This window comes from Pyxicephalus adspersus, chromosome 6, assembly GCF_032062135.1.
Source record: "Pyxicephalus adspersus chromosome 6, UCB_Pads_2.0, whole genome shotgun sequence".
NCBI lineage: Eukaryota > Metazoa > Chordata > Amphibia > Anura > Pyxicephalidae > Pyxicephalus > Pyxicephalus adspersus.
In genome coordinates this window covers 35,562,598-35,678,375 of record NC_092863.1, presented here as the reverse complement: position 1 = coordinate 35,678,375, position 115,778 = coordinate 35,562,598, and the positions used below count along the sequence as shown (strand labels likewise).

The window sequence follows — 115,778 nt, the reverse complement described above, 5'->3', positions numbered from 1 at the left end:
TGATAGAAGCCTTTTTAAAGTGACTTTCAACACTCCTGTTCTGTGTTAAATATTCCCACACTGGGAAACTGGTCATTTCTGGGCCCATTTAGCCCTGCCATTTCAATAATAAATGGTTAGCCAGGGCACCAGAAAGGACTTCAAATCTGCTGCAGAGCACCACAACACGCTGTACTAGAAAGGTCAAAATGGGCCTTAAAAACTTCAACATAGGCTCAAGGTATATAGTAAAGCTTTGTGAACAATGCTGCACACAAGAATTTGTAGGACTGGTAAACTGCAGCCTGCTTCATGGGGTAGCATTAATGATCAATGTATCCCTAAACTGAAACAAAAGAGTTGTTCAAGAGTGCTGAAGGGTTTTTAGGATCTATAAAAGATGTGCACATACAACCACACACCCTGATGACATGAGGATAAGAAGTGAAAAGTTGTCACAGAACCTCGTTTCTTTTTTAGTCTTGCCATCAGTGGTATGGAACAGAATGTGCATATACACTGGCTTCAAGTCAGCTAGGGTGATCCACAAACATTACCCCCTTCTGTTTTGTGTCTGGTGCCAGATCTGAGACAAACTAGTGTTAGATTAAAAAAGCCAATCATATACAAAGGAAATTCCTTTTTTCTTCTTGGCTCGATCTGATGTTTAAACAGAATTTTGCTTGACAAACTTTAGTACATTAATATTATCCAGAAAGTGCACAAAATGGCAAAGCATGTTAAATATTTGTGGCTAAGTCCTAGAATGATAATACCACTCAGAGCAAAGTGACATCACTTCCTGACAGCCCACCAGCCCAGCAAAGTGTAATCTTCTATCATCACCTCCTTTGCTCTATTGGAACTGTTACTGTAAAGGTGTATGGCTTCCAAGTAATAGGGAGCATGGGACCTACCAATGTGCTAAAAGTTAGACTGTTTAAGCTGAAACATTGATTGCTGGCATATTTAGGCATAAGGTTTCATTACCAATCAAGTGAAAAGTGCCTCACTGTAGAATATTGTTTGGAGGATTCCCTTGCTGTAACTTGTTCTTTGTCATGGAGAAAGGCTTATGGAGCATACTGCTATGTATATCCTATAAGTAAATATTGACATGGCACCGACTTTTTTGAAGGACCTGTACTGATATCTGGGGGTGGTAGTCAGCATATGCCTTCTATTCCTTATTTATTCTTTTTGCAGAATCTCCACAAAGGAAATAGTCCAGTTGGGAGGAGAATGCTAGCTGCAAAAATGCAGTGCATTAAATGCTCTTCTACATGCAGTGCAATGCGATCACCTACTTTAAACTGCAGTGATCCACAAAAAACATAATAATGAAAATACCAGACCTACACACATCCAGCAAACTAGATGGGACAATAAGCTAGACTGTGCTGCCAAAAAAAAGTTTAAAGTAATAAAGTATTAATTTGTGATCTGTGTTCACAGAAGTCCACAAATCAAGTCAGCAAAAAATATATACAGACACATTGCATTGCATTTACTGCTCATATGAACCAATCATGTAATGTAAAGTGATCCTATAAAAAGCACAAAGAATTTGCCAGCTGATGAGCAAAAAAATATTTTTTAATGCTAGCTCTGTGCATTTCTTCAGAAATTGTACTGGTTAGAAACTTATAAAAGTCTGCTTTCTCGTCAGTGCTCGGTGTGGACACATTATGGTGTATATCAGCCATTCTCAATCAGGGCTCCATGGACTTCTGGAGTTCCTCAAGATATTGATACAGGTTCCGTGAGCTGTGGCTGATTGGCCTTCTTCGTGATGGTGCCTGTATAATTCCTGGACCAACACTACCTAACAAAGCCAGTGGCATCAGACCAATAATTCTTTTAGGTGTCTGTAGCCAGTGTAAGGTGTCAGAATGCCCCTGATGTTGGCATTTGTCCCACTAACATTGTACCCCAATGAACTGTATTTAAAAAAAGGTTCTACAAGACCTGATATTTGTTGCAAAGCTTAGTCTTTCTCAGTCGAAGCATGAACTACACAGGCAAAGCTTAGTTTTTTTCTGTACGTAAGCTATTTTACGCTTAGTAACAAAGGGAGTCATAAGAGTGTGTTTTTAATACATGCCAAGTCCTCTCTGGATCCTGGTGCTTGAGAAATGCAATTAGACAGATGGAGTAATATACATGGGAGCTTAGTGATGTGTTTGCTCCATACTGTATTAGTTACACACTTTATCTGTTCTGTCTATATCTGTGGACCTGTTTTTCTATAAACACAAGTGAAACTTGTGACATCAACAAAATAATTTATTCTGTAGATCTTAGGCTCATTGTTTTTCTATGTAATTTAAAGAGAGATTTCATTCAGAATAGTGGGTACAGTAACAGATATTTCATGTTCATGGAAATGAATAGTAATACATAACTACACTTGTGCGTTAGCATATCTAACCCGTGGATGTATTAAAAGCTTTTCTGACAGTTTGCATAGTACCATGCATAACTGCTTAGTAAAAGGCAAATAATACCACTGCACATAGGTGGGAAAGGAGCTGCACCCCACATTCTTATCAGTTGTTTTTGAATGCATTTCTTTCTATGTTGCATTTTTAGTACCCTTTAATGCTCAAAAATTGTCTTTGGCCCCTTTCCCACTTGGAATCTCTGTTGCTTCCTGATCTCCCCCATCACATTAGATCAATAGGTAGGCAGGTAGGGTGAAACTGCAATAAATCTTTAAATATTCATACACACATATTTATATATATATATTGCTTTACATTGAGGATTTTGTCTCCAATAACCATTACTTATGTATGTTTTCATTATATAATCAGTTCTGTGACATAGTTGCTTTGGATGTGAAAAAATCTACACTGGTAAAGTTCATGAAGTTTTGAAGTCTCAAACATTTTTCAATCCGGCCCATAGTCTTGCTATATGAGTTCAGAAAACAGATGTCTACATATTTATGCAATTTGTTTCAGTAGACATATCATAAACAGATTGTATTCATGTTGACATTTCAGTACAGAACAGAGAACCAGTCAGTTATATGGAGTTGTATAGGCTTCAGTGAAAGGCGATGCCTATATGTTTAAGAGAAGTGAATCTACTGGCAGAACACAGAGCACTTGCCAAGGAATCTGTGAAAGTGACAGAGTGAGCTGGGACAAAGATATGCCTGTGCTGAGCTCTCTCTCAGGCCTCTTGGAGGCCTTCACCTGACTGTGCTTTTTCATGAAGTGTTCTCTTGATATTCTTCACAGATTGCCATCTTTCCCATGTCTCTTACTTGACAAACCTGTATGTCTCAATAACAGGTGTGCCATTCCCAGAATGCTCTGCAGCCTTGGGGTCCTTATGTCTGATCATGCTTGTTAGCAGCTCTTTTTGGCACAGAAACCTAATATGCATTTATACAAAAAAAAAAATAAATGGTAACAATCGGCAGTAGGAATTTCTCACTACACTTATTTTCTGCTAATTTAGGGTATAATGCTTGATTTTTAAAGCTGACCTCTAGGCAAGCATGAAAGACAAAATATTTATGCAGATCTATAATAATGAACATATCCTCAAATGTACAGGGCAGTATCGGGTACTAACAGGACCAGCAAGTTTTTTTGTGCATTTAGAACGTTTTAAAAAACAAAACAGTCAACATACAGATGTATAAAAGAAAAGATCTTCCTTAGGGTTTACACACAGCTTGGAACCTATTCAGATCTCTGCAATTGTGTTTTAGTTTTCTTTTGCAGTTTTGGTGCATTTTCAAAGGCAGCATGGTAATACAAGGATGGTTCCTTATTACCGTGGCCTAAAAATGCTAAAACAACTCAAAAAAATGTAGTACATATGTCTTTGTTTTATTTTGTTTTTTTGAGGCAATAAACCAGCCTCAACTTTACCATTGGGTATATTGCCTCTTACATTATTGGCCGGTGGGAATAATCCCACCCCTACAGATACCCAAATGAACTATTGGTCTCAGTGGTAACTGACCTGAGAGGAACAAATTGGTCACCGCTCCAGGAACCCTAGGGTTCCATGTAACCTTGGTCGAAAAACATGTCTATAGTCTATGGCAGGGGTGCCCAACAGCTGGATCGCAATCTACCAGTAGATCTCAAAGGCAACAAGAGTAGATTGCGGAGCCCTGCCTTTCAAAATGAACTATATTGCGCATTAGTTCATAAGTCCAAGTTTTTATTGTTGGTAGATCATTTTGACTTGGTCGTTTTAAAAGTAACTCGCAAGCCAAAAAAGTATGGGCACCCCTGGTCTATGGCCTCCTAGTGCATTCAAATTGACAGAGAATGCCCAGGACCTACTTTAAAAGTTTCCTGCAGTGGATCACAATGCATTAATGTCTTTCTTTAGAATTGCTTTATCATACCATTTTGAGACACAACAATATGAATAGGCCCCTGAAGTTACATTTAATGTAGTGTACTTCTGAGTACAGTAGTACTACATTTGCTATCTATGCTATGGTAAACAATATCCAACAAATCTAATTTGATTGGTGTCAATTCAGAGGACGATGATCTGCATTTATCAGTTTGTTTTACCTAACAACATTAAGCACAATGCAAGATAAGTTTTGTTTTTTATTGCTTTAGGATATTGTTCTTTGCCTTAAAGGAAAATGACAAAATAGTTACATAGTAAGGTTGAAAAAGACACAGGTCCATCAAGTTCAACCACTACGAAAATAAACATTAAAAGAAACCAGCATATTCCAGATACAACCATATATGTAGTTACAAAACAATAGTTTGTAAACATGGAGCAGTTCTTCAGTAATTAAACAAAATGTTTCCATTAGCCTGTCAGGGCCTGATAATATGTTACAATGTACTACAAAGTTCCTTTCATGGAAGCCATATTGATTAATTTTTTTTTTGATGGATCCAGACAGAGGAAACTGGCAACATCTGTTCAATGCAGTGTTAAAGGCATAAAATTTAACATACAGTAAGTAGTCCCTTTATCTAAAAGTGTAACCACTGAACAAAACAGAAAGTCACATTGTCTACTGTGCTTCCTCTTTGGTCTAAAAAAGCAAACTTAAACTGACTCAATGGAACCATTTTGGAGTCTTTTCTTTCTGAACACATAAACATTGATTTACTAAAAGGAATAGCTAAAATTTTAGAGGGATAGTTTCAGGTTTTCTAAACTCTAATTCAAAAATCGACATGTGACTAAGAAGAAACAAAATACAAAAAAATGATTACAGTTTGCATTTCGAGATTTGGTGGTTCCTCTTATAAATATGCTGATCTAAGCACTGGCTCATGAGAGATATTGTGCTAAAAACAGTGCCGATGTTTTTTTCCAAAGTGTGTCCACCATCCTATTGATGACTTCAATGAGAAGTGAATACGAAGATTTTGTGAAATATAAAAAGTAGAGGGAATTCCCTCAGAAACAGAAAACTGCATCTGCCATCCTCCCAACAATATCTAAGGAATGTAGAATACTCTGAATCCAGCTAAGAAAATGCTGCCAGTAGTGTGCTGAAGTGTCCATTTGCAAGATATGGGTTACTCAGTATTCCCTAGAAAATGTCACCCCGATGATAATATGTTTTGCTCTTTCATTTTGCTTCAGAAAAGGAGAAGAGGACAAAGGTGAACAGGGCATATGGTATGGAGTAGTCTGGAGTTTCTCAGCTTAATATATAGATGTACCAGTACAAAGCACTGTTTTGAAGCACATGTGACTACTCTTCTAAACCAGTATTTCTCATCCAAGGTTTTGTGGAACCCTACAGTTCCTCAAGAAGTTGGTAAAGGTTTCTTGAGCAATGAGTAGTTTTTGCTTCTCAGGTCTGCTTAAGTGCTTAAGTCACTGTCAATATAGTGGATATAGTAATTATAGAAGGGGTTCCCTGAGGACCTGAAATGCGTTTCCATGTTAAAAAAGCAGAGAATGATAGTCCTAGTCATTGCCTTAGGTATACTAATTGCATGAACCTTTTTTTTAAAAGTTACTTGTAAATAAGTAAATTCATTCTTTGGACTGCGGAACTGAAAACTGGTCCTGCATTTGTAGTTGAACTGTTTGTTGTAACACTGGATTATATTTCTGTGCCTGTTTCCTCTACTTGTTTAATTTGGCTCGTTTTCTCTCCCTAGGGCTGTCAACAGGGCCATGCGAGATGGCTGTGGTCACAACCTCTCTAAACGAGACTGCACCTGTAGCTTGAATCCAAGAGTATGCGGGTGTGGCAAAGTAATGAATGTCAAAAGCGATCTCACAGAACCATCTACAATCACTGACTTTTCCTGCTTTTAGCATTTGAAGATTTTCTACTTGTCTTGTATTTTAACCATCCTAAGTTTGACAGCCAGACATCTAGCATTTCCAGAAGGTGGTCGGCAATAGCAGCTCACAATCTTTTTCCTTTACATCTTTATGTCCTTAAATACAACCCAACCCATCAAATATCATGTTTCAACAGCTGAGAATGGGCACAATGGCAGATTTATTTTTTGTGGTTGGTTGCAAAGGGTTACAACACAACATTACTTATTGAACCTAGTAAAAGGTTTACCTTGGTTTTTATATTGATACCCCAGGTTCAGAGAAAAAAGCTCCTTCCATGTAATTACCCCTGCAATGAGTACTTTATTTTTATTCCCTCCTTCACCACACACTTTCCTCTTTGTCTCATTATCACTCTCTCCCCCTTTCTTCTTTTCTGGCTGCATTCCTTCTTGTTATTTTCCAACTGTGAAATCTTGGCTTTCAACACAAAAGAGACAGTTTGGAAGGAAGCAGAAGAAAGAGAGAGAGAAAGGAGAGGTTAGAAAGAGAGGCACAGATGTGTTTTCATGGGATTTCTCACCTGAGAAAACAGGTCTTGAGTAACAAACTTGGTTTTCCTTGGTTAATCTTCTCACGCCGGGATTCTCTCAGGCAAATTTATCTTTAAACGTATTTAAATATGCTTCTTTTCTAATATTCTAGGAGCAACTCTCTTCCTTTTGATTGGCTAATTGTCAGTTACTTGCATTATTATTTTGTCCACTCTTTATTCACATCATTACTGCAAACTCAATGTCAATGTTTCCAGTGTCCATTTTCCAAAAGACAAACACCAAGAAGCGTGGACGGAGAATCAGTATTACTCTCATGAACATCTTCTAGAGCTGTGAAAGCATAGGGACACAACTAGTATAAGAGAGGTTGGTTCTGTGAGCAAATGGGGCTGTTGTTGCCTCAAGGCATTCTGTTTATGGATTTCCAATAGGACCCTGATGTATGTCAGGGACAGGGAGTGACGTGCACACACAGACATTGGACGGCAGTAAAGCACTGACCCTGATTAACATAAAGGGACACATGAAATAACTACCATCTGTAGAAATTATATGCAACTAATGTAGAATGTATACATTCGTTTTGAAGCAAAAAAACAAAAGGACAAAGTAAAGCCTGTAGACAATAAATGCCTGCCATCTGGTACTTGCAAGCAGGGCCTACCTTGGATTCCACAACACCCTGTGTGATATTTTAGTTTTTTACCCACCCCCCCTGGCGTGTGTACAGTGCCGGTTGTCCATCGTCCGAATGACCGTCCTGGCAGATCCACGGACGATGGACGACGAATGATCCCAATGCAAGAGAAGGGGGAGAGCACACAGCGGGGTGTCGCTCTGTCATTCTCCCCCTCCCCATTGAGCAGATACCCCACGGTGCTGTATGTACAGCATTCGTTCATGCATCGTGCAGTGCTTAGTCGTTGGAAAAAATCGTGAAATCGTGATCCTTTCCAATGTAATGAGATCGAAAGATATAGTAAATATAGCAATGGTTTCCTAAAGACCTGAAAGTTATTTCAAAGGGTTTTGCCATGTTAAAAAGGTTGAGTGCCGATCTAATGGTTATCTCTAGGAAAAGTCTCTAGGGTATCTGAACATGATAGAAGGTCTGCTTGGCCTAGAAGCAACATTTACTAAGAAAAAAGTAACCACTACAAAAAGCACTGGTTGGTAAAACTGGAAAATGATGCAGACATGCATATGTGCTCAACAATTGCATATTTTTATGCACAAGCTGCTTAAAATAGATAAGAGAAAAGATAAAATTGATACTTAACCTAGGTGGAGTGTACTTACATGAGCATATAAGTGGACATGGATGGAAAAAATACAACATTTATCATCTTTTAACACCTGTGAAAATGTACTGTGCAAAGAAGGTGCAACCTACACCTTAAAGACACCCTGTCAAGGCCAACCATTTTACCAGAAATCTTCTTAGAAGATTATATGTGTGTGTATAACATATTTCATGCCATTCCCTTGTGTGGACAATTACATGCCCTGGGAGTGCTTCCAATGGATATGATGTTAGCATCCCCAACAGGCTCAGAACTGTCACTCAAGTAAAGCTCTATATGATTCCCCTGACAGCTACATAAAAGATTATCTAGGGAGGTAAAAGTAAGCATTTATAGTACTTGATTTTTCTGTGCTTAACCCACTTCTTCTTTTTATAGAGGAACAAGTGCCTCTGCCATTTTCCTAAATGCTCCTCTTTTAACTTTGGGGAATGACTACGGAATATCCAAACACTCTTTCTATAAGCTAAGTCTGTTTTTCCTGTCTGTGGCAAACACTAAAATCCACTTTCAGATAACTATTATGCAGATGCACTTAGCGTGGATAACTTTTTCTTGCCATTGCCAGACAGCAGAATTTGTTGGAAGACTGTCAATAGCTTTGTGTGTTTATATGGGGGTATCTTTCTGTTTTTTCTGCTGTCTGTAATATTTAGGGTCTGTCTCTTTCAGTATGTAGCTACAGTCAGAGGGCCTCTATCTGTCTCTTTTAATTCCGCCCTCTCTTAACAGTCTTTCCCTTGACTTTCACAACAAGTAACACAGGGAATGGTGCCAGAACTCTTAAATCTAGGACAGAAGAGGAGGGTGTGAGGGGGTCAGTTAGGTGAGGGCATAAAAGAGAAGGGGAGGTAGAGAGAAGGGTTGAAAAAGGAGGGGCAGATGGGGAGAGGAACACAGCAGAGAGACAAACAACATGCTCACCCCCCACAGAACAGTGAGTTCAAGCACATCAGTGAGTCTAGATAGATGTTTGCTACTGTGTCCCCTAGTCATACTGAGCCCTGGAATGCATACTCAACAGTCAGTGCACACTACAGTGCCAACTATAGCCTCTGACATCTATGGGGATTGTTCTGCAAGGGTGATGTAACATTGAAGAATTTTAAAATTCATCATACTCAGGGCTTAGTATATTATTTGCCAACAGCTGTAGGAATTGGTAACATTTTAGGATCCTGATCGATTGTTTCTTGTGCCCTGTTTTAATTTGTTTATATTTTTGCAAGCATTTCTCATATCGAAATAAGGCATAAAAAAGACAAATGTCCCATAGTAACAAACAATCTCACTGAAATATTATATTCAATTGCAATAGTGAAATAATTTCTTAAATCATTTCAAGTGGGACTAATATACACTATTCAGTGCATTCAAACAAACACAAAAAAACATCTTCAACCCTCTCATTTGCTTTCATTTAAATACGAGGGTTTGACACGTCTTTGGTTTTTGGACTGTCAACTGAACCTCTGGCCTCATTTCCTCCTATATTCAGTGCAATGCAGTTCATATGCAGGGGAATCAGGCATTGCACAGAGAGATATGTCTAATGTTCCCACTTGCAGTATGTATTGTGCTGCAATACCTTTTGTGAAAGCGCTGCAGCTTGAATGTGGCTGTGCATTGCAATGCACTGTGGTATTAAACATGGCAATGCACTGTTCTGTAGTGTGAAGGAGGCCCTAATGTGTGGCATGATGCAGCACATGTTGTATGTGTTATAAAGGCCATGTCTAGTTACACCCTGCAGTGTATACATTGCATCTGACACTTAGTGTACTATGCATGCAAAATAATATGTGCAACAGTAGGGAAATACTTACACTGAATCACAAAAAAATAAATATTGTCGGCTACTTGGTCCAAGTGTCCTATACTAAATTAAGTGCACTGAATCCAAATCTGAAGTCCGTTTCTGCCTAGGACGTCAGGATCCTAAGTTAAGTACGCGTAAAGATGCGATTAGCTACATTCTCTCGTTAAGTTATTATGTAATCTCTATACATAACTAACTTTTGCCTCAAAGTTTCATGACATTACAAAAATGTAGTTTTATGTTGCAACAACATATACAATTACACATAATTCACCTGAGTCCTTGTTCAACACACATGTACGCTTCCGAAGTGTTTCAGGCACTTGCTTTTGCGATTGTGGCTCTCCGCTGTCCCCCGTTGCAGAAACCAGCAGTAGTCGCCCATCATGTTGGGGTTGCTCCGGCCTTGATTTCTTGTTTCCATAACAGAATTGTCCTGCTGGAACCTCTCCCCTTGTTCATCACTCACATCACCCACATTTTGTGGGAAGAAGTCCAGATGGGAATTTTTTCACCACACCCCGTGAACGGTAAAAAAGTGCAAAAACACCACACAAAAAACGTGCACTGGAGTACTATTTGGTAATCCCTCCTCAAAAGAGGAAGGGCCACCCTTTTCTCCAAAGCTCCAGACGAGGGCTGGATACTAAGCCCACCCAGCCGAAGCCGGGATGGACACACATGCCCCCCTGACCGAAGCCAGAGAGGGGCCTTTTCTCTCTGGGACCTGCCCATGCAGGTCCCACAAGATACTAAGCTGGGAGCTCTCCCGAAGAGACGCCTGGTTTTTAGGCCGAGGCACTCTCCAAGACATTAGGGCTAGCCCATAAGGTAATAGCACCCTCCATCAAAGTAAAGTGGCAACAAATACCACACCAGTGACAGTGACGAACAGAAAAAAACATTTAAATAATATGTGCTCTGTGCATAACACACAGGGCAACAGGTTTTAAAAATTGCCCATTCTGCACCAGCCGCAGCTAATGCAGATTAAGGCGATGTGCCCAATCCAAAATATAAACAGTGACGTGCACTGTGCAACCAAAAAATCAAGTGGGGTCCCAAACCCAGGTGATTTTAAGGTGCCCCTGGTTCGCCACTCCAGGGGTACGACACTGGGGCGAGATTCGGACCGCTCGTCAGACTGATTGGTAAGACCAAGCTTTTCTCCATCCTCACCAGCGGGTCAGTCAAAACCCCTGGGAGCTCCTTATCAGGGCAGGCCCAAGCTCTTCCCCTGGTGGACAAGGCCGGCAGGTTCGCATAGGGCGGCCCCTTACAGAGCTACACCAGAGGTAGACCGTCCTTAACAGAGGTACTAGGACACAGCATCTCCCCTCTAAGACGCTAATGCCCGTTCCAACCCTGAACACTGATAAGAACAGATACTACACCTGATCTTAGCCAAAAGGCCGAGAAGCGATAGTCCAGATGGGAATGTAAGAAATTAATTTTAAGTGACATTCGGCAGCCAAGTTGATGGTATGCTGTTAGCATGTTTTCACGAGTTCAGCATGGTTTTCAGCTCGCTGGTTGCCCAGAAAGTTTTGTGCAACTAGCACAAATGACAAAAGCAGCAAGTTCAAGTGGGTTGAGTTTGTCTCTGAATGTGACATCACACATCAAATTGCAGATTTGGGGGCCAACAAAAATGCCTGCTTTCAGTTTAGCACCTGTTATAACTTTTCTAAACTTGTCCTTCAGATACTGAAAACCCATACTGTCACGATCCATTGCAATTACAGAGTTTTTCATTAATCCAAGTTTAATATGAAGTGGTGGAAGGTAAACTTTCTGTGGATCGATGAGTGATTTTTGCTTCACGTTGTACTGGCCAACAGTGTGTTTAGGTCTGGGTGGCCATTCTTTCACTTTGTAATGGTTGCTATCATCACGACTATTCCACAGGCACAGAAAGCACATATATTTTGTATATCCCAATTGCAGGCCAAGAAGGAGTGCCACCACCTTCAGGTCATCACAAACGTTCCACTTGTGTTCTGAATAGTTAATCAATTTCAAAATGACCTCAATGGATTCGTATTCCCTCTGCATGAGCAAGAGGAACAGAAGGTTTTTCTTTACCTTTATGCAGCAATGCAGCTTTTAAAATTTCTTTGCTCGAGTCTATGAACAATCTCCACTGATCTGGTATGTATTCGCAACCTTACTCCATCATCAGACCACTCACGTCAGTACAGAAGCAAATGTCATTTTCCAGCTTGTAATAACCTGCAAACTTTGTGTGAGGATCCCGAAAGTGTGAAGTTGTCGTTCCTTTTTGTAGCAAATTTCACTCCTTTAATCTGGAGGCTAACAGTCCAGACTTCTCTTTTGAGAAAGACAGGTCACTTACTAGATCATCTAAATCTGATTGGCTTATAAATTGTGGCTTACCCCCTTCAAATTGGGGATCATAACGTTCATTAACATCAACATCATCCTCCTGTTCCTCATCCAACATGTCACTGTCAGTAACAAGAGATGTAGGAGGGACTGGCACTGGATTATCTGCATCATGTGGCATTGGATTCAGAGCAGATTCACAATCAGGACAGAAGATTTTTGACTTAATCTTCTTTGAAAAAAAATTTTACTCATACAGAAGTGGCAGTCTGAAATGGTATTTTGGCTCACTCAAAACCATAGGCGCATCAAAAGGCATTTTATTCTTTTTTCCATTCCACCGTTGTGATAGGCCAACGTAACACACCTGACAACAGATATGAGTGCCCAGCTTTTATCCTGATCTCCAATTACACATCCAAAGTACTACTTGTAAGCAAATCTCACCCTCTTGGTTAGGTTCTTGCGTTGATCACACAGCTATATTTGCCACAAATGTAGCAAAAATTGTCTGTTTTATTAACACAGCTGCACCTACTCATCTTTAGCTCAAAACAGACTCACTATGGCCTAGCTGTACTATCCAATAAGATGGTTTCGCACTAAAGATAAGCCCTTGGTCTATCTCGCCTTATATACCTACTTCTGACGTCAGCTCACTCACTTGCCCTGACATGCCCAGCCGCTGTTGGAACATGCATGCCACCAGGGGGCGTGATTCAGCTGAGGCGGCAGCAGGCATAGCAGTAGCTGCAACTGTTATAATGATCCCATGTAAAAATACATTACCCAATTACCGACCATTTGAACAGCTATAGCACGCCTATAACTTAAAATCTGTACGTGATAGGCAAATTCTGAGTTCAGATTTGGAATGAGCACACTCGATATCATATAAATCATGTGTTATTCCCAGTAGCAAAATTGTTGTTGTGCAGTGTAGTGCTTTTTTAAAAGGAAGTAATCAAACAATACCTAATTTACATAGTAGAGATCATGCCAATGTACCAGAATGACTCAAAATTAGTTTAAGAACAGCTAGTACAGGTTGCACACGATACATTAGATCACTGGTGTTTTACAGTGCTTTGCCCCTGCAATCTAGGAAAGGGTTAATACCCTTGAGTGGAAAAAACCTCTGGGCTGTATATTATCTTTTCTGCAATATGCTGCAACAAAGGTCATTTCAAGGTCGCATCATAACTAAAACACAGGCTGTGCTACACGCATGTAACGACTGTCTGAAGAGATAACGTAAAGGTCACATGAAATCAACAATGCCATTTTTGTTCTAACTATTTTAAGCCAGCGCAGATATCTTTAGGATGTCCCATTGCTGTAATTGAAAATTGCTTTGGTGTAATCAGTGCTGCTCCCTGCCCTTGACGGATGACTATGCTCTTGGCAATGAGCTACCATGTGTCTGACAAAGCTTCTAATCTCAACCATTTAAATGTAAAGCTTCCAATTAAGAAGAATATCCTAACTGTGTGTGGTTTTAAAAGGCTAACATGCGTGTAATATGAAGAAGCAACAGGTTTATTCCATCTCAAGTACAAGGGACATTAGGTATGTATAAGAGGTATCCTTTGCTATTTAACATTTATGTACATCAGAAGTACTCCTGTGTTCATATATAAATGTAATATTTTTCTCTAGAAATAGCTAACTTATTATTTGGTGGCTGTCATTTCTGGCTTACCTTATATTCTCAGCTTTGATGCTGAATCCTGAATCACTAGTGTTATTAAAAGGAGGTCAATGATTACAGCTTCTCTTAATGGTATGACAGCTTTGCTTTAAATAAAATGCTAAAAATAATAAATTTAATCTAGAATATGAATGCAGTTTGTTTAAAATTGTGTATTATAAGATTTTACACACAAGTGCATTTCTGAAGTTGTATTATTATATTAGTTATTTGAGCAGATATTTAAATATGATGATTATAAATATGATGCAGGCTATATGCAAGGTCGTATGACAGTTTCTGAATGCACTCCCATGGTTGAGTGCATATGTTCAACCAATTGATTTATGCTTTCACTGTTACTGGATAAGGGTAGGTGAGGTAGGCAAAATACATATCTGTCCAAGACACAGATTTTTACAAAGCAAAGTCAGAATCTCATATATCTGTACAGGTTTAGACCATGAATACTTTGGGGAAGGCCTACTAAAGGAATATAGGCTGTTTATTGCAAAGTGAATTATCCCCTTTCACTTAGCTTAGTAAATGAGATTAGTCAATCATCAAAATGTGTGCAAGGAAAGTTTGCTTGCACATGATTGGGTATTCTGTGCAATGTGAATTTTGACCACATTGACTGGCTAATGGAATTATCCCTTGCAAAGTGAACAACCTAAGTCCCTTCAATAAGTTAGCCTCACTGTGTGTTCTTGTGGCAATGTGATTAATGGTGTTTCCCCATTTCCTGTACCTATCACATATACCAAGTCTTGCAAGACAATAATAAGATTCACTGACTTCTTTGTCACCATCTGTCATTTGGATCTTAGTGCAAAGGCTCCTTTACAGGAAGTTTATTTGCTAGGTGACCTTAGGATTAGTTAATGAATTTTTACTGAATGCCAGTACTCACAAACTTTATCCAGGTTTACATCTCATATATCTTCCTTTTTATAAATCTGATATTTTAAAAATAAAATGCAAGGAGCTAAAATTTCTGATCTTGTGTTGATTATAGGCTTTGGAAAAATTAGGCGTCTTAAAGTCTGTAAGTAAAACCAAGTTACATTGTGTGTTACTTCTCTATTCATCTGCACTAAACCGGATGAAAAAAAAAACACCCACACCTACTGCAGCCTATTACCTGACCCTTCTCCAAGAAGTCATTGTTTACCCTGCAATCGCTCCAAAATCTTCCTCTTTTAATCCATTTCAAGTTTCATTCTTTCACCACAGAAACTTTGGTACTGCAAGTATCTTTGTGGGTAGTAAAGACAAGGGGAGAATCCACATATCTGGGCTGAAAGAACCAGGAGAACTCTACAGGGTCCAATGGAACTATCAAAAGCTTCTGGGAATAGTGGGCCTATAATTACAGAATACCAATTGCTGAGCAGATGTTGGAATCCTTATTTTGATTTATAGATGCACTGAGAATTTTCAGAATGGGCTGCAAACTTTGTTTATAAACCAGGTGAGTATAGGCCCAGCATTCATGTCAATGTGGGATTTAGGGACCAATATACATGATGAAACCACATCAAAACCCCAACACTGCTTCCCAGATCAATACAATGATGTGATGTTCTTTGACTTTACAGCGCCAATAATGATAATGTAGGATAGTTGAAAAGATCAACTGGTTCTTTACAAAGGAATGTTTTAGTGGATGTCAGATTTAAAGCTTTATAAATAGAATCCTAAAAGTTAAAGCCCATTTTTCCTGGTGTTGTCTCACAAAGATGAATATTTTCTTCAAATAGGAAGAATAGTAATATAAACACATAAAATGTGTTGTTAGATATTCACTTAGTTTGCCCCACCGTCTAAAGGACATTGTGCAAACCAACCTTTATTTTATTATAAGTCTAAAAATTCTCTATATTGGTCCAACAAATGAATGATATTTTAGATGACCTATTCAACATGTGCCACATCCCAAACTTTTAACATACCTCAAACCACCACAAGGCAAATCAAGGGACTTTTAAGGCACCTAATAAAAAAATAGTTTTTAATTCAATATTTTAAAATTGTAACATATTAATAAAATTGTCACAATAGCATAGTCTCATATCGTTTCGACGTGCTTCGTGGATGTATCTGCTTCTTCAGAAAAGGCGGTTGAGACCTTTTATGTAATGAATTTCCATTTCAATAAACAGTAATGACAACATCTCCTAATTTCATTTCATTATTCAAATTTTTATATACTTACTTATTTTGTTGGAAACAGTTAATTACCCCTAAATGTCGATACCTCCTCCAAAATTGTAGTGTGTGAATCCATCAGGGGGTGGAGAGACAGACAATGTGATAAGGATCAGGTCCAGGGTAACCATAAACTTTATAGAATAGGTAAACCTACAATTGTGTTTTTAATAAATTTAACTAACTGGTTCAAGTTACCCTTATTCAACATATGGTATATTTGTGTAACTAACTTCATATCATTATTAACCGCTCTCAAAAGCAGCCATTATCTCTACTCAAATGGGTTTTAGCAATAAGCCAAATGTCATCTGATGTTAATTATTGTTTTATTTGGAATAATCCAAAAAATTTATATTGCCTTTTCCCATTTTTGTAGATATAAAAAAATATTTTTTTTCATCCCTCCATGTTGCCTGCGTACTGCCTCCTCACCTCCTCTCCCCCTAATGAAGGCGTCCCATGTGGATGCTTTCAAAGTGAAATGATTTTGGGAATATTGTGTAATTATATTTACTTTGTGTCCCTCTTTGGGTACTTTGTTTTTACATAGCAATCGTGTGCGAGTTTGTGATTTGTCTTTCCAATACGTTTTTTTCAGGTCTTTTTGATTATACCCTCTTAGGGATAATCTTGTTCGTAAATCATTAGCTGCCGTCTGAAAATCCTCTTCTTGTGAGATAATTCTACGTACTCTCAGATATTGAGAGTAAGGTGTACTATTTTTTAATTTTTTTAACTTTTTTTTTAGCATTTGCAGATAAAATTGTATTACCTGGTGTTGTCTCACGGTAAAGTTTGGATGTTATTGTGTTTTGCTTATTGATCCCAATATGTACATCTAAGAATGGAATGGAAGACATGCTCACTTTCACTGTAAATTTTAAATTGTAACTATTCCTTTGAATAGCACCAAAAAAGTCATCCAATTCTGATCATGAGCCTGTCCATATAAAAATTACATTGTTGAACTAGAACTGGAACTAGATGGGGTGGATTGGGGAATCCCTTAGGTCATTCCCTAGACGAATGAAGAAGACCGGGGGGCGTATCCCTGCCCTACGTCATTCCGTAATGACAGGACGTGACAGTGTATCCACATGGGACGCCGTTCTCTAACTGTGTGGCTTCATTAAGGGCAAACCTAGACCTTGTGGCATTGCTCACCCCTTGATGGATTCAAACACTACAGGAGGAGGAATCCACTTTAGAGGAGGTATCCACACTTTTTGGTATGTAACTGTTTCCAACAAAATAAGTAAGTGTATACAAATTTAAATAATTAAATGAAATTAGGAGATGTCATTACTGTTTATTGAAATGGAAATTCATTACATTAATAGGTCTCAACAGCATTTCCTGAAGAAGTGGATACATCCGCGAAACACGGCAAAACAATATGAGGCCAAGCTCTTGTGACAATTTTAAAAATGTGTTACATGTAACTTTAACCTGACTAATTATAAAATATTGATTTATAAGTTAAGTTTTTTTCCTTTTTAAAGTGCCTTAAAAGTCCATTGGATTTGTCTTGTGGTTTTGGATTTATTTTATTATAAGCTAGATTTAATTTATATATTTTTGTCACTGGAATTGAATCAAATGTATTGGTCAACTTTCAGGCACCAGCCTCTTTGACTGTGGTTAAAAATAAAAAAAAGACATATTTTACTTTTTACAATGCCTAAAACAGGACTACCAATCAGAGGACCTTAAATGGCTAAGAAAGATAAAAGATTTGCATTTTGCTTCTCCATTATCACACAAAGGGCTCTACTACTGAAGAAAATAGAATACCATGGGAGAACCTGGGTGATCCAGCAAACTTGGAATGAATCTGATCATAGATTTAAAAAAATTGACAAGTATTATTCTAAAATCACCTATAATAATTACCTATGTCTATGTAATATAAATATATATATATATATATATTTATATATATATATATACTATTGTATTTGGTATGTGTGTGAATTTCGTGCATGTTATTCTTTCAGAAATGAATCTTTCCAAGATTTTCCAGCATTAATTGCATACATAAAATTTTAGAAGGTAGCAAATGTGAGTATGGCATGGTATCCACTCAGTGAGAGATAAGAATTATACAGCCTGAATATTTATACAGGGTAACTCTTCAGGCTATAGTATTAGTAGTATGTTGACATATTTCAGGGTTAAAAGAAGAAGAGATTTTCACAATGTAAAATATATGCGTAAAGACTGTGTGCATGCGCTCTGGAATCTCAATATCCTGTAGTGTGTACTTTGTGGGAGGAATGTGTTATTCTGAAAGCTGTTTGTATAAATCATTAAGAGTGTAATTAATATTTGCATGGTGGTAAACATATTTATGTTGATGTGGTTCGCAGGTAATAGTGCATTTGATGGTATGTTTATTCATTGTATTCATTGTTCAGCTTTGGATGCTGTATACATTAAAAAAAAAAAAAGTTTTGGGATTTTCTCTACACAAAATTAACCCTACAATTTCTGGTACTGTAAAGCATTTTACTATTACTGTACACAGATACGAGTAACTTCAAGTCTTTACTAACATGTTTCTTGTGATGTTTATTGAGAAAAAAATCATTTTAAGCTAAAATAGGAATCTGTGTCTTGTTTTCTTTGCATATTCACCCAATGATGGTGTAATAAATATTGCAGAAAAACGTAGGGAATTCAAGGTGGGTATTGTTTATTATTTTTTCACGGGTAAAGTAGGTAAGAAGGTAAATATGGTAAAGTTACTTTACTTCTAATGCTATCACTTTTTTGTATTTTCCTGTGGACACCTGACCATTACAACTATTTGGGTTTGATGGACAATACTGATCATAAAGGCTTGGAACATAATCAGCATTTCAATTAATTTCAGAGATGATTGGTGGATCACACCAATTCTTCACACAAATTCCAAAAATATCTTTATATGCCATTGTTTCCTATTTTAGATAGAATGGTTATGAGTTTTGTTTTATCCACCTGGATTTGAAATATTAGGTTTGATTTATTAAAGCTCTCCAGAACTGGAGCTGGATCACCCAACTTCACTGATGAAAGTGTATCCTCTCCAGTCTTGTAGAACTTTAAACAATCAGGCCCATTGTGTTCAACATGCTCATATAGAAGTTATTGCCCTATGAGTAAAGCTCTATTGGACAGCTTAAGCCAAGGAGACATGAGCGGCATTGACCCCAGGAGAAGAGACAGGCTGGACTGTGGGTGATAGAAATGTATGATGGGATGGTCAGCTCGTCAGATGGTGCAATTCATGTTCCTGTCCTAAGACATGTATTTGCAATTAGCCTCAGCTGCAATTATGTGCTTGTTTTAATGAAGCAGAGCCAAAAGGTCCCAAAGACATTACACTGCAAAAAAAGTAACTTTAAGTTTAAGTATTGCTCAAACATGTTTTTTAAGTTTACAATAGAGTAGAGAAGGGTAAAACCCCTACTATATTTTGTCTATGTACAATGTTTGGGAAATTCCCCCTTTTTACTTGTTTCCAAAGTGAGAAGTATTCCCCTTTTAGACAGTTGTACCAGAACAGGTATCCCAATTTGAAGATTCACCCTCACCTTTTATTCTAAGCACTATGCTAACATTTAGCATTTCCCCTCATTTGTTTTTATTGTGACAGTGATGAATCTTCCTGATGGGAATACATACAACAATATAACCTTGACAGAGGATCTAACTTTCCCCACTCTATCCAAAGCTAAGTAAAGGTTTTACTTTTAATACACTTTAAATCTTGCATGTTGCTGAAAGTATGAAAATGTGACAGCTAAAGTAGGTATTTACCATTTTACTATATGTTTTTCTTACGTGGTTATTTTTGGTTGTTTCATGTGGTATATCTACATGATCACAAATATACCGAATGTCTTGGATGTCTTGTGTTCCTTTAATTGAGTCTGAGAAATAGAAGTAGGCTAATAACTGTAATTTATTATGGGGTCTCTCTCTAACAGTGCTATTTAGCTACATTACTGGTATTATTAGGCTGAATGAATAGAAATTTGCAAGCTTGAACTCGTAGACCTGGCTTGTGTTGATCGAAATTCAGTAATGACTCTGAGTCATTATTGATTTTTTAATAAACTTTGTATGCAGTCTTTGAGCAGACTTATTCTCTAAGGGCCGTCTGATAGCTCCTGTTAGTCAAAATGGTATACCTTAGGAATCTAATACTACATATGAAAACATTCAAAAGTAAGAGATACAGTTGGCTAGAATTCTGTGTACATTTTAACAGCAAGTTCTTTAATGTTAATTTCTATACTATATGGGACAAAATTTGACATCTAGTGCACTGGGTCTGCTCTTTTTGACATCCTATGACATTGTTGAATAATGCATACATGAGTTACCTTAGAAGTATGCATAGTAAGTATAACTATGTACAATTAGTTAAAAACATTATTATAAAAATGATATATTGCTTTACCAATGCATTTTTAGTAAGTAAATTTGCTTTGAGCAGAGGTTCTTAAACCTTTTAAACAAATGGCCAGTTGACTGTCTGTTACAGTGTTCAGAATTTAGATAACTATTTGTAGTAGTTAAAAAAATACCCCTATATTGGTAGTCAGTGGGAATACATAATGCATTTGCATTATTATTCAGTGGAAGTACAAAATGCTCTTGCTTAGGCAATCACTGGAAGTAAAAGATGATGCCACTGTCAATAATTGAAAGCACTCCATGTTCCACTTACATTCCTAATATTACGGAATTCACAGGATGACAGCAGCAAAGGATGTTAGTGTGGGGAAAGAGGCTCCCCATATGAATATACTCTTCCCCCTTCAGGTACGTGTATTTACAGGTATGTAAAATCCCTGAGTTTCAAATTCAGACCTCAAATCTGAATGTGATAATGTGAAGGATGTGAAGAGTATGGGGCTGATCTGAAGTCTTCAGGTGATGGGTTTAGGGCTCATGTGAGTTCTGAAGGTTAATGCATAGGGACTGATGTGAGGTCTTAAGGTGCAGCAATTTGTGTTAATCTGACATATGAGTGTGCATAAATTGGGGTTGATCTAAACTCTAAAGTTGCCGAAGTTGGGCTGATATAAAGCTACGTACACACGTCAGATTTTTATTGCCCGATAATCGGCATCGGCCAATTATCGGGCGAAAATCTGCCGTGTGTACAGTCGGTGTCGTGTCGGTGTCGTCCATTGTCTGGACGACCGACCTGCCGGATCCACGGACGATGGACGACAGCCGATCCTAATGAAAGGGAAGGGGAGAGCGCGCAGTAGCGTGCCGCTCCGTCGCTCTCCCCCTCCCCTCTCCATAGAGCATGAATGGTGCTGTATGTACAGCACCGTTCATGCATCTTGCACTCCCTTGTCATTGGAAAGGATCGTGAAAGATCCTTTCCAACGACAAAAATTGGAAGTGTGTACGCAGCTAAAGTGTGCATTAATTGGAAGTGTGGACTGATCTAAGGTCTTCAGGTGTGTGATTTGGGGCCCATCTAAAGGCTAAAGGTGCATTAGGAGCGGCTGATCTGAGGTTTGAACGTTTCTGCATTTAGGCTCATGTAATGGTCTAAAAGTGCATGTAAAGGTCTAAGGGTGCATGAATTAAAGCTGATTTAAGGTTAAAAGGTGCAAGAACTGGCGCTGATCTAACGCCTGATGGTAAAGAGTCTGGGGCTGATCTGAGTCTAAAGGTGCAAGGAATATGAGATCAATACATATATTGGGACTGATTTTATGTTTAAAATCTAAGTGCAAATAAATCACAGCTGATATGATGTCTTAATATGCATAAATTGAAAATAATCTAGGAGTAAATCTTCAATTAAACAAAGGGTTTGGTGGACAAACACTGCTATGTATAGAAAAAAATATTTTATTTTATTATATATATATTGTGACACCAAGGCAGGATTGCGAAGGGTGATATATTTGCCCAAGATTCCTCTCCTGTGTGAAGTAGCAGGTGGAAAACTCTCACCTGTGAGATAATTAATGAAGAAGCACTGAGGGTGGGGATATATCATAGAGCCAGGAGCTCAGTCAATAGCTCAGCTCTATTTGGAGACACAGACAGGGGTCTGTGTGAGAGAGCTCTGTTTAGAGACACAGACAGGGGTCTGTGTGAGAGAGCTCTGTTTGGAGACACAGACAGGGGTCTGTGCGAGAGAGCTCTGTTTGGAGACACAGACAGGTGGACTGTGTGAGTGAGCTCTGTTTGGGGAGACACAGACAGGGGCGCTGTGTGAGGAGCTCTGCTTAGAGACACAGACAGTCGGTCTGTGTGAGGGAGCCCTGCTGAGAGACTCAGAAAGTCCGTCTGGGTGAGTGAGCTCAAAAGTGAGTAGAAGGTTGCTAAAAGCTTGGTTTTGAGCTGACAGGGAGAAGCCCTCCAGCTGATAGACAGTGACGTCTTGATGTATAGTAAGTGCCGGACAGGCAAGGTTTTCTTTTGCTGTTTTGGTATTTTATCTGCAACCTTCAAAAAACCTGGCTGCAAACCAGCTTAAGGCTGATACCTGGGTGTGTGATCTGAGTAGGATGAACCAGACAAGTGTCCTTTGACCCCAGCAAAGGCGATCCTGAGCATAACCCCTCACAATATATACAAACATACCATTCTGCCACTTTAAATAAGGTTTATTTAAATAACACCATCATAATAAAAATAGCACATCTACGGTATATTTAATGATTATTTATTTGAAAATGGTGATTACAAGGGCAAACATAACCTGATTTGATAAAAGGCCCGGCATATCTGCCTTAATATTTATTGTACATAAGCACTTGCCATTAGCACCGTGACACAGGTGCTGTGCTTACTAATATCCTCCTAAAGAGTAGATGCAGTTGACATGGATCAAGTTAGATGACAAGGAAATAAAGGGATCCCTGGTTCCTGTTTAGGGTTGCCACAAGGTTAGCCCATTAGCAGAGAAAGTGCTGTAAAGTGATTGAGAAAGTTTTATTATTAGGGCAGAAACATAGAAGAAATAGGTGTATCCTTTTTTTAAAAATGTGGTAAATTAGTTCATGTAACTAACTGCACTAGCCAGGAATAAATGTCAGCCAAACTGCTATATCAATCAAATTTGAAACAAACCTTGCGTTACAGGGGGTGAGCCCAGCGTTTCACTAGTAAAATGCATAAAGGCCTTCTTTGTAGGGACACAATAGCAATAGTAATTGAACAAGGTCATCTAACATGTTTATTTAATTCTGTTCCCAGCAGAACAATTATCTAGGGCCGTAAAAAAGTATCTCATACCTTAAATACTCTTGGTCAGGTCATCTGTGAAGAGATTGGTAGAACCTCATCTTCTGTCAATGGATGCCCTAAGAAATATCTGACCTGCTTCTGGAACCCACTCAAGGAGCACACCTTTGTGAGAAACAAGCTTGCAATTCCCAGGTAAAACCTGTTGGTAAGAGTTTCCTGTGTTGACATCAGACGGATTTGATTTACCAAGACAAAGGCAAACAATATTTTATGAATCAAGGTATAATAAAACCTGTTAACTCCAGTTGTCCTGCACACTTATTTTTAACAATATCCCATGACCAATAGCGAGGTACTGGCAGTGACCAAAATTCAGGGCATTGTCAGATTTTTTCATGGTAACTTCTTCTGCATTAAGGCAGTCAATTCCAAATAAATGGGGTGTCTTACACTGATTTTACTAAAAGTTCACTTTATTAGCTTCCAGGTGTAGCAGTACTAAATGTGTTTAATGTAACAGCTCATGCTCCCTACTGATTGGAGAACTCTAACTCTGACTTTGTAGACTAGGGGACCAGATATTTTTTTACTGTATCTCCAATATTATGCCTTCTGCTCAAACCTTCTTCTCCAGGTTTTTGAGAGACATTTTGAAGAAATATCTTTCTATTTGAGGTACTGAAGATGGGGACTTCCATCAGTGCACTGGAGGAGAAAAAAAGAATAGAAGGGAAGGTAAGAATGAAAGAGAAGCAAAATGATGAAGGGGTAGTGGCATACTCGTTATAGTTAACACTGGGGGTGGAATATTTTTTTACATTACATATGTTTTAGTAATATTATTGTGAAAATGTCTGTTGAGAAATAATGGAAGACATGAAATAAACAGGAACTATTTCACAGTTTGACATGGGGTGGAAACGTAAAGATGACCTTCAATGCCCACATACCATGAAAAACCTTCAACAATTTTCTATTTACCTTTTTTCACATTTTAGTCCTGAATAAACATACTTACCAGCCCATTGTAATGTGCATTGTCTTCTTCCAATCAGTCACTCTGTTACTGCATGCTCAGTCCTGTGCTGCAATCTTTATGTTCCATGTCATCTGGAGCTGTCTGCCTCTTTATTCCTACAGCTGCCCACCCCATGACATCTCACACATATATGGCCCTTTTTTCTCTTTCTCTTTACCACATGAGTGAGATATCATGGGTATGTGCTGTACATGGATTTTCAGCTGTTACTATTATGAACACAATTTAAAGCCTTTTGAAGGAAAATATTCAAGTTTATAGACTTGGAGTATAGTCTGGGTTATTTACCACAGAGATATCACAAGTCAGCACATAAAGTTCTCTAAAGCTATTTTTCTGTGACCTGACTGCCCAGAGTATTTAAGGTCATCAGTTGTGCTGAGATAAAAAACAATTGTAGTTGTGACAAAATTGTAAACATTTCGGGACTTGCTGTAGAATGTTAGAAGAGCATGTTTTCATGGTTTTTATTAAACAGAAAAGAATCAATATTAAAGATAAAATGTACACTCACAAATAACTTTATTGAACTGAGCTATATATAAAAATAAAAACATGAACATAGTACTTGTTGCCAATCAAGTGGGCTAAACATAATCTATTATTATTTGTTAAAATTAAATACAAAATCTGCTCTCTGTTGGTAGGTGAACATCACTAATAGTGATGAAAGTTGGCTGTTTGCTTCCACATGGGCTGACACATGACCTTTATTTGGCCATGGCAGTAGAAGTATAATTTTAAAAACTGCCAATAAATGCAATGATTTTAGAGGGTGGCTGTATGTCAAGGTATTTTCTCACTAGGCTCAGTGATTAGTGTGTTCCCTAGCGTAATTGGTCCAATGAAGTATGGTTGGGGAGGCATGCAGCAGCTACCTCACTATATATATAAATATTTCAGTTTCAGTACAGTACAGCACTGTTCTGCTCTATGCATTAGGATCGTTAGTCGTCCATCGTCCATGTACACATGCCAGATTCTCGCCCGATATCGGCCCTGAGCCGATTATCGGGCATAAACCGTTGGACGTGTGTACGTAGCTTTTTTCTAAGGCTTTATTTCACCTACCAAAGTTTTTATCTCTGCTGTCTTGAAGTGCTTCCCTAAACTTCTGGCTAATCTAAAATTTTGACAGCAGGACAACATGAATCATGATTACTTGGGCTAATACTATATATTTAGGGCCTGCACTTTGCATACACTGCAGACACACTGTTGCACACCAAAATAAAACTACAAATGCAAACTTGCAATTATGGAGCTCTATTGTATGCACCACTGTTGTGTTGGCTTGCACTGAGCATTTGTGTGCACAGAGGGTAGATAATTTCTTCTTTTCTCTCCACCAGTATCTTCATGTCTGTCTGAGGACCCTGTGGGGAACTTGCAAGTTGTGGGGTAATTAGGAGGCTCTATAGAGGCCGTGCAAGTGAATATTGCCACCAGAAAACCTGCAAGTCTTCTGCAGAAATCTGTCACATACATCTTGACCAGAATAGATGGTACTATAAAGAAAAAGAGTAAGTCAATAAAAACTAGGATGTGTGGCTAATAGAGAATATTGTCACAGTGACAGGGTAATCACAGGTGGCAGGTGGACCTTCAGTGTTACCTGGCCACTTGGTGGAAACATGAGTGGGGCACGGAGTTTAAGGCCCTAACATCCGGCTTCACCAACATACTTGCAAGCGGTGATGGCCTTTGGGGGCAGTGCCTACGTTTCTGGCACCTGTACACGCAGGGGCTGGTGACTGCTGACTGCAACAAGGTTCAAAAAGGTTTCAGTACATGAGCAGTAGGCTAAAGTGTAGTCAGAGAGGATGAGGTCAGGGCAGGTGGCAATCAAGAATGGTCAGGACAGAGCTGGGGTCACAAAAACCACAGACAGAACCGGGGAGCTGAAAACTGAAGACTAACAAAAACTCCTTGTTCAGGCAAATCCTGTTGCTTGTTAATTAAATAAGAAAAGTCATGTGACTGGAGGAGCCGATGTGACATGCAGGGAATGCATCCCACCACCAGAGGGAGTGCGAAAGCTCAAGTGGTGTTTACACTTTCACCAGCAGATGGAGTGCATCTGCACAAAACCCCTGTCCTCTGGGGTGAAAGAGCAATTTTCATTGGGTGACATGGCTTGGACTGGGAAGTGAGCACAGCATGGGATTCCTGGGCAGAGCTGCTGCTGGCTGTGCAAAGTAAATGGAGGTGAAGAAGGCACAAATTTCCTAGTCCTACGGGAATCTATAACAAATATTTTGTGTCACATAGGTTTATCAAAACTTTAATTTGTTCCATATTCTAGTCAAAAACTGCTGAAAAACATTGATTGCCATTTACAAGTTCCCCAACTCAGACACTGTTAACAGGTAACTGCTAGAAAGAAAATTAATGTCTTCTAGTCTGGGTACAAATACCTCTGACGTCAGCCTTTCCAATGTGAAAGCCATGGTTAAAGTAAGCATATTTGGCTTTGGCTTGTTTTTTGTTTTGTTTTTCTATATGGAGAGGTCTGATCTAAATAGTGGACTTTGTATTTTAGGTCAAATTCCACTTTATTAAAATATGGTCAAATCTGGTAAAGATGCAACTTTAATCCTTTGTTGTTATATATCTACTTTATATGTATTTCTGGAAAATATTGTTCCAGCCTCTAGTATCAATGAATTAACACCATCCAACTCTGGTGTCCATAAAATGTACACCTCTAAAGCTTTTAAAACATATATCATCCTCAGAACATTCTGTTCTCCAGCATCAGTGTTTCAGTTTACATCATGTTACATCCTAGCTCCACTAGCACTAGCACTGCTGCCCGTCACAATGTTTTCCAGCAAAAGGATTATAACATTATCATATATATAAATAAATAAATATATATATATATATATATATATATATATATATACTCTCTATATATATAAGGAAGGTGACTCGGCTGTGTCTACTCTTGGTGTAATTATTCTTCAAGGGAAGTGATTATACTTATTAGTGATCTCTTTTACTTGAAGCAATCGTTACCAAGAGGCACAGTGAAGAATTTAATGTCTATTGGCTACCATTTTGCCATTAAAGTACTGTTTATTTTTTTATATCCTAGCAGCTTGATGCATTACTCACTCCTTCAGATAATCTGAACCAGTTTTATCTTCACGTTGCTACAGGACAGTACAGGTCAGCAGGATGAACCGGAATAAATTCTTCTTTATCAGCAGGATTCGGTGGCATTTTCAGCAGAGGTAAGAGGTAAGAGCACCTTCTATTAGGATGTTAATTTCTGCAACTTTCTGCCTTCATTTGGTTGTTATTCACATTTGGAATTTGTGTCATTTCTGCTTCATATATTTCCCTTCATACACTATATTTGATTTTGTAATTTTTCCATTGTGATTCAAAGGCCAAAACACACAATTCTGTATAGGTTATGTAAACTTTAGTCTGTTTTGCAATAGTATCAAATACTCGGGTAAACATATTCAAAACAAACTTAAAACAGGCTCACAAGTTTCTGCAACCTAAAATATTAATAGAAGTAATTTTAAAAAGGATTTTTAGTCTTGTTTTGTGCTAGCTGTGCCTGCAAATAGTTTACCTGTGTCCAGAATATTCTTAAATAAAATTACTTTTAAATATGCGCTCATTTGTCTGAATAGGAATTATGGAACAATTCATCTTCAATTTCAAAGGCTCTGAGATGTTATTTTATTTTTATTTATTTTTTTTTTTACAATGAACCAGAAATTTGGCATCCTGCCAGGCCTACTGTGCAAACAGGGGTTTTTATGTTGTTCAAAAGTGAAAAAAACATGTAACAGGTTGAACCCTCTCCCCATCCGGCAGGTGACACAGGATTACTTGAGACACAAAATCTAAGTGACCCCTGGTCTTCACCAACACACCCCTTAAGCAGTGATGGACTGGTAATCCTAGTGGCCAGTGGACTACTTCGCTGCTAGGAGGTCAGCAGGTCATGGCCCCCAGGCATTCCCCACCAGGGTGAGAGGGATCAGATGGCTTCAGTGTAGCAATCAGGAACACAGTGAGTCATGGGGAGGTAATTAAACTGGCTGAGGTCAGGCAGCAGACAATGCAAGGTCAAATAACAGGTCAAGGTTAAGGTAAAAACCCAGAAAAGCAGACCCAATAACACACTGGCAGAATAAACATTGAGGATCCAGCAACTTGGGCCTGGAGCTAGGGCAATTTAATTAGGGCTAGCAAACAAGAATTGGAGAATTTAATCCAGGAACCAATCTACTAATTGGCTGCATCATAAACCCCAAATTTCCTTTCAGCTGTGTACAGACTCAGTGTCTGTGCAGGGGATACTCGGAAAAGTGGAAAATTCATGGCTAAAGGGAAGCAGGTGAAGCTTCAGATTGCTAAACAGATGCAGAGTGGTAACAAAACCTGACATCAGAATCCTTGTTGAAATTTTGGAAAATTATAATTGGATAGTAGAAACGTTGGATAGATCATCAATAGCTAATTTTAAGCTCTTCTACTGGTTAAATATTCTAACACCATGCAAAAGCGTTTGAAGCTCCACTGCCACAGAAATTTGCCTCTACATTGGAGCAACCCTTTAATTAACCTATTGTAATTGTAATTTATTGCAGTAGTGGTTTCCAGATGGGTGCTTCCTCCTGTGAACATGAATGGACAGATGAGTGGCTTATGGCCTACACAGAGATGTCTTCTTGGTTTTATGAATAAATTGGTACCCATCCAAGAGAGATGGGAGATGGCCTACAGCCTTAGAGGGGTGTTCAGCTTAGTTTTCCTCACTACTGAAATAGGTGAGATAGGAAAGTATGCTTCCTACCCATTTAAATGTCATACTGGCATAGTTAAGACCTTACTCCTACTCCCCTTACAAGCAGCAAGTAAAAAACAGTTTGTGGCTGCTTTGAAGCTTTGATAGTTATCTCATTTTAAATAACACACCTCTCTTATTGCTTACTAGCAGTCAACCTGCTAGTTATTGTAGCTGTTTTTGTAATTGTGATTATTTTACAGTTAACCTTCTTTGTCTTGTAGTGATTTTATATTGTACCCTCCTCTGTTATCCATACTTGACCTTTAGGATGTGGATTGGATTTTCCTCTACATAGAGAGACCCAGCTGTCATTAGGTAATGGCATGTTAACAGGAAGTCTTAAGTATGCCAGGGATCATAATGTTCTAAATAATCTGTAGACTGCCATAGAATTTATGTCTTTTCGTAACTAGTAAGTGGTGTGATTTATTACTCTTATTGTGTTTATTGTAGAAGAAAATGTTTTGAATTGTGCAAAATGCTTCCAGTCTTTGCACCTCATGGTTTACGAGTACAAGCACTTGAAATCTAAACAGTTTGTACAGTTATCCATTAAATTGTTTGGCACTTCAGTATCTTGGTATACAGCTGACCCCTATGTATTCTAGTCTTTTTAAGGCCAATTATACGGGATTGTTCCACAAACTCCATGCGGATCTGCGCAGGTGGTCCCATGCCCCTCCTTCATGGTTGGGACGGATAGCGGCGGTCAAAATGAATCTACTCCCCAGTCCTTGTCACTTTGAATATTGAGGTCGTCAAGAATATGCTTGTTCCCTGCTGACCCTAGTTTTGAATATTTTGTATTATCTCGTTTATTTTTTTTGTTGAAATACATGTACCTATTTTTCTGAAAATTCAATAAAAATATTGAAATATAAATTGTTTGGCACGTAAAATATGTATTTGCCTTTCTATCCTAGGACAGAGATAAAACAAATTTTATAGATGAATAGCATGCTCTCCCTTTGAACAGAATATGACCTAATTATGCATATTGGCTGGTACCAGCACCTATGTACTTTGCAATAGGGGGAATTATGTTTTTATACAGATAGCATTACTGTGGGACAAAGGCAGGTAAGATAGCTATATGGGCAATAAGGGGTTGGGAGACAGGTTTTTATTGTATGGTATGACTAATTTTGACTATTCCAGAAAAAAACAGACATGTCCAATAAAGCAGTGCAGTATCATATTATATAACCAATATCAAAAACTTTCTCCAGTAATCTAAAATATGTTTGCTGGGGCTCTGCACCATGTGCACTACCTGTAAATCTAAGTTACTATGCACCCATCTCTGCACTTAAAATAGGAGTATGGTTTCACACCATTATTTGTGTTTTTTGATAATTAGAATATAAAAAGATTTTCTGTGACTTTCCTTTCCTTATGTGTCTTGTAGACAAAGCCACTACCTGCAGCTGTAAATTATTCAAATAATGAATGAAACTAACTATTGGTAACCTGCTGAATACAAACCTTTGTTCATCTACTGACCTTTATATATGCTTATTAATTACATTTGTTATTCTGCAACTAATAAAAAAGTGCCCAAAACCAAATATGACTGGTGATTTGTGTTCTAACTGTAGTTCTTCTTTAAGCAGAATGTAATTGAACTAGCAAGTGTTCCTCTTTTGGCCATCTGAAATGCTGGGGGATATGGAAGAAGCTGGCACCGATACTTGTTGCTAAAAGCTCCATGGACTTCCGGAAAGCAGCTGTCTGCTACACAGTGATCTTCTTGATATCTCATTTCATGATAAGAACGAGGCATTAGTCCACAGCCCTTAGGGTAAGAACAGTCAAAGATTAGGATCAATAAGCATGTTTCTCTTTGTGAAACACTAGACAGTATCATTTAACAGATAGCCCTTTGTGGTGATCTTTACGGTCTATTTTATTATATTTTTTAATTTTTTTTATGATATGTTACATACATGACTGGCAAAGGCTTCATATGATATGAAGCCTTTGCCAGTCATGTATGAAACAATAAATAGTATTCACACAGAAGATTTATTCAATTTCAGGCGGTTGATGCCAAATATCAACACCTGCAATCCAGACCTTAAGTTTTTCTTTAGGAAAAGGCAGATTTGTTGTATTGGCTTTTCCTGGATGGTAGTTTTTGTTGCTTGTAGATAAAGATGATTTGATTTTAAAGATCTCTTAAACAGGAGTCAGTTAGAAAAACCTGTATATTTTCACGGCAGTACACATGTGGGTTAACTGGCACAGCAAAAATATTCTGTTTAAAGCTAAAATGCAAACTACTATCACAAACGCATAGGGAAATGGACACATACATGTATCTACGCAAGAAGCAAGAGCAAACATTCATCAGGAAGGGGGTATTCACATGACTTTGGGGGCAATATTGGCTACACCTTTGAAAACCATGCTTGGGGGTACCTTAAATGTACATGTGGTTGTATTTTAAACAAAACAATTAAACAAGCATACTGGAAAGGAAAACGATTCAACAGAAAAGTTTTCACAAGAACTCAGCTGGCTGATATCCAGGTCACTTTTGCTGTGCTATCAGCTGTAACCACAGTTGCTTGTTTTCAAACACTAAAACATCATATAAAAGAAATTAGTACATTTTGTAAAGAATAAATATTTTTTCTACATGCATAAATCACTTGAGTTCATATGGCCTAGATATCTGGGACTGAGCTATATGTGAAGATGAGTAGATGTTTTCTTGCCCTTGCCATTATTGTATAACTCTTTCAAACTTCTATCCTGTCCTTGAATATTGACCTTAATGGCTCTGCCTCCCCTTCTTGGTTTCTTTCCATTGTGTACAGACTAGTAATTCTCGTTATTAACGTTTTCACATTTTGCTCGCTGGCTCGCTGGCTGTTGGATTGTGCAATTTGCAGTTAGAAAAGGCTTGTTGATATTTAATAGGCTTGGCTGGTTATGTGTAGGTAAATGTTTACAGAAGTTATCTGTGACCTCTTTTATAACTGATTTTGTTTCAGTGCTTTTATGTTTAGCCATTTGTCAAACATTTTACTGATATATAATATTCTTCTTTTTGCACAAAGTGCTGTTTGTATCAGAAATGGCCATATAGGAAACCATACCCCAAAGCTCTTCACAAAAGGGCTGTTTATAAGAAACATTACAACAAAACTGGCATTCTTGCCAAAAGTCACCAATCATCTTTATTGACAATTATTTTTTTATGCTTTTAACTGCCATGCTCACATTTAGGTTTTATTGACTCTATCCAAGTGGTCGTTTCTTCTTCTAAGCATGTAGTAGGTATATACTATAGGTAGTAGGTATTTACTATAGGTATGTCATAACTATAGTATTGCACCTGAAAAAATCCATCTCTGCCAATGCAGTAGGATGTTTCTGCTTATGGGTGTATTTTCAGAAGGCGTCAAATCCTGAACAGCATTCAGTGAACCACCATTGCAACATTGATGATTATGTTATTTTAGCATGTCATTTAAGCAGCTCTTTAGAAAAAACAACAACTTTTAATTTATACAAAGGTAAAATGTGCAAAATGTTGTCTTTAAAACTTGAGATATATGAGCTATTAAGCTGAAGTAACACCCAGTGCAATTCTTTACTAAAAAAAGATGACCGATTCACCCATGACTTTTTATTGGTTGCTATGGATTACTGCATTTTCCCTTATTGAATATGTTTAATAGACTGCAAGCTCTTTAGCACAGAACCTATTTTACTACTGACATTCACTTTGTGCAGTCAAAAATCTGTAAGAGAACAATACAGCTTTATTACTGTGCTAACCTCATCCTGAGAGATCCATGAAGCTGGAACATCTCATCAACTGGTCCATTGTATAAAATGCCAAAACTCTGGGAGGGGTGGAGGAACAGGGGGTGGTCTTCTATCCACTTCTCTGCATTGGGGATTCTTCCCGGATCAACTGGCTCTAAAACCTGTTATTGCACTTGTGTGACAACAATAAGCAGTTAAGAAGAACATTTCATTCTGGCAGCAATAAACTATGGAAAACATTAAGTCTATTCTGCTACCCCACATCTGCAGTGTGTGGCTTTATGTATGCTTGTTGTTATGATTTATTGTATGGCTTTATTACTGAATGAAAAAAGTTTATATTTATGCTTTTTTTATTGTCAAGCCAAAAACTTTTTTTCTAGTGTTTGAGTGAATTCCAGGTTTTTAGAGATCAGGGATTCGGTAAAAGAGATTTTTTCTTATTTTCCAAGGGCCAATGAAGTTTTAGTCATTGATAGCAGAAGAATATTGAATGTTAAGAAGATATTCACCCTGAATTTTTTTTTTTGTCAACAGAGAATTGTACTTACTTTCACATTTTTTGCAGCCTTGTTTACAACACTTGGCATCACACAGATAATAAATAGGAATAGAAGGAAAGATGGGCTTTTTTTTTTTTTTTGGGCTTTTTTTAGTTTTTAGATGAAAAACTAATTTTATTTAACAAAATATTGTACTTAATTGCACCTAAAATATTGTATTTTATGAAAAAAAAATATTTTAGAACAGCTTTGGATGAATCACAAATTGAACTGGATAATACGTTCCATTTTTTATGTATTATTGAGACCCGGTTTCCTATTGTCATCATAAGGTATGTTTCTGCAGAAACTGTCCCTTATACGATATTACAAATTTTATTGTTCTCAAATTAATGATAAATCAACCTTTTGTTAAAGAACCTTTTTGTGTGCACTACTCAGACCTTGTTCTTCATTGTTATTAGGAGGTATGTTTCCATAGAAACTATCCTTTACACTACTAGAAACTATATATCCAACTTTGTTTTGAGATTGAATACTATTTAAACCTTGTCATAGAACTCATTTGAGTGATACCACATAACACATAGGGGTAAACCTGGGATATAAAACGCAAAGTTATCAACCCCATTATTGTAGTTACCCCCAGTTATTGTATTAACCCATTACAGTAACATTTATATTAATATTTGTCAATATGTTTATTTTTTAACAGACTACAATTTTACACCGCATAGGTATATCCAAACAAGGAGAAAATGTACCCACCCACAATATACTTTAAACCTAATAACACATGAAAATTATTCTTTAAGCTCTACATCAAAATATTACTAACGCAACTGAATGTAATTAATAATATAAATATTAAACATTGTCTTATGAGCTCTTTTTCTCTTTTCTTACTTAGATTTTCTTGCTTTTATTGGGCATTTCTGTCCTAGCACATTACTTTTTCTTCCTGTACCTTGACGCTGAGTTCTACAATCAGTCTTAAACATTCTTGGTGAACAAGTAAGTGCAGTTAAATTATATATATTTTTTGCGATATTTATGGATGTCATACTACAATTATACTATAATGTATGTAATGTACATATCATTTTTGCCACAGTACACAATCTCAAAGAATCTCCTGAAGAAGCTCATGTGAGCGAAATGCGTCAGGTTGTAAGATACTTTTTGTATGGACTTTATCAACCTCATGTACACACCCTAGCATGGGGAACAATTGGTAGTAATTATGTATAGGAGACCTCTGTCTAGTCTAGAATGTAGCTTAGTGGTTCTCTAATAGATGTAGGTACAATACTTTGTTTATTAAAATTAAGTTTTTTTGATCTAAAAAACTCTTTTAAGTTTTTAAAAAACTTCTTTAAGCCCATCTTACCTTCTCTTCTTATTTGATTTATTCTGTAAATAAGGGCAAAAATTAACAATTGATTTCTATCTTTGTGACTTTGGGGATAGTACAAACAATTACGCACTATTACACAGATATTACCATGTGTGTCTAAAGTATATGGGTACATTTCCCACATCCAAAAAGTACAGTTTAAGTAAGTATATGTTTTATGTCTGTCCTGTTCTTTTATATACATTGTTCTGATTTTCATCTCTATTAATTTTAAATTGTGCTATGTACATAAATCTGGTTTTATTGTACCCTTATACCTGTGAACCAAGTACTATGAATCTGTGTTGTATAAGCTAGGCAACCTATGTTGATTTAAGGCTTATCTACCACTCTATGATCACAGCATTTAACATTCAATTACAATTACATTTCACCTTGCCTTCATTATTGTTACAGTCCATTAAATTCTGAAATTACATCCGCTATCTGTGGGACAAACTTAAGAGCTGTGGCCTAGGAGATAACATGCAGCTTAGCCTATATCCCTCCTTGTTCTGCCCACCTGGCAGCTTGTGTTGAGATGTTTTGGTAAGAGGTTTTTGTAAAACATAATATACTTTGACCGACTAGAATACCATTAGCACAATGTTACCTAATATGTTTGCTTTAAAATACTGAATGTTTTAAATCCAACACTTCTTTTCCTGGTAATGAGTTCGCTCTTATTGTCCGATTTATGTGAAACAAACTCTTATCTCTGTTGGATAGGATACTTTTATGTTTTTCTTACTTTTAAAGATTTAAATAGCTGAATTATTTACATTAGGCTTTAAAGCAAACGTGTGATATTCCAATTCAGGGTTCATTTTAATACCTACTCAGAAGCAGACTCCACATAGGCAGGACAACTTTTGTTGCTTTACCTGTATGTTTAAAAGCTAAACTCTATGCAGCTATTATTATTAGGATTAATAAACAGTATTTATATAGCGCCAACATATTATGGAGCACTGTACATTAAATAGGAGATGCAAATGACAGACAGATACAAACAGTGACACAAGAGGAGGAGAGGACTCTGCCTGAAAGAGCCTACAATCTAAGAAACCATAACTGTAAATTTTCAATATCATTTGCCTAACCCAGTTTACAATCTAGCTATAGAAAAAACATTATTTTCAAGTAGAGGTCCAAAATGCACAGCCTTCTAGCTCCCTACAACCCCTGCTATCCTAGGCAATGTCCCAGTTTCCCACCCCCACTTTCAAAAATTTAAATTGGCCTTATGGATGAAGCTACTTAAACTTAAAGACTTAAGTGCTTATGAAACAGGCTGTACACTCTGGCCTTGTATTTATTAGGAAGGCTTAATAGGAATGAATTTCAAGAATAATTCCAAAAATCCCAAAATGTATAGTGCATGTACTAGGTATTTAAACTGTAATGCAGCACCAACACTAATGTGTGAGTAGACAATGAGTCCTTTTCAATGTCATCATCTATCTGTGATGACTTTTTATTTTAACTTTAACCTTCAAAATAACTTTTCAACTTCTTTTTTACTGGGCACCATTTTAAACAATGCTCTGGTAGCAGTTCTCAGTGTAAGTGCTTTGTGGTGTCAGAACTCAAGGCTCCAGTTTGTTTACATCATAAAGAGCTGTCTTTGAGCTTTACAAAAATACCCTAAATGGCTGGTTCTGCTACAACCCAAAATGTTAACATTCCTAAATAGCACCTATGTCAATCAAAGTGGTTCTGAAGCTGTACACATAATAGATGTTCCCTTTCTGACTTTTTAACAAAATTTGTTCCACCTGTATTACTAAAGGCTAGATTCAGGGCAAGCTTCAAGGCTTTGAATAGGACTGAATATTAAAAGAGGTTTCACACACCAAGATTTAGGGTATTGATAACATTGGGGTTAGGGCAAGGTTTTTTCCTGTGATAAATAATAAAATACTAGACATTTCTCTGGATGCTGAATTGTAATATTGCCCTAGTTCTAAAAAAGGTTAGGTTAGGGTTATCGCATAAAAAAAAATATTGCAACATCTCAATTATGAACTGCATACAAAGAAGCATTTGTTGTGAGTATTGGAATATCTTAATCGTGCCAAGCCTCTGGAAAAAGACAATAAAGATAGAATTGGTGCAAGTGAAGTGAGAGCTATAGACAGGTTTACCCTTTTTGACACCACATTTCTGTCAATGTCATTATGCTTAACGTGTATGTCTTGCCAAAACTTTTTGTTTTAAATAGAGTAAAGAATATTAAACCCCCTGCCATTTTATGTGGTAGCCAAATAAATAAAATGAAGTTATAGAACAAGGGAGAAGCATTCCCCTTTTAGACAGTTATAACTGGAACATTAGACAATTGTCTCTTGCATTTTGTTCTGGAGACAGCTTTTAATTTCCCTTCATTTTCATTTTTGATGACATTGATCATCAGTACAGAAGGAGGGTTATTGGAGAAACAAACAACAAAGACTCAACACATACTACTCTCTACCATTAGTGGAGTATGTGTGCTACCTGCCCATTAGTTGTCTGTGTGCTACATACCCAGCGAACATAGCCTGTTCACTGCAAACCCATTAGTGTAAACCTTAGTTTGTTGCTAAGTTTAATAGTGGAGAGAATCCAAATTGGTTGGTGGTGAAAGGGTAACTTTCCTAACAACGACCTGCAATGAAAAACCGCTGTCCACTATTTACATTATAAACTCAACCCCTAGCTGGTAACTAAGTACACAACAGGCAATGCTCCTATTGACTGTAGTTTAATACTTAGAATATTTAATGTTGAGTCTACTGGCACAGTCAACCCCCAAATATTGTAGACTGGAACTCAACAAATATACATGGTTTCCTCATAAACATAGGCAATGTAAGTATAGGTGTTTCCTATGTGTGAATTGCAATGCACAGTATGTTCTCTTTATTATCCTCTGATCCTGCCAGAAGTCCATTGTGCTCCTAACTTCTAGCGGTGAGGCAGTAAGTGTGACAACACTGCCTTTGATACACTGAAATCTCAGGCAGCATTGTCAGCCTTGCCTAGCTTTTCTCTGCTGAACCTCGGGACACTTTTTATTCTTTTCATCTTCATAACTTCATTCTTCCTTTTTTAGGTTTAATAATAATTTCACATCATGTTTAAGGTTTAAGATAACTTTCTCTCATGCTGTTCTACACAGAGGACCAGTGATTTTTCTTTTTTGGATCAATTTCTCAAAGATTCAGCTTGACAACTTTCGGAGTGCTATTTCTTGATTGTGAAAATCCACCAATCACAGAGAGGGCAGGCCACATAGGGTTTTTTTTTAAGAAAGATTACCAGTGTTTCCTTAAGGATCTCCTTCATTTCAACATGGTTTCAGTCTGAAACCTTCCTTCAAACGAATCTGCTTTAATATGTCATGAATAAAGTTGTACTGAATAATCCGAGAAATGTTAAATTTGTGCCATATGTTCCATATTTCAAATATAAACTTTTGGCTTTCATTCTACTCTAAATTATTATGAGCAAGTATAATAATTATGCAAATCATTTTTCTTTTAGCTCTTATTGTTGGTGGTATATCTTTGTAATGAAAACTTAAATACAATAATATTTATCAATGGAAATTCAGAAAAATCTTTTCTAAAAACACTTATGAATTTATTTAAGATGGTAGCATATAGGGCATTAAGACGTGGGACCTAACATCTGGTCTTTGTCAAAGGTTGCATTGCCCACTATGATTGCCAATGGTAGAATAATCATCTCAGTAAAGACAAATAACCACCCTGCAGATTTCTGGTAGTTGACCTTGTGAAGCAGGAGTGCTTGGAGGATCCAAAAAGATCTAAGGCACCTAGATGTTATGGTTTTATGCAGGCATACTATGATGAAACATGGGAGATGTAGTCTCAAAGGTCACCTCTTCTTTTAATCTGCTTCTCCTTCATTGCACACCCAGAGATCTGAGTAATCTGTTGACTGGTCTATAGCCATCCCCTTTCCCCCTTTCCAAATAAACAAAAATGAAGGCACAATGAAGTACTAAATATTCACAGGATTAAAAAGGCCTCTTAGTGGTCTCCCTAAAGTTTCTCTTTAAGTAAGACTGGGAGTATTATAATTTTTTTCTGAGAAAAAGCTGTCAATCAATCTTAGTCGAATTGGTCCTGTGCTCTCCTGTCTTCCTTTGTTATATCAGCACAGGTTGGACACCAGGTGAACCCATCTTCTTCCTCTTCCGCCGATGTCACTCAATCTCGCATTGTGCAGTATCGGGTAATGCGCTTCCAGAAAATGTGTAAAAAAAAGCATGCGTATGTGTGAGATTGGATTTTATTTTATAGCAGATAGAAGCCCCCCAGACATGCGCAGAAGGAGCAGCCTCAGCTTACGTGATGTAGGTATCCCAAAAGGTTCTGGGCTTCCCTTTTAGTCTTTACTGATGTGATGGAAAAGACAGAAGGGAGGGGCCTCCCCCTAAAATGTTATCATATATAAAAAGGGTAATCCATGCTTTTACAACAAGTAGAAAATGTGATGATAGTTCCACTTTAACTTTTCCTAGTATATAATTGCATGGTTGAAGTCTTCAGAAATTCATCTCATTTACTAAGCCAAGTGAAACATTTTTTGCAAGGTAATATTGTTAATATTAATATTATTATGAATATTATTAAATCAACCCTTAGATATGTTCTTGTCTGAGCAAGACCTAGGACTGGAAATAGCCACAAGAGATTTACAAGGGTCATGGTTGAAGCATGGTGTCACAGGATGTCCCTAAAAATTGTATTTCATATTATTATTCAGACCCTAAAATTATAGAGCAGTGCTACCTCAAGCTACCTTTTAAATACATGTTCTGAGACATATAATTGATATAATTAGTGGTAGCACACTATTTGTACAATGTTTACCTGAAAACCGCACTGTTCTGCTTGTGCTAGCATTGTATTTCCCCATATTGGATGTCATGTGACAGTCACAAGACGCTTTATAAATATTTTAATCAGAGCGTAGCAATGAATTGTTTGGTATTAGAAGCATTTGCTGGAAATAATATTCTCAGACGTTTAGTAGAAATTATATTTTTCAGCAAAAGATAAAAAATATACAAATGTACTAAAAGTATATTGTTCAAATTCTGCATATGTATGCAAAAATAGTGAACGGAGGAAGTCCAAGTGCAACCCGCCCAGAGGACTGAACTCGCACCACATCCTAATTATTGAGACATATAGATAAAAATAGGAGAATATGCAAATCTGTATATGTTAACCAATAATTAAACAGAAAGCATTTATTGAGGATGTTAAATGAGGTTGTTTATTCAAAATATGGCTTATTGTCAATGTGCTAGACTTTTCTACAATAACAGGTCCACTAACCCCTTGTGTTAATACCTACAGGATAGTCCCGTTGTTTGCAATTAATAAGATAGGCAAGCAGGTTCAATAAGTGGAATTTAGTATCCACTATATATATATATATATATATATATATATATATATATATAATCTATTGCAGCACCTCTAGGATCTTTCCGTAAATGTGAGAATAATTTCATTATATACAGAACAAGCACAAACTATTACACGGGAAAAGAGAACTACCGTATTTTTCGCCGTATAAGACGCGCCAAATTTTAAAGGAGGAAAATCTAGAAAAAAAAGATTCTTAAAGATTATTCCCCTTCTGATCACTCATGTGCCATTCATACAGGTATTCCCCTTCTGATCACTCATGTGCCATTGATTGTCCCCTTCTGATCACTCTGTGCCATTCAAATTTCACCCTGTGCCAATTTAAATTCCCCTTCTGATCACCCTGTGCCAATTTAAATTCCCCTTCTGATCACCCTGTGCCAATTTAAATTCCCCTTCTGGTACGGTACCTTTTTCTTCGCCGGGGAACTCCGGGATCAGCTTGCTTCCGGGTTCCATGCTTCGCGGGGGCGCGTGTGCCGGCTTCTTCTTGCTGTGCTCTGCAGGAAGGAGGAGACACGCGCTGCAGCCAGCATCGAGGAGAGGAGAGAAGAGGAGACGTACGCAGGATCGGGGTATCTGGTGAGTATGTTGTTTTAATTATTTTTTAAAACGGCGTTTGCTGTATAAGACGCACCCACTTTCCCCCCCCAGTTTTGGGGGAGAAAAAGTATGTCTTATACGGCGAAAAATACGGTATACTGCAGGCAAGAAAAAACATATCCTCAGCCTCCTGTCCCCAATAGTGTAATTTTGTAGCAAGTCACAAAATGAAAGGCTGTAGCAGCATTGGTATTACATTTTTTCTGGCTCCATACATCTATAACCAAAGCACTGGGAGAACAGTTTGCTCTGATTTTTAAGTCTTCAGTTTTGGGTGTACAGCTGCAGCCAAGTGTAAAAGCCTTCATTTTTTCCTTTGTTATGACTCTAGAATATTTCTTGGGGTTGAGAGTGGTTTCTTGGCCAATGAGCAGTTTGTGACTCTCAGGTCAATTTAACAGATACCAATGTTTTTTTGGCTATCCTTAAGGGTGGCAGCCTTCCCAATAGTCAGCAATGTTAGAGGAATTCTTCCTAATGACCTCTCACTAATGTAATATGAGCTGTGGATATAGTAATTATAGCAGGGATTCCCTAAGAACCTGACGGTTATTTCAAGGCGTTTCCTCCAAATCAAAATGGTTAGGAAACACTGGGCTAGGCAGCTGGCTATGGTAGGAAGGAGAGGCCTAGGCAATCTTGAGATATAAATCCACCACTGATATATTCTAAAACTAAGAATACCTTTATTCATTGGACATTTTTAGGTTAGCATTGTACCATGCAATATTCTCAAAAGATGCTACAATACCATAGTATATAGAATTACAGAGAAGTTTTCCTGGGAAAAATATCTTGTGACAGATCTCTTGATGGGAAAATAGACAGAAATAGACTAATGTTATTATGCAGCTATTTCTATTGACTGCTTTCACAGTTATGAGCTTTCACAGATGGTTTTGCATCTTTAATGCCAACACTTTTATACATAATTTTCTTAAGTCCTCCTTTGACTTCCTGATTTCGTAAACTATAAATGAGAGGATTTAACAGAGGGGTTACCACACTATAGAGCAGAGACAATATTTTGTCATTATCAGGGGTATCACTGGTCTTTACGCGTACATAGGTAAAAGCTCCTGTTCCAAAGAATAAAGTAACTGAGACAAAGTGAGAAGCGCAAGTTGAAAAAACTTTTTTTCGACCTGTATTAGTACTGATACGCAGAATGGCAGCAATAATTCGTCCATAAGAGTAAAGCACTAGAGAAAATGGTAAAGGTAGCACTAAAAAGCCAGTGACCGAAACTGCAATCTCATTAGCTCTAACATCAGTGCAGGCAAGCTTCAGCAATGGGGGTATGTCACAGAAAAAATGGTTAATGAGGTTGGGACCACAGTAAGGTAAAGAAAAGATGGAAGCAGTTTGGCCAAGGGAGATAAGATTGCCAGAGACCCAAGATACTGTGACCATTTTTAAGCATGTTGTTTTGTTCATAACTGAAAAGTATCTTAAGGGATTGCAGATGGCCACAAAGCGGTCATATGCCATGGCAGCCAAGAGGAAACACTCAGTGACACCAAGGGTGAAAAAACAATACATTTGTGCACAGCAACCATAGAAAGGGATTGTCTTCTTTTTGGTCACAAATGTTTGGAGCAGCTTGGGAAGGGTGACAGATATGTAGCAAATTTCGAGAAAGGAAAGGTTACGCAGGAAATAATACATTGGTGTATGGAGTAAAGAATCCAAAGTTGCCACAGTGATGATGGTAAAATTTCCCAGTAATGTGAATACATAGATGAACAGAAAAAGAGGGAAGAGAAACAGCTGAAGCTTTGTATTAAAATTGCTGAACCCCAATAGAATAAACTCTTCGATATGAGAGCTGTTTGCTGATGTCTTGTCATAGGAGGATCTCATCTAGAATGATAAAAATAAATAAGCTTTACTATTTGCAAAAACACAAACCATACAAAATGCCTTGCTTTTGGTGAGCACGTTGCGGAGATTTCCCCAAATATCTATGTGGTCACAAGGACAGTAAGTAAAAGGATTTGCCCCAACAGCTACTTTGTCCGTGTGCAAAATTGTGAATGGTTTCATGGAAAATTAAGTATTAGGTATAACTAAGTAGCTAAAAGGCTGATTGCTGGTTTAGAAAAATGATAATATACATGTTTTTTTATTAGTGAAAAAATATTCTTCCTAAAAATGTCAATCCTGCTGAAAATGTGTGATTTTAATAATGTCATTTTCCAGCTAATACTGTGCTTGCCTCCTTATGAATAGTCTACAATGAGTTAATGCATAGTGATAGGTTCTAAATTTAATATCTCTTCCCATGTACTATAAATAACGTAAGGAAACAGGATGTACACCTGATATTAGCAGATCATCTTCTAATAATACCCTCAGAAAAACATAGCTATATGACTGATGAGAAAGCTATGGGACACTGTGTACAAATGAAACCACGTCTGTGCACCCAACTGAACTCCCCACTAAGTGATCTATCATCACACTATGTGGGGGAACGGGGGCGCATTTTGTATATATCACTCCACTGAAGATATATTTGAAGTCAGTTGTAGTGGATTCTTATGTGCATGTTTATCCTCTCACAATCCAGAAGCATACAAATGGGTTAATTGGCCTATTCCCAAATTGGCCCCATGTGTGTGTAAATGAGGCAGGGGTATTGTGAGCTCTCTCTTGGGACAAGGACCAATGTGAATGGATGTTTACTATATAAAGTTCTATAAAATGTTAATATAATAATGCTATTATTTCATATATTCCTAAATATTTATTTTAAACGATAGCCAGGCTGCAAAAAAGGGAATGAAATTGGTATTTACATTGCATTGCAAGTTAAAATGTGAGTTTGCGCAAGTGAGTTTGACCATGCCTCTGTAGCACAAAGCAGCACCCTTTTTGTGGTCTGACACCCCTAAAACCATGAAAGGTGCAGAGAAAATTACAGCATGGCAATTACGTAGGATGTACAATAATTTACCTAAGAAGCCCACTTAAAAGCATAGGTATGCCGGCACCATGGTCATACCACTGGTATAACACTTCATATTTTTAAAGCACAACAATGTCGTTTATCAATGAGCTGCCCACTGAAACTGGCTTAGCACATTGAAATAAGCCCCCTCAGTGTTATCTAGTTAGTGTTTACATCTACTTTAGGAAACTAAGAACATACAAATTGCAGTGATGCAAAGTTCTATCTACAATGGTCTAATTTTCTGAGTCCGACATTTGATTTGATGACAATTGCACATTTAGTCCTGGCCTTCCTGTAGAACAGGATACAGACAATCATTAAAAATATTATACCCTATAACTGCAGAGTAATGTGGAGTATACAGTACATAATACCAATATAGTAGCATATAGTATCCTATACTGTAACAAAAAAATATTTTGTATGGACACATAATGCAGGAGAAACTTTAGAAATATTAAGTATAGAGCTATTCAGTATATCAGTAGGGATTCTAGTCTTCTTCTGAAAGAACATACCATTCTGAGTCTTTGGATTATTACTTGGTGGTGCTTCCTGTAATGTTCTAAGATAACCTTTGTAATAATTCCTCAATGTAAATCCAAAATATTAGGTAAGGCATGGTGTTTATTTTTACACCATGACATTGAACATTTAGGTCACTACCTATTACAAAATAAACAAAAACATGGTATGAAAAATTTTATGATAAACACCAATATGTAACAGTATTGTTTGCTGCAAGCTTAGCATAAAGTGTAGGATAACTCAATTTTTTGGTGGGTTGGATAGTGTAGATGGGGATTAAAACCCTGATAGCTGTGTACCCTGTTCTATAGATGCAAAATTAAAACAGAATCTATACAAAGTGAGGGAAACTCCCCTTTCAAACCACTGTCAATGGGACAGGTGTCTTCACTGGAAGATTAGCTTTTACCTCTTGTTATGATGACATCTCTAATACTTTGGTTTTATCACTTTTTATCCTGGTGACAATTGTCAACAAGACCAAAAGATGGGGTAACTCTACAGAGCTGGGACATAGAGAAGAATAGCAATCTTGACTTGATTCCTACTGTATCAAAAACCTAAAATAGGTTTCAGCAATACACAATAAAGTGGGTTAAAAGGGAAAATCACATTTAGGAGTGCGTGAATATTAAAAATACATATTAAAGCCAAAAAAATTAATCCAAGAAATCCTGAGACTCATAACATTTTAAGGAAAAATCTATGTTATCTAGAAAATATATGTTCAACTCCCTGATTTACTCCCATAGTTATTGGTGTAGCTTTAAAGGGCTTAGAATGTTCACTTTGTCAGGTGAATACTAACTGAGCTCAGAAAATAAGGTGAAGCCGTGTTCACTTGAATCATCTAACCATTTTTAACAAATCACATTTTTTTAAATCCCTATAATCCCAGGGAATGGGTGTTAAAAGTGAACAAAGCTTCACATTTTTCACGAAGCTAAATGCAAAGTATTTACTATTTCTTTGATAAATCAACCCCAAGTCCAAATTAATATATATGAATTTATATCTTGTAGGAATTTTCTGCATAAATATATGGTATGATAAATAATATTATGTGTAGTAGTAATTGAAAGCTGTACAAAATTGTAAGACTAGAACAGTAATAAAAAGCTACAGCATAGAAAATGTAGACAAATAAAATTTAAGGGAATACAGAAAAATGTAAAATACAGAAAAATGAAAAATTGAGTTATATCTAAAAGGTGTTTAATTTGAGCTATTGTTTTTACTAGGATAACCAATGGCTGAGCCTTTAGTTTAAATTCAGAGTGAAACGACTTCTGTCTGTTCTTATCCATCTGTATTGAAATGGCCCGGACATACTAACTGGACATTGTTTGGCAAACCAAATTACACGGCTATCAAAAAAGTGCATCAGAAAAATGACTGAAAAATTAAATTCACAAAGCTAAAATACCTAGATAGGGTTCCATAATTTAATGGATTTCAGCCCAATGATATTGAAAACTTACAATTATGGTCTCTTAAATTGTAAGCTCTTTCTGACAGGGTCCTCCCCTCCTCCCAAGTCATTGTTTGTATCTGTCTGTAATTTGCAACGCCTATTTAATGTACAGAGCTGCGTAATATGTTGGTGCTATATAAATACAGTTGATTAGGAATAATAAAATAGTAAAAAGGTTATTCTTCTGTAAATATTTACTGTTTAACCTATTGTTTACTATCTTTATTTATTGTTTTAGTAGTGCTTTTATTAGTAATACTTTAAAATAATTGTGTGACATGAATGAAATCTAGGCGCCTTGTTGTCTTCCTTTTTTATTAACTTACCTACTGTGCATACTGGCATGAAGACAAGGGCCCTTCTGTACTTGAGAAAGAAGGCATACAGGAAACACTGCAAAGCATTCATTATACACTATACTGCTTTTATGTGATAAAAATCAGACTGAAACAAAGAGAATCCTTAATATCAAAATTACAGGATGAATCAAAACAAAAATTATGTTTGCCTTTTTTACATTTATTTAATTTGTTTATGGCTAAAATCAGATGTTTTTATTATAAAAGTCTGCATTTCCCAAATAAAAACATTGGGGAACATAAAAATAATGTATGTTATCTTTTAACTTCATGCTTTTTCCTAATCTATATTTTTTTAATATTTTACGATATTACAGTTGTTAAAGCACAATCATTAAAATACAACAAATAAAGTCAAAATAGTTTCAAAACAGACAGTTACAGAAAATGTCAATATTAAAGCCCCTGAACTGTGTTTCTTATGCCATTCACACTGACCTCTGCCACAAGTCTTGTAAGGGTGATGTAGCACCCACAGTGGCTCAACAAAGGGAATGCATCTTAAAAAGCATAACCTGCCATCTTCAGTTTGCAGTACTTTTCTCTTGAGATGCGTACATCCCCCAGACAGCTCATTAAAAATCTTTACAATTTTCACTTTGTTACTGAAACTTTCCCACAATGGACTGCAGTCTTAACTATTATGTTTCTTTTCTTTGTTTAGTTGTGTAAGTACACTCTATGAAGAATGTCAAGGATAGAAGTTTTAGACTTTCCCTAACAATACGTTATTAGTTTATAACTTTTTATATTTCTAGTATTTATATAATACTGGAAAATGAACCTCTTTTAGAGTAATAATAACATCTAAAAGATAATTATACTTTTATAAAATAGATGTTAGCCCTATATTTGGTTTTACACATTTATTTAACAAATTCAGACAAATACATCACACTAAAAACAAAAAACAAAACAACAACAACAAAAAATAAAAAAGGCAGTATCAATGAACAGAGATTGCAGACATTTGATTGATCTTATTTTGTTGGAATTATTTAAAACATATTATTAAATATAGTAATACTATGTGTGTTTAAAGTCCATGGCCACCACTTTTTCTGCCTAATTGCAAAGATAACATAGTGTTGTCACCAGAACTACATACAAGAGGGAATCAGGGCAAAAATGAGGGAACATGTCCCAGGTGAAAAAATGTACAGAATGGGCCTAATTTATTAAAGCTCTCCACGACAGATAGTTTTATCAGTGAACTTGTGTGATCCAGCAAACTTGGGATAGATTTCTTACAAGTCATTTGCTATTTGTTAGCAAATGTTTTTAGTTCGGGACCGGATCCATTCCAGGTTTGCTGGATCACCCAGCTTCACTGATGAAAGTGTATCCTCTCCAGTTCTGGAGACCTTTAAAAAAACAGGCCCAATATTTAAAATCCAGGTGCATAAAACAAAACTCATAGCCATTCTATCTGAAATAAGAAAAATAGCATATATTGATATTTTTTGGAATTCATGTGAACAATTTGAGTGATCTACTGAACATTTCTGAAGTCAATCAAAATGCTGAATATGTTCCAAGCTGGGTGATCCATCAAACCTGGACTGGATTTTGTACAAGATTAAACACATCTGCTTACAAATAGCAAATGACTTTAGGAAAGCCATTCCAGGTTTGCTGGATCACCCAGGTTCACCAATGTGTATCCTCTCCTGCCTCAGAGAGCTTTAAAAAAATTAGGCCCAATGCAATGATGCTGGTAATTCAAACCTACAGTTTTGAAGGGTAAAATGTTTTTCATTTGCATTAGAATTTTGCTCATTATTCTCACAGTCTATCTATCTGCAGTGAGTTAATGTGCCTTTAAAAGTCCTTTTTATACATTTACAATTTTTTAGTATGTGTACATTACACTTGCAGCTTAGAGGGCTGAATTGTAAATACACAAATCATGCACATTACATTGCTAGTAGAATGCCTTTATTTTGAGATAAAAAAAATTCAAAGAAAAAAACAGTACCCAGCCCCCTGTTCAGACATAAAGTATGGGTGGCGAGAAAATGGGGTGGAAGGGGCACATGCTTGCTTTCTTCATGATTACTAAGGGCCAACAATCTACACAGATTGACATCCCCTGCAAAGACTGTCAATTAAACAATTAGCTACAGAATTTGCCTTTAAATTTGCACAGTGATTTCTGCAGAAGAAACCATTCCTCATGTTATTTAAAGTGGAAGTAAACAAAAAACTCTAACCTTTACTTTCGCTCCAGAGGTTACCTAAATTGGGTCCCTTCTGCCTTTTGCCTACATCACCCTGCGCAGGCATGAGATCAGGCACTAGAGGTTAAATGAGGACAAGGCTCCCCATTCATCACCTCTAGTGTTCTGTGATTGGCTGAGGAAAAGAAAATCCTGATGACGCTTGAGCGTCCTGATGAGTCCCGCAGCTGTGCTCATTAATGAATGCAGCTGTGGGAATCATCCTGAATTTTGCTCGAACTTCCGATGGGTCCGCAAAATCGGTTCTGGAGTTTGAGGAAATTTTCGCGAAACTGGCAGAGGCCTCCTCGCTCATCCCTAATGTTGACCACTCCCAAAATTAAAATATGTTTGTGGGCCTATGTACTGAACTGCCCTTTCTAAAATCCCTGTAACATTTCAATATGAAAAAATTGAGGTTTTGATTATACCAGTCCACAGTTCTCCATTTCTTCTTTTTGAGCCATCCCTAGGTGAATTGGCTAGTGTGGTGGGATGATTATTTAACTTCAGTGTTTATCTTCAGTTTAACTTCAGTTTTCGGACAGATGGTTTCACATTCTTACTATGCACACTTTGATATGTAAAGTTGATCTTTTGACCAGAAGCTGCCCAGATTCTGAAGCAGCCAAGCAACTTTAAACCAAAACACTTTTATCACATTCTTTAAAGCTGGATTTTCTTTTGACATGCTGTCTTTGGTTTGTGCCAATGTTGTCTTCTGGTATTGTGGGAAAACAACTTTGATTTGTCTGTGCACAGCAGTGCACACATACATACATACACATACATATATAAAAGCTATGCCTTTTCATGCCCTGCCCTGTAAAGTTACACACTTTAGTTGTTTTCCCTATCTTGCACTTACCCCACCTCAGACCTGGTCCTAGATGTTCCTGGAGACTTAATGACTCACTCATGTGTGGCTGAGATTGAAAGAACTTTACCAACATTTCGCTTGACACACAAGACTGACACCACTCACCTACTTACCCCATATGAAGTCCTGAAGTGTGTACTCAGAGAGGTATTCATCAAACATGGTGCATGTTTGCATTTTTATTGCTAGAGCCACCCAGATTTAAAATCCTCTTGCCAAAATAGCAAGTTAGAGTCGCTACACAAGCGTGACCTATCGCCGTGCATCCTTGTCAACCTCTCCAACACCAGATGGGAGCTCCTGCAAATTCCAGCAGAGACAAGACAAAAAGACACCTCTATGAGTTGGCCAATAGATGTGGAAAACACCTTGAGCAAATGTTACATCCCAGACCCCCTAGATCCTCCATACCAGTGGAGGATAACCTTTTTTCATCTGGGGGTCACTGTTTACAGAGAGCCACAACGCAAACAAACATTAAAGATGTTTAAAACTAGAATAAATAAAAATAAAAGTATTGACAAATCAAGAATTTCTGCACTCACTATTTGATGCTCTTCTATTATTGAAAGATACAAAACTAAAGCTATTATACAGTGCTGGCTGGTCATATATTGATCATATATTGCTCCCCAATCATCAAAGAGCAGAAACTACATCATGCAGTGTGTTCTGTAAGTTATAGGGAGCCACTAACCGTCATGTACCCCAAAATCTCTGTAATAGATACTTCCAGAGAAATCCAATTCATGTATCAGATAGCCAAGGGGAACATGTTCTTACTGCAACATTTTCAGGTCCCTACATCTCCCCATTCTTGAAAAAATTAGGATTCATAGAAGGTAAATGGCCAGATCTTTGACAGGGTAGCGCAATATAATAGCTATAGTTTTTCTTATCTTGTTAAGGTGCCGCAGCAATAAATTTTTTGGGGGAGTTAGCCACAAGGGTGGCTTCTCCTACATTTTATTATACCTACAGCTTCCCTTTCAGGGGAAATTGGGGTTTAAAGAACATAAGCAGGCATTTATATGCGACAGGGCACCATGGTACAGTAGGAGTGATAGATTTTAGTGGAAGGGGGGGAGGGGTAACCACAAGAGTTCCCCATTTAACCTACATTTCACTTTCTCTACTGTTAAAGATAAAGTAGGGTTCACAGAAGGTAAATGACAAGTATGTGTGACAGGTTAGCACTGTGTGACAGGTATAGTTTTTTGTATCTTGTGATGGCGCCATAGTGATGTTTACCTTTTCCTACAGAGGAATAGTGGTTCAAAGAGAGCAAGGGTATAGCTATGTGTGACAGGGTAGCATGATTTGATGGGGATAACATTTGATTAGGGAAGGGTAAAAGGAGTTCCCTACTGGTTCCCACATTTCCAGTTGCCATGATTTCTCTGTTCCAGAGAGATTGGAGTTCACAGGAGGAAAGTGTCCAGCTATGTGTAACAGGCACCCCACTAGCCGCTCAGTCCCTCACATCGCAGCGTCTGGGGATTTGACTCCAGGTGGCAGTGAGTGGTACTGAGCGTTTTCCCCCAGCCAAGGTTCCATGGCATGAGAAAGGGGCAACGGCACCACTACCTCACTGTCAACCTGAATGCAGCATTTAAATTTTTTTAAACATGTATATATTTGGGGCATCATAGCACAGAATTTACAGTACCCTATTGCTCATTACTATGAAAGTGGCCCCTGGGGGTCTCTAACAAACTCAATTTGGGGACCTTGGTCTTGAAAGAGCAGCAGGATCTCATAGAGTAACTGTACGTAGGAGAGGTGTGCACCCCTCCCACCCGCCCCTGCGCAATGCAATGAGCAGGGAGAGTAGAGAAGGAACGAGCAGAGGGCAGGATCTGGCAGCTGGATGTTGGCCATGGGTCGTAGGTTAGGCACCCTTGCTCCATACCATACAAAGGCCACAGGGACATTGCCAAAAAGTTTGAAAAGTTCTACGCCAAACTGTACAACCTCCTCCCAACACCTACCCCCACTCCAGACTCCTAAACGGAGAACATCCAAACATACATACAAGCCACAACACTACCAACATTAGAACCAACAACAGCCGCAGCTCTAGATTCCCTACTGAAGTCTGAGGAATTACTCAGTGCCATTAAACACTTAAAATCAGGCAAATGCCCTGAACCAGATGGCTTCACACCCCGCTTCCTAAATACCTTTGCATCAGACTTACTGCTATTTTATGACTTTTTTACAAGACATTTGATGCAGTGGATGTTGATCATCCACTCCCCCAAACATGGTATTGGCCAAAGCTGGGGAAAGACCCTGCTTTATGTGGCAACTATCGGCGCATATCCCAAATTAATGTGGACATTAAATTATATGCTAAAATCTTGGCCAACAGATTCTCCCCCCCCCCCCTTCTCCCTTCTCTGGTGCATAACGATTAAGTGGGATTTGTTCCGGGCCACAAGGCGAGGCCAACACCACCAGAACCATACACCTAATCTCCTTCGCTAAAACACAAGAATCCTACCTGTCTCATATCAATAGATGCTGAGAAGGCCTTTGACAGGGGCAACTAGAATTGTCTAGATCTAACCCTTCAGCAAATCGGCTTGGGTTCAGAGTTCAGGGCCAAACTTATGTCCCTGTACTCTGCCCCAACCATGAAGGTACAAGGTAAAGGTTCCCAGTCTGATGCCTTTACTATTTTTACTGGCACTAGACAGGATTTCTCACTTTCCCTGCACGGAACACTGTTTTTCAGAAACCAAGTTTGGTTTCTGAAAATCTTTCATAATCATCCACTACTCCTTCCCCGTTAACCCCCCTCTTTGATAACCCTTTGTTCCCTATAGGGCTTTATTTAGATAACTTGAAAGGGTACACTAGAGAGTTTTGGCCACAAGCTAGACATTTTGTGGATCCCACAATAAGCTTATTTTTTTTCAGCAGACAAGGGACTCCCACAACTGAAGTCAGGGTTAATGAAAATACAACTCAACACCTTCTGTAAAACCATGTACCTCTCACCTCACTCACAAAGGCCATTAACAGAATTTGAACTGCTGTGTACCCTCCCTGAATTCCGACATAATTTTGTGTCATTGCTATATAAAATAATTATAGGGGTTCATGAGAAGCTCACAACCTAAAGTTGTTGCTGATTGGCACAGAGAGTTGGGAAATTAAGTTGCAGAACTGGACTGACACACTGCCTTTGAGTTGACACACAAATCTTCCGTCTGTGGATACAAAATATTATCACAATGATACAAAGACCTAGTGTCACGGTGCTGCAGGGCAGGATGGTGGACCCTCTGTGTCACCAGCTCAGTTGGCACAGAGGTGCACGGGGCGCAGAGTCTAAACGTCTGTCCAGTCATCACCAGAGCCTCTGGAGGTGAAGATGTAATGCTGCGGGCAACTGCCAGGTTGCAGCCCCTGTGCAGAAGAGGCAGGTGACTTCTGACAAACAAGAATCAGGCGAGGTGCAGGAATGTGAGACAGAATCGAGGTCAAACAAGCCAGAGGTCAGGGCAGGCAGCAAGCAGGAGTAGTCAAAGATCAAAGCCAAAGTCAGTACACAGGAAATCATAGGCTGAAGGCACAGGCAGGAATTGCAGGAACCTGGAACAGAGCATAGGGGAACTCATTCCAGTTGCCAGTCACTTCCTTTTATAGGGGAGGTCATGTGGCAGATGGGAGTCACATGACCAGCAATTAAGAGGACCCACCACCAGAGGGAGTGTTGGAGCAGAGGTACTTTAGGTGGAGCTTACACTTTTGACAGCAGAGGAAGTGCTTCTGCGAAATACTCTGGTTCTCTGGGGTAAAGAAGCAGCTCTTAAAGGATCACATGACTGAGACCAGGAAGGGACCAGCGGACAGGATTCCAGAACAGGGCTGCTGCTACTGCTGGCTGCAGAGGAATGTGAGGTAGGTGACACAGACAGTGGCCTGGTCCTGCGGGGATCTGTGACACCCAGTTTCTCCACACCGCATAGTTCCCTCAGTTCTCTGTAAGTGTTGGAGGTGTGGTAAAGCGGAAGGTACTTACCTGTATATCTGGTGGGCTTGTCCAGTCCTGCAACCATATTGGCACAATATCTTTTCTATATGCTCATAATTATATGCTACCACTATCTCCTAAATCCCTGAAATTGGGTTATTGTTGATACTCCCAGGCTACCCAGTCTCTCAAAAAACCTTTTATTGCTACCTACTAGCAGCAGCCCACCAACTCATCACCCTCTACTGGAAACAAGCAGTGCCCCCTTCCCTAGCCCACTGGGTAACCAAGATCAATGATATCATGACAAAGGAAATGAGAGATTTTGACTATGATTGTATGGAAAAATTTACTGGGCATGCTGGGTGCACTACAGCTCTTCACCCGCATTGAAACATAGGCTTGGAGCCCGCCACCCACTTGACCATCTTTTAGTCTAAACGCCCTTGCATGGTTGCTGTACCCATACCCCACCAAATTTTGGAAATTGTTTTATTATTGCATGTTTTTTCTTGACGACATCGATGTACCTGTTAAAAACCTTGACCTTGAAAAATTTTGGAACGTTTTGACACTTCTGTACCATGATTGTACCATTTGTTTTTGTGGAGGGTCTTTAATGGCATATAAAGGAGTGATTTTGACTTTTTGTTCTATTTCAACAGCATAAAGTATCTCACATGAAAGAATTCAGTCCTGATTTTACATATCTTTTTTTTTATAACATTACCTATTGCTGTTTGGCCTACATGGTCACAAGACTATGTTACATTACTTGTTTTCTAAACTATACATTTTTCCTCCCTGGGATACAATGTTGGTATGGAAAATTCTGAACTTGCTTGGTAGGATTCCAAAAGTATTTTTACCTGCATATCTACATGTAAACTTATAAGCAGATTTTCCTTTCATGGTTTAAGCTTTCATTTGTAACAGTTTTAGCAGATTTTTGTGTTTTGTCTGTATCAGACACAGTGTTTTTCCCTTGGTTTAGGTATGTTTAACATTTCAGGACAAACCTTTTGCAAGGAGCTCAAATCGATGGTAATTGACATAAACTCTTTTTGCACATGAAAGAGAGAAAAACAGGAAATGTAATTATTTTTTTCAATCTCTCATGGTTAATTAATCCTAATTAGTGTAAAGCATACCTCCAATAGAGGTAGGCAGAACGGGAAAATCAGGATTGAAAGTCAGATCGGTTCAGTTTAGATAGGGCAAAGTATCGAGATGGAATTCAGATTTATGAAAAATGTTTTAAAATGAATATTTTTGCTTAAAAAATCATTAGAGATTTTATCTCTAGCCTGTTTTAGGAACCTTGGACAACACTGGGACAATCCTATTTGATTTTTATTATCTGTTTCATTCACTACTAATTTCTGAGCTGTTTTTATGTATGTGGTACTAATTGCTGTGATTTCCCCTAGTTAACAATCAGAATTATGACTGTTAACTAAGTGAAATAAGAGTGTTTAGTAAAATTTTGCACAGCCATATTATCCTATTGTTCTGTAAGAAATTTGTCTTTCTTCTAAAAATCTATCTGTTACCTAGTCACTGGGAAACTTTATAAATCGTATGGGGCATGCCAAATAAGATTATACCATCTGTGCTATCTGATACCATCTGCTCTATCCATCTTAAAGCTTTTCTTTTATTTACAAAAACAATGTATCTCCTCAAAAAATTCAAAAATTATCCTACAATATTCCTGGGATAGCAAAAAAGCATGTAGGCCTCTTTTGGAAAAAGCAAACCCCTGCCTGCCCCCAATGGTGGCAAGGGTCCTTGTTGGGGGAAAGGGCTTCTTCCCTATGATCTGACTCCTGTGTTGGGGTATATGGGTGGGGGCAACCTGATATCAGCTAATTTTAGGAAATATGACAGCTGCCCCAGCATGCTGGCTGAATTATCTGAGCCTTGCGGCCGAATTTGCTTCATTGCACTCAAGGGGATTCAGTTTGGCTATAAATGAACCAGAACACTGGGTTAATTCAACTAAATGTCAGAAAACTGAACAGAGAAAATTTTGACCAATATGATTGTTTCAACTTTAAAAAAAGGTATGAAGGAAGTTAAGTTTATCCTAGTATTCATCCATATTCCCATCTAATTTTCTTGTTTGCGCATCCACAAAGGGAACCTCCCAGGTTCAAATATAACATATAGAAATCCTGGAGAAATCCTGTTGTAATATCGCCTTATTATACCTGATTTACAGGATTACAAGTATCATGTTTTCAGGGTAAATATTATTTATTACTACCATTTTATATTAAGTATGCACAATGCATGTTCTTTCCTGCTTATCTCATCTGTATTTATAGAACTCACAACTATTAAAGCCGTATTTCTTCTAGTACAATGGCAGTAACCAGTTATAGCATTACAAATGTAAAAGTATAATCTATTACCTTTTTCTTAAAACTGATCACTGGCTGTACAGCGGTCTACCAAACTATTACTTAGAGATATATTTACCATTCTGCTGCTAAAATGGATTCATTCAATAAGACAAACTGTAATAACCCATAGCCACCCATCGGATTTAATCTTTTTCTTTGATTGCAATGTACTTGTTGCAATGACCTGTTGCTTGGATATTGCATGTTCTCATTTAAATACTGTTCTATAAACAAACATTTTAAACTTGCTACACATTGAAGACACTTTCAGCTCTTTAAAAGTGGACAGGCAGATAGACATAAAATACACAGCAACAAACGCAAAGAAACTTGAAGTTTGAATTACAGATGAGTAAGACATATGTAGTCAATGACAGTTAATAAGATGATGATAATATTCTGCTAAACTATCATCAGAAGTGGAGTTGGGTAATAGTTTACCACTTATCCTTTAATCTTAAATATCAAGCTGATATTTGTGTAATTATGCTGTTTCTTTGGAATCATTAGATCAGCCTATCCTAGTTTTGTTGTTCATCACTTGAAAAACAAATTGGTTTCAAATATCCACAAGGATATTTGTTATTTCTTTAGTAATATCCTTCCTCTGCCTGAGCTTTATTTTCTTTTGGAAACTGAACTCTCTATGCTTCCATGTACACATCCAGTTATACTGTGTAAGTGTAATCTATTGGACAAAAGTACCAATATATGAAGAAAAAGTTTTCTGGGTTATGCAGTATATATCAACAGACATAGACAAGACCAGATTTAAACAAATGATTCAGTAATTATGGGACATTTTTATATTTTTTGCATAGGAAAATGTATAAACATTAGGACCAACTCAACAACACGTGTAGCATATTTCTAAGTGTCACGCATGGAGAGACATAACCACTAGGAGGGCGCTACAGCTTGCACGGAGGTGGTGGGAGCCCTGAGAAGGGCCAAGGTGCTGAGTCTAAGCAGTAACCAGGTCTTCTCCAGAGCCTCTGATGGTGAGGACGTTGGGGCGCTAGTTACTGCCAGGTTGCGGATGGGCAAAACATGGTACCAATCCACAAAGTAGAAAGGTTAGTCAGGGAAGGCCGGGGTCGAGGCAGGCAGCAAGACAGACAGGAACACTGGAATAGCACAGTGATGTTGGCTGGGAACCAACAGACTGGACAACGAGGGGTTAAGGCAAGAGCTGGACAGAGGAAACACTGAATTAGGCAACAGGGGAACAGCGACTAGCTCAACAGAACTAGAGGCTTGGCACAATGGAGACACGTTGCACGAACACTGAGTGCTGTGTCTGAGCTAGCTAAATAGCTAGGGATGGTTAGGAGGCTATTTCCTGACTGGCCAGCGAGTTGGATGAAGCTTATAAATCTTGGGAATGAAGGCACGCCCAGTGTCAGAACCGCCTGCATGCGCAGGAGAGAGATGCCTGCGCTTTAGAGGGGAAGAGGTAAGTGTGATACTGATATGATGATGATACTGCAAAATAAGCTAAGAATTGCAGTTTGTCTATTTGGTGATGAAATACATTATTTCAGTCTTTGAAGTGACTAAAAGTGAAGTTAACCATAAAATCAGTAAACATGAGACAATAAACTCTGTTTACTATAAATATTTCATATATATTAAAAGTATAATACTAGCTCTATAGTCAGTAATGGTACATGCCATCTTATTTTTATATAATATAATGATGGTGTCTGTTGGCTGTAATAAGAAGCACAGGCATTCATCCCTTCTGTTACTTATTTTACTTATTATGTATTTTAGGTAGTAGTTATTAACATCCAACTAGACTTTACCGTAAAGGCATGACGTTTCGCTAGTCATCTAAGTAGCTCTCCAACTTTAGTTTATAGTATCAGAAATAATTATTACGCACCCTGTAAGTTAGGATACTATCCAGTCCAATGGTATATAAGTTACACAGAACAAAACAAAAACATATTAGAACTAAAACAAATTGATCATGTGTATAGAAAGTACATTAAATAATACTTACAAAATATCTATTAAAGTTTTCCTGCATTTCTTGGAAACATATTTGCTTCCCCAAAGACAAACAAATTGATATGTGTTTGACCTTCCATGATGCTTTCAAATAAAGGAACAGTCCCAATATCAGTTATAGAATCAAGTTATTAATTAAGTCAAACACATCTGAAATATTACAAATAAATTGGAATCACTAAGTGATGTTCAGTTCTATAAGGTCATCAGGGCTTTATTCAATGACATTTTCCAAACCCCAGAATTATTTGTTTATAGAAGTATTATTACATACATTCAAAAAAGGCTAATTTTAAAAAGATAGGATGCTGTTTTCCACATAGACACTTCAGAAATAGTGTTGAAATGGCAGGGAAAGTGTTAAAGGCTCCAGGGAAAGAGTGTGTTAATTGTAATTGTATAGGTTTTTTAGAAGAAAACTAGGTGCTTTAGGGCCCTGGAACTAGCCAAGGGAAGTGAAGGGTGGGTTCCTTGGCCCAACCCAACCCTGATTTGGGATATATTGACTTGCACTCAGGTGCAAGGGGAGAAAATGATCTGTTAGAGGCCGAGAAGGGAGCCAGACTGGGTTCCAGGCTGAGAAGGCACCCAAAGTGGGTTCCAGGCTAAGAAGACAGTCAGCCAGAGTGGGTTCCAGGCTGAGAAGGCAGCCAGAGTGGGTTCCAGGCTGAGAAAGCAGCCAGAGTGTTCCAGGCTGAGGGAGCGCCGGAGTGTTCCAGGTTGAGAGCAAGCCAGAGTGTTCCAGGCTGAGAGAAAGACGGAGTGTTCCAGGCTGAGAGACAGCCAGAGTGTTCCAAGTCAAATTGAATGGAATGCAGTGGCTGAACAGGAAAGTATTACTTATGTATGTTCATGTTTGTTTTACACATAAAATTAGTTAATTGCAATCCTAAAATAGGTTTATATGTTTTTCTTTGCTCTATCAGGAACATACTTTATGTTTTATAGCCCCAACTCAGTATTAATCTAATCCTATATGTGTCAGGTGATTAATGTGCTTATTGTTCAAAAACATGATGTTATGTGAATGTTTGTGAAGTTACCTTGTTCTTTTTCCATAATTCATTATTCATGAAGGATTCTATCTAGGATCTGGGACAGGCGTTAATTGGTCTAGTTATTCCTCTGAAGGTGTGAATTGTCAAATCACTGGGTAGGGATGTAAAATGGCATTATATATGGGAGATAGGTGTGTTGAGGGCCCTACCCATTAGTGGTGTATAGGGATGGTTGTTTCTGTCTCACTTATTCATTTTAAAATATAATCATAGGTATACATTAAACAGGTCCACTCCTAAGACATTCCTAAGGTACATGTTGGGTTTCTAAACTGTCTATAATTATACTGAACCAAAGATGTAATTAGTAGAAAGATCATTAAAATAAAGAAGATATTTGTACATGGACAGGCATGCCTTTGCACAATGAAACCACTAAAACATTTTGCCATAGAGAATAGTAATTTTATATTGAGAGATGAACAGCACTCTTATTTTCATGATTAGAGAACAGAAAAATATATATTTAATCATAAAAATAACTCTCAGTATTAGACTCTATTGTGTAGCTACATGTGTCTACAATTTGTAATTGAGAATAATAGTGTGAATCACATTTTGGAGCTTTTTCATTTTACAGTAACAACATTTTGTTCCCCAAAATGCCTTACATTTATCATACAAACCACCTAGTAGTGAATAGTCTAAGAGGTGCATTTTGATCAGGTGGAAGGTAACTTTGTAGCAAGTTACAAAGTAATTGGAAACAGCTCATCTGCATAAGACAACATGAACTGCTTAAGGTTAATGCCTAAACAAATATGGTACTAAGTGTGTGGAAAGAAAGCTTGAAGACATGGGGAATTATGATACATATGAAAGGTAATTCCTAATTCTTTAATTTAGTATTATTATTATTATTGATATTATTATTATTATTATTATTAATAATAATAATAAACAGAATATATATAGCACCAACATATTACACACTATATATTAAATAAGGGTTGCAAATGACAGATAGGTACAAACAAATACCTGTAAATGCTACAGTCACAAATTAGTAGTAATTGGTATGCAGGGATTTTTAAGTAGTGTGATCATAAAGATAATTTCTTTAGCCATATCATAGTTTTATTATAATCGTATGTGATATATTTTTGGTTACTATAAATTATTCTCCTATGTAAAAGGTTAATTATGTATGTCTGATTGTTTCAGCATTTGCCTTGGAGACAAATATCTAGGGGGGACTTTAACACTATAAAGCTAGTCACCTGAGCTGTGCAATATCTCTCTTGAAATCCAATAAGATACACTAGAGGTATGTACAGAATTCCAAGAACTACAAGTAGGTTTGGGAGTTGGATTAACGTTAGAATAAGTCCAGTTTATCATCATGACCTTTAAACCAATTACCAAAAAATACTTATAGGCATTATTTTTCCTACAGGTAAAATACAAAAGTGGAGTACTAAAAACACCAATAAACTTTTAGAAATTGTTCTATTCAAATACAACCTAACACTAAAAAAAAGGTTCCACTTTAACTTGCCTTTTGTAATTACTTTTTTTCAGTGTTATGAGCAGACTCGTTGTATTTTAAGCCAGCTAATATGCCTGATGTATTTAACTCACTAATATGTTTAATCCTCTTATGCAAACAGTAGGGGATTTCTCATAAGTTTTGCAAAGTTGGTGATCAAGCTTTCTCAGGTCAAACACCACCTCAGATGCTCTTGCTGATATAAGATCAAGATGATAAACTAGATTTGAGTAAATGTACTCAAGCTGGGTATTTGTGACACACAGCTACCAGAAAGTAAAAAAAAAACATAAATGCGCCATCAGATTTGTTATTGGATTAATAAATATTTTTAGTACAAAACAATAGACTGGCACTCTTACGACACACTAGGTACTAGAACTGTACTTTGTTAATCTGATTGTAAAATTCATATTTTTGTAAACACAGATGCATCATGTAATAATCGGTGCAATAACAGCAACTGTACATTTGATTGTGTGCAATTGAGTGCAAAGTAAGCCTAAGCCCCCTGTGCCTATTGGATGGTGCCTCTAAACATGTGCTAGGAACCCAAATGCTGGGCATTATATATATGGCATGTTCTATGTACCATTGGCCCAATAAATCCTTTGTTATATTCAGACCACCAATTTAAAAGTAAAGTTGTAAAGTAGTAAAGTAATGTTAAGGCTATTCAAACCCCCGACTACACACTAGGCAACACCACAATAGATATTTGTTAAAAATAGTCAACATTGCACATTTAGTATAGGATTATGCAGCTTTTTTTTAAGCCAGAACTAAAAAAGACTATACATCAAAATGAGAAAAGTGAAAGAATCAGCTCTTAATTAGGCTGGAGGAATGTTAATCTTTGCTTGGGTCAAACAATGTGCTTTACTTAAGCTTATGTGACCTATGTGGGTATGACCAATAACATGGTTATCAGTTTTGTTTACTTACCAGATATCAGATCAGATTGGCCTCTTTTTATTTTATGCTGTGTCATGGCTTTAGTATATGAATAATGACAATACAAATACATGACCTAGTAGACAAAACGGTAATTTGAGTCATTTAGGGTATGTTTGCATCACAATAGTTGCAGAACACCATCCAAAGGTAGCTGAACAGCTCTTCAGCTGCAAGAGAAAATGTTTGCAACAGTTTCTAAGACAAATCAAATAATTTCTCCTGCTGTTTTAACAAAATCATGGGGTTATCGATTCCCTTCCTACATAGTCGGGTTTAAAAGAAGAGATATATTTATCAAGTTTTGCAATATTCATGTTTTGCATTACACAAGTACTTTGTAAAGGCCCCTAACGGCAATTGAAAGGATAAACATTCTACTGTGTATGTATACTGTGTAGTCCTTTTTACTTTGTTATTTTAGGAAACCATCCAACCCTGTTTTGAAACAATCTACTCTATGTAGAACTAGTTACTGTGGAAACCTATTACACATCTTCCCAGATCATTCTGTAAAGAACCTTTTTCACAGCTGCAGAATAAACTTGCTTCCAACAACAAGTGCAAAAATGTTTTTTTTTGTGATGCCCACAAAAATATTTACACTGAGTTTTTGATATGTGAAATTTGTATATTAATATTTTGAAATCAATTACCATTCTTTCCTCATAGATAAAATCTTCTATGCCCCTAATAATTTAGCTGCCCTCTTCTACCTACTTTCAGTGAACCCAGATATTGAACAAGCAAGCACTAAACAATGCTCATTCATCATTTCATGATACCCTTATGTACTGCAGTAAATAGTGTCTACCACACCCAAGCAGGAAAAGGAAGAATAGTTAATGTCATGGCTCTGCCCAGAAGACTGTTGGGTTTATTATTTATTATGCATATTTTTTTTTAACTGGTGAGGATGCTGACTAATAAAAAGAATTTATACCACACATATACTTTTCCATTTACCACTTTTTTTAATTTACAAATCAACAGGAATTTAGAGATTCAACAAATTTGAGGTCCTATATCACATCTTTAGTAATGTGTGAATACACTGTATCCACAACTACACCACTTATAGTCTTATTAAAGAAATAGTAGAAGATGTCATTTGGAAATCCATACTGATTATTTGAATTACTAAATGTATTTTCCATGACATATTTCTGTGTATTTTTTCCATTAACAACTCAGCCTTTTAACTGCAAAAATACTTCAATCCATTTTTAAAAGAGGACCATTTTGTTACTGTCAGTCTTTTGACACCTAGGTAGAAACAATGATTTACAAATAACTACCATTAATACTAGAAAACATATAAACACAGAAAACATAAGTGTAAACTAATCCCTATCTGCATTGTCCAATTGTTTTTCAGCTATAGCAACATTAAACGACTGTGGACCATTAGTATTTGCATTGATATCATTGTCATACTGTTCATCCTTATTATGTTCCTGTAAATTTTCAATAATAAGTCTGTGCCTCTGGACGTTTTTTTTTGTGTCTGTAACATGAATGTATTATGCAATGCCTCTACATGTGTCAGCTTTAAATTACACCTATTTATGTTTTATATCTTTTTACAATACTTCTACTTTGTGAGTTTTAGTGCATAGTAAATTAGCCATCCTAACTGAAATGTCTTAATTTATTTCTGTAATGTAGTCAGGTTCCATAAATAATATTACATATACTTTTGACTTTGGATTTTTTAAACATATTTTGCCAAGCATGTCAGGCTTTAAAAGTCTGATATGCCGCCCCTGCACCCTGGTTTTATTACCAATGCTAATCAGGAAATTCGGGTGTGTGCTGATTTAAAAAAAAAAACACACAGAGGAACCCATTAATTGTCTATATATTGTGAGAGAGAGTAAAATGAGTGAAATGCTATAGAACGTATGAACAGGTCGTCCTTCAAACATGGCTTCTGATGTTGGACTGTATTTGTAACTGTATCCACTGTATTCTTTCTTTCCAGATGAAACATCCTGAAAGCTATAACACATTGAACCAAACTTTTGTCACAGAGTTTATCATTCTTGGCTTCACCAGCTCCTCTCAAGTCCAGCTTGCTATTGCTGTAATTTTTCTCCTGATTTACCTTGTGACTCTTTTCGGAAATGTCCTCATCCTGCTTCTCTTATTTATCGACTCCAATCTTCACACCCCTATGTACTTCTTCCTGAGGAACCTTTCTTTAATTGAAGTGTGCTATGTTTCTGTCATCATCCCTGCAGTACTCCATAATTATTTTTCAGGATGTGATCGGATCTCATTTGTCGGCTGTGCCACTCAAATGTATTTTTTCCTTTTTCTTGGCACAGCTGAGTGTTACCTTCTTGCTGTCATGGCATACGATCGTTATGCTGCCATCTGTAATCCTCTGCACTATACTACCATCATGAACAAGAGTGCATGTTCCAAAATGGTAGCAGGAACATGGATGAGTGGCATTGTACTTTCCTTGGCTAACACCAGTTACATTTTTAGCTTACCGTACTGTGGACCAAATGTGATAAACCACTTTTTCTGTGATACACCACCAGTTATATCACTTGCATGCACTGACACCTCAATGGTAGAAACTGACCTTTTTGTATATACTATTATGGTTGTAATTGTCTCCTTTATGATAGTCTTAATTTCATACACTCGGATTGTCTATGCAATTTTACATATTCGATCCTCAGCTGGACGACAGAAGGCTTTTTCCACATGTGCTTCCCACATTACTTCAGTATGCCTGTTCTTTGGAACTGGAACTTTCATGTATCTAAGGCCCAAGTCAAGTCACTCTCCTGAAAGTGATAAGATTATAGCCCTCCTATATAGTGTTATAACACCTGTACTTAACCCTATGATTTACAGTCTCAGGAATCAAGAGGTCAAAAGTTCTCTTAAAAAATTAATGAACAGGAACATTTTAGACAAGATCTGAAATTGTAACTTTACTTATTTCTTGTTTTACCTGTCAGGCTTTTACTAGTCTTTCGTTACAAAAACTACAATAAAATCAATAAGGGTATGTTGGAACAAAAAATTGTTGGACAGAAAACCATAGCTGTTTTTATTCATATATTTTATAATTTTTTCAGTAAAAATTTGTCTGTAATGTGCCCCCTGTGCTGCTGGTCAATGATGTGCATTTCTCCCTATGTTGTTATTGACAACCAGTATTCATGCAAACAATAATTAAATAATTAAAACCAAAAGTTTTGTATATTTTTTAATTAAACAATACTTTCTATTTTAAATTATTATAAATCATTGGAAACTTTGAGAATAGCACCAATCATATGTTCTTGAGTTTAATGAAAATTTTGGATTTGGGTGAATGTAGCAAAACCAAATGGAGGCAAATGAATGTTAATTTTGGAGGAATGTTGCAGAATCCGATGTTTCCATTATATGGATGTTAGTTATGGGCAAACGTGTTAGGGCTCAGTTCATTAAAGCGGACATAAACTTAATATTTTTTACTTCTAAATAAAGTTTTTTTTTTTAAAAAGGGTGCAGCATGGCCCTTTTAAGTCTTGATATGAGTCTTGAAGACTTATTGGCATTGCGGAGCCTCCCGGCTCTGGCTGCTCCAGAGGGAAAAAGATGCTGATCTCAAGCATTTTTTTCATCTTAACAGTGGCTGTCACCTGATCTCGCACCTGCTCAGTGTGAGATGAGATTGGGTGATGTAGTGATTCTTCCGCGCCCGGACGAGGAGGAATTCCAAGACGATGCAGGAATGGGAAGGATCAGCTTCATCAAGGGATCTGCGGGATTGGGGGTTATGTGTGATTTTTTTATTTTTAGTTTAGTTCCGCTTTAAAGGTTAGGGAAACAATTTTTTTTTGGGGGGGGGAAATTCTTTAAAGTTGGGTAAAAGTTCTTTCTATGGCCATGCTTAGACTGGTGGTGAAATTGAGGTACAGTTACCACTCCCTCAGATCTCTGAACCACTTCCTTTTACAACAAGCATCTTCCATGGCTAGTCATAGAGAATTAATGGGGTGGCAGCAGGTAAGTACCACCTGATGCTGCCTGCTGTAAATAGTTTATGAGCTGGTTCTTTATGAACCGGCAACTGGAGTCCCACAGGAATGCCTGTTCCCAATTTCAATGTAAACATAGCCAAGTGTGAAAACAGAATTACTGTTGTTTTTCTGTGTTCCTGTTTGGGCAGGAACATGGACAGTGGAAAAGTATGTAATACGGTCTGGATTTTTCTGCTGTCTGTGTTCCTGCTGGTAGGTTTCTATTCACTTGGTCATGAGGAAAGAATGTAAGAAAAATGATCTCCCACAAGGACCAAACAATCACAAAGGCTTGAAAGAGGTTCAAACATTTCTGCACTCTATCTAGTACTAAAACAAACATATGTTTTAGTCTTATGTTTATGTAGAACAGAGGTTTAAAGTGTTAATTTACTGTTTTATTGGTAAAAATGTGCGTGGGCACCTTGCCATTACATTTTAATGAGTTAGCTGGCCATTCCATTTCTAAACCATGGTTGGGTATATAGAGGTGGTCCCCATTTATGGCTCTTTGCAGGCCACTCAAAGTTCTCATCAAACTATGGCTTTACTGTTTGCACAGGATAGCAGTCATTCTGATTCAAAATATGTTTTTCTCCAAACTGTTGCACACAGTTTGGAGGGGGGTCCAAGTGTGAAATAGGAATAGCAATAATAATAATGGAATTGAAGGGGACAAGAAATGTACAATGGACTATGAATGTATGGAAAAAGAGGCTTACATGAAACTAAAATATTAATAAATGTACTGTATAGTAAATAGGAACTTGGGTGAGCTGGTCATTTTGTCTAAAGGAATAACACTGAATTCCAAATTACAACCAAAAGCTTCTTTTTTTGTGTGAGAGCTGGCGAAAGGCCTGGTTTTGTAAAAAGGCCACACATGCACTGGCTACATCTTTACCATGTTATATTTTTCTTTCTTGTCAGTACTTCTAAGTACTTTTACATGTAAATGATGCAATATAGGGATTGGAGTTATATAAAATGATGTGAGTGTAACAGAGTAGTTCTAAGATATGTGAAAACTTTCATTAGTGTGAGTCTTTAACACATTAAGTCCTTTTGTAAAGAGTAGAGGACCAGGCACATCACCTTGGAATGGGAGTGGATCCTTTGAGTTTTAAAGCATGCATGCTCAGCACAGTATATTGACCTTACAAAGAACCTGATTTGCAATTTTATTTTTTTAATTTTTTAATAACCAATTTCTACACAAAATATCAACAAAAATCTTCCCTAAAGCAGCCATAGTTTAAATCAGATTGCCCAGTTTTTAAATAAATTTGACAAAACAGAAATGGAATTTTATCATATCAAGGGCTAGGTAAATGTGCTGATTTTTTTTTATGAAGAAAGGTATGCATTTACAGATGTATAGATGTGGATCACTTTATTATGATTATGATGATGTTGCCCCGTAAAAGTATTAAATGTACAGATAAGCATTCAAGCATTGAGCATATTTGAAGTTTAACAACTGTTTAGAAGATCAATCAATTGATTCCATATACATAGTTCCAGATATTGGTAAACATTACTAGTCAGGTTACATATTATTTGTCATTTCCTGTTCATATGCCCTTATGATTATACTTCAAAATTAATCTTTGTGGTGGCATGCTTAATAAGCAGTTTGCATTAGCTAGTTAGCACATGCACATGAGAGTTGTTTTTTTAAACTTATGTAATACCTGGAAAAATACAACCTTTTAGGTAAATAAAGCATATTAGATGTCACATTAGTTTTCCAAAAATGATATCAGACTGTACAGAGTGTTAACTTGACACCTAATATCTCTTACTTGTACATTATTTTTAATATTTTAAAAAGTGAACTAAATGTGTACACCATCTTTAGACAACATCAGCTGCTCATCTTGCCAATTTAGTTTCACCCCCATCTCACTAATGCACACTTTAGACATACACTTTTTCTCTTCTGGCCCTTCATGGAGTTTGATAATATTCCTAACATTCAAAGATTCTGCTTCTGTTATCACTATTGCAGCTTTGTATGTTTAAGTAATTTTCTTTACCTGAGTTTACTTTTTAATCCCAAATATGCAACTGTGCACTTGCCTGTGCATTTAGTGGTTTTTGGTATACTAACTGGAACTATGTATCTGCACCTGCAGACAGTGACTAACAGCAAGGACCTCACTTTTTTTTTCACTGCAAGGGATTTTTTGGATTATTTTCTGATTTTCTGTTCCGGTTTCTGATACTCATTGATAGCCCTGCTTAACTATGAATTCAATATACTGTCAAGTCCTGTTTGCACTTTGCACCAATAATAAACTTGCCTTAGATCAGGGGTACCCAACAGGTGGATCGCCATCTACCAGTAGATCGCAAAGGCAACACGAGTAGATCGCGGAGCCCTGCCTTTCAAAAGAAACTCTACCGCAAGCCAAAAAAATGTGGGCACCCCTACCTCAGATGACAATCTTGTCTCTTGAATTTGTAGTTCAGCTTGCTGCTGTCAGTTTTTGACAGCCATGGTGTACCACTGATAATTGGAGTTAAGGTGGAGAACATCCTTAAGCCCCTAGCCGTATTTCCAAGAGTGACTCGGGGTAGATTTTACCTACAAATAGTGGTAATCCCGAGTCACACTCAGGGTAGCTTTTAACTAAAAAAAACCCCACTTACCTTGCTCTGTTGTCATCCCTCGTCGTCCTGCTGGTCCCTGCAGGTCCTGGGGACACGTCCTTCCTCCTCCATCTCCAGCCGCATTACGTGGCGATGATCTCTGGGGTTTCCCCGTGACGTTGGTGCATGCCTGGGTGCCGGCAGGTGGATCGTCGGGAAATTCAAATAAATTTGTATGGGATTCAATACAAAATAGCTGTATTGAGTCCAATACAAAGAAATATTCATATTAGATATATAAGTATAGTTTCACAGAGTCCATGATTACCATGAGGCTCAGCAATTACATATGTAGGACCATTCCTCCATATTATTATTATTAGACAGTATTTATATAGCACCATCAAATTGGGAAGCGCTGTACAGAGTCCATAGTCATGTTATCAGCTGTCCCTCAAAGGGGCTCACAATCTAATGTCCCTACCTCAGTCATATGTCATTAATGTAGTCTAAGGTAAACCTAGGGGGGAATCCAATTAACATAACTGCATGTTTTTGGAATGTGGGAGGAACATACAAACTCCATGCAGATAGTGCCCTGGCCAAGATTCAAATCTGGGACCCAGCACTGCAAAGTTCAGAGCACTTACCTTTGAGCCACTATGCTGCCCGTAGGAGAGTCTCTGGACACAACTAGCCCACTTCTCGAACCTGCGATCCGTAAGGGGCACATGGTCCCTGGCATTGGCCAGTGCGCTCTCCCAGTGGGGTCCTTCTGACCAGCCAGAGCCACGGAGCACCAAAATTTTCTAGCGGCCCACCAGTTGACAACCGCTGCACTAAACCATAGCCACACACCATACCATTCAATGTTCACTGCCTTCATGTTCCATACTCTAATATACTGCACCCACTAGTTTGTTTTGTTTGTTACAAAGTTTCAAATACTTCACTGTTTACAAATGGTAACCAAATCTTTTTGTTTTTTTGGGGGCCTTGGTCCTAAAATGGTTAATGAAGAAAAAGCTAAACAAAGATGGCATATTTTAATTGTAAAACTGCTTTCACTACATTTCCTGAAGTGTGATTGTAATTTTTCCGCTTCTATAAAATAAGGACAAGGGGCTTAAACAGAATTTTATTTTCACACAAGTATATAAAAGTATACACACTCCAATATATTGCCAGCCTGCATTGTAATGGTTGTAGAGGATACAATTAATTATGTTTTGTCTCAGAGATCTACCCTCCCCCTTCACTCCCCGACAGATTTAAATTAAACTGTTTACAGAATTCTTCCTGCCAGGAGTTCTCTCATTTCTGAACTGGGCAACGATCAGGGGATCACAACACCCCCACCACTTTGGCACTATGGGCTTTTTGTTTTCCTTGCCAAACAGCTTGCAAGAGAATGCTCATTAACTACTAATTAATGGCTTGGGACCCAAAGGTGGGGGATTTGGAAAGGACAGAAAAGGCTTAGCTCTAGGAGAATCAGACTTGACCTTTAAAAAATGTTTTTGCAACAACATTTAGGGATTGCTTAGATACCCACAAAGCTCTAACTAACCCTTTCATTGCTTAAACTATATTATTAAGGTTCTCCAGGGATCAGATAATCTCTTTTTTTCTTATGGTGATGTCAAACTGAAGATTTAACACATAGCACAGAGGCACTGAGCGTTAGGTTGTCAATTGGACCTCACCCTAATGTTTGGCATATACTATGTGATTTATCTAAAAAAAATGCCTTACCTGATCAAATTTTGATCAACTTTCTGAAAAAAACTAAAAAAATTTGCAAAAAATTGGGATTCATCATTAATTGAATCTGAATATTGCCATGCTTGAAGAGGAAACATTTTCTATGATTTACAGACATCAGCTGTTTGATGTTAGCATCAGTCCTCTTATATGTAAGCAGAACTGCTGAAACACACTACTTGTTAGGTAAGATACTCATAAAACTGAACAGGCATCTATGACAGTATCTTTCTTTAATGCAAAGTTTGTCCCAGCACAGTAGATCAAATATGAGGTTGCAAATAGGTTCTCTCCTATACTCAGCAGGAGAATGAGGGCTGTAAATCAATGAACAGCTTTTACTGTGAAATTACTTTCCTCTCTTTAAAACTTTAGTGCTTTCTCAGTGATTACAGCTTTTGTTAAAATGATTATTGTAAAATTTAAAAAATACCATCTTTCAAAGCTGTTTAAAGGTTTAGCCAGTTTTACATTTGAGGTTTTGAGTCAAGTCAGAACTTCACCATAGATTTTATATATATATATATATATATATATATATATACATTATACACCTGGTACACCTGTTGAACTTGTCAATGCAAATATCTAATCAGCCAATCACAGGGCTCAATGGACTACAAAGAAGACCTGCTGAAGTTCAAACTAAGTGCCAGAATGGGAAAAGAGGGATTTAGGTGACTTTAAACATGGCATGGCTGTTGACGTCAGATGGGCTAATCTGAGTATTTGAAAAACTGCTGATATGCTGGTATTTTCATGCACAACCATCTATAGGGTTTACAGTGATTTGTCCGAAAATATCTGGTGAGTGGCAATTCTCTGGGCAAAAACACACAAGCGGTCAGAAGAGAATGGTGATAGCTGATAGAAAGGCAATAGTAACTAATATAACCATTCACACTCACTACAAATGATGTACAGTATGTAGAACATTTGTTAATGCACAACATGTTCAACCTTAAAGCAGATGGGCTAGAGCAGCAAAAAAACAAACCAGGCGCCACTCTTGTCATTTAAGAACAAGTACCTGAAGCATCAGTTTCCAAGGGCTCACCAAAATTGGACAAAAGAAGACTGGAAAAACATTGCTGGGTCCGATGAATTTCGATGTCTGCTGCAGGCATAGAAAAAAAAGGATCCAACCTGCCTCATACCAATGGTTCAGGATGGTTTTGACCACGGTGTACTCATCTTTTGATGACTGCTAGAATATATATATATATATATATATATATATATATATATATATGTCTTTACTGTCAATTTTCTGTCAACAATTAAAACCCCTCTGTAATTGTTTTTTTTAGATGTCTTCTAAGTAATATTTATGGTAACCTCTGGCCAGGCCTTATACGATTTAAGGATTTATATTCTGAAAAAAAAAACAAAAATGCAACATAAATGCGCTTTAAAACAAGGTTTCTATGAAAAACACAGATCACATGCTTTATCATTTATTTAGAAGTCTACTTAACCATACCTGGTATTATTGCCACAGACTTAACAATATAGTAAGAATACTAGGAAGCATGTCATGTTCCTGGTAGAGTGATAGAACATAGGGACATCTTAAAAAAACTGGATGTCATAAGATATCGGAGGTAGAATGTTTAGTGGAAAAACAGATGACTGGGTGCATATTCTCTGCTGCTCAGACACGAGGAGCCTGATTCATCAAGCCAAAACGGAAGCCCGCCTGTGCGCGCGTATTTGCGATTCGGAATCGGAGTCCTCAAACCTTTTTATCAACCAAATTTTAGCCATCGATAATACCCTGATGTATTCTCCTGGCAGTTATCAACTGAAATGATTCTACGCTTTGAACAGCGCATCTCCGGCTGCTTGACACTGGCGAGCTTGCATTAATTCACTCTTTCACTAAAAAAAACATTCTTTCAAATGGCATACATCTTCCACTTAGCCCTAAATAAAAACGTTTGAGGTGTTCAAATGTTTCAAACATATATATATATTAGCTAAGAAATAAGCATATTTTTAAATGACCTATTATTTTCTGGTTCAGAAATAGTTAACTGATTTCAGCTGTTTACATAGGCGCCTACCTAAACCCTTACAATGCCTGACCAGATGATCTGCCTGGTGTTATTAAATGCGTTTTGTGGTGTTTTGTCAAATTTGGTGCAAATTCGGCAGCCGTTCTTCTTTGCTTCCATAGATATATATCTATATATTTATATTTAAATATTATAAAAAAAATAAAATAATATAAAAAAATTTACACTAAAGTTACACTAAACACACACATTTAATAAATTACTTTAACAATAAAGCCTACTTTATTTTAACTTCTTTTTTATTAAATAGCTGTTCACAGCTGTATAAATGTAAAGGATCATATCAATAAATGATTATGGAATGTCCAATTGTCAAAAAACAAACAGCCAAATTTCACGTACTGCGCACGTCCCAATAACAGGCGAATTCGTATAAAGATGAGCAAATATAAGGGTGTTGTCTGACTTGCTTTTTCCTTTGTCTGTTTTTTTGTCTTGGGGGGGGGGGGGGGGGTTGTTTGGTGTGTTATGTTGTTTCATTGCAATAATATGTCTTTACTACCACCTTTTTAATGTTTGTTCTGTATAAATATTTGCTAATCCAGTTTTTCACCCTTAATAGGTCATATTGCATATTAGTTTGGTAAGTATTTTTTGAAGGCCACATATCTTGGGCTATTTTAAACTAATTTGGCTGTATATGGAAGTGTGGGTTTACATGTGTTTGGTGTTAGTGTTTTTTTTTTCTTTTGTCAAGTCAATTTAGTGGTGTCTGTGTGGTCTCTATATTTTATTGTGATCTTTTCAAAAATGATTTATTTTAATACAATTGTATACATGTTGTAGTTGTTTGCAATTTTTTTTTTTTTTTTTTGTTTTTATGTGATCTCCTTTACAATCTCCAAGGATCTTTGACCCTTGGGTGATCCAACAGACTATTGTGATTGTTTATATGCAATTCCTAAACACAGCACAATTGGCTTCTTATAGCGTAGTTGTTTGATGTGCAGCATTGTTGTGCGCCAATGCGAACCCGCTATGTGCTCCTGAACTGTGTTCTAGCAATTGAAAAACACACTGGCCACTTTTGCAGAGAAGGATCCTCATTCAGGTAGGTTTTTCTTTTTAGGTTTATATTGTTTGTTTGCCTTCATGTGCACTCATGTATGTACATACATGCATATACCGTGTTTCCCCGATGATAAGGCAGGGCCATCAAATAAGACAGCCCCCCCTTTTTAGCGATAAATGAAAAATAAGCCCCCCCCCGCAAATAAGCCACCCACCGATACCTGCACTTACCCGAATCGGGTGGTACGGTGGGTGACTCCGTGTGGTTCCCTGCACTCGCCGGATGAAGAAAGAAGACAGAATACGTGTCCGGAGGAGCTGCTGGGAGAAGGTGAGTATTTTTTTTTCGATCGACGCTGGATCATCGCAGCGGGGACCAGGTAAGTGAGGGGATTTAGAGAGTGAGAAAAGTTCGGGTTTATCGATTTTTGCAAAATCGATAGACCTGAACCAAGGTCGGGTTTGCCGGCCAGGTGGTTAAGGAGCAAAATTAAGTGGAGCAACAACAGAACATCTGTTCCTTTGTAAGAGTGCTTGACCCTGCTTTTGAGCTTTGCAATCAATGTGGTTTGATGTTGTGTTTGGCAATATGACAATATGACTGAGAATGGGACAAAGGCAATGAGGGAGGTCAAAGAGCAGTTTGGAGTGGAAACCATGGATACATTTGTACTAATTACACAGGTCAACATGTCATTTTCATCAGATATAATTTTATGTGGGCTTTGTGGTATTTTTGACGCGTTTTTAAAATCTGTGTTCAGTTTTTCTCTAGCACATCTAGTTTTTGTGATGCAGCTAAATTTATATTGTGTGAAATTTGTTAAAAATAGCCCTAACATATTAAAACATTCACTAACAGTTTTCTTTTTTTAAGGTTAGAGACCGCATTATCTGCGATTGATTTTATTTTTCATCATGCCTAGAAATTGCCATACCAAACAGTTTCTGTTACGTGTGTGGTTCATTCACAACGAAAGCACAACGTCTCCAAATTACCACACAACCTAAAAAGATATACAAATTATATTTTGGCTGTCCACTCGGTGACCAGGATCACTCTTGTCATCTGTATGTCGCCTACCAGTTGTTCCAATGGACTGTGTGACTGGCTAAATCGGCGTAAAGCAGGAATGCCATTTGCAATCCCGTAATTAATAGTAGTAATAGTGTGGAGAGAACCGCAAGACCATCTAATCGACTGCTGTTTTTGCTGCATCAACAAAAGTAGATTCTCAGGTAAAACCAAGCACAATGTATATCCCAGCCTAGATTCTGAAATTAGGCCTGTTCCCCATGATGGTTCATTGCCGGTTCCGGTACCGCCACATGATGAACTTGCTTCTGTAGAAGGTGATGAGGAAAGCGCTGGAGTTGCAGCCAGTTACAACCCCGAATCATCTGATCCTGACTACTTGGCCGATGAAGATTCAGAACCAGAGACCTTTACACAAGCAGAGCTGAATGATCTTGTTCATGATCTAAATCTCTCCAAAGACAAAGCAGAATGTCTTGTTTCAAGGCTTAAACAGAAACATTTGCTAGCAAAGGGTGTAACTGTAACTCACTACAGAAAACTAAATCATAACTTGACACTGTTTTTCACTAGTGAGGGCTCACTGTGGTACTGTCATGATATAAATGCACTCTTTAACAGTTTGTGACAAGAGCATGTTCCATCTGAATGACGTATCTTCATTGATTCCTCTAAAAGAAGCTTGAAAGCAATCTTACTGCATAATGGTAATTCTAAAGCAAGTTTACTGATTGCCCATTCACCTAAAGGATTCCTATGACAACATGAAGTTACTACTTAAAGCAATCCAGTATAAATCACACCAGTGGAAGATCTGTGGGGATCTAAAGGTCATTGGCTTGCTGATGGGAATGCAAGGAGGATTCACAAAATATTGCTGTTTCCTGTGCCTGTGGGAGAGACGACCTAGGGGAGACCATTATGTCAAGCATGATTGGCTACCAAGAAATACCTAAAAGCCCGGAACAAGCAGCAAGTTTCTGCCTCTTGCAGAAACTAACCCTTTCAGGGAATGAGTAAGGGGATTTATGTACCCCTGTACTCATTCCCCAGGGTAGGGCGGTGGAGATCTGGGAGTCTCCTTAATAAAGGGGGCTTCCAGATTCCAAAGTCCTGCTAAAAATGTTTATGAAAGCCCCCATTGTTTTCAATAGAAGCTTTCATAAAAGCTTAAAAACGCTTGAAAAATCCTCCATTGAGTTCAATGGAAGCGTTTTCCCGTGTTTATCCAGCGTTTTTTAATTTTTTAAATGTTGCAAGCAATGTTTAAGATAACGCTCAAAAACGTGCCTGAAGGAAACGTCCTGGTGTAGATTAGCCCATGGGAATGCAGTCCGTGTAGACTAAAGGTGCATACACACGTCCAATAATTATCATTAGAAACGACCGATGAACAAACGATTGGTCAGAAAAAAAGTGACCAAGGACGCCGACGAACGAGGATCGTCGTTGGAAATGAACGACCGCCACGGTGGATCTGTTTGGCCGACGATCTTTCACTATCTATCGTGTACAGACGTTCAGTGATTGTGCATGTTTCTGCGGTACACTTTCTCCTTTACATGTCCCTCCCTGCATCGTTCAAACGATTGTATCTAGTGTGTGGACAGTGTTGGTGGATTATATTTGAATGATCATATTGTTACAGCATGTACAGAATTGTGCACAATATGATTGTTCAAGTATAATCGTGCATAATCGTTGATCGGTCGTAATCCTTCATTTTCTAACAATAATTATTGGAAGTGTGTACCTAGCTTTAGCCTAAAATTGATGGGTATGTACCTTTTTTAATGTATCTTTTTATGTATCCTTTTATAATGTATCTTTTTACATCTGTTTGGAGGCTGTAGAAGCTCTACACAGTGCTAAAAAACCCAAATTTTTCCTCCCATTGACTTTAATGGTGTTCGAATTTGAAATTCGACCACCCGAATAATTTTGCTACATTCGAGCGAATAGCTGCCGAATCGAATAGTGAGCTATTCGACCAACACTAGCCATGAGTAAATCAAAGTCCATGGATTTCAGTACCTTTTTATGAAGTTTCCAAACATAAGCATTGCAAAAAAGGGATATATATAGGGCCACAGATCAAGTCTGTTTTGCAGGATGATGTTTTCAAACAATCTCTCTCAGCAGCTGAGCTAGAAGATAGAAGCCTGGGCAACCATAAGTCTCCTGCATACAAGAAAGGAGTTCAGAATCTGCTTGATTCATACCAGAAACTGGGTTGTCGCATGTCAATAAAAATACATTTCTTGCACTCACATCTAGAATTCTTCCCGGAAAATCTTGGTATGGTGAGTGACGAACAAGGAGAACGTTTTCACCAGGACATTCAGTTAATGGAGCACCGCAACCAAGGTTTCTGGAATGAAAGTATGATGGCTAACTACTGCTGGATGCTGTACCGCGACAATCCAAAGAGTACAAGAAAATCATACTCTAAGGATTTCTGAAGAAACAATGGTACCTGACTGACACTGTTCAGTAGATCTATACCACAGTGTGTCTTATTTTACCTTACGCTGAAGATATATTAACATTCACTTGGTGCTTACGTTTTAGTACAAAAAACATGCATGTACAATGTTAACAATGGTAGTACTCATAACTCAGGAACTGTACGTGTTAGGGAAAACCTTATAACTGATCTAAAATCTGCTTGAAAAACTGATTTACTATGGTTTCTGATGATTATAAAAACAAATATTTTGTTGACCTGTGTTATTTGTGGATAAAATGACAAAACATTGCTGAAGAATTGCTAAACAATTGAAAGCATATTAGAAAGCAGGCACAAAATCATTGCAGCAACAGATGAGGCTAACAATAATGAAGATTACAAAAAATCACATCAATGCATACCATCCAAGCAAACGTACTTGGTTAAACCCCCCCTTAAAAACCAGTCCAGTTAAAATAGTAATACCTATGACAATGAAATGCCTATGTATTTATATTCATACAATATTTACATTTAAATATATTTTGACATACACACAAGTGAAATCACTAAATGCTCCTTGATACATGTATTATAACATCTTTGGCAACAATCTTTTGTTCAAATATTTGATTTATATAAAGCCAAACTAGAATGAAATTCGAATCAGGTCCAAAATGGATCCAAACATGTTTTTGACAATCATACTATTGTGTGATGAGCTAATATAAAGTGCTAATTATTATATAACAGCTTGATATAAATTAGTTTGCAGTGTTTCAACCAAACAAAAAAGTATCAAAACAACAACTGCAACAACTGCAACAAATCAAAGTATAAATGAAGCAATTTTGTGAATTATAATGTAACCTAAAAAATGTAACATAAACAAGTAGCCCTTTTTATGTTTCATAAACCACCCAAAAAAAGATAAAGCAACAAAGATTCCAACTGACCTGTAATGGACTGTAGATGCGCACAGAACAGGGAGCAGGTGTGCGCTAATTGATTGCAATGACATCACCAGATTCTCAGATTAACAGATCCTCCGCAGCTGAAAATTATTCGACTTAATTGGCAAATTTTCGACCACATTGCTCATTTATCAATACAGGAAGCTGGCAGGCGACTGCATTAGCACTCGCAGTAACACGCCTTGTTGAGTGGCCCATATGCCTGATAAATCAGGACCACTGTGACTTGCCAATTTGTGTAAGTTATTTTTTACACACTTTTTTCTGTGTATGATTTAACAGATTTATTAGGAGAGTTTAATTTGTAGGGACTACTAACCAGGTAACCGAAGCTAGAACACCTGCTGGTGTTACTGTGGTCCACACACACTAGAATAGTGTGGATCCGGTGTCCCCAGCAGGATTCCCTTTGCAGGTCCTCCCTTAATGCTGGCTGCTGGAAGTGGTCAATGTGTTACTTGTGAGTCTCCAATCCCTTGACCTGAAACACATTCTGACCACTGTTCCTTACCCGTTAGACCCAGACCCTGTCTACATACCTGATCTTACTTTTCCCAATTACCTTGATTCCCCCAACCTCTATTTGTAGTTTGGACATAGTTTGATAGTCTGTAGATAGTATGACTTATATGTGTATCAAAGATAACGTAGATGACTTGTAAGTACTATCTAAGTACACATCCCAGTTTGCAATTTTGCATTATTTTGGGGATACAAATTTTCCCAATTTTTGTGGTAGGGGGATTTGTGTGGCAGTCTATCAACACGATTAACACCAAATCATCAATTGCATTCATTAAAACCAATTTTAATTTCAAAAACATGAATAAAAACTTATTAAAAAACAGATCGCTTATTATGCTTCATCTGAACAAAACAATATAGGACCTTCTTCCCATATATATATCTATATATCTATGTTTCCATGAGAATGCTGTAATCATGAAATAACATAAAGGTGTAAGTGGGTTTTCATTAGTTTCTATGCTGCTTCATCAGGAAAATAGAGGTAAGTATTAATTTAAAAAAAATATTAAGGTAAATATTCTATATCAGAAAAAAGCAGATATGTAAATAAGTGGATGAAAGCCAAAATTTATGTAGGTTTAAAATGATGTCAAAACAGTAAACACTTACATATATTCAGATACAACCTTATAACCTGCCAGAGCAATCAGGGATCATGCAGTAGGATTGGGAGGGTACAGAAAACACTTTTAATGAAGAGCAGCTTTACCCACTAGATTGGTTGATTCTCAGTGTAACATACTTTCATTGTAATATCATATATTTGGGTTGTCCTATGTATTATATGACTAAAAGAGAATTTTTATGCATCACTTCCATATTCATCTATATAAGAACTTAATTATCTTCCTGCATAATTGATCATATATCATATGCATCCCCCATCTGCAATGGGGCCATCAAAGCTCCCCTATCTATATATGTTTTTCTACTTAGTACCTCCAATTAATTAATCTCATCAGGGGCTCCCAGAAAAGGAAACCCTCAACAACCCCCCTAAAATGGAGAGCATTCCCAGAATCAAGTCTCCTAATTGACAGTGAGAAAAATCAATTCAGTTATCCTATCCATACAATCATTATAACACTCCACTCAATCCAACATAGATGCCATGAACAACCATATAGAGAGGAAGGATGCATGTACCTTTGTTGGTGGTATAGTGATTCAAAAAGAAAGCATGGAATCCAGAAGAACTCCTCAATCATTCGTTACATCTGTGCTTCACAATCGCTTCCCCGTCCTCCCCAGTCCGCTGCCTAAATCCCTCTCTAGAGTGTTTATTGTTTTGGCATAATTTTAAACTTATATACTTTTTTGGCTTTAATCAAGTTATATACATATCTTCTTTTTTTCTGATATAGAATTTTTGCCTTCATTTTTTTATGAATACTTACCTCCATTTCCTGATGAAGCAGACAGAGTTCTGTGCAACGTGTGGAAGCTAAAGAGATGGTAAAATTCTTATCCCAAAAATAATGCAAAAATGACATATATGTGTGTTACACTGATTGTATCACTTGTGTAGTACACATATCTGGTCCCACTAAACAAAAGGTAACCAACTACTGGTTTCGTTAGTTTTTATTTTTTTAGATTTTCCTCAAATTTGTTTCCAAATATCATCGCGCATTCGGTGCTAGTGACAATGGTCACAGGACATATTTAGGGGTGATGGAAGCAATAGATAGTTTAAACAAATGCTTTACAAAATGTCTTGTTCTCTGTTTCTATCTAAATATCCTTTTTTAGATATGTATTCAGGTTAGAAAGGAAGAAATCTTGTATTAGAAACCAACTAACAAGAAAGTTTCTTTCCATTAAAAATTAACTGCACAGGTTTCCAAAATGCAATGTTAGATCCAAGTGGAAAAAGGGTCATCGGCAGAGAATATTTTAGGATGTTCACCTACTGTATATCTACTAATATACACCTAATTTGGGCGCTTACTTCACTAGCCCTGTGCAAAGAAGATCAACTTCCTTCCTGGCAAGCACATACACTGCTTGGCATCAATTCCTTTTACTTTTCCACCTGTTGTCAACAAGTTGCAGCAATAGAATTTGGCCAAAAGATGGCAGCAGACCTCCACTGTACATTAGACTTTTCCAGCACAAAATTCTTGTTGCAAAAAAGTTACATTTTCTTCTGTACTTTTAAAGTCATCAGACTGCATAATTTACTGTGTATACTATTATCTGACAATGCATTGGCCCATACACTACTAGGAAGAGAGCAGAGATTACCTTTGTTTTCTTTAGTAAACTATCAGCAATATGGTCCATCTGATTACAGAAATACTACACATCATTAAATGGAAAATTGTATTTGGCTTTGCCTTTCTAAGCAATTGTAGCTAAAGTAAAGTTGTAGCAAAAAAGTGGGTATAAAGCCCTATTAACGTGAGAAGAGTGCCACTGTAGCTGAGCAAAGGATATCTAGCAATACCTGCTGGGATAACAATCAAGTATAGAAAAACAAGGCTGGGAGAGAAGGAAGGCAGCAGAAGCAGACATAGGGCTTATTTTACACAGACTGTCTCCCCAGCATTTAAACCCAGCGTTTAAATGCCTATGTTTGAAATTCATATTTAATCCAATGAGCAAGTCCACACCAGAGAGTTTTCTTTAAGAGCTGTAAAGTAAATGCATCCTGCAAACAATTGTAAAGTGTTAAAATACCCATTAACACTTGCAAACACTCTAAATGCCCCTGTTAAAAATATTGGTGTGTTTATAGGCATTTTTAGAGATTTTAACCAAATTTTGAATTTGGCATTTGGAATTTTATTTTTGGCATTTATGGTTTTCCTACATCTCTTGGTCAAAAATGCCTTTATAATTGCCTAAAACACATAAAAAGTCTGTATGAACATGAATAAGTGTTTAAAATAAAGTCAGTGTAGACTTAGCCTAAGACAGCAGAGAAAAGGTAGGGAGGGTAGGTAGGAACACCAGGAGCAAATGTGGCTGGGAGGCAGAAGAGTGAGAAGTGAGAAAGAAGTGAGAAAACATTGGGCAGAAGATTGGACAAACAAATGCCTTTTATAATTTGCTGTTAACTGTTATGGACAGGAGGTAAATATATTTTCTCTACGTGTGTACGTGCAACTTTTAGATCAACCCCATGTGTCCAGGAATGCAGGAAGCAAGATTTAGTGAGAATGGGGTAGGGCTTAGTGTAAACAGTATTTTGGCACAATCTCTATAGAGCATCTGTGAAGTGCTAACACAAATAAATTATAATATGACACTTTATAGGTAAGTCTGTGACTGCAATAACTAGAAGTACTGTATGTCTGGGTTAAAGGACCCTGCAGAAGTGCCAAAAAATAGAGGCATAGATCAAAAAGTACACAAAAAAGTGAAGCTTGAGAGAATACTAGGCAAACTAGTAGAGCAGATACAAATTTGGAGAAGGATGCAGTGAACAGGAAAACGCTGATAACACAGGATAAGAAGAGAGTTGGAAGAGGACAATAGTGTCTCTAAGATGGGGAAAAAAGAAGAGCTAAGGCACATGCGCTGCGATAGAGACCCCGGAGTGATAGTGATCCTGGAATGGCAATGGAATGGAGAAAGAAGAGGTCCTAAGCTAGTGACCAAGACATGCTGTTTTACTTGACCTTGAAAAAGTCTTAGCACTGCTATATTTAGGTATGGTTTGCTGTCCCAACAAGTAGGGGGACAAGAGGGCAGGAAATGCTCTTATGATTGTATCCTTTTTTGTAGGAAGGTAGCAAGTTTAAATAAATTGGCCTGACAATGCAAATTTAGCAGACAGACAATGAAAAAGAATACTGATCCAGTAATACTTAACATCACATAGGGCAACAGCATTAAACAAAAGGAACCTAATACAATTAATCTCTGGTGGGTTTTTAGTGATAGGCACAGGCAAAGCCATAATGTTAATGCGCCTCGGCACACAAATCACAACCAACTCCAGGGAACACTTCAAAGACTTTATTCCGTAATCCAGGTACAGCCCGAGGTCAAGCACAATAGATCAATCAGATAAGCGAGGTACAAAAGAATCAAGCAGAAGGGACAATGCGAAGCCAGGGCAGGCAGAGTTCATGCAAGGTCAATATTCAGAACAGGTTGCTTCTGGTAATAAGTTCGAGCTGATGACAAGACACAGGGGGAGACAACAAAGGTCAAAGTGGTAATCCAACACAAGCAACGGCAGCATGCTCACTGTAACACAGAGGTTATAATGTGCAAGGGTGCTAATGACAGAGTCGCATTAAATGGGCAGAGTGCCCAATCACATTGCGCCACCTGACGCTATTGGATAGGAGGAAACATACTGAATAATTTATTCAAACTATACTTGCCCCGCCCCAAAGCGTGCGCCCCTCTTACAGCAGGTACTGTGCAGGTCCGCAGGGATGCTGGGGATGCCGCTCGGCTGAACAGTAGTTCGACTGGGACAGATTCCTCCGTCAGTGAGAGAAGAGACGCTGTGAGCAGAGCGGCGGCAGCCCCAGCTGCGCTGTCTGCTGCAGAGGTCTTCCACATGCTGCCCGCAATCACTATGGTCGTCGCAAGTGAGGACGACGTAGGGTGAGTACCTTACACATAATCATAGTTTTAGGTTTGGAAGGAAGCACTGTAGCAAATTATCTCTGAAAGGGTTAGCTGTTGAACCTTTATTTTTCTCTCTTTAAACCTCCTCCCTCATACATACAACGCAAGTGCATAGGATAGGGACGAGAGAGGACCTGAAGGAGTTTGCTTGATCTCGATCATGAATTTTGAGAACACATTTCCATAGCGTTTGCATTTACAGCTGTAAGGCTTTAAAAGGTTTACTGCATTATTAATACCTTGTGGCTTTTATGTGGAGGCCATGTTAGTTTGATTTTTTTCTGGCTTTTTTTTTTTTACAGCTGGTAATCCTGATAGTGGCACCTAGGGTAACAATGTAACAATGATCACTCACTATACTGTATAATAGGAGAAGCAGCATTGTAAATAAAGAACACATTTTGACTTTGCAGAGTTGGGCACAATGCTGGAATAAAAACATTTTCAGTGGCATATTTATTAGACCAAAATAAAGAATGTTAGAATTTTTACATACTTTAGGAATATGTAACTATTTAAATGTCTATAGGCTAGGCCACAGTTCAACATTTTTTGAATGCTGTACAATATGCAGGGACTTATATCTCAAATGCTTTAAAACGTACAATTGAAGTAATTACATTTTTCCAATTAATGTAATTGGAAGGTTTGTTATACTGCATAAATAAAACTATAAATCTGTCAGTAATTTACTCAAAAAACACTGCTGTTCAAAAGTTTAGGGTCCGTTAGAAAAATCCTTGTTTTTCCATTAAAAAAACATGAAATCAGTTTGTATAGAAAATAATACAACACACATACAAAATATTTATTGGCAAAATTATAAATAAACAAATATTACTTCAAATAAAAATCATTCTTTTAAATTTTACTTTCATCAAAGAATCCTCCATTTGCAACAATTAGATACTGGCAGAACTTGGACATTCTAGGTATCAATGTGTTGAGGTAATGTGACGAGATTTCACCCCATACATTCTGGAACACCTCCGATAAGTTCGATTAGCTTGATGGGCACTTCTTACTACTTTTCAGACTTCTCCCACAACAGCTCAATACGGATGAGATCCGGCAACTGTATTTGCTACTTTATCCTACACAGAATACCAGCTGGCTCCTGTCAAGTGTTGTCCACAGAGGATGGAATGATGTTGTAAAATGAAGCGATAGCCTTCCCTTTTTTAAAAGAAAGGAAAAGGTCCCTTTCACCTTGTACAAATCCCTGATTTTAACACCACCAAAGCACCCCTAAACTATTATTTTGCCTCCCCATATTTAAAAGATAGTAATAAGCACTCTTCTAGCATCTTTTCATTTGGTCAATGCCTCAAATGTTCTTCCTTGTGATCTGAACACCTCAAACTTGGATTAATCTATCCATAAGACTTTTTATTAAATCTTTCTGTGCCGTTATGCCCATCTTAACCTTTTGCATCTATTGGCCATTCTCAGTCCTCTTTCTATTGAATGTAGAGACAGATTGTGATGCTCTTTAAAGGCATTTAAAGGCTCTTTAAAGTACACGCCATCGTAGGAGATATTAGGGTCTCCCATAGAACAACCTTCATTCCTCAGTATAGCAATAAACTAATGAGTTTAGGGAGAAAGTTCTAAATGTTGCTGATAACACTGGTCAACAAACATTTCCTTGCCAAGCAGATTAAAGGCATTTTAGGTTATGTTTGATGCACAGATTCCAAATATGGTATTGGTTTTGTTGGATTGGCTCTAGTTTTTGAAATAATGGCCTCAATATTAACCTCATACCGGTAGAAAACATAAAAAATTAGGCAGAAATAAATAAGATATACTACGTATGCAAAATTAAATTTTTGAATTACTTAATGTCAATATATTCTATATTCAGCATATTTAGAGAACTAATCACAAATAAGTATTTGAAAAACTCAGCTTATATCATTTCCTTTTATGCTGCTGATCAGGACAATCATGTTGATGGCTCCAGCAGTAGTCTGCCATCACATGTCTATGCCATGTGCCCTGATACCTTTATATCTTGTTCCTCACTGAAATGGCCAAGGTTTTTCTGGAAATGTTTGCAAATGGCTATGGAGATAGTGTACCTTTATGCTCATAGTACCGTGTTTCCCCGATGATAAGGCAGGGCCATCAAATAAGACAGCCCCCCCTTTTTAGGGAAAAATGAAAAATAAGCCCCCCCCCGCAAATAAGCCACCCACCGATTACTTACCAGAATCGGGTGGTACGGTGACCAGTTCTTCATAATTTTGTGCTTTATGGTTACCCAAGAAGTTCTTGACAACCATAACAATTCTGTGCCAGGCAGAAGCTTCAGTATCAGTCATGTAACTTCAGTCCATCAAAGATTCCTGCTTTTAATTTTTCAGTACTCAATCCAGGGAAGAATCTACAAATGTATTTGAAGCAATCACCGTCCTTGTTCAGAGCTCTAACAAATTGCTTCATTAATCCCAACTTTATGTGTAGTGGAGGGAAAATGATTTTTTCTTTGTCAACCATTGACTCGTTAATGATGTTCGCTGCACCTTTTTCATGTTTTCCCTTGGAGGCCATGTCAGGTTTTTCCAGTTATCCTGCTTTGCTCTACTATCCCACAAGCTGATGAAACATGGGTACCTTGTGTATCCACTTCGCTGTTCCGTTTTCAATTTTCCACTTTTCCACTAACGTACATACTCTACACAAGATTTGCATGCCCAATATATATTCTGGTCCCCCTGTTCAATACTAAAATATGCAAGATGTGCTTGTTTAATAAATTCTGTAATGTTTCTTTTTCTTCTCTATTTTGCTGAGAATATTCACCACAAATGTAGCAAAATACATTAGGGTCATTTAAACAACTTCTTCTTTAGGAACTCATATTGCTTGTAAAAAAAAAAAGTATGAATAAAAAGAATGCAAATGAAAGTTTCATGAAAATAATGCTACATTTAATATATAAAATGCAAAACATTGGTGTAAATAAAGATTGATAATAATATGCTGTGTTAACATTTGTTGTTGGTAAAATTGTCTATTCCGATTCCTGTATCACAAGAACTAGAGCCAAATCAGTGAAACTGATGTCATTTCTGAGTTCAGCAGACCTCAAATACACTACAATGAAAAATTCTTGGCTAGTGAACATTTTTTTTTTTGTTGAGCTGTGTAATAGATCTTTCTACATTTATACAATCATTTTCTTTATTGCCAGCTACCATAGTCATTTACAACATTAACAATGGCTAGACACCTTTTTTTTTAATTTAAAATGATTTTAATAGACAAAAGTATTGTTTTCTTGAAGGCAAGTCAACCCTGGCACTTGGGTGACCGATACGCATATAAAAATAAATCATATGATGAACTTTAACTGGAAACTCTGTCATACATTAAAGTGAGAACTAGAACTGGCTGTTGTGGGAGACTTTACTCATGTTCCGTTATATACCATGGGAGTAGTTTTAGTCAACAAAGTTAGGCAATAACAAATGGGGAGTAAAACCCCTGCTGTAAAGTGCAATGTTTTAAAGCAAGTAAAAAAAAAACAAGCAAGCAAAAAAAGAAAACACATATGAAAAGAGCTATGAAATGGTTTACTCAGTTGATATTAACATTTTTATTATTGAGCTTTATACAAAAAAATGCTGTTTTATCTGTGACAGAACTCCACCAGTGCTTGTTAGTTTAACCTCCTTGGCGGTTCATTTCTTTCCGGATTTAAATGTCTAAAAGCAGTACATTGTTTTTCATGAAAATGTATTTTACAGTTTGAGTATACTAAAGTTTGAAACACAAAATCATGTCAAAATAATAAATACATTTAATAAACTTTGACATGATTTTGTGTTTTAAACTTTAATATACTAAATTATAAAATAGATTTTCATGAAAGACAATGTACTGGTTTTAGACGTATAAATCCACTGTATTTCATTCAATACAGTTACTTTGTATTGAATGTAATACAAAATAATTTGAAATTCCCGCTGTGCCCCTAGCGACGGCGGCACGCACCAACCTCACAGGGAACTTCCGGAGATAGTCAGTGCACTCGCCGGGGGACAGATCAAGGACACTGGAGGAAGGTGATGGGACCAGGTAAGGCTTTATTTTTTAGCTACCCACTTTCAGCAGGTTTTTTTTTTACCCCGAGTCACACCCAGGCTTACTGCTTGGGAGGTTAATAATGTGTGCCTGATAATAAATAAAAATGCCTTACAAACATCACTAAATATTACACAGTATGTACTTTTTTTCTAAATGATTGCTTGTGCAAAATGTAATTAGAGACATGTAGGTTATCCACTAGAGGGAGCTCCTGTATTTACCCGTCTCAATATTTGAGAGGTCAGCCAAAAGGGGGGACATTATTTTCAGTTTTCTTAGGGTTAGTCTACACAGACTGTTTCCCCAGTGTTTAACCTGAGGCTTTTAAAGCCCATGTTTGAAGTCCCCATGCATTCTAATTGGCTATTCTACACCAGGACGTTTCCTTTAAGCACGTTTATCTTGAACGTTGCTTGCTTCAACGTTTGAAAAATTAAAACGCAGGATAAATGTGGGAAAACGCTCCCATTGAACTTAACGGAGGCTTTTACAAGTGTTTTTAAGCTTTCTATGAAAGCTTCTATTGAAAACAATGGGGACTTTTAAAAATGTTTTTAGCAGGTCTTTGGAATCTGGAAGCCCCCTTTAATAAGGATACTCCTAGATCTCCACCACCCCCACCCTGGGGAATGAGTATAGGGGTACATAAAACCCCTTACTCATTCCCTGAAAGGGGTAAAATATATGAAAAAAAATAGGACGAGGCTTTAATGTTTAATTATTTTATTAAATGTGTGTGTTTGTGTAAACTTTTTTTTTTTTTTTTTACAGGTTATCTAAATGACAAATGATTCCCAGGGCTGCAATCATGACTTGAGCACAGCCATGGGACTCCTCCTGACAGTGAGGGATCGCAGGGCACTAGTGGTGCTGGCCCACCCTTATTATGAATTGCAGTAGCCAGGTGCAATTCATATAAAGAAATCTTTCGGGGGCAAAAAAAATAAAATAAAAGGATGTGCCAGGCCAGTTTGACACCCCTGCTTTAGACCCTCAGATCTTCCTGGTAGTTTTTTTCCACATCTCTCAGGTTTTGGTTGCCATAGCCTAATATTCCCATTTTCTTTACACAAATTTTATAATGTGCATGTATTGATTTGGTATAGAATGTTCCTAATGGATTGGATTGTAATGGAAAAAAGCTATAATAAGGATTTTGCACTTTAATTCAATTTTTTTTTTTTTTTTTAACACATTGCTATTTTGATCACAACTGTACAAAAAAGGCTACATTTTCCCTTAATCATCAATTAAATTAATGAATACCCCCAAGATTACCTGACTTCAGGCTTGAGTTCTTAACAGAGAACTTACTTATTATTTAAATACTTTTGCTAAAATAAGTGTAAACTGTACAGCTTTATCAATTTTACTAGTACACTGTGGCAGATTTCCAACACCTGACTTTTTTTTTTTTACTTCAGTTTGGTTGTGGATAAATCAGACATGATGTTAGACATATATAATACATAAGTTCTATCATGTAAATAAACACATACACGTGGAGTTCTGGTGATTACTATCTGGGGAAAACATTCAGAAGGACAGTACCATACATATATACAGTGTGTGGAGTGTTTTGTCTATACAATTACTGACCAAATGGTCAAGCACAAAATGGCAGTGGATTTATTTGTGTGTTCTAGGTCCAAGATTAAGAATGAATATTACAGCAGTGCCTAGGTATTGACTTGTAAATTTGCAAGTACTTGCATTTAATGCAGAACTAAAAACTTTTGTTGGCATGGATGGGCCCTTGCGATAAAAAGCAGAAGGTATGATCATGGCACACACTTACCTGCAGCAATAACAAGCTTAACACAATTCTCTTAAGCCATTGGGCAGCCAGTGATGGTGCAACTCCTGCCAGGGAAAGGTTTTTTTTGTGTTTCTCTGTCAAAAAAAAAAAAAAAAACTATGCTCCTGGTGACTTTTCTTCTCACAATTCCACTACATGGCAAGGCTATAGATAGATCAGCCATGATACCGGAGAAACAACTACTGTCAAAAGAAAAGGGACACTATTTCCACACTAATAAATGTTTTAGTAATGACCTAACAGGTTGTATCTGCTTAAACAAACATTCAGACACACTTAGGGCATAATGTATGACTACACCTAATTTCTGAATAAAGATATAATCTTTATTAACACAAAACTAAAAATTTAAAGCATGATCTTTCATTTGATAAAAAAACCTGTCAACAAATTGAAAGTTTAAATACACAGGACACCCTTATTGTCTTCTACTGATGCAATGAACTGCATTCAACTAAAATGCTGTAAAATTTATAGATAAGGCAAAAAGACTGCAAGACAGGTAAAAACAATACACTTTTATTCTAGAAGTCGCAAATAGGTATCAAAATGAAGAGGCGGCAGAGGAAATGCAGAGCGCATAATAAACAGGCTTAAAGAGCTGATGGTGTGGAGGATGTAAAGGGTGTAGCTATGAGCCAACTATAAACAATAGGCGGGAAAAAATTATAGGGAACAAAACACTTAAGAGTCGTCTTCATTTGCACTGTCCCCTTCATCTTCTCCCTCTTCTGTTTCTTTATCACCATCTTTGATTTCTTCAAGCTGATTGACAAGCAAAATAAAATAAGCATTAAATTTCATACATTTGACAAGAAAATAAATTTAGAAAATGAAAACACATTTTAGATATTTAGAAAATGCTTCTCTAAGAAATACAGTTTCAATGAAAACCTAAATTGTATTTTTAAATCGTAAGCAAGGTTACATCTACAGCATTAGTTTAAGTCTCTGTCCCTTAATCTACTCTTGGTAGGTTACTCTTGCCACTGACCACAAATATCGATAAGTACAAGTATCGATGTATAAAAGGCATACACCTTCTAGGAGTTAGTACAAAAATTATATCTACAAACCACACTGACTACTTCTGTACCATACCCTGGAATCATTTTGTTGGGAGCCAAATGGATTAGAAAGCTAAAAAAGTAACTTAGGAACTTATCACTAATTACCTTAGTTATATACTATAAATATTTGGACAGACAACATTTTTCTAATTTTGGTTCTGTACATTACCACAATTAATTTTAGATGCAGTTGAACTGCAGACTTTCAGCTTTAATTCAGTGGGTTGAACAAAAAGATTGCATAAAAATGTGAGGAACTAAGACTTTTTTTTACCACAATCACTTCATTTCAGGGGCTCAAAAGTAATTGGACAATTGACTCAAAGGCTATTTCATGGGCAGGTGTGGGCAATTCCTGCGTTATGTGTTTATCAACTAAGCAGATAATAGGCCTGGATTTGATTTGGGGGGGGTGCGCACTTGTATTTGGAAGATTTTGACAACATGTTGTCAAAGGAGCTCTCCATGCAGGTGAAACAAGCCATCCTTAAGCTGCAAAAACAGAAAAAACCCATCCGAGAAATTGCTACAATATTAGGAGTGGCAAAATCTACAGTTTGGTACATCATGAGAAAAAAACAAACCAATGGTGAACTTAGCAACGCCAAAAGAATGACACTGGGACACTAGTGTTTAACGATGATGTGACACAGGACAGAAGCAGCCGAATGAATTCTGAGGTGTTCAGAGACATACTGTCTGCTCAAATCCAGCTAAATGCAGTCACATTGATTGGGAGGCGTTTCATAATACAGATGGACAATGACCCAAAACATACAGCCAAATCAACCCAGGAGTTTATTAAAGCAAAGAAGTGGAATATACTTGAATAGCCAAGTCAGTCACCTGATCTGAACCCAATTGAGCATGCATGTCACTTGTTGGAAACTAAGCTTCAGGCAGAAAGGCCCACAAACAGCAACTGAAAGCAGTTGGAGTAAAGGCCTGTCAGAGCATTAAAAAGGAGGAAACCCAGCATCTGGTGATGTCCATGAGTTCAAGACTACGGGCTGTCATTGCCAGCAAAGGGTTTTCTACCAAGTATTACAATCGAACATTTTCAGCTTTATAATTTGTCCAATTTCTTTTGAGCCCCTGAAATGAAGAGATTGTGTTAAAAAAGAGCTTTAGTTCCTCACATTTTTATGCAATGTTTTTGTTCAACCCACTGAATTAAAGCTGAAAGTCTGCAGTTCAACTGCATCAGAGTTTTTTTAATTTAAAATAATTGTAGTAATGTACAGAATCAAAATTAGAAAAACGTTGTCTGTCCAAATACTTATGGACCTAACTGTATGTATATATATATCCCCCCCACCACAGTAAGGCCTTGATAAAAACTTCATTTCCTAATCAAATTTATTGTAGAGCTAAATTAAAGTGCTTACGGTGTCGTCTCCCTGATCATCGTCATCAAGTAGGTCGCCCTCTTCGGCAGAATCTCCTGCTTCTTCTGCAACAAGCTTAACATTTGACTCTTCTTTCTTTAAAGAACTGCCACTCTGCTCTTCATCCGCTTTTGTATCTATAAAAAGTAATCACGGCATCGTTAACTATTCCAAGCAAAATTCAGACCAGTAAAACGGCACAAAGTAACCCTGCAATGCCAAATAGGTGAGTTAAAACATTTGACCTCACTTGCAAAATATCAGCCGTTTCACTATTTTCTAAGTTAGCAACTAAAAAGCATGCAGATTTATAGCTCAAAGTCCTTATCCTGCATACAATTTACTAAATCAATAAGGTCAGTATATTTCAGGGAGGCAACCAGCCTTTTTAGCAAATTAGCAGTCATGACTTAAAAGACTTTGAACCCATTTATCTGTACATACTGAGAAGTGTATAATCAAGGTTTAAAGGGTTCTGCTAGGGACGCCTTATTGCCAATTAAGACGTCACTGGCGAATGACATGCTCTGTGTCTTTCAACAATGGATGTCAAGTAACAACTTCGTCACTTGCACTGCAGTGAAAACAAAAAAACAGGACAATATTAGTGCATACCTACAGCCCTTCAATAAACATGGATGCCATTAAAAAATAAATACATGAGAATCAAAACAGAAGCCATTTAGGAGGTAAAAATAGAATGCCCTTCTTTCAAAAACTGTTGGCTTTCAAGCTTTTGCAGAAATTTCCAATTCAAAATTATTGAAAGATGATTACATATAACCAATCAAATCACCTTGTTTAGACTGTTCACGCTCAATTCGCTCTAAGCTTTCCAGAAGAGAGTCTACTCTCTGCTTGATCTGACTGAGTTCCTTTTTAATTGTCTGAAGATCATCTCCCTTCACTAGACAAAAAAAAGAAAAGAAAAAAAAAAATTAATCTTACAACTACAAAAAAGGCATTTGTGTCCTGTACTATTATCAGAACCGAGAGTAATTTAGCAACAGGTAATCAATACAATAGTACAAACAAATTAATAACTTTAAAAGAGACAGAAATATATATTTATCTACATCATTATATATCAAGAGACAAAACACATTTAGTTATCTTTATATCATTTACCCGTACAATATTAAAGATACTAAAACAAAATGATGTGCATAAAATGAATATTAACAATAATAAATTAAAAAAATAAATAACACACACACACACACACACACACACAACCCCAAAAAACAACTTACATCTGCTAGACTTAGATGAACCCCCTCGCTGACCGCTCTTGGAATTGAAGCTCTTTCCACGACGGGAGGTGTTCCCAGAAACCCTCTGACGTTTTGAAGGTACAACAGCTCGAGCAATAGGTGGTGGTGGTGGTGGTACTCTGGCTGCAGAATAGCTACAAAAAAAAAAAAAAAAAAATAGGAAAAGAAACATTTAACATTAGCATCATTTGAAGACGTTCAGCTTTTACTCAGTTTATTGGTATATATTTACCTGTCATAGTAGTCTCGCTGAAAATCATAGTCCAGGTCAAATGAAGATCTAGTGTAAAGAACGGGGAATGTTAAACTGCTGTTATAGAACGGAATGCAAAGGGGACATGGCATGCATATTGACTGGAATATTTACAGTGAACATGTAAACAAAATATTACAGTGTTTTGGACACTACTGTGTTCATAAAACAAGTAGTTTATGTTGTTCAAGCCATTTATTTTAAAAATGTTCTCACCCATACATATCTGCTGCTGATCGTTTGATTGCTCCTCCCTTTGTTCTGTTTGCTTTGGGCTCAGCGGCCAGGTTAATATCTAAAATGAAAGCAGGTTAGATGGGGGGAAAAAAAATTAAGTGTACATGTTAGGTAAGATACAAACAATTCAAACAATACATTTGTTTGCAGTAAAATGTACTCAAAAATAAAAGAATGAACCCATTTTAAGAAGAACTAAAATCCCTAAATTTGGGTAATTTGAACTTTAGATTTACTTCACAAACAATCTTTTTTAGCCCCTTACCCAAGACTTGCCCAGCTATCATGCGTCCATCTTCTCCCGCTACAGCTGTACGGGCAGTGCGCTCGTTGCTGTACTGTACAAATGCATAACCCTTGTGAACGGAGCAGCCCACAATTTTGCCATATTTAGAAAAGATTGCTTCTACATCTGCTTTCTTCACCACTAACGTGTTTAGGTTCCCAATAAACACTCGGGAGTTCATAGAACGGGGGTCTGTTTTATTAGTGATGTTGCTTGCCATCCTGCAATGCCCTAAACAAAGACAACCTAGAGGAAAAGGACAAACTATTATGAAACATAAGAAACAGCACCATGAAAAAGCACAAGGCTAAAACAGTTATAACCTTTATGATGATGCCCGTTATGTACAGAATATGTAGTTATGCTAGTTTAAAGAACCTTATTAACCCTGGGTATATTGCAGGAGGTAAGTGTCTGTAAAGCTAAAAACATTCTTTAGAGTTCTACATAGAACTCGAGAGGGTTAGAACCTGTATTAAATTTTTATTACTGTGTGCCCACTGGAGAAAAAACACTCTCCATTAGTTTTGGTCACTATTCTCACCAACTAAGTAAAAATTAACATTTCAGTGGTCACAAGAAGAGGTGAAGGGAATCTTTCAATGATCACACCTATTCCGGTGACTACAGTCTGAATGGGATTGAGGATTATATTTTGGCTACGGATATTTTTTTTTTACAATCCTGTACTCTAGGTTGTTGTAGGTTTTATCTAAGAATTTTCAAAGAATTACTTTAAATAAATTTGTCTCTGTGGAATTGAACACCTAGAAACTCCCCCCCTGCCATCCTCCCAATTTGCTTCAACATCTCACCTCTCTACCTCTATCATTTACAGGTGGATATGTGGTGCTAGCCTGAGAACAGACATTGAATTAAGGCCAAATCCCACATGACAAACTGCAAATGCTGAGAAAAAGAGGGAGTTTTGCATGACAAGTTATGGAGTGTAACCTGCCCATACTCTGATGCCCATTAGACAGAATACGCCATGGAATAATGAGAAAAGTTGCCATGGCAATACCTGTTTTGCTGAACATGCATTTCTGCGACGTTAACAAGACTTTAGTTTGGGAACTTGAATAGTAAACTTAGAAATAAAATTAAATAACATGCCTACAATTTTATAGAGCTGTCAAATATGAAGTAAAATAATTTCCTGCCAAGTATAAAAATACATTGTTACCCCATCTCTTACAAACTTTTACTAAAATTTATTTAGGTCTGCGGAGGCGACTGTGTGTCTTCCTCCTCTGCATCTTATATCTGAACTGAAAAGAAAGCAATACCACACGTTTGAGCTGAGCTGAACTAAGCCCATCCATTCAGATATACTACTGCATGTGGGGTACAATCATATTGAACAAAACAAAGTGATAAATGTTTTCACTTGCAGCAGTAATGCAAAAAAAATAAATAAATAAAAAAAAAAAAAAAGATTTTGATGGTCCTGGCACAGCTAGCATATAGCAACCTGGTATTGCTTTACACAACAATGTATACAAGGAGCTAAGTGTGGTATATTTTACCTTAATAACCAGCCTTACCATGCGCCAGAAGAATGGAATGCCAGAGGTCTTGCTCCCTTCTTTGATGCTGGTTGTCAGCGATGGGGCAAAGGCATGGGATGTGGAATGGGGAGGGACAGGGAAGGGGCCTAAATGAAGGGACATTTGCTGGTAACTGCCAAAAATTCCACTGCCCACAAGTGGTAATGCACAGTAGGAAAACATTGCAAAGGGTTCCAACAGTATCACTTTCACCAATATCAAAACCTGTTCAGTTAAATGCAGTATAATTCTAGCTTTAAACAAAGCAAGAATACTGACATCTACACATAGCAATGAGGATAAAAAACTTTTATCCTGGACCAAAAATTATGGATTATGCATACTTGAAAAGGATAGAAAACTCTCCTTCCCAATCCAACCCCCACCAGGAAAAAAATGAAAAAAAAAAAAAAAAACATTGAGAAAAATCAGCATCAGTACCAACATTTATACATTTAAATATAAAAACTAAAAAAAAAACTAAATAAAAAATATCAGAAATACAGCAATGTTAAAAAGGAGACCAGTAAGGCAGGAAAATTGTTGAAAAAATAAAAATGAAAAAAAAAAACAATTTTTGAAAACACATGAAAAGCGAGACTTACTGTATTTGACGTTTCAAAAAAAATTCTTCGCTGTGAAAAAAAAAAAAGGGGAAAAATTATGAAAATAATCCAAATCAGAAAAAAAAGTGTAGAGTACTTTTAAAAAGTCCATTTAAAAAAAAATCTAGATACTCTTAAAAAATGATGTAGCATGTCATATCAAAGTGTCATGTATCACCATCAGGTTACACACCCCAAAAATTCTGCATTGGAGGGATGGGAGAGGAAGGGTGGGGGGTGGGGAGGAGGTGAAAGGCCATGTATAGCACTTGACAAGTGCAGCATTTGAGCTCTGTATCAAATAAAAATAAAATTCAGAATAATGACTTGCCTGCTAAAAAGACTATTTTAGAGGTTGGTAGGCTCTTGGTGTTCAGCACAACCTCACTGTTAATAATGAGATAATGTGGGTTCCTCTGACGTAAAAATAACTAAACTACTACTTGTGCACTTTGAAAGATTATTCTAGAGGAAAATAATGAAGGGCAAGGAGAGTGGATGTTCTTCAAGTTCAGCCAGAACAGGGCAGGGAAGGATGGGGAGAATTTGGAGAACTGCTCAGATCTCTGTCCTGTGGAAAGGAGAAGGGGAGAATAGTTTCAGATTCAGGGAAATTGGAATGAGGAGTACTGGGGTAGGAGAAAAAAAAGCCACCAAACAAACATGTAGCACTTCCACCACTCAATTGTGCAAACATTTTTCACCCAACTGTACTGTCTTTATTGCAGTTACTGTTACACTGACATAAAAGAACAGAACACAGAAGGTAAAGTGAACAGATTGCACATACATGCATGCACTATACCAAAGATAAGTTATAGTGCTACACAGCAGACCACACACACTATACATGTCACACTACTCAAATCTACAGGTTATTGTAAAAATGCTTTCTTAGCCCCTAACCCCTACTTGGAGTTAAATGAAGGGTCAAAACTTATTCAGGATACATTAGAACCCTGGTCAATGTTTCTCAACCAGGATTCCTCCAGAGGCGGTTAGGGTTTCCTTGAGCTATGAGCAATTTCTGACTGACAGGTTAACAGGTTAACAGACACCAATGATCTCTTGGGCTGTCTGTAAGGGCGACATCAGTGCTCACCCTCAGAAATTTTTTAAAGCTGTATAGTGCTTCCTGTAGTGAGCCAATTGTTCATTAACCACCCAAAAACTGCTTGCTGGTTCCTGAAAAGTGCCAGGTGGTACACCGGGGACTGGGGAGAACACTGGACATTCCTTCCACTGGGCCAATATAGTGTGAATATTTTGTTATTACTGCTAGGGGTTTCCAAAAACCTGAAATTTATTTCAAGGGTTTCCCCATGTTAAAAAGGACAAGAAACACTAATCTGAGATCTCAGGAAACAGGTTAAAGCTTTTGTCATTCAAGTCAAACTGGGTCTTTCATTTCATTTCTAAATGAAACTATATCAGAGTAAGCAAGACTCATAGGTCTGTTCCACCAAACCTGTGTGCTCAAAACTTGGGCATTTAGCAGTCCATTCATTTGACACAGATTTCTGATGAACCACATTCATACAGAAACGTAGTGCATTCTTGAGCTTTGAAAAATGAGGATCAAAATACATCTTAAGTTTTTATTGCTGAATACTCCTTATGAGGGTTCCCCAACTTTATTTGTCTTTGTGACAATTACCACAAAGTTAGCAAAAACCAAAAAAGTTCTCCTCATGGCAACAGGTAAGGAAAATCCTGGTAATCCTAGATATCCGATGCATCCCAGCTTCCCCTGGGGCTGCCTGGTCTGAATTGACTTCCGCCCAGCCAATCAAAATAGGCAAAGATTGAAAAAATTAAAAAATGGAAATGGCGCTGCTGAAATAAAATAGTGACACGTAGGTGCAATAAAAAAACTGCAATGAAGCAGGTAAGGTTATTTTATTGAAGAACTTGGCCTGTCCCTTCTGCAAAAGAGAACCTGCACAATTGCAATTTTTTTTTTTTTGTTTAGTTCCACAATAACCAAATGATAAAAATGCTTTGAATTATAATTTTTCAGTCAACATTTTGCCAAATATTGATCGGCCAATGGAAAAGCTTTTTAACGATTTAGAATTTTTTGTCTAATCATTCAAAATGAGCACATTCGATAATGGCTAGAATTATTATTTGTTTTTGGTTAGGGTTCACATTTTAAAGTGACAGTGTCTCTGTAAATCTATCACACCCCGCACTTTACTAATGGCCACCTCACAACTACAGTTTGAATTAGGAACCTAATATAGCCTGTATGTTGTTAAAATAAGGACCAACTTTGAAAAGAAATCGAGCAAAGCTAGTTTATATTTTAACGAACCACATACAAGCCAAATTTAAACACGAGTGGAAATAGTTGTAATGCAGTGCATAAGCACATCTGATCCATAAAACAGATTCTTTCCCACCACTTCCATCTATTTATGAGACCGATTACTTGCCGAGTTTATCTGGCCTTCAAAAATTGGAGGGCCATCTGATAAAAATCATGTCCTGCTGCTAATAAATATATATATATTTTGTCACAAATCCCTTTATCCCAAGTTGGTGCCCAAGGTATTTCTTCACAGTATGAAGCCGCACACAGATATAAAGAGAAGACAACAATGGAACCATTCACTGTAGCTCAAGGCTTGATATCTGTGAACACCTAGAAGTATAGCAGGAGCTGTACTAGACCAGGGAGGGGATGAGGAACCAGTTTATGGGGTTTGCAGGACAAGGACAATCCAATAAAGGACTTTTGGGGGTAAAGGGCAAACGTTTATAAAAAGCATGGTGCCCAGAGTGGAGCTTTAATGTAACGCCCATTAAAATGCTTGCTGCAGTACAACATTGTAAATCTAGTCAAAGGCCTGCAAGTTTTGTCCACAACCATGGAGCAGCCCAACTTTAAACGTCTGCATCATTACATGACAGATTAATCAGAAATTTAGAAACCCCTAACAGACATCACAGCAGGTACGCAGACCTGGAAAGCAGGCCCGTCTTACCACTGGAGGCCCTAAGAGAAATAAGGGACCGTTATACAAAATATATGTACATCAGAAACCAAAAACATCACTGGAAATATTAGAGCTATGAATAACCGCATAATTAGTCTGTGAGATGAGGAAAAAAAAAATAAAAAAAGCAACCAAAACCTAAAATGCAAAAGTTCATTCACAATGGTGTGCTGAAATAATATAAATGATGGCCATTGGTGAATGGCCATTCATTCCGACCAGTTGTACAGGGCACTGGGAAATGATCCCCAGGCTGTAATAAAGCAGAACTAATCCTAAAAAATTGTAAAGAGGCAGGTTCCTTATTACAAAGGGGACAGGCTGTCTCTTCCGCAATAAAACAAACTTAGGACAAACTTACCTGCCTGTTCACAAACTTCCCCAAAACGTACACAGACCTAACTGGGAGCTAGAAATGAATGAACTCCCCATGCCCCCGTGTGGAAGTTATAACATTATCACCTGGCCATCCTAATGAAGATGCCCAACACACAAAAGGAGGATTGGGTGAAGATGCTCATGCCAGCCAAGGAGCGAGGAGTTTTGTTAGAAAAAAAACTGATCAGGCAGGTAAAAGTTATTTTACTGCAGAGGAGACACGGCATATCCCTTCTACAATAAAGAAGCGGCCTGCTCACAGGGATTTCATTTATAAGTAGTTCTGCTTTAATACAAGCCAGGTTAGTGATGTACAGTGGGCTGTAGACATGTGTTTGCATGGTGCTGATAATTGTGCACAGATGAATGATGGAGAAGCCGATCTCTAGTGCTGGCTGCTGCTTGCTATAGCAACATGAAGACTTCCTGGACACAGCAGGGCCCAGTCACACTGAGGCATTATGGGTGCATGCATGGCTGAAACACAGGCAAGTAAAAGCTTCATCTGCATGGGATGCCTTGAATACAAGTTACATATTTCAACCACTTCTACTCATAGAAACAAAGCCACAGCAACAAAACTTAAAGAAAAATCACATGATGTAAACAAATGGAATAGCCCAGCAATGCACATCAATAGGCCATCGCAGGAGTTGTAAAAAGTCCATCAAAAATTGGTTTATGAAGTTTTGATTCCCATACTGGGTAAAATATGGCTTTTCTCTTTCCTTCGTGTACGTTTTAAAAAAAGAACAAAATAAAACAATCGATGCGATTTTTCCCCTAAGCCGTGCCGTATACCGAGATGATAAAACGTCGCCACAAGCTATAAACCCAACAGACTGACACGGGAGAAGCGCTCATGAGGTGGACCAGTACTATGTGTCGCAGGCGTTCAGGCCTTACTGCGGCCTCTCCCTAATTGGCCATTTTCACATTCTGCCGGCGCCGTCCACTTACCTCTTTTCTTCAGATTAAAAACCAATACTGCCGTAAATACGTGACGAAGCGAAAACGACAATAACAATTCTAAGGGAAACGGGGGATAAATAAACCAGGGAATACCAACTAAAGGACGATGACTTGAGCTCCGTCTTTAGCACAAAATGGCGGAGCGTAGACTTTCTCACTGCGCAGCTCAACGAAATATAGACGTAATCAGAGGCCAATACGTATTCGAAAGCCGACTGGACAATAGAGCCACCAATTACAGCACACGGGATAACGCCATGCCAATAGAGAGCAAAAGGCGGGTCTTAGATGGAAAACCGTTTCCTTGGAGAAAAAAAAGCAAACCAATGAGGACAGAGGACGAAACCGGATTTTTTTTAGCTACTTTAGCCGCCGAAATGACGTCGATGTGTTTCTATGGGAAAGCAGAAAGGGGCGTGTTTACTTGATTGGCAGAACCTTACTGAGTGAAATCAGCGGGAATGTGTGGAATCTATTGTGTGTGTATACACCACGGTGTATTTTTCTGGCTGCTATACAGTAACATTGGCTTGGTAAATCTTCCGTGTAAAAGCCATAGTTGTTCCGTGAATGGCTGCTGCATACAGGCCTATTTTTTAATGTAAACCACCTTTCAGGGCTTCCCTGGTCACGTGAGCAATTTTGTAGCCCTCCTCAGGCCAGAAAGATTTGTGTGCTGGCCTTATAAGTCGTGAGGGCGAATATTCCACGTTCTTTGGTAGGCCTGGAATTTACAAGCCAAGGAGCAACATGCCTGGCCAGCAAGGTAGCCCCTCCAGTGACAGGGAGAGGGTGTGCTTATTGTAGGAATTCCCAGGAGGTAAGAGTATTTATTTTTTGTTTAGCAAAGGATACTTTGAAAGTATTCTGCTAAAAAAATACCCAATTTGCAAAAAAAGTTCTTCTCTTCCATCACTGCTTGGGGTGCTGTTTGATGTCAGGGACAATGTATGCTCTGGAAGATAGTTGAGAAGAAGCACCCAATGCTCCACTAGTCAAATACCTAAATACTCAAAAAAAAAAAAAAAAAAAAAAAAAATATATATATATATATATATATATATATATAGCCTATAAAAGTGTATCTGCCTCCACAGGGCCTGATCCATCTTCACTAGCTTGAACCAACAATGTAGCAGCCACTGTGGCTGCTATCTCCCAATTGAAGCAATTAGGTTTGTCTTTAGTATGCTGAACAGTTAAGCTACATACACACTTCCAATTATTATCGTTGGAAAACGAACGACGAACGTTCATGCACGATATATATGAACGATCGTATAGCACCGATCCTGCACATAGAGTTAACGACACGATCGTTCGTAGATATTGTACACACAATAGATACGATCGTTTGAGCGATAGAGGAACTATGTGCACGACAGGAAAGTGAACGGACGTTCGTTCATCACGCATGCTCTGAACATGGACGATCAACGAACGACCGTACACACGAACAATGTTCAACGATCGTCGCCCAATCCGATCCGTCGGTCCGGTCGTTCGTTTCCAGCGACTTTCCTCGTTCGTCGGCGTCGTTGGTTACTTTTTTACGAACGATTTTTTTCCCAATCGATCGTTCGTCGTTCGATTGGAACGATAAAAATTGGAAGTGTGTACGCACCTTTAGTTATAGGCAATCTTCCAGGGCATTGTTTTTTTTTTTTTATGAGATTGGGCTTTTTATAAAGCAGGGAAACAGACCTTCCCTCAAACATTCCTTGGTAGATAATCTTCCAGGTCCTTGTTTTTCAATATCAGTAATTGATTCCCCACCGGGGAATGTTTGAGCCCTAAATGTTGGTTGTTCTTTATGGTTTGCAAAGCATACATTTTTAGCGTCACTGCTTTTCTGTGTGCTACTGTATTTTTGCTATAGAACTTCTTTCACTTGATATTTGTAAGGTAAAATTTTATTAGTGCAAAGGTACCATTAGTCCCTTCCAAGAGTTATATTAGTATGGCCAATGAGAGGAGATCAGAAAGCGCTGAGCCTGGATGGCCGACGGGTCTGCCCTCCTCCTCGTCTGATGATGTGGGCTGGAGGGACGGCGCAACCTACGCCGGCCCCCTAGCCCTACGTCATCCAGCTGGCGTGCACTTGTGGCGGTCCTAGGAACGCCGTCCTTTAAAAGGAGCGGCATTCTCTTGATCTCCCTGCTCCCTTGCACGCCAGCTATCACCATACAACCAGGACTATGTATGCCTAGTGCTTGCCAGTATTTTGACCATACTACCAGTACTTTGTATGCCTGTTGCTTGCCAGTATCTTGACACCAAGGTAATATCCAATGATATATGGCTTTAGAAACTATTCCCAATAATGTTTGGGGGCTTATGAAAAGAATTTATTCACTACTTTTTAAGGTATATCTATATTTCATACTCATTTTTCAGATCTCCAATCCTATTTAATACTTATTACACTGTTTCCTGTGCTGGGGAGATTTCATCACTCTAAACCTTTGCAGTAAGCAAAACCTATCACCTATACGAGCATCATGTCAGTCTTAATACGCCAGTATGATAATAATGAACTTCTATGAATCAGTATGTGACTTATAATTTCTAATAATGCCTAAAGTAATTAATGCCTAATGACTTTTTCAAAATAGATTTACCTATATGGATGGGTTTATCTATAACCCATTTATATTCATATACACTGTACTGATTTTGGTTTTAATTAGAAAAAGAGTTAACATCTATTTACCATTAGGACATGTATGTATAGTACATTTAATTACCAACTAAACTCCTATTGATTTGGATATAAATACTACAATTGCCAAACACATGTTGCCAAACTTTTACCCCTGAGGAAGCCTAATGAGGCGAAATGCGTCGGGTACAACTATCAACATGATCTAATGGTTAAAAGTTAATGGTTAAAGGTGAAACTGTATGGCAAGTTAATGTATATGTTTTGGCTAGATGCTGCATGTCTAGTGTCCCCTAGGGCCAATTTGACACTTGGCGGACCCCAAGACACTATTGTGGTCCAACCTTAAATTTGTCAATTATATGTTGTACTTTGTGACCTTTTGAAGCCTAATTTGTTTACCCTGCGCCACAAGAAAATATTGTGGCACGTTTACTTTATTTTGTTTATAGAATATAAAAAGTTATAAACACTATAGATTGTACACTAATACAGTTTTTGTGCCAAAAACCCTGTTTTCCTTTCCTTCTTTAATATCTTTTGATAAAGTGGAACTGAAGTCAAAATAAAAAACCACACCCTTTAACCCCACAGATCCGTCGATCCATTGGGGTGTTTCGTCCATGGAATCCTTCTTCGTCACCAGGCGCCGCCATCTTCTTTATCATCATATCATCATCATCTTCAAATTTTACTTAAGTTGCCCTTAAAGGTTAGGAAGACTTTTTACAAGGTCCCTCAAACTGGAGATGGTTTTCTTACTTTTGATATACTCCCACCACTGCCTTGGTTTTCTTCAATATTACAGATCACTGGGTGGGTAATTGGGCATGGGAGACAGAGGCCAGATAGTGAAAAGGCCAGTGTCTGAGATATATCTTCTATTAAAGAGTACAAATCTATTAGAAATGGTAAGCCTCAAAAATGTTCATTTTATTTTTCATCAATTCAATTGACTTCACACTTGAATGAGCCTGTTGTTCCTATAAAACATGCAGGCTCTTACAAAAGCAAAATAAAGTTAGTTTAAAATATTGAGAACATCTGTCATTAAGTGACCCTGTCACAGGAAAAAAAAAATCGGGCCAAGACAACCTGATTTAGACCGACCTTTCTGAAAGATTAGTTGCAGAAACATTGCTCTGTATTAGAGCCTCTAGAACCTCTCTTGTTCTCGCATGTCAAACAGTGGGTCCTTAGGCTGATGTGGTTGCCCTTGCTGATCTCCAGACACCTCAGGATTCAGTAAAAAGTGAAAAGTAAAAGTGGATAAAAGCTACATTGGCCCACAGAAGACACCTTCTACCACACACCAGAAAATGTGGTTGAGAAATATTACCAGAATCTCTGTTACAGGGAAGATTTTTTAGCAAATGTGTCTCCTCACAAAGTACTGTTTTTTTTTTTTCTTACAGCTTCTCATTTTGGTTTGTTTTTGAATGAAATAAGTGGAAATGCATAAATACATTTACGTTTCAGCATGCTTTGGAAAACACTGTATTGAATGTTGATGTGTTCACAGAAGTTCTAACCACCTACTACTCTAGCCAGGTGTATAATGCCTTTAGTTATACATTACATTTGATGTTACTAAGTTAAATGTATGGAAATGTAGATACTCACATATTGTAGATTTAAATATTATAAAAAAAAAGTTTCATTAGGACTATAGACAATACATATAAATGTGAAATTCTAAAATACAAAAAAAAAATGTATGTTAAATATGTTTGCAACATATTTAAATTATAATAAGGTATTCAAAATAAACATACAACAGAAAAAGCATTTTAATAATGCAAGTAATTTAAAATATCATTATTTGAAGAAAGTGGGGATTCTGCAGGGTATTTCCATTTACAGTGAAAATATGAAAAGCATGTTTTGCCAATGATTGTCAATGCCCTCAAGACACCATATACTGGAAAATTTAACCTGGATCCTAGAGAGCATGGCACAGTTTTGACTAACCATGGTCCCTCTTTGTAGAGGTCTGACCATGCCCCTATCCTGTGTCAGAGCTACTGTTCACTAATGAGCAGACAACAGGAGCTTTTTACATTGAGTTTAAGTAAAATAGTTAATCATTTATTTTCCAACTTTATGCCATACTTCTACACGTGAAGTCTGTAATTTCCAAAATTTCCCCCTGTTCACATCTGACCTGACTTTCCTGGTTGACCTGATTTTGTTATTGTTTAGTCTAGTATTGTTTTCTTTAAAATGTGTGAATTACAACCAACGTAGTAAGTGGTAGTTATTCAGAATTACTGAGAGAAAAGCAAATATGTTTACTTAAACCAAGATTTAGCTGCAAAGTTGACTCCTTGCCAGTTTGTCTCTTCCAAATAGATATTTTACAAATGTCCAAAATAGTGAGTTCCTTAGGTTAGGTCTCCTTTGCATCTTTGTGGTGTGTTACAATTTAAAATAGGCTGTTAACGTACCTTAGTGCACCTCATAGCAGACCTGACCCTTTTTTGGCCATGTACAGCACCAAAACATGCCAATGATTGTCTTTATTTGCCGAAGTGCGCACTCAATATGAGTGCATTGGGGTAGCATAAAGAAAAAAAAAAAGTATTTGAAATTTTATATAAATACATTGTACAGGACCTCTGGGATGGCTCCTGGATGGGAGATACGTGTCTTCATCATGTAGAGCATGGGCTCCTAAAAACCAGAGTATATGCTGGGAAAAGAGTCCAGGATTAAAAGGACAACTCTGCAAGGGTTTGCTATGGTTAATTTTATTTCGGGACTCTGCAATGGCAAAGAAGGTACTGGGTGGGCATTGCCATTCCACCCAGGTAAACCCAGTGGTTTGGCTACAGCAGACTGCAGGTCTGCTATAAATAGCACAGGTGTGGTATCAGAGCTGGAATTGAATTGCAGCAGCTAAACAAACTAAGAAGCTGTGTTGTTGTTGTATGAAAAGCACTTGATGCGGATTTGTTTTAATTAGATTTTTGAACTGTGAAATCCTCCCGAAGGACTGTTTCATAGAGGACTGTACTGGGGATTCAGTGGACTCTGCACTCGCCTAGTTATGTTGATGTAAACTTCCTTTTCCATGTTGTTTTGATATATGCAGAATAAAGCTATATTTTGGATTACAGAAAATAAATTTACAAACTTCTGTGTGCTTGTTGTAAAGGCTAATCCCCCTCCATATCACACCATGTATTTTAAGAAAATATCATAGATGTATTACATAAATATATGTTTGAGTAGCCATTAATTATTAAAAACTTACACAAACTTTACTCCCCTTGTTCTTTCTTACCTATTGATTACTTAGATACGAGGATAGTAATATGTAAAACTGCAAAATTTACTTGAATCTGAAAAAACTCACTCCATTTATATTTACAGTTTGGTACTAGAGTATACCTAGAACAAAGGTGCAGTTGTATTTGACAATATTACTATATTATATAATCCAAACAGTGAAAAACATGCCAGCACCTCCAGAAATACAATATATATAATTTACAATAATATGCAGGGCCTCCTAACTGAAATTTTCCACTGCATCTGTGAAACAGGAACATCAAACTCAATCATCAACTCAACTACAATATTTACTGATATTTTTCTTTTTAAATAGGATGTGCAACACAAATTGCAAGCAGAAGGCAAAGGGTAATCATGTTTTGTATTTATTGTTAGCAGAGATGCTGGTGTTATATTTTTTATTATGCCGTAATTAAATACTTTTCAGTTAAAATAATTTTTGCATTAGTGTTAGTTCCCTTTTAACTTGGCAATGGCTTTGAATAGTGCACTTTTCATTTCCTTGTTTCGCAAACTGTAGATCATAGGGTTTAGAAGGGGGACAATAACAGAATAAAATACAGACACCACTTTGTCAACTGGGGAAGAGTTCTTTGCTTTTGGACGTATATACATAAAAATAACTGTCCCAAAAAAAATTCCAACAACGGCAAGATGAGATGCACATGTGGAGAATGCCTTTTGGCGCCCAAGAGATGATGGTATCTTCAAGATAGTGATAACCACAGAAACATACGACATAAATGTGAAGGCAAAGCATCCAAGAATAACTGTCCATGCCACTGCAGAAAAGATTATCTCATTCAACCAAGTGTCTGTACAGGACAGCTGAAGTAGAGGACTGAAGTCACAGAAGAAATGGTCTATTGTGTTTGGACCACAGAACACTAGCCGTGTCATCATAAAAGCAGGCAAAGAGATGCAAATGCAGCCAGCAAACCAAGATATTGCTGCAAGCTTTCCACAAATAGATCTACTCATTAAAGTGGTGTAGCGGAGGGGGTAACAAATGGCCAAAAATCGATCATAGGCCATTATGGTCAATAGAAAATGTTGTGTGGCTCCAAGGAAAAACAGAAAGTAGAATTGAGAAATGCAGTCTCTGGTAGAAATTGTTTTATTTCCCATGCCTAAGTCTGTTAGCATCCTGGGAACAGTAACAGTTGTGTACCACATTTCAAGAAAAGAGAAATTTCCAATGAAAAAATACATGGGTTTGTGAAGTGATTGTTGGGATGTCACAAGGGAAATAATAAGCAGATTGGATATTAAAGTCATAGAGTAAATACTTAGAAAGAAGACAAATAAAAACAACTGAGTACCTCTGTCAAGGGAGAAACCTAACAGAATAAAACTTTTTACTAATGTGTGATTACCATTCATTCTGTATCTTTAGCATCTTAGCCTTCTGTAATGATAAGACATTTTATAAAAGATGAGTATAGCGAAAAAAAAAATATTGACTTAGCGACAATAGCCCCTATGACACTTTTAAACGTAAGAAATATATCAAGAAGAGTATCATACTATATAAAATAGCCTAAGAAAAGTACATCCTGTTTAATAAAATGGGTTAAACGCACCTAGTTTCCTCTTTTTACTGAGGCTGAGCTGGAATGAAGTGTGCTGGACATCTACATCTGTGAGAAGAATGTTAGTGATGTGAAGAGTAAAGAAGTTTATCTTCTAACTATAGTGCAAATAAACAAGGCTGCCAGTGACAGATGTAATGGCAGCAACCTTACTTTATTTATGTGTACATTTCTACCTTTAAACAGGACTTATTCTCATTATGAAGTATAGCTGCTCTTAGCACTAATATCTTGTGAAATTAGGGGAAATGTATGTTTAACACAGATGACATTATCTGTCATATATGGGACAAAGGCAAGTAGTAAAAACTATGTGAACAAGGAGGATGATGGATGTTTTATTGTATGTTTTGCAAGAATGTACTTTTACTTTAAAAAAAGAAGGGGCCTGGAATGAATGTGGTGGTGACAGAATATTCAAATAATATATGGTTATGACATGTTCCCCATCTAAAGGGATTATTACTGATGAAGTGACCCAAGGAAATCTTACCCCAGTTTGTATGCTTGTCTGAAAAGATTAGACTTTTTCGAAAGTTCTACTGAAATGAAAGACTGTTGATGAGTCTTGGATTGATAGTATAAGTAAAGCTACGTACACACGTCCAACGATTCCCACCCGATAATCGGCTCAGGGCCGATATAGGGAGAAAATCTGGCGTGTGTACAGCGCCAGTCATCCATCCTCCAAACAACCGTCCTGGCGGATCCACGGACAATGGATGAATATTGATCGTAATGCAAGGGAAGGGGAGAGCGCTCAGCAGGGTGCTGCTCCGTCGCTCTCCCCCTCCCCCCTGCATAGAGCAGAAGGGTGCTGTATGTACAGCACTCGTTCATGCATCAAGCAGTGCTAGTCATTGGAAAGGATTAAGAAAGTTCCTTTACAACGATTATTATAGCACATGTGTATGCAGCTTAACTGTTAAGCAAAGTAAGATTAGGGCTAATTACACAGGTGCAGTAATTGTTGTTGAAAAGGATCTTTCACTAATCTTTCCAATGACAAACAACTGCGCGATGAATGAATGAGTCCTTTACATACAGCACCTTTCTGCTCTATGGTGAGGACAGGGGGAGAACAACGGAGTGGCACCAGTTGTCTTACCATGCCTTTATTTGCTACGTCCTTGTACTTAACCTGTCACCTGTTTGCTCGTACCAGTGAGTAATCCCCAGTCCCTAAAGAAGTAGTTTTGCAGGAGAAAGAGATAAATATTGGGTAATACTTACACTTTGCAACTTTGTGAGAGCCTTCATTTACCATTAGTTTCTGTTTACTATACAGGTCAAGCAAAAAAGTTAAAAAAAACTCTAGAGAATAAACAAAATTCAGTGGTTTGTAATCATTTAAACTCTAACTTTAAAAAAACAAAAAAAAAAAACAATACAGACATAACATTTTAAATGTTAAAAACAGAAATGGTATGGTGTTATCTATATACTAATTTTACAGTTGTCAGCTTGATGTCTGTTTTTTTTTTTTTTTTTTTTTTTAAATTGGGACAATGACATGTTTTAGGGAACCAATTACCATTGAAAAATGTGCCTTTCCTTATATGTGATTTCAGATGCTTATCAGTTCAGAGTTTCAATTGTGCTTTTTTTTTCTTTCATAGTGAACCAAATGTTTTATTGAGTGACAGGTCTTGACTACATGCAGACCAGTTTAGCTTTGAGACTCTCTACTTTGGAACCATGTTGCAATGTGTGCAGAATGTAGTTTAGCTTTGACTTGCTGAAACAACTGATCTGCCTTAGAAAAGTGGGTGCCATTATATGTTGCTCCAAAATCTGTACAGATCATTCAGTATTAAAGCTACCTGTGCTATGTGTACTAATGCGTTCTCATACCATCATGATTGCTGACTGTTGCACTGTGCTCTGATAACAAGCCAGATAGTTTCTTTCCCCTGAACCTCAAGGAAGTGGGGTTTATGATTTTACAAAATAATTTGACCTTTCATTTTATCAGACCACAGTGCAGGCTTTTCACTTTTCATCATAAATAAACGTGATCATAGGGAAACGTAACTAAGCTTCTGCATTATGTTTATACATGGTTATTGATATACATTGTACAGTTTTAACTGGTAATTGTAGATGCTGTAATAACCTCTTTTCTCAGACAGTGTTCCAGGACCCATGCAGCTATTTCTAGTGCAAAATTGTTTCCGTTTGTAATACAGTGTTGTCTGTGCCACCCAAGATTACAGCTATTTTTTTTCTTTATCCCATATGTATAAAGATTTGTCTAGATTCTGGAAAATATTTAATGGTTTTGTGTCATATATGTTCTGCGGACATTCTTTTCACAAAGCAGTGCACCTTTCCCCATCTTTACTACTAAGTGAATCGGCCACTTTGGGCTGCTATTTTACCATCCACTTTACTGACCTGCTGCTAGTTTTCTAACTTTCCAATTTTGTTGTCTCTGTTTCAACTTTCGTTTAAACATGTTGCTGGCATCAGATTTAAAATAAGCATATATTCCTTTTTTATCAAATGATCAACATTCACATACCTTGATGGCTGATTATTTTTGGTTAATAAATGTTTCTCTAAGCTTTTATTCTTTTTTTTTAGCTATCTTGGGAGTCATTTATTGTTAATTGTATTTTACCCAGGGACATCTCACAGAAGAAAAACAAAATCTCATATTACAATTATGTACAGTCATAAGAAAAAGAAAGAACATAGTCTTTTAATTCAAAACGTTTACATATCAGGACATAATCCTCTGGTCCTTAGTAGGTTTTAAAATTACTTAAATCTAAGAGGTGTAAAACACACAACATATTCCACTGTGTCATTTTTTACTTATCAAAAATGAAGCCAGAATGGAAATTCCACGCGTGAAAAACTAAGAGCATCCATGGTTCAATGATTTGTAGAACTACTTTTAGCAACAATAACCTAAAGTTATCAATTTTTTGTATGAAGTTATCAGTGTATCAAATAATTGTGGAGTAATTTCGACCCACTGTTCTTTACACATTTTCTTTAGTTCATTGAGGTTTGGGCACTTTCAGTTTCTCATTAGTGTAATTATCTTAGTGCTACTGTTAACAATGATACAGTGTTTTCTAAGGTAAATCTTTGGTCCCAAATTATTTTCCAGTGGATTGGGGTCAGGGGAAATGCGAGAGCATGCTGCATGTGACAAGTTGAAAAAGCATTTTTTTCATAAAAGTTAAAACATAATTTTAAAAACAATTTTTTTTTTTGACACCAGAATGGTTCTATTTTTCACTTGGGACATGTTTTACAGCTGAGCAATTCTGGTTACAATAATATATGTAGACTCTTTGCAAGTGGCTTTGCAATTAATCAGCAGGCAGCAATAATCAATGTGTTGCTGATCATTCTACACAGTAATTAATGGAAAACCTATGAGATATATTTATATAAAAAAAGGTAAATTTTCCCCTAAAATTTAACTGTATTTGCTCTTTCAATTTAAAACTAAACGTTATCTAGGTAAATCTTGTTCAATTGGATCCTTGCTAGGTCAAACATCTAGTGATATCCTGTTCAACAATCTAGAATGTGTATTGTTGTGTTTTTTCCCCCTACCAGGTAGAGATTGAAAAACCCACACTTTAATGTATAAAATTTAAGACTTAACGGGAAGGGTGGAGGTTCTGGCATTCTACTTTGGAAAACTAGGTCCCCCTTTTGTATTTTTTCTAAGCAAATCAATGGTCATACATGGCAAACAAATGACCTGGAGGTATGATAAAATAGAACAAGAAACATTTTTCAATTGAAGAACGTATGTTGGGTGAATTTTAAAGGATACAATTTGACTTGAACAAATCTTGAATGAGACAGTTATGCCAGATGAATTTTGCTTGAAAAGGGAGATCATTATATTTTAAATAGAAAATTTTCAAAAAATATTTTTAGAATAAAAGACAAGTAATGTTTGCTAATTTGCCTGGCAAATGATTTATGAATAGTCATTTTTTTTTTTTTTTACTTGGTCTATGTATCTGTAGGTCGCCCTGACTCCTTCTTTTGTGATAATACTGTGTTTCCCCGAAAATTAGACCTACCTAAAAATAAACCCTAGCATGCTAATCATGCAGGGGGGAAATGAAAACCCTACCCCGAAAATAAGCCCTATCAGCAGACTTCTGAGAGTAGAGTCACATGGTACCTGGCGGCGGAGGGATACCAAAAGAAGACACCGGAAGCAGCGGGGATGCACATCACAGGATCTGAGTACGGTATCAGTGGTGGTAAATACTTTTTTTTTTTTTTTTAACCAAATGCTTACACCAATGATTTTTGGGGAAATAGTGTAAATGTTAGGGGGGCAAATGGTGCTTTGTATTGTGGGGGCACACATGGGCACAATGCATAATGCAGGTACCGTATGTATCTTCACATATGAGGGCATGCTTTGTATTGTGTGGGGGCACACAATAGGGAGAATGCCTTCCCCACATATTATAGTGCCTCCACATTACGGTATGTGTGTTCACATATGTGAGCATGTTCTATAGATTTTTGTAAATGAATAAACATAGATTTTTGTACATGAGAAAAATAGGACATCTCCTAAAAATAAGCCCTAATGCGTTTTTCGGAGGTAAAATAATAAAAGACCCTGTCTTTTTTTCGGAAACACGGTACTACTTGTATGTTTCAGCACTTTGCAATGTACTGAAACAGACACTAATTTTATGGAAAATCATCATTCGTTTACAAACATATTTACTTGGGCCATGTAAGATCCCCTTCACATCCTGCCAAAAGCTAGTTTGGTAACAATACCATGGTAACCAGCTTTGCAAGTCAAGTTGAGCTGATTTAACAACTATTTTGTAAGCGAGTTAATGCAAATAAATTTATCAATCTGACCAATCCATATACAGTATGAGGTTTTATATATATTGTATAGGTATATAAAGGTACATGTAGTTTTTTTTTTTTTTTTTTTTTGAGGTGGCAGAAATTTAGATCTATGTTAAAGCTGAGTTTTGTTATTACCTCAAAAAGTCAGTCAGTATGATGTAAATATAATTCAGTGTTCACCACCACCCCTAGCTGGGCACTTTTCAGTAACCACCCGGCTGTTTTTAAGTGGTTACTCAAACGTTGGAGACAGTACAGGGGCCACCACCTGCCAACAGCTTTTTTCCCACCCAGCTTAAAAACATTTCAGGAGAGCACACTGTAATGTGTAATTACACCTTTTCTGGCCTGTCCTTTACTAAATACGACTAGCAAAAAACTGGGCAGAGACCACAGCAGTATTATTAGCTTAGTTACTTCAGTATACTAAACAACAAGCTTTTATTACAGATACTAAATTTATTTATGTAACTATGTAAATATATTCTGGTGTCCTAGTTAGTCTAGAATAATAATAAAATGATAAGTACCCATGAATAACTAAGTCTCAAAACCTCAGATTAACAACATCAAATAAATAAATTAATAGAAAACAATATACCGTATTTTTCGGACTATAAGACGCTCCGGCCTATAAGATGCACCCAATTTTGAAGGAGAAAAACCTAGAAAAAAAAGATTCTGAACAAAATACTAAAAAATCACTCTGTGTCAATGTATCCCCTTCTAATCACTCTGACACAGAGTGATCAGAAGGGGATACATTGACACAGAGTGATTAGAAGGGGATACATTGACACAATGTATCCCCTTCTGATCACCCTGTGCCAAAAAATCATACTCACCCGATCCCGCGATCCTGTGGGCTTCTTCTTCTCCTCGCTCTCCTCCCGGCTGCAGCGCGTGTCCCCTCCTCCTCTGAGCGAGGAGAAGCCGACACGCATACCCCAGCGATCCCATAAGCAGGCTGATCCAGCCTGCTTACGAGATCGCGGGGGCACGGGTGTCGGCTTCTCCTGGCTCTCCTCCTGGCTGCAGCGCGTCTCCTCCTCTGAGAGAGGAGAAGCCGACATGCATACCCCAGCGATCCCATAAGCAGGCTGATCCAGCCTGCTTATGAGATCGCGGGGGCACGGGTGTCGGCTTCTCCTGGCTCTCCTCCTGGCTGCAGCGCGTCTCCTCCTCTGAGAGAGGAGAAGCCGACATGCATACCCCAGCGATCCCATAAGCAGGCTGATCCAGCCTGCTTAAGCGATCGCGTGGGCACGNTTGGCGGCTTCTCCTCGCTCAGAGGAGGAGGCGACACGCCCTGCAGCCGGGAGGAGAGCGAGGAGAAGAAGAAGCCCACAGGATCGCGGGATCGGGTGAGTATGATTTTTTTTAATTACCGTTATATTTAACATGTATTCGGTGTATAAGACGCACCCACTTTCCCCCCCCAGTTTTGGGGAAGAAAAAGTGCGTCTTATAGTCCGAAAAATACGGTATGTTCTATTTATTGGAAATAAGGAAAATATGAAAACTACCAAATTAGTTAAGACAAAAAAATACAAAGGAAAAATCCATAGTACAAATGTTAAACTATTGAAAATAAGGTATAAAAACCGACCGGTATGCCTAAAAAAGCCAGCACAAATATGCCATGAGTTATGCACCGATAAAGGAATGTGCTGTGAATGATCCTGTGAAAGCTACAAGACTCAGGACAGTGTGGAAGAGTATACTATGCAAGCTATCACTTTAACCGGAATGTTGTGTTTTTTGTTTTCAATAAGCTATCACTTTAACCAGAATGTTGTGTTTTTTGTTTTCAATAAAATTTTAATAATTTTCTGAAATTGAATAAGAAATTGTGTTGCAATTAAAACAAAAAATAAAAACATACATGAACAAACAATAAGAATCTTCATTGAAAAAAGGGGGAAAAGCAATAAAAATAACACAATAATTACAAAGACAAAACATGACAAAAATCCGAAAATAAATTCCATAATTGGAAAAAAAAAATGTAGCACAATGATAGATGTAACAACCTGGTATCAAGATCAGGTGTACTGTGGTGGTCCAACCAGGGAGTCCATACCATGTAAATACCAGAAAGGGTATCCCTAACAACAGCAGTCATCCTCTCCATAGTATCTGTGATTCAAGGCATAACAGCAGAGAAACTCAATGTAGGTTTCTGCCAAGCTAATGCTATTACTAGTCTAGTTGCAAGAAATACATGGAAAATCAACCAGTTTGCATGATTACAATATGAAAGGACATGTTTAATAATGCTGCCCAGGAGTTATTGCGTGTGGTAACTTGCAGTATGGTGCAGAGATGGTTGTACACATGTATCCGTAAACGCTTGATGACAGGACATTCCCACAAAATATGGAGAAAAGTACCTGATACTGTACAACCCCTAAAACACCTGGAAGAACCACCAGGGACAAATTTTTCAGTTCTAGCGGGGACCATGTACCAACGAAGCATCGTTTTGTATGCATTTTCCTGCGTAAGGACGTTGGAGCATGAAGAAACCCCCTGCTAGATCACATCCCAGTCTTCCGCGGGAAGGGTAGTTCCCAAATCTGCCTCCCACTTTTCCCTATATGATAGTTTCTGGGGCCTAGCTTTAACCAGAGCTATATATTAATAAGACACCAAGCCTGCTGATTGTGGGTTCTTTAAACAGCAAGATTCAAAGGTTCTCAATGAAAGGGGACTGGTCTATTTGCCCACCTGGTAAAATCATGAGGATTGTCTAAGGCTGGGGCAAATACAGGACATTGTAACACTCCTAACAGCGGAGTGTGTGGAGAAATCAAACCAGCTGGTAATTTTTTCCAGATCCTATTTGCTCAGTACATAAGACAAAGTGGGATCCTCTAATAAAGGTCTCCTTGAGAGGCCGGAAGCAATTTACGTAAATAGGTAATTTTTTTAAAACATTTTATTTTTATAATCATATTTGAAAACAAAATAAGAGTAAAACAAGTTACAGCAAAATCAAGTCGTACATACAAAAAAACACAGTAAATAACCATAAATAAAACATTTAAGGGAACCTTGTATTCAGAAATTCAGGAGCATCCATTAACCTTTTATAATTGGGGGAATCCTGGAAAAGGATCCAGGAAGACCATATTTGGGTAAATTGCTAGCTTCTATCATGGACACTTCCTGTTAGATCCTCCATTAACGTTAGCTCATTAACCTTACGCAGCCAGAGCCTCGGAGATGGTGGAGAGGTATTCTTCAATAAAGGAATACAAGACCTGGCTGCTGTCACCAAATATTTTACAATCAATTTAACAAAATTTTTGTGAAGCCAGTCATGTAGATACAATAGAAAAAAAAAGTCGGGGTCATCAGGGACCTCATGCACCGTTAACTTCTAGCTAACACACCATCCTAACCGTTGACCAAAATTCAGTGAGCCGAGGGCAAGACCAAAATACATGAAGTAATGTACCAGTGTCCTTGTTGCACCTCCAACACATCTTAGACACCTCCGGAAAGAAGTGATGAAGTTTATCAGGCGTCTGGTACCACCTGGTTTATAATTTATATCCCATTTTCTTGGTGTCCCTATGAATCGATACTTTATGTCAGGAGCAGAATATGCTCTCTTTGTGAATATGAGAAGGTCCTGTTTAGTTCCTGTTCCCAGGAGTGGAAAAAACTTGGTAAAAAAATCCACCTGAAGAGGAATTCAGCAGGGAATATATATTAGAGAGAGCATGTCTTGTGTCACCCTGACCTAAGCAGATCTGCTCAAAACACAGAAACCAGAATTGTGTTCCTCCTCCCAAGAGTTTAAATTGGATTTTTGGAGAGCTTGTCATCTTTTGTCAACACATTTTTGCGATTCTTACTGACAGCAGTCGTTCACTAGATCACTTTAGTGAACGACTCTGCTGTCGGTAAGGATTGCAAAAAATGTGTAAGTTGACAAGCTCTCCAAAAATCCAATTAAAACTCTTGGGTGGAGGAACAAAATTCTGTCTTTTTCAGCCATCTACCTTGACAGAAGATCCTATCCAGGACTCCAACTCTATCCAGGACATCGTCCTTCAGTCTCTGA

At 37.5% G+C, this 115,778-nt stretch overlaps 4 protein-coding genes, 1 long non-coding RNA gene and 1 pseudogene across 33 annotated transcripts; 2 read left to right on the top strand and 4 right to left on the bottom strand.

Annotated features, from left to right (window-relative positions):
• Nucleotides 1–11,167: 11,167 nt before the first annotated feature.
• LOC140334422 (U2 spliceosomal RNA) lies at nt 11,168–11,338 on the bottom strand (annotated as a pseudogene).
• Nucleotides 11,339–13,608: 2,270 nt separating this feature from the next.
• LOC140333520 (olfactory receptor 10A7-like) lies at nt 13,609–64,516 on the top strand. 26 transcript variants are annotated; one of them, XM_072415236.1, is made up of 8 exons: nt 13,609–13,829; nt 24,014–24,114; nt 25,771–25,941; nt 27,519–27,664; nt 29,459–29,552; nt 30,851–31,038; nt 34,431–34,534; nt 63,283–64,516. In XM_072415236.1, exon 8 carries the CDS (start codon nt 63,283–63,285, stop codon nt 64,240–64,242), a length of 960 nt encoding a protein of 319 aa, XP_072271337.1. In that variant the 5' UTR covers nt 13,609–13,829; nt 24,014–24,114; nt 25,771–25,941; nt 27,519–27,664; nt 29,459–29,552; nt 30,851–31,038; nt 34,431–34,534; the 3' UTR covers nt 64,243–64,516. The 26 variants fall into 26 exon arrangements, 25 of the variants coding, with proteins under 25 accessions (XP_072271337.1, XP_072271316.1, XP_072271340.1 ...); XM_072415215.1 differs by having other exon boundaries at nt 19,805–24,114; XM_072415217.1 differs by lacking the exon at nt 13,609–13,829 and adding an exon at nt 17,562–18,848 and having other exon boundaries at nt 19,805–24,114.
• Nucleotides 40,736–45,944, bottom strand: LOC140333519 (olfactory receptor 10A7-like). Its single transcript, XM_072415212.1, has one exon. It carries the CDS (start codon nt 42,833–42,835, stop codon nt 41,831–41,833), a length of 1,005 nt encoding a protein of 334 aa, XP_072271313.1. The 5' UTR covers nt 42,836–45,944; the 3' UTR covers nt 40,736–41,830.
• Nucleotides 64,517–88,777: 24,261 nt separating the features above from the next.
• On the bottom strand, nt 88,778–99,420 carry HNRNPC (heterogeneous nuclear ribonucleoprotein C). 4 transcript variants are annotated; one of them, XM_072415209.1, is made up of 10 exons: nt 99,278–99,420; nt 94,938–94,967; nt 94,330–94,439; nt 92,762–93,028; nt 92,476–92,554; nt 92,239–92,286; nt 91,986–92,140; nt 91,529–91,639; nt 90,733–90,869; nt 88,778–89,039 (listed from the first exon to the last, which is right to left on the bottom strand). In XM_072415209.1, the coding sequence occupies exons 4-10, from the start codon at nt 93,000–93,002 to the stop codon at nt 88,959–88,961; spliced, it is 852 nt and encodes a 283-aa protein (XP_072271310.1). In that variant the 5' UTR covers nt 93,003–93,028; nt 94,330–94,439; nt 94,938–94,967; nt 99,278–99,420; the 3' UTR covers nt 88,778–88,958. The 4 variants fall into 4 exon arrangements, with proteins under 4 accessions (XP_072271310.1, XP_072271311.1, XP_072271309.1 ...); XM_072415210.1 differs by lacking the exon at nt 94,330–94,439 and adding an exon at nt 95,269–95,508 and having other exon boundaries at nt 99,278–99,417; XM_072415208.1 differs by lacking the exon at nt 94,330–94,439.
• A 143-nt stretch (nt 99,421–99,563) lies between these two features.
• LOC140333517 (uncharacterized) lies at nt 99,564–105,217 on the top strand. Its single transcript, XR_011921380.1, has 2 exons — nt 99,564–100,109; nt 102,546–105,217. It is a non-coding gene; the product is annotated as an uncharacterized lncRNA (long non-coding RNA).
• Nucleotides 105,218–105,607: 390 nt separating this feature from the next.
• LOC140332709 (olfactory receptor 6F1-like) lies at nt 105,608–106,631 on the bottom strand. The gene has a single exon (XM_072413902.1). It carries the CDS (start codon nt 106,629–106,631, stop codon nt 105,699–105,701), a length of 933 nt encoding a protein of 310 aa, XP_072270003.1. The 3' UTR covers nt 105,608–105,698.
• Nucleotides 106,632–115,778: the final 9,147 nt, after the last annotated feature.

What these genes read in the sequence shown, in the direction of transcription:
- LOC140332709 (XM_072413902.1), bottom strand. Translation starts at nt 106,631, where the DNA reads ATGAATGGTAATCACACATTAGTAAAAAGTTTTATTCTGTTAGGTTTC.
- LOC140333520 (XM_072415239.1), top strand. Translation starts at nt 63,283, where the DNA reads ATGAAACATCCTGAAAGCTATAACACATTGAACCAAACTTTTGTCACA.
- HNRNPC (XM_072415209.1), bottom strand. Translation starts at nt 93,002, where the DNA reads ATGGCAAGCAACATCACTAATAAAACAGACCCCCGTTCTATGAACTCC. An exon ending in TTCATCTAAGTCTAGCAGAT is followed by an intron (nt 91,640 to 91,985) that starts GTAAGTTGTTTT and finishes TTTTTTGTCTAG; the next exon opens with TGAAGGGAGATGATCTTCAG. An exon ending in ATGATCAGGGAGACGACACC is followed by an intron (nt 89,040 to 90,732) that starts GTAAGCACTTTA and finishes CTTGTCAATCAG; the next exon opens with CTTGAAGAAATCAAAGATGG.
- LOC140333519 (XM_072415212.1), bottom strand. Translation starts at nt 42,835, where the DNA reads ATGAGATCCTCCTATGACAAGACATCAGCAAACAGCTCTCATATCGAA.